General features: G+C 48.0%; 1 protein-coding gene across 1 annotated transcript; it reads right to left on the reverse strand.

The window, feature by feature from the left end:
• Positions 1–25,853: 25,853 nt before the first annotated feature.
• LOC104639917 (gamma-aminobutyric acid receptor subunit alpha-3) lies at positions 25,854–116,373 on the reverse strand. The gene is made up of 10 exons (XM_075763418.1): positions 116,244–116,373; positions 106,138–106,266; positions 101,671–101,792; positions 66,664–66,731; positions 62,483–62,703; positions 50,494–50,576; positions 46,687–46,830; positions 44,884–45,036; positions 42,088–42,299; positions 25,854–34,317 (listed from the first exon to the last, which is right to left on the reverse strand). Exons 2-10 carry the CDS (start codon positions 106,224–106,226, stop codon positions 33,988–33,990), a joined length of 1,422 nt encoding a protein of 473 aa, XP_075619533.1. The 5' UTR covers positions 106,227–106,266; positions 116,244–116,373; the 3' UTR covers positions 25,854–33,987.
• Positions 116,374–144,179: the final 27,806 nt, after the last annotated feature.

The following is a 144,179-nucleotide window of genomic DNA, read 5'->3' on the forward strand; positions in this document are numbered from 1 at the left end:
TCCTTCTTGGTGAGTTTTGGGTGAGAGTTGCTCAGAACCAACTTTGTTACAGCTACGTGAAGTACCAATAATTCTCCTTCGTCATCTGGTTACAGCCATGAGTTGCAGGAGCCAGAAACAGAGGTGCCTGGTCCTGCACTTCCCAGAGGGGCTGGTAACATTGGTGACAAATGGGAATTTGGTGCCACCCCTCGGGACTGGAGTGGGACCATCCCTGCTACTGAGTGAGACCGAGGACAACTGACTCACTCCTGGCCCTGTCACAGCTTTCCCCACACGAGCATGGGCAAATCACTTCTCTGCTCTCCATCTGCAGCATGCTGGTAACCACTGTCTCATCTGCTCAGCTTGGCAGGATGGAGAGATACCTATTCCCTAGGTGCCTGCTCAGTGCCTAATGGCTAGGACCAGCATTAGTTGGGACTAGGAGTGCTACAGGACTACAAGCAGTAAATGACAGCAGCACACTTGGGTGATTTTTCAAGGATCTTCCTACACAGGCTCTCCCTTGCTGATTCTTGCAATGATTACCTTAAGCCCTCAAGCATGGGATCTGAGCAGCCTCAAAGCCATAGGAGCCAGCTGCAGGCATTGCAGCTCAGAGATGGCATTTCCCTGTAACGAAGCAGCTGCAGATTATGTTTCTTTTACTGTATGCAAAGAAGCTAGCTCTGGGATGGCAGAGTTTACAGGAAGCACATGTCAAAAGAGTAAATAATGAATATCAAAGCAGCAGTGAAGGTGAAAAGAGCCCTTTAAGCTTCAAAGCAAGCCACTGGATCTCCCCAGAAGTTCTTCAGGGATCCAGACGTTAGGAAAGGTGCAAGAGCAGCTGCAGGGAGGATGTAGCTGTTGAGGATTCTGGTCATGAACAGATCACAGAAAAGCCAGAGGTTCATATATGTGCTCTCAGCTCCCCCTCAAGACGCAGGATGTGAAGTGGTATGTGGGGAAATTCATGGGACTAATTTCTTTTGACCACCCCTTCTGCTACCTGAGAAATCAGAGATCTGGGGAGGACTGGTGCTTGGAGAGCTAGAGGTGGTCTGAGCAGTGTTAGAGAATCACAACATCCATTTATGATGCTGTTTTGGGGACACCTTCCAGGCAGTTGTATGCACTGGGAGCATCCAAGCAGCTGTCCTCCCTGATCTTCTCCTTCATCTACACAGGTTTCTTGTTGTAACTGGTACTGAGTCTTTTACTTGGACCAAGGATAAGAATGAAGCGTGTTGATGGTATAGGAGAGCAAGGGGAGAGCGCTGCTTTTCAAGCAAACACCTTATTTATCAACAGCACAGACTCAGCCTGGGAGAAACCTATTTCAAATTCACAGTGAATGATTTTGACCAGGAAAAGACACACTTCGAGTAAGTGCTGAGAAGGACAGAATGTCCTGCACCAGTGTTTTGGGAGGAAATGGTCCCTGTTTTCCACTTTGAAGAGACATTTGTTTTGAGGTCTACTGTCATGGGATTCTCCAAACTTAAACAGGACATGAAATGTTTTATTCAAGATGCTTTTTGTCCCTTCTGGTATTTCAGTTTAACCAGCAAACTACTAAAACCTATGATTTACAGAGTCCTCATGAGCACAGAGCTGGGAGGCCATGCTGCCACAGTAAATGAGAGTTTGATTGTGCATTCCTCACTGCAGGATTTAGCCCTGGGAGACGAGGAGACAATTCCAGCCCTGGTTCAAGATCCCAAGCCTTGCAAGGTTGGCAGTGCTTTCAGAGGGAGCCAGAGAGTCCTGTATGAGTCTGGGCACATCTGCAACCCTTTCTGAATCCCACTGTGCTCTCTCAAAAGCTCCTTTGCAGTGTCAGTCATGAAATCTGTGCTGCCTGCTCCCATGTTGGTGGGTGATGTTTATGACTGCAGGCTGGAGCAGCAGGTGAAGGCAGGAGGCAATGCTCTGCCCTCCTCTTGTGCAAGGGGCTGGTCACTACTTGCCTCAGGCAATGCCAAAGACAAGGAGTGTCTCTCTTCAAGGAGACTGCTCTACTTCTGGGCTACATCAGGAGTGCTGTACTGAGGCAAAATAGATATAAGTGGAGAAAAGTATTAACCCAAGGTGTTTAGGAGCTTGTTTCTGAGAAAACTCAGGCTCTTGGCATTAGCAAAATCCTCCGCAGAGGATCTTTCAAGGGTGGAGGAGCAAGGACTGCAGCACTGGAGGACCCTGGGCAGAGACAGATCCCACAGGGCTCTGCAGGACAGGTCAGGCTTGAGATCACTGCTGGTGGAGCTGGTGACACCAGAACAAGGAGCTGCCAGGGTATTTGCAGGCAGCCACTGCCAGGGCCATGCAGCAGAGAGCTCTGAAGGGCTGCGTGGAGGTGAATTTTTCCCTCCTCCTGTCACTGCTCCACGTCGTCTGTCTGAGGACAGAACACAGTTAGAGCCACTGTCCCTGATGCTCATTCTCCTCCTGGTAATGAACCAGGGCTTGTGCTGTTACGTAGCTAGTGCATCCTCCAGGAGCAAGACAGGTTTCCCACGCCAAGGTTTCCCATGGATCTCCTCCCCATGCATAGGGTTGTTGGCTCTGGCAGAAGGTTGTGAGTCTCCTACAGCAGCATCCATGAGGCTGAGTGTGCTTACACACCTGGGACAAGAGTGGTGAAGGACATCTGAGGAGAAGCTGGTTACAGGGTCCCTTTGGAAAGCTTGGGGGATGAAAAACCCTGTATAAGCCTCAACCCTCTTCTCTGAGTTGGGGCACATCCTGCATGGTAGAAACATTTGTTTACCAGGGCATTTGTTCAACATAGCCGAGGTTTTGTCTTTTTCAGGCTCACCAGGGAGACCAGGCACAGCAGCAGCTGCTGCATCTGGGCTCACATGACATTAGTAACCGCTCCAGCTGGGCTCTGGCTTCCCACCGTTATGGACAGCGATGATATATGAAGCACGCAGGACGCAGTTTGGTTTTTAGGTGCTGGAGTGAACTTGCAGTGCTGACAGATTAAAAAAAAAATGTTTGGAGCCTGAACAAATGTGACGTGAATGTTTTCCAAGGAGAATGAGGGGTGTGGGAGGACAGCCCAGGCCATAGCAAGAGCTGGTGCAAACTGTCCCAGAGGGTGACAAGAGCATTGACGGGAGTGAGAACTTTCATCCTCTGCTGCTACGTCAGACCAGGCCTGAAGGAGTCTCCACTTCCCTTCCACTGTGGACAGTCCCTCTTCAAAATTAGTTGCTTAGTGGGAAGAGATCACCAAACAGACAGGTGATCTGATCCTGGGTGTCAGAACAGTTCTTGATGTCATCCTGGGGATGGGAAAGATACCATTTCCTGTACTTCTATGGTTCTGCTCTTGTGGCACTCTCCCCAGCTCAGGGGTTAACACGTTACTTTCCTCCTAGGGATCACTACGTGAAAGGAGAAAATGTACATGGAAAAGGGTGGGGAGGGGAAGAGAATTGATAGCATTTGACAAAAAAGGGAAAAATCTCAGCAAATTGAGCACCAGGTGTTTCAATACTTTTTGAAATGGAATTCGTAGATATGCCATCCATACATCTGATGTCGTATGTCCAGTACAGAACCATGAGCTAGTATTTTGGTGTGTTGCACCCAGAATAACTCCCAGGCAGTACATTCATATTTTAAATACTGTGCAACTGCTGACACAAACTTTGGGGACACGCAGCTGCAGTAACAGGAGCAGCTGCTTCTCTTCACTGTAGAAATGCAGCTGCCTCTGCATGGAGACACACTAGCTCCTTGTCAACTTGTGCCGCAGTAGTTCAGGGTAGAGGAAAAGGAGCCAGGAAGGTTGTGGAGGCAACAAAAACTGTCACTGGGATGCAAACTGTATTTCACACTATGATTCTTCTCGGGGTTGCTCAATAGCTGGGAAAAACCTGGGCTTAGGGCTCTCCAGAGGACGTGCTGGGATTCAGAGCAGAGCCTGCACATGCAGAAGATGGCACTCGTGACCAAAACCCCATGGATGGATGTCGCCAGCGGTAACCCTGCCTGACCCTTTCCCTACGGCAGCTCTGAAAGCGCAGCTGAGGGCACATCACTGGCCTCCCTGGCAGGATTTAAGAGAGTGAGAGAGGGAAGCACAGTTGCCTTTTATTGTTAATACCCTTAAGCATTTCTGTCCAGAGATGCAGGGATTTCAATGACTTCTCTGTACACTGGCACGGGAATGTTTATACACCAGTAAATAATGTTAACTGCTCATCTGTGGCCGAGTTTAGCTGTTGCAATTACAACCATTTCCAGCAGCTGATCTGGGTCCTGCACTCTGCTTTCCCTCTTGCCCTGGCTCTGTGGTTTGCCTGGCAGTTTGACATTTTGTCAGCCTGAGGGTAATGCAAGTGGAGAAACCAGTGAAAGAAGCTTTCCTCCGAGAGCCAAAGCAGAATGCATCCTCCTGCGGCAGGTACCAGTTGATCTGGGGTCACATGAGCTGTGTTGCTTTGCTGTCTGTTATGGGGCTGACTCTGAAGCCCTGGACAGATGCTTGCAGTGATCCCATATTCCCACCTCTTTCCTTCTTGGGAGCTACTAGGCATTTTCAGGATCCTTTATTTTCCTCCTCTGTGAAGCTCTGGTGTCTCCCCTAGCAAGAGGGTAATGCCTCTTTTGCTCAAGTGCCTGAACTCAAGGGACACATTTTGGAGGGGCTGGGTTTTGTTTTGTTTTAGGGAGGCAGTGATCGGGACTGTAGCTCTGCGGTCCATGGTGCCACCCCCACAGGCCGCATTAGCAAGAGCTCACTGGAGAGGTGACCAGCTGAGAACAGGCTTGGCACACCTCAATGCACTTTGCCCATCTGGCATGTGAGGTCCCCAGCACCTGCCTGCTAAGGGCAGGGGCAGTGCCTGCTCCTCACCTGGAGCAGTTCAGCAGCCCCTTCTCCACCCCTGGCCCAAAGCATCATTCATTCAGGAGGAAGAGAACATCCTCTATGCTGCTATTAACCACTCCCAGACTGGGGGGGGGGGGGGGGGGGAAGCAATGGGACTGCCTCTCCTTCCATCTCCTCTTGGCCCAGGTGGGATACAGCAGGACAGTTGGTCCCCATGGCAGCCCTGAGAGACCACATGACACCAGGGTTCTCCCGAGTCCATGGCACAGCAGGGCTGCTCTCCCAGTCCAGACTCCACCCAGCTGTAGCTGCTCTCTGCTGCTGGCACTGTCATTTGCCCCCGTCCACCTCCACACCCCTGTGAGCATCCATGATGCTCCTCAACCTATGCCCACAAGAGTACATGGAGAAATGCCAGCACTGCTCTCCCTCAGCTCCAGGATCTCCTGTGAAACACTGACCTAGATCAACCCTGCACTGCGCATGAGCCCAGCTGGCTGCTGGGCATGGTGAGCACCACTCAGGTACCTCCTCCCCCACTTTGGGATTTTACTTTCCACCAAATACGTGGAAATGCAGACCCTGTTCGGCCAACACAGCCAGTGCCACAGTGCCCAGCATCCACCGTCCCCCTCACCTTCGGTTTTCTTCCCCTCCATCCCAGCCGATCTGGTTGCTAAAAGCAATCAGTGGCAGCTGAAGTGCAAAGGAGCCGACACCGTGAGCTGTGGCTTTCGCGCTCAGTGCCCTCCAGCTTCTGCACTCCCAAAGTCATCAGAGCAGAAATGCCTGCACACATAGCGCTTCTCCAAAAGAGAGATGCTGGCACTAGGATCTGGTAATTGCTAGCACGTCAGGAATGAGAGATCTTCTCCTAATACTCACTAAGCTCCAATCTTAATCTTGTTTGTCGGTGTTAAGTCTCGGAGAAATTGGGCCGATGTGTTGAAAGGAGGTAAAATAAAAAGATTCAAGAGGAGGCTGAAGTCTCTTCAGAAAACTGAAGAGAAATAATCTTCAAAGGATCCCACAAGCCTGCACACCCTGGCCTGGAAAAGCGGAACAGATAAACATTCAGAACAGCAGTGGGAGCCTTGCTGGATTTATTTTTCAGCCTGGTATTTTGTGGAAAGAGACAGAAGAGTTAAGGCTGGAATATCAGAAAGCAGTTACGGGATTTCAGCACCCAGGGCTTGACCCCTTCTCCTGGGACCCCATCCCTGGGGTCACTGCTGCCTGGCAGGCTCAGGTCCTAGAGGCAAAGCCCAGTTCCTGTTTCCCCACCAGGCTGGGGACCAGCCAGAGCAGTGGCACATGAGGGGCTGGATGCCTTTCCTTGGGTGAAACCCCTCAGGCAGGCTTGCAGTCCTTTCCCACTGCCCCACCTGTGAGCAGGATCCAGCCAGGTGGAAAGACCTGCAAAGAAGGTTCTGGGGGATGGAAGGAGTTGCCTTTGGCAGGTGGCCTCTGCCTATGTCCAGGCACGGTGTTTGCTACCCATCATCCTGGGATCTCAGGGCAAGCAGCCAGGGCAGTGCACCACCCTGCCTGGGGCTGCTTTACCCCTCCCGCATCCCGCTGCCTTGAAGCATCCCTGCAGACAGACCCGTGCCAGCACCCTCTCACCCTCACACAAGGGACATGCATGGAGGGGTCTCCCCTCTCTTTGTATCCTCCTCTGAGGCCTGGCGGGTTCCTGCAGTGGAAGCTGCTTCCAGACTATGTACTTGTCACTGCCCGCCTAGCTGCAGCTGAATCCCTTCCTCAGCTCACAGATACTCCCTGACAGACCAAGGCAACACAGGTTGCCATTAAATAAAGCCCTGCTGTGAAAGGTGCTGCCTTTTCCTCTTGAAAAAAGTCTCTGTGTATGAAAGAGACCAGGGATCATCCCTGGCATACTCCAAATGCACACCAATGTGGCACACCGAGCACACGCCTTTGTCCCATGCACTGCAGAAGGACATGCCCAGCCTCTGGGTGTTTGCAGGAGGAGTCGTGCTGCAGAGATGTAGATAAGCTGAACCAGATCGTGACTGTGCAAGCAGGGTGGGATTTAATGGGAGTCCCACAAAGTGGGGGCAGCCTATCTGCAGGCTTTTGGCTAGACCCTGCAGCAGGGAGGCAAAGCACTGACTCCTCAGGCAGCTCTACCAGCTTCAGGCTTTGCAGCAAATTTTGCCTTTGTGATTGCCCATGTATTTGGCCGACAAGGGACTCTAGGATGCTGTTAGAAAATGCCTTTCAACAGCAGTCAAATTCACCACCCCCCCCCAAAAAAAGAGCAAGCCATAATTACGCCCACACAGCTCTCCACAATGTGCTAAACGTCACCTCCCTGTCAGAAATGCACCCGCACTGATAGAGTGGATATGTTGATTAAAAGTCCCCCAAAATGAATAGATCAAGACAAATTTGCCATACCCCTGCAGCAAGGGTGAAGTGCTTTTTAGTTAAGGACAGAGATGCAAATGTCCTGAATCATCACAAGCAAATAGCAAAATAGCACCTGTCAGAATATTAAAAAACAAGCATTCAGCGTTCCCTTGTGATCAGCTCGAAGGAGGCCTTGAGTTAAAAAAAATTAAAAATTCCACTGAGAGTTGAAAAATATAATAGGCTGAGAGTGAGTGAAGAAAATGGCTTGATAAAAACAAGCGGGTATTACTTGCTGGTGATTTTGGCATGGTAACATGTCAGCGTGGCCAACAGAAGGGTCCACAGCATCCCTGCAGGCAGCAGCCTGTGCCAGAGCTGCTCGGAGGCCGGCACGAATGCCTGTCCTTGGGGACGGCACGAGGTACTGTTGACCTGCCCAGCCTGCTCACAGGCTCCTTCCCATCAGCGGCAAAGTCCCGTGCCTCCCAGGTGCGAGATCCCTTCCACAACCCAACAAAGCCCATAATCACAAGCACTCAAATAACCCCAGTCAGCTGGGAAAAAACGACTTAATGCACACTGAAATGCTTTGCTGGAGGATCAGCCTTGGGGTCTGCTCCATGCCAATCCTCTCGCCTGTGTCAGACCTGCCCGTGCTGAAGGAGAGAGGATTTAAGTCTTTTTGGGTAATGAAGGCAACAGGGTTGCATTTCAGAGTCATGCGATGTGACCCCATAAGCCATTCTCCTCCTTGCTGTGCATTTGTTGGGGAGGCAGCCTGGGAACGCACAGGAAGGGTCCTGTACATGTCCAGAGCCCTTATTATTAGGATTGATTACAGGGGAAACTGGCTGAAAAGGATGTCTGGATGCTGATGCTGCTGGGGAGAGCAGGCAGGTATCTCAGGCTGATTAGGGCAGACAATTATTTTCCCAGATTGAAAGGGTTAAATGAGTGAGGAGGTTTGGGGGATTCTTTTGCATTTTGGATGTTTTCATTGCTTACTTTCACCTAACCCTCTTTGTGTTCAGGTTAAAAACCCATACATGGGGGAACACGGTGCTGTGAGGAGCGTCCCACACATGTAGCCTCCCCTCCAGCCTCCACCTGCTGGGCTGCACTCCAAAACTGTGGCTTTGAGCACTCCCCAGCTTGATGATGTGGCTGAGGCCACTACCATACCAGAGTCAGGAAGGGATGAGGGCTGGGAAAGGCAATGAAAGGAGCAAGTGTTGGGAAGCACAGTGACAGCCAGCACAGCCCAGAAACAGTGACAAAGGGCCGGGGCTGTGAAAGGAAGGCAGAGCGAAAGGGAAATGCCTGGAATAATAAGTGACGGATGGATGCCTTTGAAGGGGACTCCAATATCTTGGGTCTCCCGCCTGACCTACTTAAAACTGGCATAATCTGATGAATGAGCATCCTCCAGCTCTAAATATAAACTTTGCTCCTCTTTATTTAAATTCCTTCCCTCTGCCACCCAGGGGTAGGTCTGTGGTTGACAGCTGGGTGCAAGGCACTGTACGTATTCCATAGGTCCGTAGGTCCCAGAGTCCTGCAGAAGGCCCCCCCCTCCCTGTCTGGGGAGAGCTGGGGACCCCAGGGAGGCTGCTGGGTTCTTTTCCTGTGAGAACGGGCCATGCAGCAGTAAGGGCACCAGCACAGACCCCAGAGGGACAGCGCTGGCATCACACCATTTTCTAGCAGCCTATTTATGAACAGGAGTAAAACTGTGCTCCACAGGGCATTGCCTATAGGGGAATTATGGGATCCACTGCTGTCAGGTAGCCATTCCCAGCACAAGTTGCAGAAAACTGTGCATCAGGAGCCAAAAGTCAGGGGTCTCCCATTAGCTCCTTGTATATGTGTGATTTGCGGTCAAAGATTTTTCATTTTGAATGAACCACAAATCTGGTGCACAACAGTCTTAAGGCATTTAAACAATTGTCAAATTTAGGCAGAATTTGGCAATTAGCTTAAGTGAGAAGAAAACCAAACAAAACCGCAATCCAAGACAAACCAGCTGCAATCAAAGCATTTTTTTCAACCTGTTTTGAAATGAAATGTTTTGCTTAAGAATGCCAAAATGTTTCATTGATCCATTTTCTAAATTAAATGCTTCAAATTTTTGCAATTCAGCACACCATTGTTCATTTAAAACTCGACCTTCTTTAAATAAAAAGGGTAGAAAAAGAACAACTGTTTTGGTTTGAACAACATACTGAGATGACAAGATGAATTTTTTTCATTTTTCCTGTTTCATTGGAAAGCCATATTAAAAAAAAAAAAAGACATTTTGATTCAATCTGAACCAAATTTAATCCATTCCTCACTCTGCTCCAGAGCAATTTCCATATCTGCATTGTGTATTCCCTGGAGAGCTGCTCTTGCTGCAGCCCCAGCCCCACACGCACTCTCGGCATGCACAGCTGGAGCTGGCACAAAGGGGATGCTCAAGCAACACTTGGCCGGTTTTGTTCAAGCAACTCAGCAGTGATCAGGTACCAGGCATGGATCCAGCTTTGTCAGAGACATAGTGACTGCTGGTGGTAAAACTCCAGCAGAAATGAAGACGCCTAAGCGGTGAGATGGTTGAGGGCAGAGCGGTGGAGTGGACAGCCTGGCCCTGTTCTTGCAGGAAGCCCAGCAGCAGTGCGTCCCTGGCTGAGATGCACACTGCACTGTTCCCAAGCAAGAGCAGCTGCCACCACCCTGGACTACTGGGCTATAGCAAGGGATGCTGCATCTCTGCTCTCATCCTTCCTGCAAGAACTGCAAAGCCAGGGCATGCCGGGGGCTTCTGGAGCTCCAGGTCTTCCCATTGTCAAGTGGCGAGCAAGCCGGTTTGGTGAGAATTCCCAGCAGATCAGAATAAGACTCATGATATTGTTTCATCAAGGTCTTTCATGAAGCCCTTACAGCTCACAGCTCCCTAAGGAAAAAAAATTTCCAGCTCATAGGCTCTGGGACTGTATGAGGTATTTAAGAACATTCATATGGTTTATTCAACTTCCTGGCTTTGGTGGCAAAAATGTATGTGGGATTAGAAAGGAAAAACAATTAAATTAAACCCCAAGTCATTACAAAAAGCTAGCAAGCTGAACATCTCCCAGTACCACCAAAAGAATTAGATGAGTTTGTTCCCTTTGTGGAGATAGGCCTTGTTAGTTTTCTTGGCAGGATCTCCCACGTTAAAGCAACAAGGCAAATGTTTGCTTTGACTTTTTGACAGTGTTTGTGAACACTTGGAATCTCAGTGGGGAAAAAAAAAAGATAAATTTTCTTAATCTGAAATGCTACACATGTTGATTTTTGCAAAGCTCAAATTTAGGGTCAAATTTGAACTGAGAGTCTCCTTGAAGAAGGAGGAGGGGCAGAAGATAATATTTGGTAAAGAGAAGAGAAAGATGAGACAGGCAAAGTGGATTTTTTTTAAGCTTGCAGGGAGATACTAAGCTCAATAATCAGACAAGAAAGGCAGTGAACAGCTATCGAAGCAGCAGCCGTTTTAAGAGCTGTACTCATCTGAAAGCGACTTTTAGTTCTTGTGAAAACTGCCGCCTTAACAGCTGTCCCAATTAGACCCAGCCAGAAATTTCCCAATAAACCAACATTTTTGTCAGAAAATAATTCACTGAGTCTGAAATGCTCTAAGTTGGCTGAACTTTTGTTGAATTGAAAAGCAGGGCTCCAATTGGGTCCGGTGCTCAGCTGCCAGGTTTGTGCTATGAGCAGCAGCGCTCTGACCGAGAAGTCAATTTTGCTGAGCAGTTGCAGGCGCCAGGAAGCTCCTGGTTCCCATAATTTATGTTTGGGATTTGGTTTGAGTTAAAAAAAAAAAGGCAACTGAGTTCCTTATAAACTTGAACCAGCCGAATTGGCTCATGCCATAATCCCATATGCCTGACTGTTTTAGGATCTGGTGGCTGGATCTACGAGAAAAATAAACCCAAAAGTGCTGTGGAAGTGGCTCCTGCCAAGAGACATGGCTCATTGCTGTGCCCACATCTGCGTGACCCCAAGGCCAGCAGGTCTCCTGGAGTTTCTCCTTCCCTGGGGTGGCCCTAGCAGAAACATCCTGATGTTCCCTTCCTCCTCTTTTAAGTATAGTGAAAGCAATGACTACAGTTACTGGGTTTTTTCAGCTATGTCTTTGAAACCTGATGTGTTACCACTGGACATATCACCAGATTTGTTCCAGCTGCCTCATTGCATCAAAAACTTATTAAAAGGAGGAAAAAGTCAACAAGACTTAGTCTAGGAGACCCTGTGCAAAGCTTTGCATGAGCATAGAGAGATTTTAGCTAGCTGTACTTAAATTAATTGGTTTTTTTTGGTTTTTTTTTTTTTTTTTAAAAGTCACCAGGCAGAACAACCCAGACTCCCCTCCAAGGGTCTGCCAGGCTCCAAGGCAGCTGCTGGGGCCAGAGAAGTCCTTGGGCTAAACCGGACCTGTGTTTGCAGGGGAAAAAAGCTGTTAATGCTCTGTGTAACTCCTGACCAGCAGGGAAAACCCTTTCTGTGAGTGGTGATGATTAATTACTAATGATAATTAACCTACAACAACAGTGGCACTCAGAAACTAGAGCAGAGGCACACATCCCATCATGTGCAGCTCTGAAGGAAAACAGAGCCCCTGCCCCAAAGGGATTTTCTTTTAAAAAATGCCTAGAAATGACGACTGATGCAAATGGAGCTTTTCCTCAGATGAGTGCTCCCCAGGGCAGTTTGCAGAGCCTGCTGTAGGTAGCAGTCTCCCCACGCTGCTGGCTGTTGCTCACGGAGGGGCTCTGCTCCTTCGCTGGGTGGCTCCAAGAGCATCCCCATGGATCTCAGTGCACCAAGCTTCCCTGTGCCCCGGGGAGAGGTGCTTTCTCAGGGCCCCGCTGCCTTCCCATCACCAGTCCCATCTGGTGACCATCACTTGCTGGCCCCATCACCATGCAGGTATGGTACCAATGTTGCCTATCGTGCTGCCACTTACACTAACAGAAATGTAGGGGTGTCCCGTCCCACTCAGGGGGCAAGGGTGAGGTTAACTTTTTAATTCTCTGCACGGTAACCAGAAGTAATGACAATTACTTCAGAGGTTCAAACCAATCATAAATTTACTTAAAACTCAGTGGAACTACAAAAGATGGAGGCTTGGCAAAAGTCATAACAATGCTCAAAATTTAGTAGAGCTATGAAAGGTAAGCATTTAGCAAAACGTGTGACAATATTACCCTAATGTGCCAAAAATTAAGTTAGACACAAGGAGAGTGATAGAGAGGAAAAGAAAGAGAGAAAGAAAGAGAGAGAAAAGATATCACCACCCTTGGATCCAGCGACGTTCTCTGCTCGTAGTTGTAGTCTTCAGGTGGTGGGCACACACCAAAAACTTATATTTCCACTTTTTATAACCCGATGTGCCCACCCCATAGGCAGGGGTCTGTCATCACTGAGCAGGCACTGTATGTGCTCAGGAATGTTCAGAAACGTTCTAGAAATGAGTCGGTGGGTTGTGGAGGTCCTGGGGGGGTCTCGCTACCCCCCGCCCCCTTCAGGGCTGAACAAGTGAGTGGTGATCTGTCACAGGCACATGGTGCACAGAGCACAGATGGTCATTGTTTACATATTTTAGGAATAGAGGAGTGGTCTCACAAGACATTATCCTGCCTCCGCAGGCTCCTTTCTCATTCAACACTCCCTGGTCATCATCAGCCCATCCCTGTCCATGTCAGGACGGGTGTTTGCAACATTCACTTGTTATCAGGGCCTCACAAGGGGTACTGGGCTGGAGCTTGCAATCATACCCCTTTGGTCCATAAAAGTGATGCTAAGGGCCCCCTGAAGCTCGGAAAAAAAAAAGCATCTGCCACTGTCTCCATCTCATCTTGCAAGCTGTGACATCCCACCTCCCTCACTACCTATCCCTGCTGACAGTTGTACTTCCTGCAGAGCAAATGGGCTGAAACTCCACAAAGTCATTTGCATTAATTTCCATGGCCTGGTTTCTCTGTCTGGATTCTCCCCATCCCTCTAGCTGCCCTGCCCCTTCAGAGCAGGAGCACGAGTATCTTGCCTATTTGGGGTTTTGCTGTATCCCTGTTTCCTTCCCAGAGGAAAACAAATATTGGTGCTGGACACCTGTGTGTACATGCAGGTTTAGCAGCACACACACCGAGCTGCTTTTGCTTGACCCAGTTCCAAGGCGGAGGCGGACATTTCCCCACACACTGTTTTCCAGCCAGCTTTCCCATCTCTGCTCCCTCACAGGTCACATCAGCAGCTCACCTGTCGCCATGCTCTCTGTTTCCTACTAGCCCAGCTCACTCAGCAGCCCCGTTTGTGTTCCCTAACCAGCCTGCCCCCTTGAAACCTCTCGGACGATGGGCCAGTTGCCTCAGTGGGTGGCAGCTGGTGGCCCCAGCCCAGTAGCTCCTGAAAGGGCTCCTTCTGCTTTCTGTCCTGCTCAGAAAAGGACTGTAACAGCATCTCTCTCTCTCTGGGAGAAAAGAGGGTCTCCATGGCAGCTAGGAACAGCACTAGCATGACAGTAAGACTGTGCAAGAAACTTGATATTTTTTGTCTTAGAGAAAATGCTTCTATTTTTGACAAAAGGCCTTTTTGAGGTATGAAACCTCTTATGAAACTTCTCCCACATCAGTGCTTTACATAAACTATGTTGCTGTAGTTGTGTTATTCATTGCACACATTTTACACCAGCGTGAACTAGTTTATCTCCAGAGAATGGAACCAGAGCCTGGCTGCGGAGCAGGGCCTCCTGCAAGCCACATCCTCTGCCGGTCATCTCATCCAAGCCATGCCTATCACAAACAATGCTTCAGCCTGGTGCAACTCCTCTGAACAGGGCAAGAGCCACACTACAGAGTGAGAAGAGGGTCTCACCAGCGTGAACATCACCTTTAGCCATGCAGGAGGAGACTGTAAACGGGCCAGGAAACATCACACAGTGCACTCTGAGTCACAGTCTCTGCCAGTGGGAGCTGCAAAGATGAACGGCATTCCGCTGTTACAAAGTGCTCCTGAAGAGCCCGTGGCCCTAGAGCACGTGGGGAGGATGGCCAGCTACATCCTCATAAGGATTAACAGGGTGAAGAGTCCATTTATTACAGTAGTATCACAGGTTTTTTTTTCTTTGAGCCTCAGGTGTCAGGGCTGATAGCAGATAGTTTGTTTCACAGCGACTGTACAGTAATAGGTCAGGGGAACAAGTGAAAATGCCACCTTTGAGGGGAATTAGATCATTAAAATGTCACAGTAGTACCTTGGGAAGCCAACTGGAGATTCCAGCTGCAGTTTCTTGCTCCCTCTGCTAGGAAAAATAAATAACACATGCCAATTGAGACTAGGCCTTTCTTTTCTAGAGATTACTATTTTTTTTTATATCACCATTGTTTCACATCACTTTGCCAGCAAGAGAGTCATGATCTCATTTTCCATTGCCACAAAGTCTGAATTTGGGGGGAGTAAAAGCTTTCCTCCAAGCCTGGACTAAAGGATAAAAGGAGTGCTCTGGGGACAGTATCACAGAAGGGAAACCTATACACCACGCCACCTCCCATCACATCTGAAGAACATTAAATTAATGGCAGTGCTATGCTGGAGTTATTCCCTTTTCTAGCTTTTCACCCTCAGTGCATTTTTTCCAGCAGCAATTTGACTGTGTGGGTCTTTGTTTTTGCTCCCCTATCCACACTGCTATTGCTCACGATCTAAATGCCCTAGAGATTGCCAGACCCTCATCCCATCATGTGAAGCAACATTGTCCATTGAAAAATATCACCGTCTAGGTCTGTTTGCAGCTCTGAAGCTGTCTTGGTTGGAGCCTGCAGGGGATTTCTCAGTGCTCAGCTTCCTCAGCTGTGTAATGGAAGAAATAATCCTTATCTTTAGCATGGGCCCTTAGCATTGAGGAACACCACGCTGCTATCATTGACCAGTGTCCTTGTTAGAAATTTTCTTTCCAAGTACCTATGGAAGATGTTCTGCACAGTAATAGCACGTTTTAGAAGAGGCCACAGTAGGTAAAGCCAAGTCCTCACTGTGCCTCTTGTCCCATCTCCCAGTGGCTGCCCAGAGGAAATGCTAAGGAAAGAGGCAGGTATGCAGACAGTTCCTCCATTTCCAGAAGGACCCTCCAAGTTTCAGAAAGTCATCTCTCATGAGTTGCCGTAGTCCTGTTGTCTCCTTGCTTTCCCGGGCTCTTGGTCTGCCCCCGTCAGGGCTGGGAATTACTTCCCACACCAGCTCAGGATGGAGAAGCTGAACCAAAAAAAACCCAAAAAACTTTGACTGCTGTCAGAGTACCTTATCTAGGTAGCCAGTCACAGGAGAGCTGATGGCAGCAGCTGCCACCACTCCTAGCTTTTCTGCAGATATGTCTTTCTGCTTCCCCTCTCAGAGGACCAGCTCCACAGCCAGCCTAAACCTTCCCAAAACTCAGAGCACACCAGATCTCGAAGCAGTGACCACTTTGCTCTCCCCCTGCATTATGCCTCAGTGCCTAATTGTGCTAACAGTTTTTCAAAGGCTTCATTCCTCTTCTGCCATAATTCAAGTCTTTGTTCCATACCATGGTGCAGAGGGAGGACCAAAAAAAAAAAAAAATCAGACACCAAGGGGCAGATGACTCCTTCCCTTTGACCATGCACACAAGGAAAATCAAAGCTACCTGGGTTTTTGTTTGTCAACACTAATCTGGTCCAGGAGAGATAACAACCACAAATGCACAGGGCTAGGGTACAAAGAATGGGAAGGGAGCACAGTATTGTGGCTGGCTGAATGATTTGACTGCTGGCAAAGCAAAGTCTTTTGTCCACTGATTATTTTTTTTTCCTTGCAGATTACTTTATTGGTTATCTTTTGGGTTTCCCTGCTGTCTTCCCAAGCATCTTATTACTCTATTTGGAGGATATTTCCAGAAGTTTAGGGGTGACTAGGAAAGTGTAATTTAAAGCAAGGGCTTTGATCTGAAACCCCACTTCTAAAGGGGACATTATCTAAAGGGGACATTAACACTGTGCTGGAATCTAACTGCATCAGTTGAATTCACCTTGGCAAACTTTTTAACTCTTTGCCCACTGCTTTTGATGAGCAATTTTCAGTCTGTCAGGCACAGATTAACCATTGGGTTCAAGGTGATCTCTGTGCTGCAGGGTCAGCCAGCTTGTCCTTTCCTGTCTTTGATTGGATGATGGGATGATTTTTTTTTTTAATCAGAAGAAACACAGATTGCAAGTAAATGAAAAGTTTAAAAAAACCAAATTAATATTATGATAAAATTCAGTGTCCTTTTTGTTTGCAACATATCCATGCATCGGGGGGATTGTGATTGTTTTGAACTTCTCTGATCAGCTCTAGCCCTGACTACAGGAAATAAGCTAGGAAGATTTGGAGTCATGCCACACAAGCAGGTTCAAGGCAGGGAGACACATAAGAGCCAGAATATATTCACAACTGCAGCTTTGATTCTCCAATCCTCCTGGACGGGGAGAGAGGGATTATTTAACTTTGAAATTCCAAAATGGCCTTGGTGTCCACAAAGGTTTTTGAGAGTGCTTGCAACACAGCAGGAGCCAAGGATTAAGGTCTAAACCCATGTTTTGTCCCTGAATAGCTATCCTGATCACTAATAAAGTGAACTCTGTGCTCTCAAGAAATATTTATCTACATCATTAAAACTCCCTGCTATTGCTGTGCATGACTGGCAGCCAGCAGCCGGGAGCAAAACCATAGAAGCCCTTCAGCCTGAGCTGAAATGCCCCTGCTGAGCAGAGCAAGGGCGAAGAGAGGGTCAGAATAGCTGGGCAGTGCCAATGGGGACAGAGGCACCTCATCAGAACTGTGACAGCATCGTTAGCACCCAAGCCAGAATAGCAGGGAAGCTGGGCTCAGGGCAGAGGGCCACCACTGTCACTGCAGAGGGAGGCTCAGAGACAGCATCTCCATGCACCGCCACTGCCCCCATGTAGCCCTCATCTGTCCCCCATTTATGTAAGCCTCATTTACCTCAAATGCTGCAAACAGAGGAAAGACCTGCAGCGTGATAATAGCTCCTGCAAAATGCAGCACTTTTGCAAAACAGGCTCTGCTCTTGTCTAGCTCCTTCCAGAGGGTGGGGAGCCCTCAAGTGCAACAGGTCATGACTCCGCAGGCTGTAAGACCAAGGGGAGAGGCCTCCCCAGAAGGGAGGGCTACAGTCAACTCCTGCTACTGAAATTTTGGCTTCAAGTGGGAAACCACTTTGCACCACCAGTGTGAATACCACAAGCTGGGCAAGACTATTAGAGAGCTGCAGCCCTTTCAGGCAGTGGGAAAGCAATGGAGCAAGGAGACAGAGCCTGTGTGCCACCTGGGAAGTCCTAGCATGTTCTGGGGTATCCCAGGCTGACATGAACTTGTTTTTTGAAATGCTGTCCTAGAAATCATCCTCTGGTGTGCTGCTGCAGCAGCACTGCACATCCCACTGGCCACAGGGAGATCCTGGCACATGGGCACAGAAACTTGGGGGCTCTGTGGAGGAAACATCACCAAAGGCACTCCAAAAAACCCCGAGTCAGGCACCAAGCAGCAGGCACATAGCTGAAGAGCACTGGACCGTTATCATGTTAACCCTGCCTCTATGGGTACTGGCCACACATACATCATGCTGCAGCTCTCAGCACTCAGCTTTTGCTCAGGACCTGCTGTACTCAGAGGCACAGGCAGAAGGAAACACACTGTGCCTTCATCCACCTCAGTCACCACAGCTTGTTCCAGCCAGATCATTGGCTGTACAGACCCCTTGGTTCCCTCAGCCCCCAGAGCTATGGTTGAAATACTTAAAATGGAATATAATGCACAAAGTTCAAGCATATGGTTGTGTGAGGCAGGCCGAGGATGGACAGAGACCAAGGGTTTATCTTCTCTTCTAATGCAAGCACACAAGGAGACATCAGATGGAAGGGGAAGAAAACATAGCCCTCAAAACATAAATGAAGTGGTTCTTTATACCACAATTAAACCAGGAAACTCCTTTCTGCGGTGTTGTGGATACAGTTGATATGAGTTCAAGGAGCAGCTGGACCAACTCACAGAACAACAACAATCCATCGAGAGTTAGTAGAATCAAATATTTTAACTTGGAAGGGACCTACAGTGATCATCTAGTCCAACTGCCTGACCATTTCAGGCTAACAAAGCAAATTAAGGGTGTTGTCCAAATGGCTCAAACACTGACAGGTATGGGGCATTGACCACCTCTCTAGGAAGCCTGTTCCAGTGTCTGACCACTCTCTCAGCAAAGAAATGCTTCTTAACATCCAGTCTAAACCTCCCCTGGCATCCTGTCACTGGATCCCAGGGAGAAGAGATCACCATCCTCCTTCTCCACTTTCCCTCCTCAGAAAGCTGCGGAGAGCAATGAGGTCACCCCTCAGTCTCCTTAACATAAGGATAACATAACATAATTCAACATAAGGATGTGGCTTTTACAGACAAATCCCTGAGCCACAGATTGCTGGAGGCTAGGAAAGTACCCTAGTGAAGCTCAGCAAGAGACCCTAAGATTATAGGAAGCATCTGCTGTTTGACTGCTGTCAGAAATCAGACACTGTTTAGACAAGGCTTTGGGCTCTCCCAGTACAGCAGCTCTTTCTGTACCTAAAGATTGTGAGCCCAAACACTTGCGCTAATGCTGGGTTAATTTTAGGAATACCTGCCTTTTCTCCTGCACATAGCTGGGCAATATTTTTCCAGCAAATAAGTCATTTGCTTTAAATAAATGCAATTTCTAGGCATCCAAGGTGATGCAAAAATTCAGGTCAATTCCCTGAATAGCTTCTGCCACCAAAAAAAAGCAACAAACCCTCTGAAGTGCTGAGCAAATCACATGGAGAAGGGTTGGAGTCCTTCCGAAACACTCTTTTTTTTGCTATTTCCAAAATGCTTCTATTTCAGGCACTTCCCATATACACCAGGGATGGGCTCCTTTTGAGCCCCAGAAGCACAGACCTAATTTGCTGCTCTCTCCTGGGGTTACATCCCCCCAGAGCTCCCTCCTCACCACCACACTCCATCCTGCCATAGGGTCAGGGCTCTCACCCTGGCAGTGCTGGTGCAATTCACAGGAGCTGCTTTGAATGCCTGTCAGGCTAGAGCAGGACCCTGAACAGGCACAAGATAGTTCCAGCTCTGGCACAGTCCCTGCACTGGCTACAATCCTCTTCAGCCTGCACTCCCAGCCCCAGAGCCCCCTTTGCTTGAGCCATGTTCTAAATAGTCTCTACATGGTGCTTCTGCTTCCTACAGCAGTTATGGGGCTCAGCAAGCCAGCACCTGTGTAGTTGACTTCTGCAGACTCACCTAGGTTTCATCTCATTATCCCCCTCCCTCCCCAAACCACCAGTTGCAGCTGAGCTGAAACAGCTTCCCTTCCTACCTGCCTTGAAGAAAATGACATTTTCTATGCAAGAGTTAAAGTGCCATGGGATTCTTTTAGTTTTGAAGGAAAGTTCCCCCACATGGCCACCCTATTCCAGACATAGGAGGAGACATAGCATTTCAGTGGGGTATCAGTTATGCCAAACAGGGTTTAGCTAAACACTGGAAATCAGATGCTGGTAACAGCAATGCACCAGGTTCTCCTTTCCCACTATGGTCTGGCCAAACAACTTCACTTGCAGATCCTTTGATGTCCCCTTGGAGGCCATTTAGAGAATGGCCTACAGAATCAAAGACCCCTGAACAAAGTGTTGGCTGGATCCAGATGCCAAATTTTGACTTTTGTCTTTTGTGGCATGCCTTTGAGTTCAGGCTGATTTTAACTTTGAAAGTCAGTCAGCACTGTACAGTCTTTACTGATTTTTACACAGCATCTCCAAACTGGGACTCTCTCTTCAGAAGCCCAGGGCTTTCCATCTGCAAATGTCTCCCTACAACCCTACTTCAGACTAACTCACATCCAGAGGGCCTAACATCATCCCAGTTTTATTTTCAGAAAAGCCACAAGCATTCATAATCAGATCTCCTCATAAGCATGTAGGTATCTAGCTCTAAGTGAACATCTTGGCTTCCAGAGTATTTTGACTGACGTACACATTGACCCAAACTTTGGGAACAGAGAGGGTCATCGATTCAGATTGGGTAAAACACAGCATCCCTGACAGGGGACACATTTGAAACTAATTAGAGATTGCTCCCATTAGACTGGCTTCTGTCCCTCTTCATACCCCCTGACCCCAGCACAGAGGTCTCTTTACTGGGCCAGTCCTGAGGACCATTGGACTATCTTCCCTCGCAGGGAAAGGATTTCTTCTCTCCAGGGCTGAGCTTTGGGGAACAAAGCAGCATTAGCACATCCTGATTGTGTTTAGCTCCCATTATTTTGTAGAGTGCTTCATGAAACCTTAGTTTTTCTAGAAGTATTTTCTTCAACTAAATTCCACTCCATTTTCTTCAGGCAATAAGTGAATTTTGTTTACAAAGTACTTCAACAAGTCTTGAAATTTCATTTCTGGAAAATGGGCCTCAGGCTTCTGAGGCATTTGAAACCATGCTGAACTATGGCAATTTCAAGCACTTACCTGTCTCCTTCCTGCAAGTCTCTGAATTAAAGGTTACCATGACAACAAAGCCCACACTCTGTCCAGCAGAATGAATTGTTTTTGCATGACATCATTATTAGCCAGGACCCAACAAAATTACACAAATGAGATTCCCAGACAGCAGGACCACAGAAAGCCCAAACAAGCAGCATAACAGTTACACATTAAACTTATCAAAGGAAGGAAAATGTCACCCAACCCCCCAGCAGTAATTCTTTAAAAAAAACATACCAAAAAGGCTGATCTTCTCCCAGTACCCCTGCAGGGCTACAGAAGTAGACCAGACTGCCCTGTTACAAACTGAAATTGATTTCCACCCTGGGAGGTGGCACAGTTGCCTGCACATCCCAGTAGACAGCCACTAGTGTTCCCAGCAGGGATGCTGACTCCCAGCATGCTTCCAGAAAGCCAGCCTGGTTTATGCTGTCTACATGGAAACCCAAAGCGGGAGAGGAGTTGCTGCCTTGGGTGAAATGCAGCTCCCCATAGCCATTGCATGATGCACCCACAGCTCCATCCCCCCAGCACCTGGAGCATCCTTACCCCAGGGTAAGGAACTCCACACATACCTTCTTACCCAGGACATTGCAACACTGCCATGTGATGACAGACCCCGACCTCAGAGCTTCCCCTACCCAGGACCACCAGCAGATCAACCTCCCCATCTCCTCTGGGCCAGGACCCTCACAAGTCAGTTGCTTACAGATACTTCCCTTTATAACCATGGTCAGGTGAACCCAATCCTCTCCTCCCAATGAGGATATGAGTGAGGTCCCCTGATCCTAGTTGATTGAGGGCGGACACTTGAAAACAAGTGTATTCTGGCAGCAGCTGTTTTCCAGAGGGGAGAGAGGCAGTCACTCAGCAATGAGTTGCTATAGATGGTCATTCAAGCATAATAAATCCTTCTTATCAATCCTGTCTTGCTACCTCTCATAATTTAAGATGGGTGTAATAAGGCAGCATGAAGGCAAAGGCTAGCTTTACAGTCAAACTGAGGATTACAGTCTGGCACAGATATTTAAAGATTCATAATAGCAAAGAGAAATTATAAGAGGAACCTAAACAGCTTCCCTCGAATGCCAGGAGGTGGGCTGATGAATTATGGTCTTTTCCAGCACAGGTCTGGGCTGATGTATAGCTGAGCTGGGGTCAGACTGGGGACTTACTGCTCCCAGGCTTCTTGAGCAAGTGTAAAACTTGCATGTGCTGAAAAAATTGTGTATTGACTTTAGAGAAGGTTTCTGTCTGTGTTATATGCATTTTATCTCTTTTTTAATCCAGATCACTCCATGCTTTTCTTCCTTTCTCTGAATAAACTCAGCAATACTATTTGGTCTCCTACTCTCCCCATTCTTCACAAAAGCCCAAGTACGTTTCCCCTTATAAGCAACTTGTCACTCTGCATAGGAGCTAAGAGCTTTTGCTTTCTGATTGCTTCAGAAAATGAAGCTTAATGAAGCTACCCAGACTAGTCCTTCCCAGGCCTAAGCCTGAAGTTTATGGCACCACGTCTGAAGGAAAGTTTGTAGGCCTGAAAGCTTGGCTTCTTTTCCCCAGCTGTGCTATCTGTGTAATAAAATAATATTGTTTTTTCCTATCAGTCTCGCCTCACTTATGTCCTTAGACTGTCGCGGCCGCAATACTGCCTCTGCTGAAACCACTGCTGTCAATTCCTAGATTGTTATTTATCAGGGATCCAAAGTGCTTTTATAAAATGCCTAACGCTCAGCTAGCTCCTACACCTCTCCCCTTCTGAAGAAAATCACCCAGTGCTGTTTTTTGGAGACATTTTCTCTCTGCTAGCCAAAAGGGCGGCCGTGGGGATGGAGGTGACACAGCCTGTTCAGCCCAGGGTCCTGGCTGTCCCAGGCTGGCTGGCTCCTCGGTTGTGTTTTCCGCATCCCCCACCGCACAACACCCATCATAGCCCCAAGGTGGTGTGTAGGGGGAGACCTGAATCCCACCTGTGGTACTCCTTCCCTGGCGCAGGGACCACAGCAGTATGCAGGGTAAACACCTGCTTTGTTGGTAACACTGCAGGGTTGTGCAAGAATGAGACCCAAGAACCCTTGCAGTTCCCACACCAGAGATGTCTTCCCTGCCCTGGGGTCAAAGCAGGGCTGGAGCAGGCTCCTCCTCCTGCTTCCCCTGACCATGGGGCTCAGGGAGGCATTCCCTGCTGCTATGGGGTAAAGGAGCTTTGCTGTGGTTGACACCCCCTCCCACTGCCCCAGGCTCATATACTGGTCCCTTCCACAGCCCATCGCTTGCTGCCTGCTTAGAGGTGGAGAAGAGGATATCTTCATCCCCATGAAGAACACTGAGGATCCACAGAAGGAGCTGATCATGTCCGTGCTGGGAAGCAGTCCCCCTTGCTGCTCTGGCTGCTGTTAATACATCACCCGTCCAATAAGCGTGAAAAGGGAAGGTGGTGGGGACAGGAGGAAAGTCACAGCCACTTTTTCCCACCTCCAATTGCAGTGAGTGTGTGCTTGTGGCGGCAAAGCCTGGGATCCCCCACAAGGTCCCTGCAGCCCGCAGCCTGCCAATGTGTGAAAGTGTAAGGGAGAATGAATCCCAGCAAGCCACAAATCTGCCAGGCAAGGATGTTTTCCATGGAGTGGGGCGACTGCAAAGTCTCAAACCATGTTCTTGCTGACAAGCTGCTGATAAATGAGTTTGGTCAGGAGGAATTGCACTTTGCAGAAGAAAGCACTGTTTGCTTACAAAGGCAGCTGGCATGGTGATGGTCCTGGGAAGAGTCCCACAAGAAGGAGTCATGAAGTGTTGGACCTACTCTTCTTACAGGGTGAAGGAACCAGAGAAGAGAGTTCCTTCTGCAGAGGTAACCCTGCCTTGATGTTGGGGTTTTTGATCATGCCACCCAAATGTGTGAAGGATAGCTTAGGGCTGGCTTTTGGGCACTCACCCCGCCTCATGAGGAGGTGGTTTGCAGAAGAGATCTCTGGAACAGCCACCCTTTGAAGGTAGAAGATGACCACTGTGCCCCAGAGGACCCTTTCCTTCATGGGGCTGTGGGGCTGAGCCACCCCTCTGGCTACATTACAGCCTGGCATAGGGGACACATTTATCTGCTCCCCAACATCTGGCACCTCAGAAGCCACACATTAACAGTGTTGTGTCCCCTCCACACCCCCACCCTGAGCACTGCTGTAGTGTAAGCACCTAATAATAAAATCTGCTATTGCATTCCTAAGACACCTGTCAGCCTGAGCACTAAGTGCTGGGGTAATAAATACTTGCTCAGCTATGCCTCTTCTCTGCCAATTCTCCTGGCTCTGCCTGTTTTCATCAGTATTTCTTTTCTGTGGACACTGCAATTACACTCTGTTCCTCTTCAGGGCCCTTGTTCCAGGTTCAAATAGAGAAGTGATAATGCAGGGAAGCTTTTCACATCGCTGTTTATTTTTGTCTTCTGAGTCAGGAAGATCTTTTCAGGCTAGGACCAACCCTGCGCAGTTTAGATTGATGAAAGATTTGGGGGGGGGGGAAGGGGTGAAAACTTCAGGTTCCAGATTTTATGGTTTAAACCAGTGGTGGGCTCCTTCCTTGCTTGCTCTTTCTGAGGTCACAAGCTATGCTCCTTCCTCAGGAAGACATAAGTATGCAGCCTGTACCACTAAGACCTGTGGTAACTATCCATCTGCCACAACAGCTGTGAACCCCGGCGCTTCCGAGCCTCTTCTGTCATCTGAATCTCTGAGCAAGGAGGAGGATTCAGCTGAATGCAGCAAATTCAAATGCATAACTTTTTTGTTCAAGGTTGCAATATGTTTGGAGATATTGTCCTGCCAGCAAGTCCCTGGTGCAGCATCCAGATGGTGCTCAGGGAATCTGAGGAAGGGCGTTTCGTTCCTTCTTCAGGTGTGGAAAACAACTGACGATGTCACTGGACTTATTTGCTGCTCCTGCTATTTCCCAGTGGTAATTGAGGGGGTAAAAAGTCCTCACTGAATATGTGGGAATTTGGGAAATCATTGATATTTTTAACTAAAAAGTAGGCAAAAATGCAGGAAAAAAGCACAAGGGAACATAAAATGTTTCAAACTTAGTGCAATAGGAAGAGCTTCAGCATTTGGTGCATATAATTTTTTTTCTGCTTTTGCGTTTGAAGAGATTTACTTCATTCCAGATCTTCCTACCCAGTGAGAAAAATCCTTCTTTCTATTAGTTGCTAAATATAACTTCTTGTGCATCCAAGGAGATGTCCAAATGAAGCCCCTACACCTTGAACTTCCTTGCCAGCAGACCACGCATTCACCTGGACACGTCACACTGTCAGAGTGATATGGCATGGCCAGCTATGTGCTATTAAATCTCCAAAACCAAGGTAGCCACAATCAAAACTCCCTGCAGCAAAGGTCTCTGGATCATGGTAAATCCCGTATCATGCCTGGAAGCTGTTTAGGTGGACCACAGTGACACTGGAGGTCATTGTAACAGCTGAACAGTAAAGGAGGGTGGGTTAAACTGCCCACAACCTTTCCTGGGCACACATTCGATTCAGCACATGGCCAAAGACTTTTGGGCTAAGACTCCATGTTCTTATCCCCACCAGGGTCTCTTTAAGGCATGATTCAGCTGGAGAAGTGTTATGTGGTGGGTTGGATAAACCAGTGTCTTGGCTAAGGCCTCTTCTGGTTGCCCCTAGAGCAGCAGAAAGCCCAATTCATGTTGTAGATAGAGAAATGCCAAAGAGCTCTACTGGAAAAGCAAAGTCTAGCCTTGGCCACACACTGTGGGGAAAGAGCACACCTCAGGGTCTGCTTTTTGCCCACCCATCACACCACCACCATTCTGTCTTTGAGTTGGTTCCCAAACTCCCCAGCCAATCTGCCTTGAACATACCTTGTGCCCTCCACTCCCCTGACGCTGGAAGGAAAGCATTTTATACACAACACGATGGGAACCATGGAATATTTTCAGGCTCTTTTATTTTCCCCTGGAATATTTATTTTTTCATGGGTAGTTTGTCTGCTTGTCACTGGGACAAATTCCCCAGATGTGCAGGTAGCCTGAAGCCCACAGGACTGGCTCCCTGGGCTACCCATCCCTTTGTATGTCAACATCATTTGGCTTTGAGGAACAGACCATGGAAAAACAATGTCACAGATTTTTTTAAAATATGAATTTTTTATTGTTTTGATCGGAGTTCGAGAGAGTGGGTAGAGTGGAAAAGTGGAGCGATTTAATTCAGTGAAGAGGTCTAGCCTTGCCTTATGTGTTAGATCAGGAGGTTAGTAGGTGGTCAGAAGAGTCCTCCTCCTCCACTCGGCTTGCTGATCTTATTCATGTAGTTCTTATTTCTGATGTTTTCTAATCTCTCTTCAGAACTTCACTGTAATTTTTGAGATATTTTTCTGTTGCTTTAACTTATTGAAAAAGCTGAAAGCTGAAAAAAATTGCAGGACTCAAAATCCTGCCAATTACAATGGGCAAAATTTTTTTTTCCAGCAAAGGTTGAAAAATACGATTCAAAAATACAAACAGGCATTGAACATTGCACCAAAAAGCATTTGAAACACAAGTCTCAGAAAGAGAAAGAAAGACAGAGAGAAAAAAATAGAGGAGAAAGGTCACAGTTTCTGTGAGAAATCCCTTAAGAAAGTGGCTACCAGCTAGTCAATAGAGAAAATAAAGTCAACAAAAAAATTTTAAAAATGCATTTTTTTTCTAGTTGTTAATTATTTACAGTTGTAATAACAGGATTGTCATGCATTAAACTGCTGCCAGCTAGATTCTTTCTCATAATGGAGTAAAGAGAGTCTCATAAGATGGAAAACAAAGCAGAAGACATACCAGGGCACAGATTGAACCTGAGGCAGTGAAAATGAGCGTATTTTCTGGTGATTTGTTGTGGTGTGCTCTTTCCCATGATGGGCTGCCCTAGCGTGATGCTAATGCAACTTTCCCTAGAAAGAAGCAGCAGGTGTCCTCACCTTCAGATAGGACATTCACCTGCTGGCTATCCCCAAGTCAGTTGACAGTGAAAATCTAGTTGATGAAGGAAAACTTGTGGCCACCTGACTAGATTTGGTGGGCTGAGAAACTCCCTCATGACAGCTGAGAGGAGCCCTTAACTCTAAATATAGCATGGCAAAGGCAATGTGGCAATGACTCAGGTTTTCCAACTCTGCCCCTACTTTTTTGTGATTGCAAAAATCGAATTGTTCAATATATGGCTGCTGTTACATTTGCTGGGTACCCTGCAAAAAGACAGGAGGAATCGACAGGCTTTTCAGGGGAAACAGAGTGCTGCTAGCAGTGTAACATGAGCCAAGGGACTTATCAAGTTGACAAGACCTTCAATCAGCAGTGAAGAGCCAAGAGCCTTTGAACACTCTGGGAGCATCCTGGCTCATGTATCAAACCTGGGACTAGGCTTCCCTCTCTAGGCAGATGGGATCATTAAAGCTGCATACAGAAGAGATCTGCACTGGTGAGAACCGGGACAGTGGGGAATAGGAAAGAGTAGCTAGAACATCATATTTTTTCCTAGAGTTTCATGAGCAAAAACCCCACTTGTGGTGAAGGATCACAGTCAAATGTTAGGACTAATCCAAGCCTAAGGCAGGCATACACCCAGAAAGAGAACCAGGTTGTTTGCATATGGGTGCTGACATCCTTCTCATGGCTGTGACACCACAAGGTACAGGTGGTGATTGCCACTGACCACAAGAGCCTTTCTCCAGCAGCAGAGGAAGGAATATAGGAGCTACAAGTGCAGTTGCAGGATCACCACCTAAATGTTTCTTCTAAGACGAGGGAGACAAAGGGGTTACATTAAAGGAGCAGACACTGGGTACCATTGCTAGGGGCTGCACACTGCTCACTCACCATGGACCCACCACTCACTGGCTACCCAGCATCTGTCTTTGGTCCTGCTTGTGCTGAGGTGAGATCAGCTGCCAGTCCAGGACACAGTGGCAGCAAAGGCCTATGATTTTGCTGATCCTTCTCACAGTTAGTGCACAGTCATGTATCAACACATCCCACCTGGGTGAGCAGCAAGCAGCGGCCAAGTGCCAGCACTTCCCTTTGCTTTGCAGAAGAGCACAAGCTGAAGTGCAGCCCCTACCTGTGGTGTTCCACTGGCCAGGGACAGCTGGAACGGATCCCACCAGGTTTTGTGCTCCCTCCTGAAGAAGGCTCAGGGTGGAGACCTCACATTCCTTTGCAACACTCAGCTACACGTTTCCTGGTTGTGCTCTGGCGTGAGGACTAATTGCTTATGACATTAAGCTGTTGAAAAGCCATGCTGTCTTCCTGGGACCGTGGTAGTGTCCAGGGCAGGACAAGGGCTGTATTGGAGAAGTTATGACACCTGGGACTAATTTTTTCTGAAAGGTGCTGGGCAGCGCTGCCAGCAGTGACCTTGGTCCAGGCAGCAAGCCTGCACCGAGACCCTAGTGTGGAGAGAGGCTCTTCTCCCTTGCTCTCTTTGTTCCCTGTGCTTCCCAAAGCCATCTGAAGACCAGCAGAGACACATGCACCTCCTTCCAGAAGATTTAACAAAGAGAATGAGAGGGAAGCAAAATAATTCGAAGTGGCCATTTTCTCTTTCAAAGAGAAAGAGGTTTGACTTTTAGATATACAGAGTTTGAGAGCATAAATATACACATGCACATGCACATATATAGATATGTAAAAACCTTTGGCTGACTGAACAAGGTCAAACAGTAAATATTCATACCTGGGAGCCATCAATCTCATCTGTGCTGTGACCTCTTGCCAAAAATGCCTTCAGGAGTAGTTTAGCTTGATATGGAGAGAGGATTGGTGAATTGTTTGGGGTTTTTTCTGCCTACTTTGACATTAATAGAGCATTTATATTTTCATGAATGTGCCCCTCACCCCATCTGAGCCCTCCCCACCCCCATCAGCCACCAAGGAGTGAGATGGTTCCAGTCTGCAAAACCCACACAGATATTTGATCAGGTGGGTTAAACTGTGGCCCCAGAGAGGCACAGAATTTGGGGAAGAGGGCTGGCCTGATGCTGCATACTGCAAGGGTCCAGTCCCATGGCTCCACAGTGGCTCTGGAAGGGGGGCACTAGCATGTCCCTGCCAAACCGTTCCCCAGGTGAGCCCACTGGGAGCCACCTGGTCCTCTCCTGCTCATGGCATGCCCTGACAAGCTGGGAGAGAGTGGTACCTGTCCTCAGTAGCCACTCGCCTTTGATCGTGATCCTTCCTTTAACAGCAGTGTGTGTTTAACTTCTCTGTTCTTCCAGCAGCTGGAAAGAGCACTGCACAGAGGCTGTTTCTACAGCACCCTCTGGAAGAGGCAATGGCTCCAGATTTTTAAAAGGTCTCAGAGAGGTTCTTAGCAGAACAGAGGTTCTTCCCATGTGAGGTGATCTGGAGCAAGAAAAACCCCTTCCTGGTATATGATGTAGCCCTATAATCCTCCTCAAGGGATGGCTGAAAGGAATCTAAGATATGGACAGAAGAAATTAAAGCAGCAGATGAGAAATTAATGCACCTTGCATCTATAGGATAGGCTTGCAGAAACAGGCTGGTTTGCATGCATGGCTTGTGTCTGGGAACAGCAAGCATGGGGTCTGCTTACACTGGGGATGTCCTACAGCAAACAAACTAGGACCCTGCCAGTGCCACCAAGCTGGTGGGGATCAGGACAGGGTTGAGCTATGTTTGCCACAGCACTTGCCTGCAAAACCTAGGGAGTGGTGAAGCCAGCTTTGCTTATGTTGAGCTCAGTTCATGGAGAAGAATTGGAAGCTCTGTCTCGGCTGTCACAGTCCTTCTTGGTGATGTTCAAGAAGCTTTTGAGACATTGTATGGGGGTAACTCCACAGCGTTTTGGAGGAACAGGTGGCACCGAGGGACCACTTCTCCCGCATCCCTCTCATGTCACCCCACAGAATGTCACAGCATTAACACAGTGCTTGCAGCCACCACACGCTGCCTCCCCTGCCCGCTTGGAGGTCCTCAGCCAAACCACCCCCTGCCTCCCTGAGGCACAGAGCTCCCGAAAGCTGCACTGCTTTTGCCCATGTACAGTTTCAGAGGAGGGAAGAGGCAAGCTGCCAGCACCAAATGTCCCTTCTTTGACATTTTCAGGAGGAATGCAACTGCAGGCTTGGACTGCACTGTGTGTGTCCCAGGTGGTGCAAGCTACAAAACAGGAGCGCAGACTGAACAGGTCATTTTTATCACCCTCAAAGCCTTCTAATTCCTGCTTGGGGGACTCCCATCAACTCAGGAAGACTTTGGACCTTGCCAGAAGAAAAGAAATATTGGAGTACTGAGGTTCACAGCAAAATGAAGTGCCCACTCTGTACATCTGTGGATAAAACTATTAATGGCCCTGTACAGATCTATTCCTATACAGGACCAATTATAAAAATGGAGCCCTTAGATACTATCACAGCAAGCAGTAAACCCCAGTAACTGACACTAGGTTAGCTGTGGCCCGGCATGCCCTTAGAAGAAGCCCCCATCAGCAGCCTTGCGTTAGCTGGGAAGGAAATATACCAATTTGAGCTGCTGTCGGATTTAAAGAAAAAAAAGAACATTATCTCCTCTGTGATGTCTCCTGGCAGGAGATGTTAAACCATTTATTTATAACAATCTTCCTGAAATGCCTCCCTGCTTGGAAGCCAAACTACAAATCCTGTTTGGTTTGTTGTCTTTAACCAAAGGATGCCGGTATTTCTGCTTCCAGCTGGCAGAAAGACTTGGAGCCAGTGCCAGGCTTTGGTGGGAATAGACTTGGCTTTCAAGGCATGCTAACACAGATCCAGGAAGGCAGCCTTTTATCAGGCAGAGTGCAAAGTTTTTGGAGTCAGGAAGAGCAAAGATGAGCCAGAAGACAGGTGTCACTGGCAAGCCAGCTCAGTGAGCTGTGTCCTGGGGAGTGACAAGAGTCTCAGTGTCGCAGGGAGGGAGGGACTAGGGGAAGAGACAGGCAGAAGATTCACCCCAACAGTTGGGCGAGACAGATTGGATCGCCCGCAGGAAGGGAGGAGGCTCAGATGCTGCCCTGATGCTGTGCCTGGCACCTTGAGCATCACCCTGCGGCACTGATCCTGCGTGGCCCTGGGCAGGCAGCGCAGGCAGCGCCTATGGGTGCTTGGGCTGCTGAGAAGCCGATGGCAAGACCTGACAACTTACAGAAAGCTCTGTGATGCAGGCACCAACAGACACAGGAACATACAGTGAGCTGATGTGCAGTAGGATGTGGCCTTCGGGGTAGAGGGGATTTTGGGAAATGCCCAGGCTAGGAGAGGAGACCACCTCTGCACTGGAGCCAGCTTGAGTCAGCCAAGTCACTGGATCCTGTATTTAAACTTGCCTTTGATGTAATTCTGTTAGTAAACACAATATACTTTTTGTTACCGTTTTATTGTGTTTGTTTTGCTTTTTATAGGGTTTCTTATTCCATTCACTTAGGCCTGAGTATTATATTAACATGAATGTTTTATGAGATACATTTCATCTAGCTTATTTAAGAAAATGACATCCAAGTAGTTTCCAACACAAACAGCCTCACAGCTGGTTAGTGTAGCACTTCCTGCCGGAAAGCCCGGGGAGCAGGACAACAGCAATGGCACTTGCTGCTCAAGGGGATGGTGCAGGTGTGGAGGGAGCATGGGGGCCTTGGTGGTGAGGGGTATGGGGCCACGGTGGGGCAGTGCTGGGGTGGACAGGCTGTCAGAGCAGGGTGGCTGCAGCAGGAGGCCAGTGCCAGGAGGAATCGGATGCCCCGTGTGCAAAAGCAGCTGGGATGTGCCCCCTGCCCGCGGAAGGGCACCCTTCCTCTGCTCCTCCAACCCCATGCTGGGTGCAAAGGGGGAGAGCTCCCAGGCCTTCCCCTCCTCACCACCCAGCGGGAAGCCCTTGGGGATGAAAGGCACTGTAGAAATTTCATGGGCGGTTTGGGGTTCGGATGCTGTGGGGGAGGATGGGAAGACAGCTGGTTTCCTCAGCATAGGCTTGGGGGGGGCGTTGACCCCTCTTGCCTGATGCTGCCTGCTAGTGTGGATGTGCTCATGGACTGAACACAGTGGGGCTGAGTCCGAGCTCCTCTCCTCACTGCAGCTGTAGGCAGGGGGAGCGACTGCACTGCTGTTGAGCTAGCGAGGTTGGTAAGGGACGGGCAGGACACACACCAATGCCATCCATGGTTGCCCCTGGCCTTTCCTGCTCCGTCCTGCCATCCCCATGGATATTCCAGGTGGGGCAAATCTTGTGCATTGTGCTCAGCCCCGCTCCTGCACAGGCAGGGGGAAACTGAGCTTGGCACAGTGGCTCAAAGCAATGCTGAAGACATCACCGTGGGGGTGCTGGAGCCTCAGCCTGGCTGCATGCACCTGAAGCATGCTGGGGACAGCTCAGTGGGGCAGCCAGAGGGTCAGAGAGAAGCCTAGGAAAGATGGGGTGCATCCCACCCTGGGAACAGGGCTGCTGACAGGATCAGGGCTTTCCACAAGCTGGGGACGAGAACTCACCAGGCACAGGATGTCCTTCCTCGTAGCAGGACAGTGTGTCCATGGGTCCAGGCACCAGGGAGGGAGGACAAATGGCTTGAACGCCACTACATCATGCTGCTGCTGGGAAGGGGACAACCACTGGTTTGGGTCCTTGACTGTGGTGGCCGGGAAGGGAGAAAAAGCCTGTCTTCAAGGCACTGGAGGGCTTTCCTTGGAAGAGTGTGCAGGTGTCAGAGTTGGATCTTATCTCAGTGACTTTGTGGGATGGCACCTGGCTCACAAGGCTCTTTGGGACAGCAGTATTACCCTGCTGTTTCAAAGATCCCCTTCTTCTGTTCTCCCTTGGTGCTGAGGATGCTCAGCTGCATCTGTTCACCAGGAGCAGAGAGGTACTTGGGGACCGACTGTCCCCTGACCCACCCCCACAGGTGGCAGAGTGGACCCTGGTGTGTCCTATGGGAAACAGCCTGCACCTGAGCTGGCCCAAACCAACATCGCTGCTGCTCTGGTGCACTGGTGCAGAGATGCACCATGAGCTGGACTTCCCGAGGCTCTGCTCCTCCCCGTCAGTGTGGCTTACCTGAGAAGCAAGGACTTCTCTGCCTAAATCCACCCACGAGCAGTGAGATACTATTGAGGGCTGACGAGTAACCAAAGGAAGATGAATGGGGAGCTGGATGAAGGGGATGGGACAGAGAGGAGATGCCAAGAAGTATAAGTGGATGGGGCCAAGAGAAAATGATAAACCACCCATCTGAACACAAACTCTATGGCTTTCAGTCCTGATGCTGCATGCACGTGGCCTCACAGGCACTATCTCCTCCAAGGCATTATAAAGCTCCTTTCCTGAGTTCCTGACTGACCCTGAAAAAAATTATTTCTCAGTAGGAACCACCCCACCCTCTGACATGAATTGCCCCAACAGTGCAGGATGGCAGACAGACAAGACATTTCTCACCTGCTCTTGTCTGGGGAGAGACATGGAGGAAACCAGCAGCTTGGTTTGGTGAAGACAGAGAGGAAGAAGGCCTTGTAGATGTGGACACCTATGAGATGCAGCCACCCTGTTCCACCCCAGCAATGGCTTCACTGACCACAGCAGTGGTGGGTTCACCCCCAGCAGACATTGGGCTACAAGCTGTCCCATGCTGCACTGCTCTCTCAATGGGCCAGTTCACTTGCATCTACAGCCTGGGGAGTACCACCTAGCATAAAGTGCCAGGCACTGAAGAGTGGACCAGCTAAATGACTCTGGAGGCCTCCACATCCTTGAGCACAGCCTACCAGGAGCATCCACAATGCTAGGGCAGTACATCACAGAAGAGGACAAGGCGGGGCAGACCACAGTAGCAGCCCCTAGCAGAGTGAAGAATGGGATGGCAGTGGCATGCAGACCATGGGAATGGCAGGAGGAGGAGAGATGGAAGCACAGGGTGACTTGGACAGAAGGGGGATATCAGACTCATGAAGTTAGAGGCACAACTTGTTATGATCCTTTTTTTTTCCTTTCGTCACCAAAGTAAAATGAAACTAAAGTATATGGGATTAAATTAAAATCTCAGTTTTGTTTACATTACAAAAGAACGATCTAATACTACTACTACTACTAATATCAAATGAACAATAATAATTAAAACAGGAAAGAAGAAAACCCTGGAGAATTCCTGCCTGGATGGTGCTTACTGATGGAACGTTTGTGTGACCGGTTTTATTGTTTGGGGATCATTCCCTTGATAGCTGACTCCCGATTTACGTACGTGGCCCAGTAGACTAAGTTGAAAATGGCAAAGAGGACTGGAAAGATGATGCGGGACATCTTGTCTACCTTGCTGACGCTGTTGTATGTCTTCTTACTCTCTGGGAGCTTCTCCTCTATGCGGGGAATCTTGGAGGGGACGGTGGTGGCAGTAGCAGTGGCAGCAGCACTCTTTGAGATGGTGGGCAGGCCGGGGTCCTTGGCAATGTTGAGGGCATATGTGGTGCCAACAATGTTGTAGGTGTTGTTGGTTTTCTTCGCTAGTGCCACTGGCTCTTTTTTCTAGGGAAGGTGGAAGGAAAAAACACAATAGAGATGAAGTAACCGTAGAATTGCATGGAGAACATTTTGTCCTTTGAGTTTACCTGCTTGCTCAGATGAGAAGATGGAAAAGGGTGTAAGGAGCAAGAGACCAAGAAGAAGACATTGTGGAAGGGAAGGAAGATGTGGTGAGAAGATGGCCAGAACCCATGACATCTGCCACTTGAGGGCTGCTAGGGCATAAGGGCATGTGGGACTAGGGTGGGTCAGCTACTATGTGTAAGCCTGGCATGCAGCACGTAGCACAAAGAGGTCCTGGCCTTGCAGCTAGGTCCTACTCCAAGTCAAATAACTGAAGCCACATAGCTGGGTTTGTAGCTTCCTTGCAGCCCCTTAGGTCAGAGGAGTGGTATAAAAAGGTGTGTGCAGCTGCACTTGAGCAGTAGCTGCCCCAGACGGGTGACTCCTTGATTGGCAGAGTGCTGCCACGTCTATGTTGTGTATTGCCAGGTCAGTATGAGTGAATGCAGGCTCAAACTATACAGAGTCCTTGTTTTCTCTCTCAACTGGGCAGTGTTTTCTGTTGCATGTATGATTCAGCCATGGAGCGATGATGCGGGAACGTAGTCTTTAGAAAAGAATGACACCCCATGTGGTCATCTTGGGGGAAGAACTTGATTTTCTGCTTTGCTGGCCTGCTTCCTGGGTCAGGTGAGAGGAGGAGACATCACACAGGATTAAAATTTATTTTTTTTTTTTTTTTTTAGCAGAATACCCATGGCTTTAAGAATATGGATGACAGCATCACAATATTTTTGCACCATATTACAAGACTGTATCATACCATCAGTGCCCCTCACAGGAATACCTCACAATTTAACACCATGATGTCCAAAATGCCTCTGGGACCCTTTAGAGGACCTCATGACCTACCCAGGTAAGATACAGAACAGATGGAAGGCATTTGCACTAGCCCTGGATTTTGGGATTGCTCAACATGGCACTGTAGGGCAGAGGGAAGCCTTTCATCTTGCCTTCATATCTAAGGGTTGCTGCAAATCAAGGGAGTTAAGTTCACTCCTCCCACAAGACTCGAGAGACAGCCATGCTGTCCATACTGAAAGGAGGAGAGCTTGCATAGCAAATGGAAAAAGAGGCACTTAAGTATCAGACATGATGCAGTGAAGGATGATGGAAGATGCTGAAGACAGACAGTTCAGATGTAGATGAAGATGACTGGACAGGAAGACAGAGCTAGGAAGTCATTATAGGCATTGCCCCTGCTCTGGGGATCTTCCTGTTGCTGTCAGGGACCTGAGACCAGCTGCACCGTAGACTGTATCATATAAAGCAATCCAGGTCTACCACAAGAAACCCATGGAATGAAATCTATTTATATGCAGACATCAGGCACACTACACATCCCAGCACTCACGTACTCTGTGCGGTGTCCACTGTAACTACACCGAGAGCTAGCATTAGACACAGCAATGACTCATGGTGGGAATCTAATATCTAAACTCAGAACAAAGTGTGACTTTTGATCCCATTTTCTATTCAAAAGCAACTGAAACACAAGATAAGCCTTATCCAGGCATTTCCCAGGGGTGCTTGGCATGATCTTGAATTACATGTGAGGGAACCATGTACAAAGTGATTGTCAGGAGAAGGGGAGAGCGTGCAGCCAGCAGGACCTGTTCATCTCCCCACCCTGGCCTGGGAATTGGTAGCAAGCAGCATAGCTGGGTAGCACTGGGAGTTGGAAAGGCCAGATTTGCCCAGTCTGCTCTGCAGAGATACTCCAAGGGCTATAGCTTTCATGCTGTACTTCCATTTTAAATGCCTCCACAATCACCATGGATATTTCTGGTTACCTTAGGAAATGAATTTTCCACAGTGATTTTCAGAGGGACACTAAAAGCAGACTTCTGTGCAATTTTTAAACCCTTCTCCAATAACATCATAGCCAGGCCTGCAGCCTCGTAATAATGCCAGCAATTACAGAAATTAACTTGCTGTTAGAAGGAGGTCTAAATGTCTTCAGACTCCAGATCAGACTAAACCACTGATCAGACCATATTCGTAGTCTTTTATGGGAGAGGGTATTATGATCTTTAACGACTGAGCGCATCATTAGAGCCACGTTAACTTGTACCTCCTGCACAGCAGGTGAACTCTTCCTGCTAAAAAGCTGACAAGAAGCAAATAAAGGGCTGTTTCACCTTCTAAAACATTTAAATATGCTTAAGTATGATTACTTATTAACACAGCTACAGGAGGTAATAAAATAATTAATAATCAGTAATGAAATGAAAAACAGATTGTTGCTCGCAGAATGTAATTTGAAGTGCACTGTGATTATTTTAGTATTAATCAGCCATGTTACTTGTTACAGGAGTAAGATAACTACAAGTGACATGACATTTCCAACCTGGCTAGCTTTTCTGCCCCAGAGCTTAGAAAGTGGATCCGTTTTGCCTGCAAAGGCAACAGCAGGCTGAAACAGAGTAAAGTCAGGAAAATATGAATGCTGTGGCTGGTTATAGCAAGCTACTGCTTGTATTAGCGTCATACAGAGTCCCCAAACATCAGCTTGAGCTTCTCTGGACCTCAGATCAGGCTGTTCAGGAGTGCAGAGGAGTGCTTGGGAGCCTACAGCCAGGGCCTTTTGCCAACTTCCTATGGAGTCTTCTGCCCTGGTCAGAGCTGGGGGCCTGGGTAGCCTGTGGGAAGCTCCCAGAGCACATGGTGCCTACACCAAGGCACATGCGTATGCTCTGGATGTGCCCTGCTCCCAAGATGTTAGAGGAAATGGTTCAGCCTTAAGTTTACTGGGCTGTGCTTTATAAATAAGTGTTTCAGGCAAGATTTTGACAACCAGACAAAACAAAATGTGCTTATTGCTGTCAGCTGCCAAGTAGTCACCAGCCTTTTCCCTGCACCTTTATCTGTGAGGGGTTCCATGTCCTACTGAATCAGAAGGAAAGAGTGGAAAAACAGAAGGAAATCCCACATTACCTTTGAAAACTTGTCTTATTTCAAACATCTATGTTGCAAAAACAATTCCTGTGTTTATGGCCCAGTATGGGCACAGGGAACCACTGCACAAAGCTGTCCCTGCACTGCTCTCCTGAGGAAAAGCTGTGAAAGCTGGTCTAGAGATAACTATGTTCCCTGGATATTGCAGTCTGACAAGTTCTTCCGCAACACACATACTGGAAAATAATAGCTTTTTTGTTAAATCTTCTTGTCTTCAAGCCTCTCTGTTGAGGCGCTAATGGATGAACCTCTAAATTATGGGAACTACCGATTCTGCCTATGATCTGCTGGAGATTTAGTTCTCTGCACCTACTCCTTGGCCAGAAATTTGGGTTGGAAGCACTAGCCCTCTGACAGGCCACTCTAAAGGTCACCATCACTAATATCTGCAGTAGTTGAGAAGTGCAAGCTATCTGCCACTTGCCATTCTAGAGAAAAGTCACTTTAATGACCTCCAAGCAGCTCTAGTCTCTGACATGCTCGTATCCTGTAATTCAAAGCCCAGCAACTGCAGTTTGCTGGTCCAGCAAACATGTCACTTCTTCCTCATGCCAGCCAAAGTTCCCCTCTGCAGTGTGCCAGAGACTTGATCCTATCAGAGAATAGCAGCAAAGTATTTTACACTGAGATGCCTGTACCCTGAGCAGAGCCAAAGGCTCCAAACAATGCAATCTTGCATTACAAGCAGGCTATGTCAATGCCAGGTTACTGTCAGCTGCTGGTGTAACCTTTCACATCACTCATCTCTCCCATGTCTTCATTCAGATTATGTGGGACTGAGCCCAATGATCTTATGCTCCCTGGATCACCAAAGACTCAGAGGTTGGCTGGAGTCAATAATTAGCCCAACACACCACGCAGGTAGTGTTGAGAAAAAGAGTGTGACATGTTGAAGAATGGACTCTAGTGAAGATGCTGAGAACAAAAATCACTTGCATTGCTATGGAGAGCTACAAGTGATTGCCAGTGCAGTAGGACAAAGGACACATGGACTGCAGAGCATAGTCAGGAAGGGAAAGTCCCAGCAAAAACATCTTTACTACAGTGAGACAGAAAAAAAAAAAGAGATGGGTTAGAACCACCCCGTGAGTCTGTAAGACTTCAAACTGGCTGAAAATGGTGGCCTGTCAAGGTTGGTTCTAGTTCCTCTCTATTGTCAAGGAGGGGATTGAAACACAGATGCCACAAATGGAAAGAAACAAAGGAGGAAGAAGAATGATTCCCAAGTGACCTGGATCAAGGGGCAAACTTCAGAATTGCTGAAGAGTGGGCTGGACAAAAAGTTAGGCTTTACTCAGTCAGTGGAAAAGGCACCTAGTACAAATGGCAAGCATGCCTGTCTCTTCCGAAAAGAAAACCATGATGATCGTATCAACAGAGAGGTTTTGGAAGATGCTTTTTGGTGACTTTCTCTTAGTGAAAAGACATGTGAAAAGTACGTAAAAAGCCCAGACCTAACCTTCTCACCCTGCACTACAGGATTATTGTCTTAAGGGTGACAAGGATAAAGCTCCAGAACTATTCCTCCAGCCAAAGTGTGTTCTCCCTTGTTTTCATGTGTCTGACTGCAGCTACTTGTATTGTTTTTGTTGCTTTTTGCCACCCAGGATTTCAAGGCAATGTCACATAAGTGCAATGTCACACAAGTACAATGTCACGCAGAGCTAAATCAGATTTTATGCATAGACGTGGTGTTGCAGACAGAAATGGGTTTAAGTAAGTGTCTTCCAAAGATCCAAAGCATCTTCCATCCTGAGGCACAGTCAACACTTTTTTTGCAGGGAACTCCCTGGTAAATGCAGACTTCATGAGTTTCCCAGTGGCAAAGTCACCATTAATAGCTGTCTCTCTGGATCCTCACTGTAACAGCCACTCAGGAAGTGACTTTGTGGGCTCCAGTGATGGCCATCCCTGTGCTTGGGATGGATGGGATGGATGGATCTCTGTTCAGACACAGCCCTTCTGTCCTGAAGTGGATCCTTTTAATAAGATATTTTGAGGATACTGGAGATAGCAAGCTTTGCTTGCTACTGAAACCACTCATCTCTCAATCTCTTTGGCCTCTCATTCCTCCCCAACTACTGCCATCTCCCTACTTCCTCCTGATGATGTCTTTTTAAAAATCACCTTTACTAAAAAGCTTTCCACATTCAATCCAGATACCTCTCTCCAATTTGATCTGCACCTCTAGGTTGGTTGCAGCCACTCTGCCATACAAAAAGAGAGGAAATCCTTCATCCACAATTAGTGATTACTGGTGGCAGGCAAGAAAGGCTTGGATAATCTTTGGGTCCATGGAACATTAGTCAAATCTTATCAGAATGCACACTAAAGGGAGTTTTAGGTGACATCTATGGTGATATCTGCCTGCCTTTCATTAGAGGAGAACTCCAGAGAATGTGCAGAGTACCTCTTAGCTAGAACTAGAACCCAACTGCTGCTATAGCCAGGATATCATTGTGATCATTTTTGATGCAGAGAACAGCAATTCACCAAGATCAGCCCATCATGTTAGATTCTACCTGAAAAAAATGCTCTGTTCCCATCTAAACTGATGGGTTGGCTGAAAGGGAGAAAGAAAGAATGGAACCAGCCCTGAGAGAGTTAACACGCTGGGAGTGCCTGTCAGCAACCAGCAGCTCTTGCAAGGTAGTGATTTATTTCAAACGGGATGGGAAGCATTGCTGCTGCCTACACTTGAGGTGAGGAAAGGGCTGATGGTTATTGATTTTTTTTTTTTCATCTTCATGCAAGGAAACAATCAAACCTGGAATGAGGATACTTGCCATCACATCAATAAAGAGCATTTTTTTTGGCTGAGAGAGAAGGCTCTCCAGAGACCAGGGCTCAGCCTGGGCTTGTCACTGGTAGTTTTATTCCTGGTACAAACACTATAAAATGCCAATAGTTATTCTTCTGCCTCCTCTTTCTTTTGTAGTTTCAACCACATGGCTTGTCAATTGTTTCAGCCTAATTAAAGGCTGAAACTGAGCCAATGAGGCACCTTCATTGCATAGCAAATTCACTGCTTGGAAATATTCAATGGAATAAAGATGAAAAGGAAATATGGTGACACATTGTATTCCCAAGCTCCCTAAAAGCTCAGCACTCTTCAGGGAGCTCTCTGAGCTGCAGAGACTGGGAGCGGGTTAGCCTTCTAAGATAAAGATGAGGGTTAGTTTGAAAAAAACATCCACAAATGTGGAGTCCTTCTCAGTTCTCCAGCCTGATACCAATTGCAGCAAACTCACAAAGAGCGCTCCCACTGAAACATTCCTGGTCTTGCTTTGTTCTCTTGTTTGATTACCATGTGCGCGAACATTCTGCATGCTCTTATCCTATCGTTTCAGCACTGTTAGTCTTGCAGTGCTGGGTCAATGCATAAATTGAGGAGTATGCTGCTTTTGAGCCTTTGCTGCTTTTTTGACTGTGCCTAGTTCACATAATTGCTCGAGGCTGTGTGAATCCTGACTTTGTGCTGATTTGCCCATGTCTGAAAGGGACATGGTTGCTTTGAGGACCTGTTCTGATCCTTCGCTCATGCCAATGACCCAGGAAAGGCTTCTCTCATCTCTAGAGGCCAGATTAGCGTTACTGTTCACAAAAGAAGTGAAGACCATCAACTGGCCTCCTCTGGAGTCTTTCTGCCATGAGTCTGTTGCTCAGACCACAGCTGCAAAAGCAAACAGATGAGAGAGTCCAAGAAACACAAGAGAGAGGCATTCAACACCCAGTGATGGCTCTAGTTCTCCACGAAGTCTCGGTTCTCCTGCTTTGACCTCCATACCAGAGAGATGACTCGCTTTTGTCTTCCCCAAAGTTACAGCAATTCTAGCAGGTATTTGCATACAGTCCCACAACAATTTTAAACAACACATTAAAATACAAAGGAGAAAAATATAAAGGCTCCAGAACCAAGAACAAGGACAAAGCTGATTTTCAAATTGATTCAATAAATATAAACAAGCATGCTACAGTAAGCAATTTCTCTGTGCAGCTGAGATTAAATCACTTAGGAGGGAGGGGGCATGAGCACGGGTAGTGGTGGCTGCAGGAAGGAAACTGCCAGAGAGGGTGATCCCAAGCGAGAAGGGAAAATGTGGGTGATTGCAGGCACTAATTTACTGCCAGTTGCTGTTTCTGCTTGCTTGCTTCCCACCCACCCTCTTTGCCTGAGCTTACAAAGCAAGCAGCTGCTGGCAGCTGTGGGCAACAGCATGAATGTTAGAGACCTCCTCGTCATTGCACCATGCTTGCCCATGCTGGGGGAGACCTACCGTCGGGGATAGCAGCCACAGGGGACACAGCAGAGTGGGACCATTTCCATTGGCAAGGCTGGCAACCCATGGCACATTTGGGTTCGGGTGGCATGCTACCAGCACGGACCAGGGCATTTATGGGTCGGAGGGAGAAGAAAGGAGAGGGGAGACCACTGGTGGAGCAAGACCAAAACATGCACGCATTCATGTTTCCACCACCAAACAGTCATGCAGAAAGACAGACGGAAAAGCGAGCAGTCATGCCTGGGTGTTCTTCTACAGCTAAGCACAGCGACCAGCCCTCCAAGCCCTTCCCGCCCTCGACCCTCAAGAACCGCTCCAGTTGAGACCTGAGCTGTGGACCCAGTAAGTAGCATCCAGCCTCCTGGAGTGCTGATGGGCTGCATGTTACCCACTACTGGCCCCAGTGCAGCTCTCTTGTGCAGCGTTTCTTCACTGCCCCCTCCTCCCCGACCTTGGCCACAGGGCTGACCTTCATCTCTTGGGCCTCCAGCACCTTTTTGCCATCCCAAGCCCAGCTGCGCTTGGTGAAGTAGTTGACAGTGGCAAATTCAATCAGCGCAGAAAACACAAAGGCGTAACAGACGGCTATGAACCAGTCCATGGCCGTCGCGTACGCCACTTTAGGTAACGAGTTTCTTGCGCTGATGCTTAGTGTGGTCATGGTGAGGACGGTGGTGACACCTGTGGAAACAGCAGGAGACAAGGATGGTGTGAGACCATACACTAATACTCACCCAGATTTTCCTCAAACCACACAGCTGGCATTTCCATCATGTAAATTTAGGAGCCATCCTCTAAGCCATGTTGCCCACACTCCTGCTGTAATTAAGGAAGCCTTACCCAGCACAAGTCTGTGGTGCAATGCATAGAATAACAAAACAGTCCAGGCTGGAAGGAAAGTCAGTTTGTCCAACCCCTGTTTGAATCAGGGCCAACTTCAGGTTGCTCAGGGCCTTCTCTGGTTTAGTTTTGAATATCTCCAATTCATATAATCAATGGCAAACATCTGCATTCAGATTAGATTAATCTTCCCCAAACTCCATTGACTAGATTTCTGCTCACTATAAAAGAGTAGGCATAGGTAGGCACCTGTGTTCAATTCCTCATCTGCTAGTAGGGTAAGTTGCATGATGACCCAGCTCCCTTATAGCATAAGCCTTGGAGAAGCCTCTGGTTGCTTTTGCAATGAAAGAAAAAAATAACAGTAAAAAGGACAGCTAGATGGTTGGGAACTTCATGAGGACCAGAAACTGGCCACTCATGCAATATGGTTCTCAACATTTTAGAAATAGTGTCCTGTGACCTCCATGGATGGACACCTGGGATCCTGGGGCCTGCTGGCATGGCCAGGCACCTGTCAGTGACCCAAGCTGCCAGAATGAGTGTCACAATGATCTTAAAAAACCCCGACCTGTTGAAAAATGCCTTTTAAAGCTTTTTTCATTAAAGCAAGCAACCATTGCTATCCATTTTCCCCAATAATGTGCTCTTCAATTAAAAATGCATTAAGAACTTTATAAAAATATTGACAAATTTTCACTTCCCTTAAGCCATACTCCTGGTAATTGAAGAGTTTCAATAATATTGTTGACAATAATTTCTGAAGGGCAAAAAAAAAAAGGAATAAACAATTGGAGTTCTCATTATTTTCTTAATAGGAAAGCAAGGCAATTTGGGAGCAAAGACATTTTTCACAAAGGTAGGTTTTAATTTTTCAGTCAGCTCTTTCCTGCTCAATCTGAGCTGCTACTCAAGGAAACCTGACTAACTGAAAATCTCAGGATAACATAGAAGGGAATTAAATATCCTCAGAGAAGGGCTCACCCTAGTGTCAGGAGTGCAGAGATACTCCAGAACTGATGCAGATGTAAGAGCCCACCTGGGGCACAGAAGGACATGGGGTCTGGGTGTGCACTCTGTGGGGTTTAGTTGCAAATGATTCACAGGTGAGTGAGAAACGTTCATCGATGACTCTCTATATGCCTGACTTGGTCCTATTTTTCCACATGATTTCTGTCTGAGCCCCCCCCTTTTCCATTCTGTTGGATGAAAATACCAAAAAGTGGGTGCTAAGGGGCCATACCCCCTCTTTTCCCCTGTTATCACTGTTAAACACAGTTCTTGCAGTTCAGATCATGCAAACCAGTCTGGCCAAACTAACTGCCCAGCTGCACTCCACCTTGGGGATTGCTGTAGAATTCGCCTCACAGGGAAGGGAAGGCAATCCGGTGCTAATGGGGAGAAGCTGGGGTCAACTGTAAATTTTAAAACTTGTTCATGACCTACATTTCACAAGCCCCAGTGAACACAAAACCCATGATGATACCCTTCTAGTTCTTTTAGGAGGGTGCAAAACCACCTGTGACCCTCCCTGCATCTCATTCCAGTCCACAGCACTGGAACAAGGTCCGGGCCTGTGGAGAGTCTGGAAAGGAGGAAATCAGCCTTGTTGGGTTTGTGGGAGTATTTCTATCATGACTCTTGCTACAGAGAAAATGCTTCATGATCTTTGAAACCACATCACTTTGTGTCTTATTCAAAACCACAAGCAGGTGGTACCATATATCTCCTCTCTTCTTGGTGACTTTTGTCCAATATACTCTCTGTTAAATGGTATCTACTGGGCACTGTCATTTCCGGGAAACACAATCCTGCAGCATCACACCTGGTCTGTGAGTGTGTGTGTGTAAATCCTGAACTGAAGGTATTGGCAGGAAAGCACAAAGCAATTCTGTTATTAAACGTTTGTAAAAGCTATTAATATATGTGCAATGCCAGCCTGACACTTCGCCTCAAAGAGAGGATCTGAAACCAGATAAAGAAAATACAAAACATATATTTACCATGCAGTTATACTGCCTCAGCCCAGGAACTTATGTGGAGTTCTGACCAGGGGCACATTAGCAATTTCAAAGGTAGAGCTTTAAATGCCTCCCCATGTACCTATCCTCTCCTTAACCCAAAAGCCAATATAGATAAGCAGACAGAGCCAAATGCATATAATTAGATGATCAATACCTTCATTACTGTTAACATTTATGGCTTGGCTTGATGCACAAACATGGACAGGAGTATTTTTGTAGTGATTCACTGGAAACAGGGGCACTGGGAAGACACTGAGAGCTATTCTGGGAAATGGCCAGAAGCTTCACTGATGCTGGTCAAGGCCTGGAGAAGACCAGCTCTGATGCTCAGTCTATTTCCCGTCATTTATGGTGCCTTTTTTTCCCAACCTGAGAGAATGCCCCCGTGCTCCCAGACTCACCAAAAACCGTTCTAGCAGGAACGGACTCCCTGTTAAGCCAGAAGGAGACCTGGGACAAGATGACCGTCATAATGCAGGGTAGGTAGGTCTGGATCACAAAGTACCCGATCTTCCTCTTGAGGTGGAAGTGTGTGGTCATGACGACATACTCCCCTGCAGAGACAGCTGGTTAGAGATGCTAAGCCACCGGTGCTTTCCAGGATGGACCACTAATCCATCTTTAAACCACTCAAGATCTGTCCTGAACAAACTTTCAAGGTTTTAGATGGAATCGCAGCATGTGTGTCATATTGTAACTGGCTGGCATGCCCTGGTTGCTTACAGTACTCCAGGTCATCCTGACAGCCATGCAATGGAGGGATGCATGCTGCAGCACACTGTCAGCACTGACTTTGAATGTACTGCACACATACAACTGCTGTGCCATGCCAGGCATGTGTCCCACTGTAGCCTGGGTGACTTCCACATAGCATTTGTCTTTTCAAAACACTTCTCTCCAGACTTCTTTAGTTCACTAAAAAGTGGTTGTGGGACAAAAGCAAATCAATGCCAATAAACAACCGGGCAATAAGCTTTCCCTGTTTCACCCTAAGCACAAGATGCCCCTGGGGGGTCTCTCCTGACCCAGCTCTCATCTCTTTTCTGCTCCAGCCTAGGGAGCCACATTGTGGGTAAAATCCCTTAAGCCTAGAGAGACCCTAACATTGCTTCAGTAGGTTTTCAGGACAAAGGATTTTATTTTCTCTGACAATCCTGAAAATATTCCACTTTTCCTCACTGTAACCATCTCAAAAATCAGGGCAAGTTCTGTCATTAAAGGTCTGGGCTGTAAACCAAAGAAGCAGCTGTCCCTACTTTCCCTCAATGCCCTATTCCTCTTCTCAAAGCTTTGGGTATTTTGCTGGATTATTGTGCCTTTTTGTTGTGAGTGTGGCTCTGCTAAATCATTACACACAGGAGCCTTTAGCAGCTTTCTTGCCACTTCAGATTATTCATCTGTACATTTTACTACAACTTAAGTAGAGAGATGGGCCAGATATTATGACATTTAGTTCCCTGGACTCCCCACATTTCCCCAAGGGAGGTGATATGAGTTGTTACAGACAGACACTATTAAAATCAAGTGCACCAGAGGGGAAATATCCTCAAATGAGAGAACTACTGGTGCATACAGAAGAAAAAAAAAAGAAAAGGAAAAAAAAAGAAAGAAGAGAGACAGACATGAGATAACAGAAGCTATCAGTACCTGTATTCAGAGGGGAAGGGAGGAACAGCAGATGGGAGAGAAAGATGGTTAATATTGGTCATTAATCAGAGGAAACATTTGTTTGGGGTAATCTTCTATTAGCTATGATAATATTTGTGTAAGCAGATGCAGTGAAAATCACACTCAATATCATGCTGCATTCGCCTCCCCTGCCCGCAATGCTCTCCTGAGGGACTAGAAAGGGATCCAAGACAAATGAACCCACATTACCAAGAACCATCTGGGCAAGGTGGGGCAAATTTTCCACAAAATAGATCATTTTTAGATGCCTGAAATTAGTTTTCTAGAGGGTATGGGCGATAAGGCTCTTTCAGTGGAAACCACTAAAAGCTAAACCCTTTACTGCCTTGGTGACTGCTCCCAGATGTTCCCAGACATACTCTCCAACAACACGTGGCTCGGGAAGTACTGTGGTGCTCACTGCCCACAGGTACCGCCTCTATAATTATGTCAGACTGTGGCATTCAAAGCCCATGAGTCCATCTCGTCTGACAGTGGTGCTCAGCCCATGCATCACATCATGGTCCCACAAGTACCTGTGCTGGATCGAACCATTTCTGTCCCAACAACATGGCCGAGCAGGTCATACTGGTTCAGGCGAGATCCACCCTTCGCTACTTCCACTGATTTATCCTTCCCTAGTGTCCAGGTGTAGATCACTTCCGTCTTTGTGTAGGCATCTGTGGAGGAGAAAGAAGAATGAGGTTTGTGCTTCTGCCTGACCTAAAATATACCAAAATTAGCCTCTAGCCAAATTGATCCCTGCTGTGCATTCCTCAGAGCCACATGGCTGAGCACAGCCAAGCATGGCCAGAGACCAAGGCAGTTCAGCAACTGTTAAATCAAATGAGCAAATGGAGCTGGGGTTTTCAGAAGGGAGCTGGAAGAGGGGGCAGAGCACTGTTGTTGAGACACACACTGTCCCCTTGACGTGCTGACACTGCAAGGGCTGGCTCCAAGCAGAGACAAGATAGGAAGGTGTCCAGACCAGCAGGCTGCTAGGGCAGCAGGATGGCCACAACCCTGCCATGCCAGGGACCGGGAGAGTCATGCTGGCAGCAGCTGGTGAGAAAGGCTAAACGCAAATGGGGTTGAATTTTAGGTTATGGAGAAGAGGTTAAAAATCTTTACCCTCACTCAGAACCAACTCTCTCCAAGCCTCTCAGCTTTGGTGCCCTCCCACCAAGATGCTTTTCTCCCTGCATGATCCTGTGTTTGCTAGCCTCCAGGCCAATCCACCAGGCAGAGAGAGAAAAGCCTGCCCACACATTGTGAGAGAAACAGCAGGCAAGTGCCACTGGACTGTGGCATGGGGTAGCACAGAGCTCAGAGTAGGGCATCCTTCCAGGGGCTTGCAAGTCCCCCTCTCTATCCCACCTACCCAACTCCTTATATGCAAACACCTCTCTAACACACACAGTCACCATCACTTTCACAAGCCTTTGTGACCAAAGCCCTCCTTGTCCTCAGCCATTCCCTTTGCCAACAGCACCTGCATGCTCTTGGTTTTGCCAGTCCTATGGTATCCAGAAATTGAGTCTCTTCAGACTCTACTAGGAGATACTTCTCCCCATAATGTCCAATATTCCTGTCCACACACACTCTGCACCAGTTTTTTAGGAAAGAATGAACTTTACTAAAACAAGTTTTTAATTAATTTTTACCACCAGCTTCTCCTATTAAGACATTAAGGAATTCTTTGGCTGGGGTCAGGTCAAGCAATGGGTCAGGTCTACTACAGAACTGTCTCAGCTCCTGCTTTGTGGAAGATTGTGTCCTGAGACAACCAGATTTCTCTGATCTTTTTAAAACAATCACTGTTATCCCTGCACCGTAGGTTTTGGCAAACCTGTTACATACTAAGCAGGCACTATGCAAAGTGGGGGGAATCATTTTGATGATCAGTCAACATTTCTCAGCACACCAGCGTGCTGCCTAAGCACTTCTGATGAAGGCTGGCACCTCTCATCCAATGTGAAACACTCTGCTTTTCCAACCCCTCCTTCCACCTCTCAACATGCTTCTGGAGACCTCCATCCTCCTTCAGGCTTAGCTTTGTACAGCTCTGCCAATGCTCTGCCGCCTTGAAGGGAAGCACCTTCTGCTCTAGCAGCCATGGTTCACCCACTGCCACTCGGTCTACAAAGGAAACTTGCCCACAGTTTCATTACCATCATCCCTGAAAATGCGGTTGTCTACATATCTGGTCACCTGGGACAGAAGCGTATCTGGTGTTACATAGGCATGACGTGGATGCTTAGAACATATGCCATGAAGCTGTTTTGGTTCTGCTCAATGCCTTGTTTGCAATGCAGTCTAGTCCAATCCAAACAAGGACAGCTCTTTGACATTTAGTGGAACTGGTAACTTCAGCAACATCTTCTGCTAGCCTAGTCTCAGACAGCTGCTGTACAAATGTCCTATGACTGGCTTAGAAACACTTCTCTGCTGCGTATGTCCATCTTCTAGGGAGCATGGTGATAGGTAAAGCCATCACCTTCACTGCACTTTGTCCAAGAAATGACATAGGTGGGCAGTTGAAGCTATCTGAAATGCCTGATGCCGTTACTTCTCCTGCAAGCTCTATGCCTTCCCTCTTTGGGTGGCTGCCATGGTGGCACAGGGACAGGAGGCCACTGATGAGCCATTCAGGTTGTGGGGATCACTGGAAGGTGGTCACTGAGGCAAATTCAGCTATCCTTTGAACAGCGTGTGTCTGACCTTAACATTGCCATACTTAAAAATCTGACTCACTCTAAGCTTCTTGCAAATGAGCAGCTTCCAGCTGTTGATGGCTTTTTGGTGCAAACGCTAGTTTAATCCTACTCCAGCACAGGAGAGGTGAGCTCAGATACTATGCAGATGGCTGCTTTAGAAAGAGCCATGCTAATGTTAATCAGGGGCAGCTCTCTGAGCTGCTTGTGTCAAAACTCTCATCATTCAGATGCCAAATCAGTAAAAATACCCAGAAGAACCCCAAAGGGTGTTCCAGCAGAAATATGCACATTAATCTCTCTTCCTCACCAAGAAACATTATAAGCAATTAAATGTGGAGTAATCTGCCTTCCTGCAAGTCTTGTAATAATCCCAGAGTTTAGGCCCGAGGTATGAGATTTTATGTCCCTCCTCACAAGGTCAATTAACATTCATAGTTCATCCTTCTCTAAGACTTGCTATTTTGCTGGCCTTAGTGAGGTCTTGTGGCAATGAGTTTCATGGATGCATTTTGTCATGAGGCAGAGGAGCAGATGCACATGATAAACATGATTTCTTCTGGTGTCAATCAAACTTTTTCAACTTTCTCTTAGATAACTCCCAAATGGCTACAGGAAAGAAGTATCAGTTTAGAAAGGTTGTGATTTCTCTGTTTTCTTAGAGTCCAAAGGGAGATTACTGGTGGGGGTTCATTCTTTAGTTGGAGGTGGGCTACTCTTCCATCTAACACAAACATAGACTGAGAGTGGTATTCAGTTTGTTGGACCTGGAGGAAATTCTAGGCAGAGTGGGACTAGGAAATTTATTTCCACGTTATGGTGAACCAGTGGCTTGGAATTTGGTTCCTACTCGCTTTAGGAACAAAACCAAAAGAAATTTTCATATGGGACAGAAGAGGGAATTTGTTCCTATGCAGGGTACGGAAAGCCCAGGCAAATGAGCAGCTGCAAGCCTGGGAGGTGGGGAACAGCTTTCAGCTCACCAGCAGCCTGCAAATCTTCCCAAAACCCAGACTCTTGAGTGTTGGGACTGAGATTCCCAGAGTTTCCAAGCCTTTTACTTGACAGCAGCCTGCCTGACAGACTGAAGAGGAGCAAGGGGTTTGTAAGTTCCATTGGAGAATGGAGCCAGAGCAACCAGAGATTTCAGGCTCTGCCCAGGTTGGAAGGAGTGATGTAGGGAAGCCGGACAGGACACCTAGTATTAGACATCACTGCTGTCTTCCCAAATCTGTCCCCCCAGGATCACTTTATGATGCAGCAAAAGCATCTCTGAGTTTTCTACCAATGCCGGTCCTGCTGAGGCAGGGCTGAAAAGGTAGCACTGCCCACTGAAGGCAGGGAGGGCAATGGGAAGCTGCTCTTCCCACTGCCTTAATAAACTTACAGCAAACCCATAGGTGTCTAACCAATCCTGTGAGCTTGAACTGACCACAGATTTGCTTGCTGCCCATTTCTGACAATGGTATGAAATGCATGTATGAGATACCAGAAACAAACTCTTAGTCACATTATCATTAGCAATAATTAATAACACAGTCACTACAGTACTGGAAAACACTAGCCACACAAAGGACTGTTCTTTAGCTCTGTACCCACCTCCTTGCAGAGGCTGGTCAGGGTACTTACAGCTCCCAAATTTCAGTGGGCAAGCATGCACATCCATTGGGAAGTCCTCCAGGTGCATGGGGCACTCTGCATGAATCGTTAGCCTACAAGACAAAACAGAGGGCATGATCAGGAACATACAGCTGTGGAGGTTCCCACCTGGCCCTTCTGCCACGGTGTCTTTGCCCTGCATCCATCAGAGGTGACAAAGGCCTCGATGTAGTCACTAACCTCTGGATCTCCAGGCAGAAGACCATCAGCTGTGGAGAGAACAGCAGGCACACAGATCTGGCCACCTTTCCCATTGTATAAACTCAACTCTATTCACTAGGTTCATCTTTATCCACTCAGTGCAATCAGAAAATCTGACAAAGCCCAGGACTTACATTTGCTTATGCACTGTGCACAAAGAGCTCATTAATGCCTGGAGCCAGGGAACATCTCATGGACCATGCTGGAAAGCAGAGGGAAAGGGCTTCCAGGGAACTTGGCCTGTTCTTCCCAGTGGTCTGGAAGGAGCTGAGGGCTGGCAGATTGTTCAGTCAGATTGTTCAGTCAGGAAACCACAGCACTACTGGGCTTGTGAACAAAGTCAGAGCCATGAAGGCGCAGGTGTTGCACCAGGGTACAACACACCCCTGTGCATGTGGGGCATCTTATCCCACCTCCTTGGCTCTTCCCTCGCTGGTGGCCCTGCAGAGGATGCTGCGGGCAGATGCAGAACTGCGTGTCCTGGGGCTGTCTTGGGGGGGTATGTGGGTGCAGGACAACTCGTGCACTTTACACATCCACCAAATCTCAATAGGATACATCGTCAGGAAGCAGTTTTGTGAGGGAGGCACAAGCATAAAAGCAGTGTGCTGCAGAACCTGGGACCGGGCATAAAAGGATCCCTTATAAAAGACTCTAAAAAAGGCAGCTCTAAGCTCATGTCCCTTCCTGAAGCACTGCAAAGCCTGCAGCCTAGGAGGTGGAGACAGGACAGACGGCTTCCCAGGAGACATCTAATACAATCTTCTCTGAAAGAACCATTTGTAGAAAAAAGGACCCACTTCTGATGGCTCAGCAAAATAACAAATAAACCATGACAGGAGCAACAGGTTGATACAAAGGGCAAGCGCACAGACCTATGGCTGAAGGTAGCTTCTAGAAAACTCAGGTCAAGAAGTGGAAAGCTTCTATTAAGATATTTTTCTTCAGCTGGAAAACCAGTCAGGTAAGTTATTCTTCATAGGATATATTGAGGCTTAGCCAAATGCAAAACAAACTCCAAAAAAAATAAAGGGTTCAGATCTTGTTTGCAAAAAGCAAAGAAAAAAAAAGGAAAGAAAAGAAAAGAAAAATAAAGGTTACTTCTTGGTGGACAAAACCAAGCACTTCACAAATTGCTCTAAAACCCCTGTGGGAGAAACAAAGCAAAATCACTGTGGCTTGGAGGTGGCAGGGGATCTCTGAGGCTGCAGCAATGGTGGCTGCGGATGGCAGATGGTGCTGTGACAGGCAGACACCTGCAAGCAAGGGACAGAGTAGCAGCAAATTACCCCACAGTTGCTCCATGTCAGCTGTGAGAGCAGCCCCAGCTGTGCCAGAAATTAACTCTCTACTGGCTGCAAATTTTGCTCTGCCAGGTGAGGAAATGAACCTCGTGATATCAAACCCATGTCCAGCCTCATCTGCTTCTTTTAGAGGGTCTAGGAAAGCTGGCATCCCCATGAGAAACAGGCAGGGGCGTTAAATCAAGAAGTGGAGGGGCTTCTTGAAGTTACAGAGCTGGAAGCTGCTGTAATTTTGATGGGACAGGGCTAGGTGGCCAAAGCCTCCTGCAGACCTGGAGCCCCTGCAGCACCTGCAGAAGGGGTTTAAAACCCATTTAACCCAGCCTTTGGGAATGTCTAGGAGGTGAGGCACGTGACCCTTTTGCAGTGGTCACTGGGGTCACAGTGCCACAGAGCAGATTGCACCATGGGGAAGTCTACGCCTAATTCTTGTATGAGCTAGCAAAGGAAAGCAGTGAGTGTCCTGCAGACCTTCTGAACCAAGCCCCACAGCGTTTCAGTGGTACCTCCCTGCTCCTTCATGCAATAGCAGCATATACTCATTTCTGCTGTTTTTCAGTACCACTGTCCTGTTTCCACTGGGCACATCTGTCCCACTGTGCCCCAGGAGCTACCCCACGGGGGAAAAAACCCCTATAAAAGCAGCTCCCACAATCAGGTCAGGTTCGGTCCTGGTAAAGAGCTCTTAGCTATTCAGCATCAGCAGGACATGGTCCCTGTACACCCCATGGGGACTACTTGCACTGAAGCCCTGAGTCATCCTTCACTGTTGGGTCCCAAGGGCTCACAGCCCTTGATACAATGCTCCATACTCTGGCCAGGTTAATGACAGCGGGTTTATTGGGTCTATGCAGGCTGACTCCACCTCCGGCAGAGGAGGCCAGTGGATATTTAGGGAATTATGAAACCTGGGTGAATTCAGAGCAAACCACACCTTGCTGTCATCTCCCAGCAGCCGGTGGATTATGGCTTCCATGATTCAGAGGCTGTACCAGGTGACTGAGTGCACCAGAGACCAAGGACATTTCTACTCTTGAGTCTGCCAATCCTTTATGAATCCATGTACGCGCATAGTGACCGCTATGTCCTTGTAGCAATCATTCTGCTGACAAAGAGGTCAGGATTACTGTCCTGCTTGCATTAAGTCTGGCCCCAGCTTGGCTTTCTCAGCCAAGAACCACTGTGTGACCAATATAACTTCTTTGGAAACAAATCATTCTTTCTGACTTGCTGATCTCTTCACCTCTGGACTGAATGTACCTGTTTTACATGAGACACCTGATATTTAGGATTTAAACCAAGACTCATTGAAGTCAATGGAAAGACTGATAGTGATTTTGACAAACCTACAAGCACATTGTTGGAATGATTTTCTTCTGGACACTCAAAGGCCACCACAAACAAATTGCTCATTTGCTCTGATGCCTCTCTTTCATAATCTGGATGAAGATTAGGATTTCAAGAAGCAGGTATGAAAACTTGGCAGCAAGGTGTGGACTCAACAGCCTTGCTCCTCTTGTTTCTTTTGTGATGCTTTATTCTGCCAGCTCAAAATTCCCTTGGGGAGCTTCAGGGTTGGCAAGCTTGTCAAGCACGTCCTCACAGATCTTACCATTCAATACTTTCTGTGTCCTTTCCAACTGAAATGGACTTTTTGCTTCTAATATTTGTCACTGTCACTTGTGTAAAGGATATGTTGATGCATTTCCCCTGGCTCCGTCAGCAGGTTACACAAGACTTTTCCTTTTTACCTTCCTATTCCTTCATTGGCTTTACTAATCACTTTATTATTTCAAAAGGCTCTTAGCTAGGTGTTCCCAAAGTCGGCTTTTCTAAAGGACCTCTCCTCTGATCAGTGCTTTCCTTCTGAAGTATCCTGAACTCCCCCCAAAAAACCAGAAAAGCCTTTTTTATCCACTGTACTGTTTGCAAGTCTTGGCTGTGATCAACAGCCACTATGAAGAAGGCTGAACAACTCAAAGGACTGCAGATTGTGGGTCTGGTGGTTGAGTGCCATTTAGAGCAGCCAGAAAGAGCCTCAGAGGGGGCCGGGATGGCAGCAGAGACCAGGTGGGCACAAGCTGGCCTTGGTCATACCTTCTTGCCCTCTCGCCACTTACTTACCAACAAGAGTAAGTGTTGTCAAGGGAAGGACACAACTTTATATGGATGCTGGATGACTCTGCAGGTGTTTGGGAATGCAGCAGTCACATTTTAAATCTAAAGTGTGTTTTATTAGCTGAGCCAGTAAACAACAACACAATAAATCCATCAACAAACCACTGAAAAAGCAACCTAATTTGCCACTTCTCCACCTGCAACTGCAGGAGCTTTTCAGTTTCCTGAAATTGAATAAAAAAGAAAATGCCATATCATTCCAGTGCAGCAACTGGTTCAGCAACTTCAGCCAGCCAGAAGTCAGCACATTCACAGATAACACACGAAGGGAGTCAGCTTCCCTGCCAAAGGGGGAGACAATACAGGCATTCTCTCCTCCCAGGTGTTCTCCCTTGCCTATAAGCTCCTCACTTTGCCCCCACGCTTGCCAGGGTTTGCTGGCTCCCCGAGATGCTCTCCCTACATCCAGAGTGCATGCACTTCTGCTTGTTCCTACTCACACCTCTGTCCCCTGCATCCCTTGGCCATCTTTTACCCACCTCCTGCAGCCTCTTTTGCACACACTCATCTTTCAGAGTGCTAATTAGCAGAGTATTTAGGTGAGCTGTGGAATCAATCACTGCTCAAGAGAGTGCCCACATTCCTTTTCTGCTCCCCCCTGACTGGCCTTACCTGCCACCTCCTGTTGCTGCCAAAGGACTCCTCAGCACCATATGCTTTGCCTAATGAAATGTTAAAATGTCAGACTAAGAGGAATGTATCTCAGTTCCCAGACAATTACCACTGCCTCTGCAGCATTTGGGTAAAAGACCCTGTTGCAGAAATTCTCATCTTTGCACCTTACCCTGTGCAAGGGAGCTTATGGCCAGCTAGCCACAGAAGTTTGCTTCATTACTTTGGTGCCCTGTTCAGGTCCAGACATCTGAGCCCTGAAATGTCATTATAAAGTCTAAACAGCAAGTGAAAAATAGCCAAGCTGCCAGCAATCACATAATCCAGCTGTTGTATCCTTTGGCTCATCTGTCCCAGGCGCTGGCAATAACTTACGCAGAACTGTCTTGAAATCAAACCCCAAACTCCTCATGTTTTCTCTTCACTTTGCTGGCACAATGGCACCAAAAGTGGAACATCCAGGAGAGAAACCATGTTTTTCTCTTTAAAATCACGGGAAGTCCTTTGAACTGCTCAACACAATGGCAAGAAGCATGGATCAGGCTAAACATACCTCTCCCAGGGCTGAAGGTACAACAAACCACTTCAGCTTCGTTCTCATGGTTACCAGGAGCTTAGCAAAGCCTTTGATGTGTCATTAGAGTCCCTGTTGTTACCTGCGTTATGCTGCAGGATGAGTGAAAGTCTCAGTCCAATTTCTGGGACGCAAATGTAATAATCCCTTGGTGTACGTGTGGTACAAAGACATGACAGCACCCTGCATAGCAGAACTGACTTTGTTTATGCCAGGGATATTGCTTGAGTTTTGTCCTGATTTCTCCTCTAGGAGATTCATTAATAACCAAGTCAGACTGAATAGTGTTTACGGTTTAGGCTGTGTGAGAATCTAGGTTAGGTTTAATTGCTGGGGTTTGAGCTTGAAAGCCAAATTGCTTTTAGGATCCTTGTGCTGGATCTGAAAGCACTGAATTCACTTTGCATACTCCCCCAGCCCCTGGAGATTTCAGCCTATAATGGCAGAAACACAGATAAAGTGATCTCTAAAGATTTCTCCCTCCTGGGACAGCGTCCTTACGAAAGTATGCCTGCAAAAAAACAAGTCTGGAAAATAGATCATTTCTGCCTTTGGATCCACTCTGGAATCTGTAAAGCAGGGAAAACCAGGCTGTGCAAATTTCATCTTGTCTGTTCATCTGCTTGTGTGGTTAGCAGTCTGTCTTTGGTCTGCTCAGGTCCATTTATGTTGTTGGCTAGGATCAGCCCTGAAGTGGGATGCAGCCAAATAGCTACCTGTTCATATTATCCAGAGGAGCTGGTGCTGGGATGTCCCAGCTGCTGCTCTTGCAGAAAGGAGAATGATGGTTGCACCTCCATCATGTGGAAGGGTTCTACAAGCTCCTGCCTACAGCTCTCAAAAGTTGCCTGAGGTTTAAAAAAACCCAGTCGGTAAAGACAACTCAAAGCCTTTGCTGGGAGAGACACTGCGAAGCTCTGTGATTTCAAAAAGCAGCCTGGGAAGCTCAAACCCCTGAGCGTGGTGCAGTAGGTATAGGACTTGTTATCTGGAGTTCAACAGCCCTGGTAGGACTGCACATGTCCTGAGTGCCTTTGTACTTAGCTTTCCCTCCTGTTCTGCCTCTGCCTCACCCAGAGGTTCACCGACCTTCCGTCCCAAATGCTCGTGCACTGCCGCTAAGGACTTCACATTGTCTTTAGCAATACAAGTTCTTGAGGCAAAGTCTTTGGGCATGCAGCTGAATGCATCAGCCTGGCAGTTAAAGAAAACATCCTTTAAGTGTCTAACTTGAGTACATATTGTCTCGAACAACTCTGACAATAACCACAAAGCCTCAACATGCCACTCTGATAGTCCCTGTGAAGAGCAGGAGAGCTCTTTAAAGCCTGGATTCACAAAGTTGAATCACATCGGCACAGCATTAAGCTTTCACTATTTTCATATGCTTGAAGGCTAAGATTATCTATGTGCCCCAAACAATTCAAGTCAGAGAGTATATCCAGAGATTGCTGCAGCAGCTGAGTGTTTGTCTGTGCCTTATGTAAATCCATACACAATTTCCAGTTCGTTGTACTCGGGTCTGACACCAGAGCTTTGAGGGCCTAGCTGGGCTTTTGTGGACTGCTTGGATCTTCTAGGAATTCCACAAACAAGACTGCAGAGGCAGGGCTACATAATAAAACTGCGTTCCCCATGCCCTCTAAGGCAGTCAGAGTAGCAGGGAAGAGGCACAGGGATCAGTAATCCTGTCCCCTCCTCAGCAGCCAGAAAGAGGGGAATAAAGAAATGCAATTTTGTGCTGTGGTTGCAAAGGCCATCTTGTCACCCGGGTGCCAAGGCCTGAGTCAGTGATCAGATGTTTGCACCATGACGTTGCACCAATCCATGAGAAGGCTGTGCCGTGACTAAAGGAAATCTCTGGGCGCTCAGCTACAGCTGGTGCGTGACACCTTGAAGCTCAGGTCAGTGATAAAGAGGCTCTCTCCAGGAGCTATAAATATTGTCACACAGGTGTAATTTTGCTGGATGCATGTGTCAGAGTTGCTGTTCAACCAAAGCAACTTCATCTATAAATGTAAGCCTTGACTAAGAGAAGTTGGCTTTCATAGCAGGATAAACAGCAAGAGACATGCCTCTAATTGCACATCAGCAGAACTGATCCCTCAAGGATATTGGCTGGTACAAGGTAAAGGAGTAGGTTATGTCTCAGGAGTCAAACTGCATGGCAATATACCAGTCTAGACTGAGCCTGCAAGGGATCACCTGGGCAGTCCTGCCAGTCCAGGGGAAATCTGGTGGAGTTCCAAACTCACTCCCTAGTCAGCAGGACAGAGCATGCCTCTTCTGGATTCGCACTTTGCTGGATGTCAGCTGTGTGGGGCTGAGATTGGCTTCATGTTCCTGGTCCTTCCTTTGAGAAGGACACATGTACATGCTCCTGGGCATGGGGGAGAACAGAGAATGTGCCACCTGGACATAAAACATGAGTCTCCTTCCAGTCCTTTCCTGAGAGGAGGTTTCAAAGCACTTAAGGGAGTTACTATTTTAGAGGGGAATTAAGGTATGAGTGCCTATGAGTGGCAGAGCCAGGTAGGACTTGGTCTCTGCGCCTCAGCCTGATGCACAGTCCTGGACCACGCAGGACTGTGCTCTTGCATCTTCCTTTCTGAGCCCCCATTCAAAAGACCCTGTGTGGTCCTGAGCAGGCATTTCCTTCAGCAGTGTGTTGGTTTTGCGTGGCAAGGTTTTGGTAGCGGGGGGGCTACAGGGGTGGCTTCTGTGAGAAGCTGCTAGAAGCTTCCCCTGTGTCTGATAGACCCAATGCCAGCTGGCTCCAAGATGGACCCGCCGCTGGCCAAGGCCAAGCCAATCAGTGCCTCTGTGATAACATATTTAAGAAAGAGAAAAACAGTTAGAGAGCGCTTTTACAGCCAGAGAGAGGAGTGAGAAGATGTAAGAACATCTGCAGACACCAAGGTCAGTGCAGAAGGAGGGGGAGGAGGTGCTCCAAGCGCCGGAGCAAGATTCCCCTGCAGCCCGTGGTGAAGACCATGGTGAAGCAGGCTGTCCCCCTGCAGCCCATGGAGGAAGGATGAGGGGGTGTAGCGATTCCACCTGCAGCCCGTGGAGGACCCCACGCCGGAGCAGGTGGAGACACCTGAAGGAGGCTGTGACCCCGTGGGAAGCCCGCGCTGGAGCAAGCTCCTGGCAGGACCTGTGGATCCGTAGAGAGAGGAGCCCACGCCAGAGCAGGCTTGCTGACAGGACTTGTGACCCCATGGGGGACCCACGCTGGAGCAGTCTGCTCCTGAAGGTCTGCACCCCGTGGAGGAGACTCACGTTGGAGAAGGCCGTGAAGGACTGTCTCCCGTGAGAGGGACCCCACGCCGGAGCAGGGGAACGATGAGTCCTCCCCCTGAGGATGAAGAAGCGGCAGAAACACCGCGTGATGAACTGACCGTAACCCCCACTCCCCATCCCCCTGTGCCGCTGAGGGGGGCGGAGGTTGAAGCCGGGAGTGAAGTTGAGCCTGGGAAGATGGGAGGGGTGGGGGGAGGTGTTTTTAAGATTTGATTTTATTTCTCATTCCTCTACTCTGTTTTGCTTAGTAATAAATAAGATGAATTCCCTCTCTAAGTTCGGTCTGTTTTGCTCATGATGATAATTAGAGAATGATCTCTCCCTGTCCTTATCTTGACCCGTAAGTTTTTTTTCATTGTACCTTTTCTCCCCTGTCTAATGAAAGAGGGGAGTGATAGAGCGGCTCTGGTGGGCACCTGGCCCTCAGCCAGGGTCAACCCACCACAAGCAGCAGGGAGAAGGGCAATCATCAGATGCACCAGGATAGACATCCCATCCTGAGTTTGTTGAACTGCAAACCCAGAGGAGCCCTGCTTTGCCCCTGACACACTGTCCTGTGCAGTGGGCAATGCTTTCCAGATGGCCATCTGGCCAGCTCTAACCACATCGCCAGCATCAGGCTGGTCCATTATTGCCCAGAGCCCCACCAGGATAGCTTCACACACATCTGCACAGCAGCAATCTGTGCTGGGTAAGGAAAGGATCTCCATGCACTACAGCTTCTGGTACTGTGCAATACAACATGTGACAAAAGGCCTTGATCTTTGGGTATCTCTGAGGGGGCTCTTTACCTCCTACAAAGCCCTAGACATACATTTAAGGGGGGCAGGAGCATATGCAAAAGGAGGTCCAGACTTTCCTTCATCCCCATTCTTTGGGAGACAGCTAAACTGAAGGATGTGTTGAATTTATTTTAAAAATCCCATGACTCTGTTTTCTCCAAAAACCTCATTCCCAAGAGCCTTGTGATGCTGCCATCCTGGCACCTGCCCAGCCCTGAATGGTGTGTTGGGTTTGTGTGGCAAGGTTTTGGTAGCGGGGGGGGGGCTACAGGGGTGGCTTCTGTGAGAAGCTGCTAGAAGCTTCCCCTGTGTCTGATAGACCCAATGCCAGCCGGCTCCAAGACAGACCCGCCGCTGGCCAAGGCCAAGCCAATCAGCGCCTCTGTGATAACATATTTAAGAAAGAGAAAAACAGTTAGAGAGAGCTTTTGCAGCCAGAGAGAGGAGTGAGAAGATGTAAGAACATCTGCAGACACCAAGGTCAGTGCAGAAGGAGAGGGAGGAGGTGCTCCAGGCGCCGGAGCAAGATTCCCCTGCAGCCCGTGGTGAAGACCATGGTGAAGCAGGCTGTCCCCCTGCAGCCCATGGAGGAAGGATGAGGGGGTGTAGCGATTCCACCTGCAGCCCGTGGAGGACCCCACGCCGGAGCAGGTGGAGACACCTGAAGGAGGCTGTGACCCCGTGGGAAGCCCGCGCTGGAGCAAGCTCCTGGCAGGACCTGTGGACCCATGGAGAGAGGAGCCCATGCCACAGCAGGTTTGCTGGCAGGACTTGTGACCCCATGGGGGACCCACGCTGGAGCAGTCTGTTCCTGAAGGTCTGCACCCCGTGGGAGAGACCATGCTGGAGCAGTTCGTGAAGGACTGTAGCCCGTGGGAGAGACTCACGTTGGAGAAGTTTGTGAAGGACTATGTCCCGTGAGAGGGACTCCATGTTGGAGCAGGGGAACGATGAGAGGAGTCCTCCCCGTGAGGATGAAGAAGCGGCAGAAACAACGTGTGATCAACTGACCGTGACCCCCATTCCCCGTCCCCCTGTGCCGCTGAGGGGGGCGGAGGTTGAAGCTGGGAGTGAAGTTGAGCCCAGGAAGATGGGAGGGGTGGGGGGGAGGTGTTTTAAGATTTGATTTTATTTCTCATTCCTCTACTCTGTTTTGCTTAGTAATAAATAAGATGAATTCCCTCTCTCAGTTCAGTCTGTTTTGCTCGTGACGATAATTAGTGAGTGATCTCTCCCTGTCCTTATCTCGACCCACAAGCTTTTCATTGCACCTTTTCTGCCCTGTCTAGTTAAGGAGGAGTGATAGAGCAGCTCTGGTGGGCACCTGGCCCTCAGCCAGGGTCAACCCACCACAAACAGAAAAGTAAATCCAATACTTTCTCAGTCACAAAAAACTTGCTGAAGCTAATGGCTGTTTGCTGAATAAAGAAGAAATGATATGATATAAAAGCCCTGAAATTGAGTCCTTTTTTTGCTGTCTTATGCCAGTAGCTCCTATAATACTTTACAGTCAGTGATACAAATGGGGGGAGTGTTAGTCATCCACATGCAGGTCAGAGAGCCGGGAGCAGAACCAAGCCCTTAAGTCAAGTTGGGCTTCTCCCTTCATTTACCCCATCTGCCTCAGTAACGTGAGATCACTGATGTGTGGAGATCTAAACCCCCGGGGCACTAGCAGGATTAGCTCATATTTGAAAACTGCTGCACAAAAGCAGAGCATTGTTTATCAATGTAGGCTGCAAAACTTGCTGATACTATGTAGATTCACAGCCAGCTTAACTATGAAGAGATGAAATTCTGTCTGGCCCTCAAAAAGCAGAGGTGAAAGTGCAGCATCTCAGCACACAGAATCCACAATGAAGCCTGTTATTAGTCAGGATCAGCCTGAAGATGGAGGCAGAGAAAATAATTTTTGAAAACAAAGATTTACACCTTTCCAAAACCAATCAATACCTTTCTTGTGCATCTATGAGTAGCTTGGTGTTTCATTTATAAGCCCATTTACCTCAGAAGGCAAATTAGTACATCAGCTCCAGGTGGCAAACATTAGTTATGTGGGTGAATAGCTTACAAGCGTACAGGAATATCTGAATAGTGCTGGAACAAATGTACAATGAACCCAAAGGCATTTCTCTCCATGCTCTCCACTTGTTGCAGCTCAGTGTTAAATGTATGTACCAGGGCTGTTCTTGAGAAATCCAGAAAAGATGACTACCCAAGCATGGATTCCCAAAGCAACTTGTGTTTTAGAAGGAAGGCCCTAGTTCCTGGAGCTCACAGTGGAGTTGCAAAGGCTGTATCTCATGCTGCAGGGCTACCTCATGTTCGGGGCTCACACTGAGAGCTCAGCTGGGGGCAACATGGGCTGGGTTAAACTGAGAACTTCCAATGGCCTCTCCAAACCTGGCACCTCCAAAGCACTTTTAATAAGCTGATAATGTTTGGGTTTTTTTCTTAATGATGTGCATTGATTACAAAGATTTGGATTTTTGATTCCATGAAGTAGGAAAAAATACCCCTTTGTTCTCATAGGCAAGCTTGGGCTCATTAGATATTTCAAATGGCTCTGGTGTAACATGCTGAAAAAATTTAGATCTGTTCTCAAGCTGCTGGAGAAAAACAAATTCTCCCATCCTAACATCCCCTACCAATACTGGAAACCTGACTTCATATCCCACCAGAGGTCAGGAACAAAAATAAACCGGGTGGTGCTCCAACTCCACAAACTATAGATCCCAACACTTCTACCTCATCACATAAAAGAAAAAAATCAACATGAATGATGAGAAAAAAGCTACCTATAAAAATGTGCATATGTTGAGGGTCAGTGATGCTACATAGATAGGAAACAAGGACAGCAGGGAAAGCAGCAGGGTAAGACTCAAGCGTACTAACAGAGTCACTGGAAGTCTGTGCAAACCGCTCTGTAATGTATCTTGAGGTCCCATCCTTGCCTGAATACTACAGGAGCCTGGAAGACCGTGGCCCAGGAGACACAAACTTACCTCATAGTGTACAGGAGGGTGCCATTGTCCACCAGGCGCAGCAGCTTGTTGGGTGTTGTCATGTTATGGGCGACAGATTTCTTCCCATTGTGGAAGAAGGTATCCGGAGTCCAGATCTTACTGGCCAGCAGGTTGTTCAGGGGAAGTATTTTCATGGGACCATCAAACTTCAGCCTTTCATCTCTCCAGGACTGCCGGAAAAATACATCAATAGTGTATTCCTTTGTGGAAAAAGGAGAGAAAAATAAGTCTTGTTTTACTCAGCTCTTTTTTGCAAACAAGCATTTCAAGAAATGCTAAATATCTTTGGTCATTGAGCATACTGTGTTTTGGCACACCTTGGCTGAGTGAAGTGTGATGCAACAAGAAGTAGGGATTAACAGCAGTGGAGAAAGCTGTGGAAGATAGAGGGCTTTTACCACATTTTGTATAATGACTTATATTTGATGGCAAAACTTGCATTTCAGTGTTTCTGACCACTGCAGACAAGCTGCAATACAGTGTACAGTGATCAGTGGCCAGTCCTGGGGTAGCTCTGCTGCACCACCACCTTTATCCAGATGTTTCAAGGGAGGGAACCGTTGTGTGCAGCTACGCAGGAATTTAAAAAGGCAAAATAAAGTTCCTGGAGATGGAATTTGGCCAGGATACAGGTAATTATACTCCTGCTTATAAAAAAAATAAAGAAATAAAGTTTCATGACATTGTCTTAATGTTATTTTGTTCCCCAGGCTACCTCTAGAAAAGCACGGAATCAAGGATCTCACAAACTTGCATTGCACGATCCTGTGACTTTTCTCTTTTCTTTTCTTTTCTTTTCTTTTCTTTTCTTTTCTTTTCTTTTCTTTTCTTTTCTTTTCTTTTCTTTTCTTTTCTTTTCTTTTCTTTTCTTTTCTTTTCTTTTCTTTTCTTTTCTTTTCTTTTCTTTTCTTTTCTTTTCTTTTCTTTTCTTTTCTTTTCTTTTCTCTTCTCTTCTCTTCTCTTCTCTTCTCTTCTCTTCTCTTTTCTTCTTTCAGCTAGTGTAGAAACCCATTTCCTAGGCCAAATTCCAGTTGGGGCAATTAGAAGTCATCTCTTTGAAACCCTGCAGCCAGGGTCAGCTCCTTGCCCGGTGTGTGCAGTCTCAGAAACCATTTGACCAAGCAGCAAAGGTGCTTCGGCTCCATGGCCACCCCAAGGCAAAATTAAATCAATCTGCCCAGTGCCTGGCATAAGGAACTGCTGTTCCCTGTGACCTGAGTCACCCTGTGTCCTCTGAGGGTCCATGTCACTTGAGGGAAATTCTTCAGCCTGTATGAGCTGCACCACTGCTCACCTCTACAACACACACCTCTTGCTAATGAAGGATCTCATTAGGTCACAAGGCTTTCAGAGAGAGACGGGGGCTTCGGAAAATCTGTCTCTTCCAGCTGTTCTTCCCCTGCCATTGCAGACTCATAGCTTTTATTTACAGGTTCCTGGACACTGCAGGACCAACTAAACTTATCATTGTGAATGACTTCTTTCCTGCAGCTCTTCTCAGCAGCATTTAAAAGCTGCTGTGCATCAATTTCCTATAGGTCATAGAAATTCCTACAGTTTTGCAGCAGATGGCAGCTGAATGAAAGCATCTTGGTAAAGAAATTCATCCCTGCTCCCTGGCAACAGAGCCACTCCTGCTCAAACATGAGGGACTGGAGGAAGGAAAGAGAAGTTCACACAGGTTCTGCCCTGTACAAAATATTCTGCCCCTTCATGGAACTGATCTTAACTTTGTGGTTTTTAAGCTCAGTAAAGGGATAAAACCAAAGGAATGAGCCTGCGTGCAAGCCCAGGAGGTAGGCTTCGGAAAAGATCAGGAGAAGAGCTATCTTATTCAGAACTCCCTGTTTCTATTAATAAAAAAAACCCCAAAACAAGCAAACAAAGAAGCAAAACTTCTATAACAACTTCACAAGCCCTGTTTTAATTCTTTTATGCTAAGGAATCATTCCCGAAGAAAAGAGAAATCATGTTCAGAATCTTCCCCTCTTTTCAATACTTCCTTCAATGAGAACATCACTCCCAAATCATCCCTTCCAAGAGGCACACTTAGTTCTATGTTATGGTCTTCTCCGCCTTATAGAAGTGACAGAAAACATCAAGTCTGAGTCTGTCTCCAGAGTCCATCCACCAAAGCATAAAACTCCCTTGAACTTTTCTTTTTCCCTGGGGACTGAGGCAAAGCTGCAAGAGCTCACTACCAAAGGTTCAGGTCCTATCAGGCTCTACTTTCCAAACCAAACTGAAAGAGAGATTAGAAATCCCTTGGAGCATCTCAGAGAAAAGGTCTACATGTCCTCCTCCACGCTTCATAACCAGCTGCTCTCCTCCACTCTCCGCAGCAGCTTTACCTGCCTCTCCTCCATCATCATAATTACAGTCTCCGTCTGCATCAAGACGCGCAGGAGTGGCTTTCCATTGCAATAAGTAATGGCTGTGGGAGGGATGGGAGCGAGATCACCAGGCAGATGTGAGTGGGGAAGGAGGGACTTCCCCACTCCCAGGGTGAAAGGAACCACTGCAGAAGAGCAGGCTGTCCCCATGCTTCTCGAGGAGATGGGGTTTCTCTCTCTCATGTTTCTGAGTGCATTTAGTACCAGAACAGCACGCTAAAACACATTTGCTATGCATTTGTGAAATACATGGAACTAAAGCATGCGAAGGGGAAATAATTTATTATTCTTTAACTGTCTTCCTAATTTTAAATTCATTTTGTCAAATCACATTGCAGAGAATACCTTCCTCTTTCAATACCTCATATTGCTTCTTCACAGTTCATTATACACACTCCCTTAATCAAATATGCTCCACCTTGGAACTAATTATCAGATACTTCCCAAGGGCTAAGATTGCTGAATATATTATGGGTCTCTGCTGCAGTAGGAAAGCAAGTGACATACATAGAGAGATTAATACTCTTGGCTATGCTGACATCAAGTTAACTTTTAACCCTGTAGGGAGTGGTCTTTCCAAAGCAACATGGGGTTGCGTGAGGGGGCTAGCACCTCAACGAAACACAGAGATTTTATTCTCCCCCAACTCCTCCGCTTGCTAGCACAGGACTGTCGGTGGGGCAGCTGAAGAGATGTTCATGACCCTGTCAGCACAGAAAATGAAACCCTCTCACCTCCAGAGGGGCTACGAGAGCCACAGGACATTGCTCCTGCCTGATGCAGCTGGCGAGAGCAACGCCTGCTCCCTGTCCCAAAGTGGGCTCCCTCCAAGGCCAGGACTGCCCACCGCTGGCCTGGGCTATGCCAGCACCAGATCACCTCTGGGACCAGATGAGCAGGAGGGTCTCAGTCCTGAACAAATGCCTGTCCTCATGTGGCACCCTTGAAATGTTGAGCGACCATCAACAGCCAACTCTCCTCTGTGTGCCTGGACATGTGTGGAATACAAGCTGCAAGAAATGCTGTTGAGAAAGCTCACTATTAATTATGCTCCACAGGCCTGTTTTAATTAGAAGACAAACTGTTGTGGGAATACAAGCCTAAATTCAGTCCTCAGGCCTTTTCATTAATAATTTTCCCTGAACATGTCAAAATATTGCAATCAGTTCACTCTTCTCTCTTTTACCTCTCTTCTGGTTCAAGCACTAAGGACAGTTTGATGGTGAACTGTTGTCTTCTGGCACTGCCACCCAAACAGGTCAGATTCTGGCATCTCCTCCTCTTCCCAGGGAGCACCCTCCTTCCTCCACCCACAGTCAAGTCAAGGAAAGCTGACTACAGTGAAGGGGGTTGTCAAGGCATGTAATGGATGGAGCACGCTATGTACAGGTCTTGGTCCCATGGGCAGATCTCCCATTTCATTAGGTTGCACTTGCAGGAAAGAAAAAGACTCTAAAGCCTGCAGCGTGCTTGAGTGGTGCAAAGGCATCGACCCTCCAAGGCTGCATTATCAATCATTTTCTAAAAGCCCAAATGCACCTGAGAAACAGTCCCTGTCTACCATCCGCACTGGGCTCCCCCTGGTCTGCAAGAAGACGATGAGGTGCACTTATGCCTGGGCAGGCAGCTGAGATGCTTGCTTGTGTCTTGTCCTTTAGGAAAATCCCACTTTTGCCCAGATTGTCCAGGGACGAGGGTGGGACACATCCGCTGTGGCTGCAGGAGAAGCCATCCCTCCCTGTGAAACGACCAGTCAGTGGCACCTACCATATCTGTGTCCGAGACAGGGCCGAAACTCGTCACGTAAATGTCTGTCTTGACTTCAGTTACGCTGTCTGGGACAAAAAAAAAAAAAAAAAGGGAAAAAAGCAATTACAGAACTGAATTTACTTGTACAGGGAAGAGTCTGGGTTTTGTTACGTGGTGGTTTTCCCTGCCAGGTGCCTCCCTGGCAAGCCCTCAGCACCGTGCTCTCTGCTGTGCCCTGAATAATGGCCAATTTTATCACTCGTAATTGGGCAAATTCATGCCTGATGTAGCTCTGCTGCTTTCCACACTTACACTGAGGATGAATATGACCCACACAGCCAGACAATGCGTATTTACAAAATGTATGTGGCTACATGACACATAACGTGGTACAGATCCACTCATTTTCAATATAGAGGTAAGCCCTGATGCATTGAAACTCCTTTTTAATCTGAAATCCCTTTGTGTCTCCCAGCCTGATAAACAGCCTAGCAATGTTCCACCAGTTTAAGGAAACCCTGGGTTTGTTACAGCTTCAGGCTTATCTGTATGTAAAAAGAATCAATATTCTGATTGCCTTTTACTGCCAACGTGTTTGCTGTTCTCCTAAAAGTGCCTCACTCCTGGCAAGTGGCTGCTTTTGCAAAGCTGCTGCTCACCTGCATCACATGCTCCCCTGCATCCCAGGCTGTGCTGCCCTTGTGGATGCTGAACAGCAGCCGCACTGCCCCAGCAAAACCACAGAGCACCAGTTCCTGCCCCGAGTGCTAAAACTCAGGGGCAATCTTAATCATATGCCTTCAGGTAAAGATAAACTGAAGTGCTTTGCAGAACACAGCCACCAGCAGGTATTATTCATGCCAAATAGCACATACAGTGCTCATTCTTGACTTCATTACAATTTCAGCATGTTTCCTAAATGAAATCTTTGCTGCTGACCTATTTTGCAGGGAAATCAAGGCATGGTGATTTGCCAGCTTCATGGTCCTATGCTCTGCCCACTGGGTTGTACTGAAAAAATGATAGATGAGGTGCCTTGAGTTTAGCACTATGTAACCATAAATCCTCACCACTTTAGGGACAGATCATGCCATTGTGGTCCTTTTGCATGGCATTAGCTGGCTCAGAGCTGCTTTGCAAGTTGCCTGGATGGCCCGTTGCTCAATGCAGTTATGGAAATCCTTCTGTCCCCTGACAGTTATTTTGCAGTACTATGAAGCTTAGTTTTGTGCTTCAAAGTTTTGTATCCAAAAATAAGATAATGCATTCTGGCAGGGGTTTCTCCTTAATGGCTCAAATATACGTATACATGTCTTTAGTTATTATGGCTGGAAAGCTTCTGATGCAGCCTGTGGCTGATATTATTGTGCTATATAAGTAACCTTGATCTCGTCTTGAAGTGATGAAAAGAAGGTTAAACAGAAATATGTATGTGGTATACTTTCTGAAACACCCAGAAGCCAACAAGACATCATCCTGAACAAAATTAGTTACTTCTGTAAGACTTAAACACTCAGGGTATTCTCTTTGTCTCCTTCCAAACAAGTCCTCAAATGAGATACACAGCAGACAAGAACATTTAGTGAAGCAAGGCTCTTTCTGCTAAAACATGCAGCGACAGAAAGCTAATTATGCTTTAGAGAAAACACAAACTCTCTCTCCCCTCTTCTCCTCCCTTCTTGGCATTCAGTTTGCCCAAGATAATAATTTACAGCCATGGCTATCAGATCAGGATCCATGGCTGCCCATGGCCAGCGAAGCCAGTCCTTGTGAGGTGGAGAATGAATTGTCCCTTGCACCCGAGGGGGGAGAGGGACAGGGGTCCCTGAAAGGAACCATGTGCTTTACAGTGTGATCCTCGGGGTCCAAGATGAAGGAAGGGATTCAGGAAGTGATGAGGAGGTAAAAAGGCAGAACTAGTTTTGAACACCTTTTGATATAATCCTGCTTTCTTTATATGAGCCTTATGTCCTGATCACGCTGGAACCTGGCTGTCACAGAGCTCCAGAGACCCCTTCAATCTACTGGCAAATCTAATTAAAGATAATGGCATTAATAAATGCCATTAATTAATATTAATAATTTATTAATATTAATAATTAATTACAGCCTGGGTCTGAAGAGGATCTCCCACTTCCAGACTGCAGACATACCCCCTGGGCCAGGTCATGCGAACCCGCTGAACTCAGTGGAACACCTTTGCACCTGCAAGGCAGCACCCGGTGCAGGGATGAGCTAGGGGGGCTAGATCGGTCACTGGCTTATTGATGCTCCCCATACTCAGAAACATGGGCTCCCTACATGTTTTAGGGCAAAAGCCAGACTGAACTTTCCCTGTTAATATGTGCTCCTAAAGGCAGGATTTGGCTGGGATCTGGAGGATTTCTGAAATTAAATCATTGCTACGCAAGCAGGGATTTCAGCAGAGCTGGGAAATCCGGAGATAACTAAAACACCAGCAGAACAGAGAGAGTTCCATCCCCAGAGATTCACTTCCTTCGTGATGCTACAGCCCAAGAGCATCCACACTGCCTGCAGCTCTGCCCGAGCTCATCAGCTCTGTGATGGTGAGACCTTCTCCTCCAGAGAAATCAGGAGCTACTCAGCCAGCCTCCCCGCTCCTTATCCTCACACCTACCCACTCTGAGCCTGAACTGCATCGCTTTTACAGCAAGCGAAAGCTGAGAGGAGCATCTCCTGCCTCCACTCAGAGACATGGAAGGGAAATCTTTATCTCCTTCTCAATTTGGAGACATGCTCACACTGCAACTTGGCTGTCTTGCCCAGTTCTCACCAAAGATTTAATAATTAAGAACTGCACTGTAGAGGGTTAAGCCCTTTCCCTAGACCTGTTGCAGAACATTAAATGGCATTTTTCCTTTCCTAGCATAATCCTTCCCTATGACTCTAAGTTTTTTTACATGCATAAGTGAGTTGAGCTTTCAAGCCTGCTGGGGTGGCAGGCGGGTGCTGCCAGTCCTGTTTTATAATTAGAGAAACAAAACCCCTTGGTTCAGGTAGGAAGGCTTGGTGCAGCTTAGCTGGTAGGAAGGCTTGGTTCAGGTAGGAAGCTGGAGTGGAGCAAGGACCAGAGCCCAGCTCTGGCTGCCTGAGGTAATGGTGTGGGCTGTGCACCGCTGCCCAGCTGAGGGCTCAGTATTGCTCTTGGCAGGCTGCTCAAGCACCCTCTGGCCACGTTGCTGAGCCTCACTGTGCCCCAAGCTCCTGCCACCCAAGGACCAGGAAAGCAAAAAAAGACCCTGAAGCAGTCATGAAACTAGAAGGGCAAGAGATTTTCAGGTTCAATGTCTGAACCTGGGCAGAATTTAGAGGCTGATTCCCTTGTCTGGAGGCTTTTCCCATTTATAGGCTCAGTTTATTCCCAAGCTTCAGCACAACTGTGTTTCTAAAACCAGCTGGAGCAAGTGTGTGAGCAGGAACAAGGTGCTGCAAGTCAATCAGAGCTGTCCCTTCTCCCACACAGTACAAAGCCCCATCCCTGCCTGCCAGGCAATGCTGCCTTGCTCCTGCCTGCAGAAATTCCCCACAGCTGGGCAGATCTGCAATGCAAATGTAAAACAAAAGCTGTAACATCCCTTCCCATAGTGTTACCATGGCACTCACTACACCTGCCTGCTCTCTAAAAGCTACCCCTCTCCTTCTCCAAGAATTTGCTACACCAGATCTAGCTGCTTGTGCAAGTGATAAACATCCCTATTAGCTCTGTGTGGAGGGCCGGATCCTGCCGCACCAAGCCCCATGCCAGCAGGGTCAGTTGCTTCCCTTGTGCGTGCAGAATGTGTAAAGCAGCAGTGGCTGCTGCTGAGTTGCTTCAGGGTTTCCATTTCACCTGCCCTCCCCTATCCCCCCCTCTGTGTCCCCATGTCCCATCTTCCTGGCCCTGGCTCAAGGCAGACGTCTCGCCCTTCCTGCAATTTCCCTTTTAAGTGCTCATGACTCCCTGGGCCTGTGAGGAGATAGCTATTATTTACAAAATGATGGAGTGCTATTTTTACTTGCTTCTTGGAAGCACTAGGAGCATTAGCAGAGCTGGAATACAAATTATGCTGTCTCGCTGCCTCTCCCCTCACCGGCTGCAGATTGTAGGGCTGCCTCTACAAGTGATTATGGGAGGCGGGGGGCACAGGGGGCTGAGGAGGCTCTTATTAAACATCCCGCTGCACTCATCAAGTGCTGTTTATTTAAGAATCTCGGCTGTAACATAATCGACTTGGCCAGTTGTGTTTCTGCTCTTGAGGTTCGCAGTTGTGCTGAATACAGTCACGTTTCCCAGGCGGGGGTTCCTGGAGGCTATGCCGCAAGCGAGCAGAAATGATGTGCCTGCATCCGAGCGCTGGAGGCTCCCAAAGGATGTGCACTATTAAAATAAGGGTGAAGCCACTGCGGCTTCATGCAGGGGATTCCTGGCTGCTGTGCTGACGTCAGGGAGGCTGCACAGCCTTATCTTGGAGATAAACTGAATGAGCGAGGGGATGGAGACCTCCTTGAGGCTGTGCTCCTCGGGCAGTGCTCCCACTCTGCCCTAGGGCTGTGCTGGGACCTAAGGGAGCTCAGAGGTGAGAAGCCTGTCTGTATTGGTGTTTCTGTGCATGATGGCATGATAGAGACTAGAAAGGAGGATAGTGCTGTTCAGGCTCTTCTGCACTCTGGGGTACAAACCCTCAGTGTGCTCTAGGTCAGCTCCTGGAGGTAGATGTTTCTGCACTGGCATCCCTATGAACTGCTCTGGACTCCAGGCAGCCCAGTATCCCATCTCCAACTGGGTAACAAGGCAAAAAGTGCAGTAACAAGCTGATAATGCCCCTTAACAGCCTCCTAGACTGCAACTGCATTTAGCCTAAGCTCAAGAGTTTCACAGCTTGATGAGGTCTCCTTATTCAGTGATCCTCTTCCAAGGAGCTGTCCAGCATTCCCTCGAATACACAAAAGCCTTTGGGAAGGACTCCCACCAGCCTGCACTGAGAGCAGCATCACCATGGAGAGAGAAGGGATGCTGCGTAGCTCTTTCCTGCATCATGTAACCGAAAGCAAGTACGGTGGACAGGATGGTGCTTTACAGCTAACTCAGCATCCCTGGGAAAGGAAACACAAGAGGTTGGTTTGTACTGCCAACTTCCACCTCATGTCTTCTCCCAAATCTTTGCCATGCTAATTGCAAAAGGTAATTTTTGCAGCTGCACACAGAAGCTTTTTGGGTATTTCATTCTTCATTTTCTCAACATCTCACTGGGGGGGGGGGGTTAACTTTCCTTCCAATTTTAGCCTTTGGAATAAAACAGGCTTCTATGACCTTTGCTACAAGCCTCATGAGTCTGCCAGAGCCAAGCTGCACCACAGCCCAGGGCAGCCCTTGCCAGAAACTCCACCCTTGGGTATCTCCTCTTTAGTCTGACAGCTTCAGTCTCATCGCACCAGGGCTGCTGCCTTTGCCAGTTCCTACCTTTTTTTTCTTCAGATGGCCTCTTAACCTGTGGTGCTGCCTTGTTTTGGGAAGTAGGAACTGAGTTGTGTCTCCTTAAGAAGAGAGGCATTGAAGAAGGGAGGACACATCTCTGAATTGCGTGGCATGGGGTACCCTCTCTGTGACTTTGCCCTTGGGACTGCCATGCCCGTACTGGGAGAGGACAGTGAGGCACAAGCAGAGGGTAGGTGCCTGAGGGGAGAGGGTAACCTCGCCTCTCCCCACAACCTCCCTTGCAAGAACTGCATAAATGGAGACGTGACATCTTCTACATCACCAACTACAAACAAGAAACTCCTGATGTAGCCTTCACTGCTGCTCTCCTGCTGTGAGGCCAGCAAGACTCTCCCGCATACATTAGAAATGCTTTTCTTGCAATTTTTGCCAAGGAGCTCAGGAATAGCAGCACAGAAGGGCACATTTCAGTGAACATCACTGCAGTACTGTTAATGCCTCCTAGGCTTGTCCAGCCCAGCCAGGGGATAAAGCTGACTCCGAGGACATAGACTGACAGAGATCCTGCCACCCAAAGACCACAAAGCAGCATGAGCTATTGCTAATGTCAGGACCACAAACATCCCTACTGCACTTGGGATGCTCTCACACCATGTATCCTGGGAGCAGAGTGTATGGTTCAGGAGGGGAAGGCTGGGGAACAGAGACTGCAAAATTCTGAGAAGGTACTTGGATTTCCTCCAGCATCTACAAAAAGGAGAGCAGACCTGGAGCACAGAGAGATCTGGGTAGCTCTCAGCGCTGCCCCTTCTCTCTCCTCAACTGGTTTTGACTTGGGGATCTTAGGCAACACATAGAGAAGTCACAGTCAACCTCTTCAAACTCCTAGTCCCAAAGTAAAAATATATATTTTTAGATATTACTTGGCTGTTTTAGTGCTTCAGCATCCTTGAATATGAAATCACTTGTTCAGAAGCAAAAGCCAAGTCTCATATTGCAGACATTCACCCATGTTTGACAAGTTCAGCCTGGGCATCTTTGCCAAAAGTGGACAGCAGCATGCACATGTTCTTCTTAGAAGAATAACCCAGAACATACATAGGTTGTCTCAGTCCTGTCATCATCCTTCCTTACACGGGAATAAATTGTAACCACCTCCTCTATATAGAATTATATAGAATTGAAACTGTTGAAATCAGTAAGATTTTGGTAGCACACCACACAGTCTACAGAAGTTATCACAGAATCATAGAATCATAGAATGATTTGGGCTGGAAGGGACCCTAAAGATCATCTAGTTCCTGCTGCGGGCAGGGACACCCTCCACTAGAAGTTAATGCCGAATGGCAGTGATCGTGGCCAAGAGTGTCACCAGGAGGGCTGGCAGCTGGCCATGGAGAGCTAACAGCAGCATCAGGTTTAATTCCCCAAACTACCTAAAACACTGACACATCTCCAGGAAAACTCACTTGGGCAGAAGCATCAAGACACAACAGAGACCCTGTTTTGTCTATGGGGGGAGGACAATCCCAGAGGTAGGTTAGCCTACCCAGACCTGATCGCCTCCAATGGCATCTGCCTCCAGTGAACGTAGAGATGAGGATAACCAGGGTCCCATGGGGGAAGGCTGGTCAGCCTCCTGGTACCACCTGGGACAACATGGTTAAAGATGACAGATGCTCATTCACTGCAAATTGGGGTCAGCCAAAGACTGAGCACTGGGAAATTTGTACTCCGCAGAATAAACCACACAGTAAGGAAAGAAACCATATAAATGTCTGAAACAAATGACTTATCCCAGCAAAAGCAGGGGTGAGTAAAAGCCTGCAGGGGATTGCCAACAAGACCATGGTCAGTATCTAGGTCTGCCTATGTGTCATGAACTATTTGTCTAATGCAGTTTTTCCTGACTATCTGCCTGCTTCCAGAATTGGTCACCCTGTCTCACTCGTAAAGCTGAAATAACTTAGCCTGTGTAACAGATCTGACCCCCTCAGTAACACTCCTAGTGACTTCTGCAGAGTTATGATCAAAAAGGCATCATGTTTACACAGAAAACAAGGCTATCTACTGCTCTCTGTGAAAGCATCAAGTCTGTGCCTCCCATCTAGGGGTACTGAGGCATCTTTTCACAGGGGTTGGCTTATCACCCACTGCTGCTCAAAACCCCTGGGACTGCCAGCATTTGCTGTACAGCCAGTTCCCAAGTTGCTGCTCTGCGAGCCACAGTGATTAATCACTACCTTCCCTCTGGTGTGATGGCACATCAGTGTCTACAATTGCATATCCTCCAGCCAGACTAAAGAGAAGTCATCAGATCTGTAAATACAGATACGCATGTTGTATCACTTCCAGCTGTGCTCTCTCTCTCCCCCCAACTTGGATATTTCAGCACAGGCGGAGCAAGAAGTTCAAAAGAATTTCCAGGGCGCTCTCGAGAGACAGCCAACAACAAAACCACTCACACATGATGAGAGAGATCAGCATGGTGTGCAATTACATGTGCTTAATTTTTCAGCCCAGATGAAGTGAGATGATGCCTGTCAAATCCCTCAAAGAGATAGCCTGCTGCCCTGCCTCCCTTTCTTAGCAGGGCCAGAGGAGAGCTGATGCAATGAAGAGATTTATTCCCTGTCTCACACAGCATGCTGCATATGCAGCTTTCTAACACGGCTGCATCCCAGTGTCCTCTGCAGGAACTAGACGCAGGACTATGAAGTGACCCAGTTACCATTTGAGCATGGCTTGTCTAGGATTTATGGCACACTGTAATGCCTAGACAGATGTCTAATTTCTAGGTGATCCTTGGGGCACAGGCCACCTGAGGCACAAGCTCCTTGAGTTATGTAGGGAAAATCAGCTAAGTTCTTGGAAGATAAATCCTTAAGCAGTCTCCAAATGCACTATACATGTGCTCGTGGCTCTGACCCAGGTCTAAGCTCTCTCCACACCTACGTAACATGTTGGCTATGGAGTATGGATCAAGGCATAACTACTGCTGAAAGCAGAGGAGTCAGGCATGCCTTGTTCCTCCTTGCTTCCTAGTGAGGAGGGAGCCAGTGTCCCACCATAGTGCTGAGAGGCACACAGGGCATCTGCTTGTCCCTTTTGGGTGAGAAACTGCACCCTCCCCCTAGCACTTCCATGTGAATAACAGCACAGGGTGGCCCAGTTTTCTGGTCTGAACTCCCTGCACAGAGCATACTACACTGCCCCTTTGTCTCACCATGCGATAAAGGGGCTCTAGGCATATCTGGCACGGTGAGTATGTCCACATGTTGCTGTAGAAGGTGCTATAGGGATTTCACACCCTCCCATGCTGGAGAAAGGCATTTTCTCACATTTACCCAGAGTGAGGGATGCAGGTTAGAGCTCCATCCAGCAGAACAGCCTAGCAGAGATGCTGCTCTACCAGTAGCAGAGCCAACAAACCCTGCTTTCCCGCATACCAGCTTTTCCTGCCTGTTTTTCTGATGCCTAACACTAGTTGATCCCATCCAGTTACCTCTCTCTACTTTGGGTCTTTTTCCACTCAGCTGCATAATTCCACAAATCTTGCAGGGACTTAAAATCTCTGAGATATCTACCCTTCTGTCAGGTTTTGTTCAGATCAGCCAATAGGCTCAAAAGCTTTTAGAAGAAAAAAGGCAGAAAGAAAGATGTGATAAGCCCTACTCCATTAGAAGCCCAGACAAAAAACTACTGCAAGACTCAACAGAACTATTCATTTGGCTCATGTAGTTTAACTTAGCTTTCCCTCATTGCCCTGTGCAGGCATGCACACACACGTATTCTTATTACTGGATTAAGTGACATAAAATACACATCCAGAGGTTAGAATCAGGATGTGGTGCAAGTTATTGATAAACATAAAGTCCAGGCAGAATAGAAAAGAGAGTCAGAAGCAGCAACTGCTAGAGGAGTCATGGAGGCTTTACACACACCTCTTATTCTCACACATACAGACTACAAATTAGTTGTGCTATTTTTGCTACAGACAGAAAAGACAGAATGAACAAAGCTACTGTAGTGTCCTGGTTCTGGCAAGGATAGAGTTAATTTCCCAAGGAGCCAGGACAGGTGAGCCAAGCTGGCCAGGGGCTATTCCATACCATGTGACATCATGCTCACCATAAAAGGGGGCCAGTCGGGCAGGGGCGGGTTCGGCGTGTCGGCGTGGCTCCGGGACGGGTCGAGCGTCTGGTCGGTCGTCGGATCGGTAAAATCGTTCTCTGTTATCACCATTGTTACTATCTGTTATCAGCACTGTCGTTGATTGTTCTCCCTCTCCCTTGCTGTCCCAGTAAACTGCCCTTATCCCAACCCTCGAGGCTTTGCCGTTGTTTTTCCGTTCTCCTCCCCATCCCGCCGGGGGAGGGGTGAGCGAGCGGCTGGGGCTAAACCACGTCAGTCCTTTTTGGCGCCCAACGTGGGGCTCGAGGGGTTGTGATAACGACAAGTCTGACCCAAGTGTGTTAAAACAAAGTTGTTAAAAGCATTTATGATGTTATTGAAACAGTCACTGGTCATAATGATGTTCTGTTTGCTCACATGGCTCTGTTTTGTAAACCCGTGTTTACTCTATGCAATCCCTGTGGTGCTGTGTATCACCTCTGGGAGAGGGGTTCGTGTTCTCATGTTGTTATATTGTGTGATAATGACTTATGATAAGATATCATTGACAGTCATGGGTCTGAGCTGGTATGTGTATGTAGCATTTAGGTCATGCCCGTACCTCGGTCAATATCTTTCAGAATTGATTAATAATTGGACCCAATCTATGGGGAAGACGGGGGGGATACCTTCTCCCACTCTTTCACCTCCTCTTTTCCCTTTTGGTTGGTTACAACAATTTTTGAGTATTTTGAATACCCTTGGAATGTTCAGGCCAGTATATTCCTATTGCTAGGTCTCCTGCATGCTTTCCCACTCCTGTTCAGGGTTAGCAAAAAATCTTTTCAAGAGTACCACCCAGGGATCTTCCCCAAGGCTGAATGGTCAGGGCTGGCATGGCATGTGGGAGAGTATGGGTGGGTATCGAGAGAGACCTTTTCACCCCCAATGGTTTGGAGCTTCACTCCTGAACAACTGCAAGACCCTGACAGAATGGTAGAATATTTGAAAGGGAAATGCTGTGGGGATTCTAAGGAGACACAACTTACTGCACTGTGCTGGGCCCTGGCCACAATCTATCAAACACTGCTGGATAGTAGACAGCACCATCCAGAGGGAGAGAGCGGACCCACAGGCACTGCAGCTGCCCAGGCCCCTGCGACAGGCACTGCAGCTGCCCAAACCCCTGCGACAGGCACTGCAGCTGCCCAAACCCCTGCAACAGGCACTGTAGCCGAGCCAAAAGATCAACCCATACCAGTATCAGTCACCCCTATACACAAAAAGAAATACACAAAGAAATCGGTTCGCTTAGTAAGATGAGATGACGATGAAGCAGGACCATCACGAGAACAAGAACAAGAGCCAGAACCAGAAGTGATCACCCGATCCCTGTCCCTGAGTGAGCTGTGAGATATGCGGAAAGATTTCAGCCACCTTCCAGGGGAGCACATTATTACCTGGCTGCTCCGCTGCTGGGATAACGGGGCCAGTAGCCTGGAACTGGAGGGCAGGGAGGCCAAGCAGCTAGGATCCTTGTCTAGGGAGGGGGGCATTGACAAAGCAATTGGGAAGAAGGCACAGGCCCTTAGCCTCTGGAGGCACCTCCTGTCAAGTGTGAGGGAAAGGTATCCTTTCAGCGAAGATGTCGTATGTCGGCCAGGCAAGTGGACCACCATGGAGAGAGGTATCCAATATCTGAGGGAATTAGCTATGCGGGAGATGGTTTATTATGATCCGGACAATGCACAGTTGCCCACAGACCCCGATGAAGTCCACTGTACCCGACCCACGTGGCGAAAATTTGTGCGAAGTGCACCATCATCGTACGCCAACTCACTGGCAGTAATCGACTGGAAGAGTGAAGAGGCACCCATGGTGGACGAAGTGGCTGGCCGGCTCCGGCAGTATGAAGAGAGCCTTTCCTCCTCCCTAGTCTCGGCTGTGGAGAAACTGTCTCAGGATGTCCGGCAACTCAAAGAGGATATATCTTACTCCCCACCTGTACAGACCCATATTTCAGCTGTTAGGAGTAAGCGTTTTTCTGCTCCAGAGAGGGGATATAGAGCATACACACCACGAGGTATCCTGTGGTTTTTCCTGCGTGACCACGGAGAAGACATGAGGAAATGGGATGGGAAGCCCACCTCAACCCTGCGGGCACGCGTACATGAGCTACAAGGCAAGACAGCTGTAAGAAGGGACTCTTCCAGAAAGAATGCTGCTCCAGTTTCCACTGGGCAGCCCCCCAGATCAAGTGAAAGGCCAGATCGCACTTCTGATCCTCTTGAAGGGACCTCTAAGTCCTTTTTGCAAGAGGTGAGTAGTGACTATGACGAGCAGGACTAGAGGGGCCCTGCCTCCAGCCAGGTGGAGGAAAGGGACAATAGGGTTTATTGGACTGTGTGGATCCGATGGCCTGGCACATCGAACCCACAAGAGTACAAGGCCCTAGTGGACACGGGTGCACAGTGTACCCTAATGCCATCAAACTATGAAGGGGTGGAACCAATATCTATTTCTGGTGTGACGGGGGGATCCCAACAGTTGACTCTGTTGGAGGCTGAAGTAAGTCTAACTGGGAATGAGTGGCAAAAGCACCCCATTGTGACTGGGCCAGAGGCTCCATGCATCCTGGGCATAGACTACCTTTGGAAAGGGTATTTCAAAGACCCAAAAGGTTACAGGTGGGCTTTTGGAATAGCTGCCTTAGAAGCGGAGGAAATTGAACCATTGACTAGTTTGCCTGGTCTCTCGGAGGACCCTTCTGTTGTAGGGTTGCTGAAGGTTGAAGAGCAACAGGTGCCGATTGCTACTACAACTGTGCACCGGCGGCAATACCGCACCAACAGAGACTCCCTGGTTCCCATCCACAAACTAATTCATCAACTGGAGGGTCAGGGAGTGATCAGCAGAACCCACTCACCCTTTAACAGTCCCATATGGCCAGTGCAGAAGTCCAATGGAGAGTGGAGGCTGACGGTAGACTATCGTGGCCTGAATGAAGTCACACCGCCCATGAGCGCTGCCGTGCCGGATATGCTGGAACTTCAATATGAACTGGAGTCAAAGGCAGCCAAATGGTATGCCACAATTGATATAGCTAATGCATTTTTCTCGATCCCTTTGGCAGCAGAGTGCAGGCCGCAGTTTGCCTTCACTTGGAGGGGCGTCCAGTACACCTGGAATCGACTGCCCCAGGGGTGGAAACACAGCCCCACAATTTGCCATGGACTGATCCAGACCACACTGGAAAAGGGGGAAGCCCCAGAGCACCTGCAATACATTGATGACATCATTGTATGGGGCAACTCAGCAGAGGAAGTTTCTGAGAAAGGGAAGAAAATAATCCAAATCCTGCTGCAGGCTGGCTTTGCCATAAAACGAAGTAAGGTGAAGGGGCCTGTGCAGGAAATCCAATTTTTAGGCATAAGGTGGCATGATGGGCGGCGTCAAATCCCTATGGATATTATCAACAAAATAGCAGCCATGTCCCCACCAACCAACAAAAAGGAGACACAGGCCTTCTTAGGTGTTGTGGGTTTCTGGCGAATGCACATTCCGAATTACAGTTTGATAGTAAGCCCTCTCTACCGTGTAACCTGGAAGAAGAATGATTTCAAATGGGGCCCTGAGCAACGACAAGCTTTCGAACAGATTAAACAAGAAATAGTTCATGCTGTAGCTCTTGGGCCAGTCCAGGCAGGACCAGATGTAAAAAATGTGCTGTACACCGCAGCTGGGGAGAATGGCCCTACCTGGAGTCTCTGGCAGAAAGCACCAGGGGAGACTCGAGGTCGACCCCTGGGGTTTTGGAGTCGGGGATATAGAGGATCCGAGGCCCGCTACACTCCAACAGAAAAGGAGATATTGGCAGCCTGTGAAGGAGTTCGAGCTGCTTCAGAGGTGATTGGCACTGAAGCACAGCTCCTCTTGGCACCCCGACTCCCAGTGCTGGGTTGGATGTTCAAAGAGAGGGCTCCTTCTACACATCATGCAACCGATGCTACGTGGAGTAAGTGGGTTGCGCTGATCACACAACAGGCTAGAATAGGAAGCCCCAATCGTCCAGGAATTCTGGAAGTGATCACAGACTGGCCAGAAGGGAAAGATTTTGGAATGTCGCCAGAGGAGGAGGTGACACATGCTGAAGAAGCCCCACCGTATAATAAACTAACAGAAGATGAGAAACCATATGCCCTCTTCACTGATGGGTCCTGTCGCATTGTGGGAAAGCATCGAAGGTGGAAGGCCGCTGTATGGAGTCCTACACGGCGAGTTGCAGAAGCTGCTGAAGGAGAAGGTGAATCGAGCCAGTTTGCAGAGGTGAAAGCCATCCAGCTGGCTTTAGATATTGCTGAAAGAGAAAAGTGGCCAACGCTGTACCTCTACACTGACTCATGGATGGTGGCCAATGCCCTGTGGGGGTGGTTACAGCAGTGGAAGCGGAGCAACTGGCAGCGTAGAGGCAAACCCATCTGGGCTGCCCCACTGTGGCAAGATATTGCTGCCCGGCTAGAGAAGCTGATTGTAAAGGTACGTCATGTAGATGCCCACGTACCCAAGAGTCGGGCCACTGAGGAACACCAGAACAACCAGCAGGTAGATCAGGCTGCCAAGATTGAAGTGGCTCAGGTGGATTTGGACTGGCAGCGTAAGGGTGAATTATTTCTAGCTCGGTGGGCCCATGACACTTCAGGTCATCAAGGAAGAGATGCGACATATAGATGGGCCCGTGAGCGAGGGGTGGACTTGAGCATGGACGCCATCTCACAGGTGTGAGATCAGGCCTATTTGTCCTCCACCCTTATTCCACTTTTTCTCTTCTTGTCTCTTCTTATAGAAATGTCTCTTGAAAACTTACAAACAAAAGTGTAGGTGTGAATAATCCTTTCTCCTTGAAATTTCCCATGTGTTAGAGTGAAATGATTATGGTGTGTAATAATCCTCTGTGCATCTAATGTCTCTGTCAAAAAATCTTCCTTAGTAGCAGATTGGGGTTAAAGCAGCACATTTTATTTCATCAGAAGTAGCATTATTAGCAGTACCATCACAGAACTTCTGTGTAATGAGGCCATTTCCTAATGCCTTTCCCTCTGAGGCAAGTATTTTGCGTGCCCCATCAATGTGAAACATGCGCTGCAATCAAGCAAGCCAAGCGGGTAAAGCCTCTGTGGTATGGAGGACGCTGGCTGAACTATAAATCTGGGGAAGCATGGCAAATCGACTACATCACACTCCCAGAAAGCCGCCAAGGCAAGCGTTATGTCCTCACAATGGTGGAAGCAACCACTGGGTGGCTAGAAACATATCCTGTGCCCCATGCCACTGCCCGGAACACTATTCTGGGTCTTGAAAAGCAAGTCCTGTGGCGACATGGCACCCCAGAGAGAATTGAGTCAGACAACGGGACTCATTTTCGGAACAACCTCATAGACACCTGGGCCAAAGAGCATGGTATTGAGTGGGTGTATCACATCCCCTATCATGCGCCAGCCTCTGGGAAAGTTGAAAGGTGTAATGGGCTGCTAAAAACCACCCTGAGGGCAATGGGTGGTGGGACTCTCAAACACTGGGATACGCATTTAGCAAAGGCCACCTGGTTAGTTAACACTAGGGGATCTGCCAATCGAGCTGGCCCTGCCCAGTCAAAATTCCCACGCCCAGTAGGAGATAAAGTTCCTGTAGTGCACATGAAAAATATGTTGGGTAAAACAGTTTGGGTTATCCCTCCTTCAGGCAAAGGCAAGCCCATCTGCGGGATTGCTTTTGCTCAGGGACCAGGGTGCACTTGGTGGGTGATGAGAAAGATGGGGAAGTCCGGTGTGTACCCCAAGGGGATTTGATTTTGGGTGAAAATAGCCAATAAATTAAATTGCATGATATTAATAGCGATATACTGTATCAATGGTGTGACCATAAGAATCACCCAAAACTAATGAAGGATGGACTTTGAAACTGAGCAAAGTGCCACGATGATGGAACTAGAACTGACTTCAACTGGTGCCCAGAAACTTCATCGAAAAATCACATCTTTGGCATCCAGACTGTGAGCATGGACCATACCAGATACACCGGCTGTGAAGACTCCGGATGCAGCGTGCAACAATCCAGCTGCACGCACCATTGCTCCTGCTCTGAGAGACTGTAATGGCAGATGGAACCCAAAACCCTGGACTAAATGAACTCGACAGACATTTTAGAGTGATAGCCCAAAGAGTAAGGCAATGAGATCTGTAAAATAATCTGGGCATGACGTAGATGGTATGGAATAAGGGGTGGATAATGTCCTGGTTCTGGCAAGGATAGAGTTAATTTCGCAAGGAGCCAGGACAGGTGAGCCAAGCTGGCCGGGGGCTATTCCATACCATGTGACATCATGCTCACCATAAAAGGGGGCCAGTCGGGCAGGGGCGGGTTCGGCGTGTCGGCGTGGCTCCGGGACGGGTCGAGCGTCTGGTCGGTCGTCGGATCGGTAAAATCGTTCTCTGTTATCACCATTGTTACTATCTGTTATCAGCACTGTCGTTGATTGTTCTCCCTCTCCCCTGCTGCCCCAGTAAACTGTCCTTATCCCAACCCTCGAGGCTTTGCCGTTGTTTTTCCGTTCTCCTCCCCATCCCGCCGGGGGAGGGGTGAGCGAGCGGCTGGGGCTAAACCACGTCATGTAGTTTCTATTTTAAGGACTTAGGACACCCTCAGATGCTATAAAGACAGAGGAGGAATATGTATGTATGAGCATGCTTTTAGAGATTCTACAGTGCTTTGAGACCCTGTGGTAATGGAAGAGAGATGCTACATAAACATGTTTGTTATGTATTATAAACACAATGAGAAAATGTGTGAATATAAATTAGCATGAATAATTTAACATATTCAGTATTAAAGTCTGCTCTTGATGCCTAAGCCAGGGGTGCTCATGGAAGGGAATCCCTGCCGGTCCCAGTGGACAGGGGAAGAGCATTCAGACACCACCATCTTGCCAGCTGGTACACGTAGCTGTGGCCCCAATAAAACCAAAGCCAGGAGAATTTTGCTGACCACAGTCATGGCTGTATGCACTGGAGGGAGCAATGAGATGAGGGCAAAAATGCCAGACTGTTATTTCAACATTAGGCAAACCTCTGCATGTTACCTGCAAAACACCTGTGTTTCATTTTGGGCCTGCCTTCCTGACCTCATCTTTGGCTAATTTGCCTCTTTAGGAGTCAGTGACAATGTTCTTGTTGACCACATCACATGATCTCAGTGAACAGCACCCTCAGGGAAAGACTGCAGTAGGTCCCGTGCCCCAGTCCTGTGGCTGAAGTTGCACATACGCAGGAGACATAAGGCATCGGAACAAAGCAGTCACCAGGCTGCTGCTTTTGCTGTACCCCTTCACAATTGTATAACTCAGCAGGCAGAGTCAGTCATTAGACCAGGCTTATCCAGAACCATGCGTGGACACGGTGCACCTCTGAAGCTTCTCCGTCAGGGAGCTTGCAGACTGTCCCCGGCAGGTTCTTGTTTACTCCCTTTCCTAAAAACACTGAACCTTTTGTTAACTCATTCTCACCAAGTCTAACAGAAAACATCACCTCCCAACAGGCCACTCACATGCTTGAAGAGGAGCTGCAAAAACATCAGGTCAGTGCCAGCAAAATCCTTAGCATTTGCAAAGCAATTACTGAGCTCTGTAACTCATCAGAGCTCAAGGCAGATCCCCAGGAAAAAGATGAGCACAAGCATGCAATACAAAACTGCTATTGTGAACCTGATAATCATTGATACATAGAAAACAACTGGAAAGATTGGAAAGCCAGAAAGCAAGCAGGGAAACGCAAGAAAAATCAAGAGAGAGACACACTGCATTGCATTAATTTTATGTCATTGCAGAGGGAGAAACAATAACAAGATGTCTTAATCAAGTGTGTGAAGTCTGAAGGCTGAGCTCTGAGCTCTAACCCCACCGTTGGTGCTAATCTGCACTATGGCACTGAGCATGCAATGCAGTTCTGCTGTGCCTCAGTTTCCCCATCTGCCTTTTAGCCCCAGCACTGCCTTCCCACATCTCTGGCTGTATCTTGTTCCAGGTTGCTCTGCAGGCTGAGGATTGCCAGACTGCATGATAGACTGTAGTGTGCAAAAAAAGAAAAAGAAAGTGGCTCCTGGAGCTTGCTGTATAGCTGAGAGGAAGAGTTCATTTAATTCTCAAGCCTGTCCCCTGAGGCCAACACCAGGTACTGAAATGAAGATACAAGAAAACCATAGCAGGGAGCAACACAGTAATTTGCACTCTGGTTCCCTTATCAGATAGCTCCTGGCTGGTCTTTCCTCCAGTGGGAGAACTTAATCAGCTCCTGCGACAGTGTGCCTTCAAGTGACCTTCTGGCATCCTTCACCACCACCCCAGGGCAACGCAAACAAATGCTTTCCCCTCCTTAGGCACCCCATCGTGGTCTCTGCCTGTGTGACTCCCGAGCTGTACGCAGAGCCAAGGTCTCCACTTAGCTGTTTCTCCCCTGTCATGCATTGGTCACTGGACTGCATGGCCACTGCTCATTTAGTTTGCAGCAATTCCAATACATTGTATGAATAAACTTATTTAATTTGCATTGCTTTCAACTGTTCAATTTAGCATTTCCTGTGATGGTGGAGTCCCGTTGTACAGCACAGCAAGCTCTCCTCGCCGCCTGGGCTCACCTAGCTCCCTGTGTTACCTCTGCGCGTGCTGCTGCCAACACACCAAGAAATGCATTAGACAGCACAGACTGTAAGTCCACCTCTCCCATGCAGAAATAACTCCTCCTGTGTTTGCTGTCCCAGGCTTGCAAGGATAAACAGAGACTCTCTGAAGCGCAAGATAAATCCCCAGACACGCACTGTGCCCCTCCGTCACATTCCTTCTCCCCCGGCTTCCCTATGCCTCCCAGGGAAGTCCCTGGTGGGCAATGGGGCCAGCAAACCCTGGGAGCAGCGGGGTGACCCACACGTGGCGAGATGGGCTTATTTGTGCGCTCAGGCTGTTGTTTTATCCCCAAGTGAGCAACACCCTTTTAGAGGAAATTCCGGCTCTAAATCTTCCCCTCCCCAGCACTGTTCAGACACCAGCATTGTCCCATGGACAGGAAGGCTTTTTAACACAACTACTCTCAAAAATTCAGCAACAAATATTGTATTTTCAGTTCTGCCCACTACATGAATTATGACATGCTGTACAATACTCTGATACTCCCATCAGAGACAAGCAGGGGGCAGATGCCTCCAGATGTAATTTTTAATTTCCTTCGCTGGGGAGAATGTTTTCTTCTTTTAGCAATGTGGTTCAAAGCGTTCCAGTTCCCATGGCAACTCTCTACTTCCACTGGAGATGCCATTTTTCATGCCATCCCTTCAGAATTAGACATCTCCCAGCAGAGGTTCTGAAGAAATGTCTCTCTTAAATATATATTTATTAGAGACAGTGCCTGCAACTGTGCTTTATTGACAGGTTTCTCAGGCGACCCACAGCCTAGAGAGGAGAATATGCTGGCTGCCAATCTGCCTTTTCTCAGCTTCTGTTTTCAGCCAGAACTCTCCTCTCTTTCTGCCACATACATATTAGCCAGCACCTGCTCCTTTTTTTTTTTTTTTTTTTTCTTTCATTCCTTTCTGGTCCCATCACTCTCCCCCATGCCCAGCACTGGCCCAGCTCCCCAGTAATGCAAGTGCAGCAGAGGAGTGCCCAACCAATTCAGCACATGCTGAAAGTATCTGCTGACACAGGTGCTGCACAGGGACCCTCTTTTCTCCTGCAGGCAGAGAGCCATCACAGGCCTCATTATATATTTGCACACAGAGAAAAACCCTAAGTACTGCAAAATAGAGACCACCACGAGAGCCTCCTAGCCTCAGAGGGCAGCATCAGAGCACCTGCTCCTCTCTGCTCCCGGCTGCTCTCCCCGTGCCATCTTGCTGTAGCCCGCTGGGCACTATGTGCCCTCTGGGAAGGCATGAGCAGATCAGAGAACTGATTCTGCTCCCCAGCGTAGAAGCCTGGGCATGGGGCTCCCACACTGGCTGGGGGAAGGATTTGTGCCCCAGGTCTTGGTTACCTGGTGCCGCTCAGGCACCCCCGTTGCAGAGGTTCACAGCGTAGTGGTACCTCTCTGGGCTCCACAGGTGTGGAGCTGAGGGATGCTGAGACAGACTCACCTCCCTGCCTAACACACTGCCTTCCCTGCTGCACTGAGGCATGCCACCCGCCTCTGCTCCCACGCAGTCCTTGCCTAACCATCACACCCAAAAAACCTATGCCTCTGACTCAGAACCCCCTGCAGAAAAAGTGAGATGCAACGTCCCACCCACAGCAGCTTCCAAAGATTTTTCGCAAGACCCCTGGGGCGAGTTACTATTTCAGGCTGCGCAGGCAGACCCCAGCCCCACTGCCCTCCAGGGGCAGGGATGCCCCCTCACCCCGAAGGGATTTCCAGGCTCCCTGGCTCAGGGGGCCCCGCATACCGCAGCGCCCGTGACCCTCACTTGCACCATGCTCAGCATCTTCCACCCAAGCTCCTGACAGCTCAATGGAAAGAGGCGGTGCCAGACCTGGAGGGGGTCCCGGTGGGAAACTGCACTAGAGCTCTCTAAATAGACCTGTAACATTACAGCTTCAAATTGCCTTCCTTCAGGAGACAAATCCAAGCAGGTAAATTGGTAGGAGCTGAGCAGATTCGGAGGCTGATGGAACTAATCCCTGGCATGTTTAAATGCAAAGGCCCAGGGAGCCTCACTCAAACCCAAGATCGCTGAAGCTCACTGCTGTGCTTAATTCGCAGGTCCAGCCTGGTCAGAGGGGTGTGAAAAGCAGAGGAAAAGGCAGAGTGCTGGGAGCAAAAGCTACACGCCAGCTCCAAGGTCAGGACAGTGGTCCTCAGAAAAACCATGCCCAACCAAACAGCAGCAAAACAGCAGCTCCTACTCATCCCATCCTGGAAACCACATGGATAAACATCGCTGTTGTCCCTCAGAGAAGTTTAGAAATGTTTTCTTAGCCCAGCCGCCAGCAAGGACGCACAGTCTCAGGAGACACTTCTTGCTGACTCCAGACTTCACATTAATTTTACCGTCCCACCAGCCATTAATCAAACGTCTTCCTCTGGCATTTTTATTGAAAATAAATTTAATAAAGTAGGTGGGAGTCCACATGCTTCTATAACATCAGATAAATATTCATGGGGGCTTGTGCTGCTTTAGCTAAATGAGTTTTTTAACTTTAACTGGTGCAATTTCCTTGTTCCTTAATATATAGCTTGGCTTGCCCTTGTTCATGAATAGGGACTCGGCCCTGCGCTGGCTCACTCTCAGGCACACCAAGGAACAATTCTCTGCTGTGAAGCCAACACCTTTTGGTAAGGATATTATCATCCGTAATTGGAAATACCGGTCTGCTGGGGTCAGCGTCACCTGGTGCGAATCCCCAGAGCCCAGGCTGAATTCAGAAGGGCCATTTGGAGCTGAAAACTCATGTCCAACCACTAAGAGCGTGGCCACCATTTCTACCTCTGTGGGTGTGCCATTTGATTTCTGCTTTTCCCTCCCTGTTTAAGCAGCTATTGTGCTCCAACAGCAAAAGCTAATGAAAGCCATCAGAAAACGCATTCCCCTGATGCTTACTGAGAGGGTTAAAAGGCTTCCAGCTACCAAAATACACAGCACACCAGTGAAAGCACTGAAACACACCCACACAAAGCTTCAAAATTTGTGGGGTGCATGAGTCCTAGGAGAAGGGATGAGCACCAAGCTCACCCTCACTAAGACAACCTCCATCTGCAGCCCTGGCTGTGAGCTCTGCCCTGGGGAGGGCAGGTTAACCCCTTGTTCCCCAATGATACTGCAGAGCAGCTGTGACAGAGGCTCCTTACTGCAGTCCTTCTCCTCACAGGCCGTTAGTAGAGTCCAGACGGAAGAAAGGAAAAATCTGACACATTGATCAAATTTAGTAGAAAGGCAGGATTCAGACAGTCCTTATGAGTGAGAGATTTTACAGCGTCTAACAGCTTCTTTGTTAACTGGAGCAGTGAGGAGCTGCAGCTTCGAAAAAGCGGCAGTGCAGGGCAATTCAACCACTGCCAGGACTCTTGTCATGATATCCTAGTGACACCCTTCTCTTGAAAGGCAGCGCTTTAGAAATCAAGCGCATCATCATTTTGCCTTTGTTATTAACGCAAACTGACTTGTTTTCATCGTTATAGCCTCAACCTAATTCCTCATGCACATGCTCCCTCCATGAACACGCTCCCTGCAGCAGCTCAGATCTCTGGGCAGGATTTGCTTTCCCTGTTTTTTAATGACATGAAGGTTGTGACTAGCCCCGCAGACATGCACAGATAGCCTGAGCCCAGGAATAGGGTGCAAACAGCCCTCTCCTCCCCATGCACTTCCGCACACAAGTTACTGAGGTTGTGTTTCCTATGCCCCAGCTCCAGGATGGAGGTAGTATGAAGACAAATGCAGTCCATGAAGTGCCAACATAATAATTTTCCCCTCATCCCCAACAGACGCAGAAGAGGTGGGCAATGCCCACTTTCTGATGCCATCAGATAGTCTAGTCACCCAGTTCCTCCCAAAACACATCAGCTGCAGGGACAGTTCTCCTGCAAGTCTCTAAGCCTACTGATTTCTCTGTTTTCCCCCTATTAAGATAGCAGTCCTCCTTCTGAGAGATCACCCTTGCTGGAAACAAACTGCCTGTCAGCAAACAGCATTAAATACAGAGTATCATATTCGACAGATAATGGCATGCTTTTAGTTTTTTCTCTCTTGAATTCAGGTCACACAACTAATGTCATCTCCAAATGCTGAAATCCTAGATGTGAAAAGGTAAAGCTTAATTGCCTTGAACAGCAACTCTTGTATTGACTCCAACATAAGGCCCATAAATATTAATACAGCTATATTTAGCCCCTTTCAATTATACATACAAAATTAAACATCTTTCTGGGAACAAATCAGTCTGGATAGGATTTGGTTTTATTTCCTTTTCAATGCATTCTGCATCAAAATAATAATAATAATTCTTACAGAGATAAGACTTTGAAAAAAAAGAACAGTGGATGGAGGCAGAGGCTTAAAGATACTTTCAGGGGGGGCACACGGGGGAACCAGCCCAGCCTGGGATCTTGGGGTCCCACACCACCTCTGGGAGGGGGATGTTCAAGGAGGGACTCCAGCTGGCCGGAGAGAAGAGGTCCTATCTGCAGCGGGGCCATGCCCACACGATGTCTTCTGCAGTTAAAGACCTTCTCTTTTGTATAAAAATCACATACACTTTCTCGATTTGCAAATTAATTATATGTTGCTTTCCTTGCGAAAGTGGGCTTAATGGTATTAACGTTACATGATAAAGAGAAGCTGTCAGAAAGCTTCTCTCATAATGATGGCTAGATTGATCAAGAAAGAAGAAAGGAGATTTCATGCTTTTGTTCTTTAACCCTTCCTCATGCAAGCAGACAGAGCCCTTTTCTACGAAAAGGCTTTTTCAAATTCTCAGGCGAGACCAGGTGCATCTCTCCAAAGGGAAGAGCTCTATCTTTCAAGAACAAAAGCCTCTAATTCAATTCCCACATGTGCACAGAGCCTTTACAGAACACACAACTTGTGGAAAGAAGAGTTTGCACCTTCATTTTTTAAAGGACAGTGGCCTTAACTGGCTAAAGTGACATTCACAGCTCTCCAGGAGACATGTCTTCAGGTGAGTAAGTAGGAATGCAGGACCGCAAAATTCTGATCTTGCCTGTATGGATACAAACAACTTCCTTGACAAGAATTCAGATGAGTGCAGTAAGCTTTGTGCAGAGCCTCTGCCACCTTCCCCTTTACAAATTGCTGTCTTTCGGATTTGGGTTTTTTTTTGTGGTCATCAGATCCTTTGCTTGACAAAGTTGCTTGTATCTGAACTGATCCTTCCAAAAAAGAGGCATCTGAATTGACTTTTGCAAGGTTGAAAAGTGTCTTGAATTTTCAGACACAATTTATTTCGCTCCAGTCGTGAATCATTCCATCCATTGATTCAGTCTGAACTTCGTCATCAATAGGATTTTCCAGTGGGTTTGGGGAAAAAAAATAAATCATATGCTTTTTCCACATCTGTTTTTCTCATAATTTTCGTTTGAATTATGTTCTTCCAGAAGGTAAACTGAACGAGGTGTCCTTTTCTCACAATGCAAATTGCAGATTAGAAAGTCTCTCTAGGCTATACTCTATGCTTACAATTGCCAGTACTCCACAAAGACTTTTTCTTAATAAACATTAGCTGTATGTCCTTGAGAGGCAGATTTTTAAAGTAGGCTAGTACACATAGACAGAGAAATCATTACATGAAATTCCTGCCCCACGAGACTCGGTGAGAGTTTTGCCATTTAGTGCAACAGGGTGAGAATTTCACTTTGACTTTTAACAGTACTTGGTTAAAGGACCCTGCATGGTTTAGCCTCATAGCCTTGCAGCAACTCACTGCCCAAAGCCCCATGCATCTTCCAGAGCCTCACGAACACTCCAATATTTTTATTTAATCAAACAATAACCTTTAAATAAATGAAATGGCTTTAACAAGCTGACAGGTCTGAATCAGCAGTATTAATCCCCCCTCTGCAAGGGGGCCAGGTAGATGTGGTTTGATTGCTTCTTCCAGATGGAACTGGGGTGAAATTCACCACCAACATGATCAGTTTGCCTCATCAGACATAATCAGTGCTTTTGTACAAGTACACGAACTGCTGCAAACATTTTATCTGCTAGTGCAATGAATAAAATAACTGCTGTTTCTTAAATATTTGACCAGTTGTTTCATCATCAGTTTCCCAGAACAAATGAACTGAAGTTGCTTTTAAACTCTCTAATACCTAATAAAAAACCTCAACTTATTTCACAATCCATATCAAAGACACATTATAAATCCTTTACATGGGACTAAACAAATGGAAATTCTAATAAATGAGTAGATGACATAGTCAAACAGATCAATAAAGACATCCTTGCAAGCAGTTTATAGCCATCTATAACATCATCTACTAACGTTCTTAACACTAACACATGTTCAACATGCTTAAACATCAGCTCCCCCGTTCCAAAGTCATTATAAAGAAATAGCATCATCCCATCTCCAAGACACACCCACCAGCTTCCCCTCAGGCAGGGATCAGCTGCCTAACACAATGGTTCACTGCAGGTGTCTGATCTAGCATTGAAGCTCTGAGATGTTACTCCAGTACAAATTACAGTACAAATCCTCCAAATGGATTCACTTTCCTAGAAAAATTTCTCACCCTTTGGGAAAAATCTTACTTCTTGCCTACATGTGTGGATATATGAAGGGGTTAGCAGCTTGGGGCAGACTCCTCATTGGAACCACACACAGCAAATGAAGGCATCATCTAAAAAAAGTCATCCAAAGTAGCATGAGAAATACCTTCCCCTCCACAACCCTGGCAGCCTGGGGCCTTGATTGTGGCCCCTCTGGAGAGCCAAGGCACATGCAGCCCATAGACAGCCTCATCGCTGGTGGTTGGCTTTGGCCACATGGCTGCCCCATGGAGAGGGTGGCTGGGCAGGGACCTGCCGTGGTGGTCCACTCCCTCCCACAGCACTGCAGGGGCACAGGCAGCTGTGAGATGCCCTCAAAGGACCCAGTGCTGACCTGAAGCACAGGTGCCATTTCACACCAAAAGCTATGAATCTCTTTTCGCAATGGGTTTCTGACCCATCCAGAGTGTTTGTGATATCCCTGAAGCTTTGATACAGGCTTGTTGCCCTAAGCAAATTCATAACTTATTTAAGAGAAGACTTTCACCCTTAGGCGTAGCTGTCAAGCCCGTACTCCTCTCTTGCCTTCTGACGTGTGCATGCCTTTTCATACAGGGCTCTCTCTCCCTGTTCGCTGTGGGTTTAAACAGCAGCACAACTGTGATTTCTGCATGAGAGAGGAGAGCAATGGGGCTGTGCAAATATATGGCAAAGCTGCCTTTGGAGAGCTGCACCAAGGGGAAGACAACTTTTTTTTAATTTGTTCATAGATCTTAACTTCAGAAGTTTGATGAGACAGAGCACGGTCCCTGTTGCCCAGAAAGGTAAATAGAAGAAAACGCTGTTCAGACAATGCCTCAGCTCCAAATTAAAACTCTTCAAGGAATCTCAGACAAAGACAAAAATCTGAGATAAGACATGGATTTTTTTCTAAGAAAGGATCAAATTTCTCCCTGGAGTAATCAATACAAGACATGAAGTCAGATCAGAGAGAAGAGATGAGAAGTTGGGAGAGGTGGAACATTAAGACAGAAAAACAGATTAAACACAGTTCTGGAAACCCTGGAAATCATAACAAACCACAAAGGACCACTGGGTTTGTCATCTAATGTTTCTCTTTCACAAACATTAGATCTAGATAATGTTTATGACAAAATGCAGGCAGCTTTATCCTGCACAGGTGAAAAAACTGCAGAATAGCTCAAGGCCAGACTGAGGCCAGCCTCCCTGGACACCCGGTCACCAGCTCTGCTGCAATGGGGAATGGGACACACTGCAGTGGGATTCTGCCACCACTGCTCAGGTGTCCCCACAGTCAGAGGCAGTGCCCAACGCTTCAGCCAAGGGACCAAGAGCAGTCCTGCCTCCACCCCTCTGCCCACCACCAAGCACCTGAGAGCTGGGCTTCCGCACACTGCAACTTTTCGTGCACCCAAAGAGCCTGCAAGTGTCCCTTCCCCAGGGCTTTGCAACCTATCTCCAGAAGTAAAGGACAATTTTAACATTTCATCCAGTTTTTAGGAAAAAAAAAGTTCTCTAAACTTCAATCTGGACAATTTCACACTTTCTACTACTATTATAGGTTACTCTCACTGCAAACAGACTTCTTCTTGGATCTTGCCAGGCAGATAAGCCCTCACTGTTTCAGCTTGAAGAGCACTGTACTTTTGAGAGAAGTCAGTTAATTTAACTGACTATTTCAGCACCTCTGCCTTAATACTCACATAACAGACAAGCCCTTACCTGCAGGAGGTCAGGAGAAAATGACAGATGCACTGAGGTGTAACACACCAAGCATCTCAAGGGAATGCGTCAACCTAAAGGGAGCTGCTCTAACCTAAGTCCAAAATCTTTTGGCCATCAGCACTTGAATCAGTGAAATACAGCTGGCGAGAGAGGGATACAGAGCCATCCTGCCAAATTATACCATCATTAAAAAAGCAGGAAGAAACACTGCACTGCAGAAAGAAGAGACAAGAAAAACTCCAACCGAGGTATGCTTCACTTTTAGAAAAGAATAAAGGGAATACATCAACAGGATAAATATTAACAGGCAGCTAGAGATCAAAACCATTAGCAGGGCAGAGCTGACATAGTAAGGCCAGATAAAAGGCACTGTAGGCCCATGTCAGGCATCCTCTTGCTGCCAACCTTGAGGACAACGAATGGACACCATGCCCTGTCCCCAAGGAAGAAGAAACCAAAGGGACCAAGTGCCTCATTCTGCCTAGGGAATTGTATTGCTTTAATCCAGTTGCCTGTGTTTGCTGGTTCCAGTAAACTCTATGCTCTGAAACCATTGTAGGCTCCCAACCCTCAGCTGTCCAGAGGCACATCATGTAGACATGGACTGGCAGGATGGTCGCCAGCCACGACTCCCTTGGCAGGGCCTAGTCAGCTATTTAGGGACTCCACAGACACGTGGTAGAAACTTCAAGTAAATACCGTGTGTTACCTTGTAATTGATGCTGCATCCAGGACAGGTAACACTGGATCCTAGCTGCTTAACATGGCACAAATTACTTTTTAATTGCAATTGGGAAAACTGGCTTATCTAGAATGTTTACAGCCTGTCTTTTAGAAAACTGAACAGCCTGCTCTCTCCTTCTCTTCCCTGGGGCAAAATCTTTTCCTCCTCAGCATCCCCTGGAAAAGGCTCTCCTGGTTTTGGCTTAATTTTCTTCAGAGTAGCTAGCATGGGGCTATGTTTTGGATTTGTGCTGGAAACAGTGTTGGCAATATGGAGATGTTTTCGTTACTGCTGAGCAGTGTTTACACAGAGTCAAGGCCTTTTCTGCTCCTCACACCAACCCACCAGCGAGTAGGCTGGGAGTGCACAAGGAGTTGGGAGGGGACGCAGCCGGGACAGCTGATCCCAACTGACCAAAGGGATATCCCATACCACATGACATCATGCTCACAATGTAAAGCTGGGGGAAAAAGAAGGAAGTGGGGATGTTTGGAGTGATGGCGTTCGTTTCCCCAAGTCACCGTTACACATGACAGAGCCCTGCTTTCCTGGAGAAGGCTGAACACCTGCCTGCCGATGGGAAGTGGGGAATGAATTCCTTGTTTTGCTTTGCTTGCGTGTGTGGCTTTTGCTTTATCTATTAAACTGTCTTTATCCTCAACACATGGGTTTTCTTACTTTTTTACTTGTCTGATTCTCTTCCCTATCCTGCTGTGGGGGAGTGAGCAAGTGGCTGTTTGGTGTGTAATTGCCAGCTGGGGTTAAACCACGATGATCCTTTTTGGCACCCAATGTAGGGCTCGAAGCGTTTGAGATAACGACGAGTTTGATTGAAATGTGGTAGATCAAATTTATAGCTGTTATCACTGTTTAGCTATTAATTGGCAGGCTCCTTATGCTTGCCATGGGGCTTGCTTGCCTTACTGTACAGTAGAGTCTAGTGCTCATTAGTGGCTGCTTTTTGCTTTCGCTGCTCACTGTACTGCTGTGCTGCACATCATCTTACTGTGCTGTGCCTGGGAACATTTTGATAACAGCAATGGCGATGTGCCTGGGCTGGCAGATGGCCAGGGCATCCTTGCTGTTTCTGTGCTGCTGTCCTGGACAGGCTGGAACTCCTGTGTGCACTCAAGTCGAAGGGACTGTGACCTGTGGATGAGTCCACGTGGGAGCAGGACACCCCAAAGCACCTGTGGCTGTGAATAATTCCACATCAGAGCAGATACACCTCAAAGCGTCTGTGGCTGTGGTTACGTCTGTGCTGCAGCAGGTATACCTCTGAAGGGATTGTGGCCCAAGGGTAAGTCCATACTGGACTAGGTATATCTCAAAGCATCCATGGCTGTGGATAAGTCCATGCACCAGCAGATACACCTTGAAGCATTAGTGGCTGCACATGAGGTCGTGCTGGAGCACTTCAAAGCGTGTGGCCATGGATAAGGCCATGATGGAGCAGGTACACCCCTGGAGGGACTGCAGCCATGGTAAGGCCATGTTGGGGCAGGTTTACTTCTGAAAGGACTGTGGCTGTGGGTAAGGCCGTGTTGGAGCAGGTGTATCTCTGAAGGCATTGTGGCTCATGGAGAAGGCTATGCTAGAACAGTTGCACCTCAAAGCAACTATGGTTGTGGATAAGTCTATGCTGCAGCAGGTATACCCCTGAAGAGACTGTGGCTCATAGATAAGGCTCCATTTGGAGCAGGTACACCCCTAAGGGTCTGTGGTCCGTGGATAAGTTCAAGCCAGAGCAGGGGCAAGGGGAGTTCATTGCAATTGAACATTTAATTTAACAGACCTTGTTCTGGTCCAAAGGGACCAGGGGTGGAGATTGTAATGGAAATACCTTTAAATTGTTGTAACCCGGGATTTGAGTTTCATGTTATAGAAATTACTATGGCAGGAATCACCTGAACCAATGGAGGACAAGCCTTGCAAAAAGCTGTACAAGAAAGAGCAGCAATGACTTGACCTGAGCTGGCTTTGGTGCTCAGTAACTCCACACAACACACCACCTCTCCTGTCCTGAGGGACTACCATAACAGATGGAGCCTAAAGTCATGGACTAAATGAACTCAGTGGACATTTTGTGAACATTAGTGGACATTTCAAAGACATTTTATAGGTGTGGTCCATAGACTAAGGGAATGATATCTGTGTATTATATAAAAGGATGGGAAGGGGGGGGTGGTTAATGAGGTTGTATTGGATAGTGTGGGACTTGAGCATGATGTAAATGGTATGGAATAAGGGGTAGAGAATCTGTTGCTTTTGGCTAGGATAGAGTTAATTTTCTTTATAGTAGCTAATATGGGGCTATGTTTTGGATTTGTGCTGGAAACATGGCCTGCTTTTCAGCTGGGTTAGAGTTAATTTTCACAAGAAGCTGGGAGGGGACTCAGCCAGGACAGGTGACCCAAACTAGCCAAAGGGGTATTCCATACCATATGAAGTCATGTTCAGCATATAAAGGAGGGCTAGCTGGGGAGAAGTGGTGGCTCCCAGCCATAGGATGAGAAATTGCATTGTGTATCACCGTTTTTGTCTATTCTGTTATAATCACTGTTGTTATTTTCCTCTTCCTTTGCTGTCCCAGTAAACTGTCCTTATCTCAACCCATGAGTTCTACCTTTCTCTTCCACTTCTCCTCCTCATCCCACCAGGGAGGCTGGGGGTGGGGAGGGGTGAGGGAGCGGCCGCATAGTGCTCAGTTGCTGGCTGGGGCTGAACCAAGACACAAGAGTGTTGATAATTCACAGATGTTTTCATTGCTGAGCAGTGCTTACACAGCGTCAAGGCCTTTTCTGCTCCTCACACCACCCCACCAGTGAGTAGGCTGGGGGTGCACAAGGAGTTGGGAGGGGACACAGCCAGGACAGCTGACCCCAAAGGGATATTCCATACCATATGGTGTCATGCTGAGCAATAAAAAAAGCTGGGGGGACATTTGGAGTGATGGTGCTTGTCTTCCCAAGAAACCACTACGTGTGATGGAGCCCTACGTTCCTGGAGAAGGCTGAACACCTGCCTGCCAATGGGAAGTGGGGAATGAATTCCTTGCCTTGCTTTGCTTGCGCGCACAGCTTGTGCTTTCCCTATTAAACTGTCTTTATCTCAACCCACGAATTTTCTCACTTTTACTCTTCTGATTCTCTTCCCCATCCCGCCGCGGGGGGGGTGGGGTGGGGTGGGGTGGTGGTGGTGACCAAATGGCTGCATGGGGCTTAGCTGCCGGCTGGGGTTAATCCATGACAAAGACCAACAGTTTTCTGGAGCACAGGCTTCCCCTGACCACCTGATACAGAGAGTTCGTCCACCACTACTCCAGATGCCCTCTGGGTTCCTCATCCTTACACCAAATAGCACCTCAGACACACCCCCAGCCCTCATGAAGCAGACAGTCTCTGGCTGAGCTGGAAGAAATCCCTATCCTGTTTTGCAAACAGCTACGGAAAGGCCCCACGTGCCTCCTCCCTGAGTAGTAAGGTGCTCCCCAATAGCTTTGTATTTCTAAAGCATGTTAAAATGATTCTCAAGGCTGTAAGGAAGCAAAAGGCTGGGGCAAGTCTGGAAACCTCCTCTCTGTCCCTCCCAGGCATTCACAAGATGGTTGTATTTTGGTTGCAGCACAATGGACCCAGTTAGGACATAAGGCTGCAGGAGGTACAGCCAAACAGGAACCATCACTGAACCTCAAACAACCCAACCACCACATCCCCTCTCATGGTAACTGTGCTGGGCATCACACTGGCTGTGTAAGGATTGCAGAACTTCCATCACTCTTCACAGTAAGCAGCACAAGGATATACAGGGTATTTTTGTGCATCAGTCATTCTTGGAGGATCACTCATGGTCCTATTGCTCACATGACACTCCTTGAGCATCTCTTCTTTTTGGGTATAGGATGTCTCTCCCTTTGTCAGTCATGACATACCTCTTTCTCATGGCCACATCTCCTCTCTCCTACTCTTGCAAGCAAGGCAAGCTCCAGGTTCAAAACTGAGGCCTTTCCATGTGCCAGCTCTGCAGGCAGTCCCAGCAAAGAGAATTTGAGAGCTATAAATAGGTGGCCCTCACCATAGCCCTCATGGGGCTGGGCAGAGGATCTGTATGATTGCACAGCTCCAGTCCAGGAGTGGAAGCCAGTGCTGTCAATAGAAACTCTCAGTGGGAGATTTCTTATCCTGCAAGGTTGGCCATGACAACAGATGTATCCATCCCCTCAGGGTCCATTTCTGTTCCTCTTCTGACTTAATAACCAATCTGCCCTGTGTTTTCCCAGGGGAAACACAGGTTATCTGCTGACATTGCCTTCCTCTCTTCCCCCACGCTGAGTCCTGTAACCATCTATTTATGCAGTTACCCCTTCCCCAAGCCCAGACTATATTTCAGTGGTCATGTTGCCAAAAAAAAAGGCTCAGCTCTGTTCCTAAGAGTGAGCCAGCCCCAGCTCACCTGGCAGAGACATGGAGAAAGCTCCTATCAGACACGTAAGACTTCTCTGTGACACCAATGGTCATGTCCGCAGTGCTACGGGGCGTTCCTGCAGAAAGAGGCATCTGACAGCCACCATCTCTCCCCACCTCTCCTCTTCTAAGTTAGCCTGGAGTGTGCTCACAAACCTCTACCTGCTGTCATGACTGCAAGAACTCCTTGCAGGAGAGGATATCCTCAGCCACGTCCTGGGGGTGGGAGCAGCAGCAGCGCACAGGACCTCCCTCGCCTGGAGCCTGGCTCTGCAGCACTGGCCACTCCTGAGCAGCCTCAGCACTGGTTTGCTTCAGTTTGTGTCTGCAGCATCCTAGTAGGAAAAGGAGCTCTGGCATTGGAGCTATTAGAGTGGGTGGCAGCAGATGGTGAAAACAGAGGGGATAAGAAAATAAATACAAAGAGGCTATCTTGAGGGGAAAAGTCATCACATCAACACTCTGTTGCTTACACAGTCTTTTTTCCCAAAGCCTAAACAAACATTGCTCAGTTCCTGGCGCACAAGGAAACGGTTCTGCTGAAGGTGGGGGACAGGCACCTGGGCACACGCAGCACTGTGCAGCCCTGAGAGGTGCTGCAACTCTGCACCCTGCTCAGCCCTTTGTATCTCAACCCAGTGTTTTCAGGGGGATCCATCTCATACAGAGCAGGGAAACTAAGGCCAAGAAGGGAGTCTGCCTGTCCTGCTTCCCAGTTACACACAATTTAGGCCAGTCCATCATTCCATTAGGCTGTGCGTGGGCTCAATACCACAACATCTACCCTTTCCACGGACACCAAAGCAGGACTGCATGGTGCTCTCTGAGGGGAGATCTCATCACAGCCTACAGCTTCCTCACAAGGGGGAGAAGGGGCAGGTGCTGATCTCCTCCCTCTGGTGACCAGTGATAGAGCCCATGGGAACGGAATGAAGCTGTGACGGGGGAGGTTTAGGTTGGATATTAGGAAAAGATTCTTCACTGAGAGGGTGGTTGGGCACTGGAACAGGATCCCCAGGGAAGTGGTCACAGCACCGAGCTTGACTGAGTTCAAGAAGTGTCTGGATGACGCTCTCAGTCATATGCTCTGATTCGGCTGGTCCTGTGTGGAGCCAGGAGTTGGACTCAATGATCCTTATGGGTCCCTTCCAACTCAGGATATCTTATGATCCTATGATCCTAATGGATGCTCTTGCCTGACATCTTCAGAAAAGCAATATTTGTGAGGGAAATGGAGAGAGCCAGTGCTGGGTCTACAGGCACTGCCCAGTCCTATCTCACAGGAAAACCAACGTACCTTGTAAGTCACTGAATCACAGTGCTGATTTGAAGCAAAGCAATCCCTTTCACAGATCTCACATAACCTAGGACAGCAGGAGCCCATCTCTTGCTGACTATCACCCCCAGGTTATTTGATTAACCCATAATTTTGGAGTCTGCCAGCAGGGCCATTTCTGCTTCTCTGGCCACCAGCGGCAGGGGGAAAGGTCTTTCCGTCTAATGCTCTTCCTGATAACAGCGCCTGACAGACCTCCAAGGAATAAAAGCCAAGACTTGGGGGAAAACAGGTACAGCTGAAAGTGGGGAGAACCTGGCTCACCAGGCTGCCCATACACACACACATGAGGACAACCTCATTGCCAACCAAGAGCCCCCAATCCTGTAGCCCTTGTCAAAACCTCCCGTCTGGGTCCGTGAGAGTGCTCCATGTGGGGAAATCAGAGGTGAAAGCAGTCTACACATGCAATGTCTGGTTCGGGCAAAGGCAATTTATTATGTTAAGTACGTCTATTAAAGGATCTAAAGCAACAGAGCAGAGATGTTCCCAAGAAGGTCTTAACTTCCCCAGCAAGGGGCTCCTGGGAGTCCTCTTGTTAATACTTTGCATAGGGTTGTCTGCAACTGAGCCTACAGTGAACATAAATGCCCCCTCAGTCCCTTACAGAATTCGTTTCAGTTAAATCAATACAGACATCGGGGAGACTTAAGGAAAAAAAGCTATTAGTGGACCGCAGTTAATTCTGGGGGAAAGAAACAAGCAACAAAAGCAATAAACCTGATGGATGGCTTATGCAGACACAGTAACCCTTTCCTGGTCTGGGTTCTGCAGTGTGGCAGCCCGTCAGAGGTGAGGATGCTCACTGGAGAAACCCTTCTTCCCCAAATTTTGCATGGTCTCTGCTTGGGATCAAATTACTCCTGGACAGGTGCAGGGCAGAGGGCCATGGCACAGAGGTGGACATGGGGCTGGGAAGAGACAATGAGGCTGCTCTGAAAAACGCAGGGTACATTTCCAGGCTAGCACTGTATCACCGGAGCCCTCATCAGTATGCAAGAGTTCAGGAAGGCTTGTTTCCAGCCTCCCTTGGCAGCTCCCTTGGGCCTTCAGGGAACAGGGGAGAACACGGTGACTCCAGCTTTGGGTGGGAGTCATGGTCCAGCAGCATACCTTTGCAGGAGAGCTCAGAGCACCTTCAGTGGCCCCTGTGGCACACAGTCGCGGGTACCTGAGAGGAGTCATCTTCTCCGCCACAGCAATGCCCCTCGGCAACAACACACCAAGAAATCACACAGGCTCAAGTCTCCCTCATCTCACCAAGAAAGCTCATGTCTTCCCCACACAATCTCCCCCCTTGCTTCTGCATCCTTACATCACAGTAAATGTATGCCGTAAGGATTGGGAGGAAGGTGACTACCATGCTTTGCTTTCTAAAGCACCTTAAACATCTGTGTGTGCTTGGAAAGAAACTCAGGAGCAGTAGCTATAATGGCAGTGGTGTTAAAAGCAGCTCAAGAGAGAGCATAGCCCAGCTGACTGCCCAGTGCCCAGACTGGCACACAAAGAGCTTGTCACATAGGAACCCATATTGGAAATAACTGAGATGTCGAGATAGAGGCTCTGTAGAGAAGTCCACTGACTAAAAGCAACACCAACATGAGTGAAGGTCCTGCAAACTGGTAGTATCATTACTTCTGAAACGGTAATGTCTATAAAAGTAGCAGAAGTAAGTTTAATCATATTTGCTCCATCTACAGGCCTATGAATGTAATGTCATAGAAGACCACAGCAGTCAGAGACTTGCACCTCTCATCAAACAAACTATCAAACAACAAGATAGCATGGACTCAAAATAGGGGAAACCAGCAACAGACCGACTCTGGCACTGAACCAGCCTCTCCCTCCCGACAGCAGCAGACTTTTTAATGTCATCTGTGCAGGCCTCTCATTTCTAAAGCTACACAGCTGTAGCTATACATCTTCTCTCCACCCAACTAACCTCCAAGTCCAGGTCTTAGACGGTTGTCATATCCATCCAATAGCCTGTCCAGGATGCGGGTGAAAATGGTGATGTTATCTTTGCTGTCATCGACGACGTCTGAAACATGCTTCTGAGAAAGCCTGGCACACGGGGGAAAAAAAGAGGATAAAACATCATCAGAAGAGAAACCTACTCTTTACACACTCTGAACAGTTACTGGAAATGAAGGGGTGTTGGGTTCAGCCTGTGCTGCAGTGGGGCCCTGAGCTGCAGGATGGGGCATGCCTGTTGATAAGGTGATGTGCTTGCAGGAACTCCCCACAAGGGCATCTCGAATCATCTCCCCTCTGGCCTCTGCCACCGCAGCTCTCACTGTGGAAGCTGAGGCATCCCCACTGCCCCCTCCCCACCCTTCCATGCTCAGGGCCAGCAGCACCATGGGTAGCGGTTTAGGAGTCCTGTTTTTTCAGGAGCCTTCCCCTGCCCCAGCATCCTTTGCCTTGCCCCTAAGAAGGGCATTTTTATGAAAAGAGGCTGTGGGAAGCTCCGTTACTCAAGTGCCAGTATCTCCTTATAGGCAGCATGGAAGAAGCGATGCCAGTTATTTACCATATAGAGCTATTTCAAAGTTCTTTGCTCCTGAAGAGGGAAGGGAGGCAGAAAAGTAGGAATTCAGTAAAGCAGACTTGAAGCCTGAGTCTATCATTAAAACTCTTCATGAATCATTTCTGTGGTTTGTTGAGCTTTCCCTGTTTATAAACCAAATGATTTTTCATGTTCCTATCTCTGCTCAATGCAAGAAGCCTGGAAGCCCCCAAATAAGATGATTTCCTCAGGGCATTTTCTGCCCCAGGTGGAATAAAATAAGTAGTAAATTTCTCAAACAAAACTCATCTCACCAAACAAATCTTCAACGCAGTTTTGCAGGCTCAAGGGGCTCAAATAATACATTTTGCATTTTGTGTCTCCCTTTCAATCAACAGAAAAGGAGCCTGTGAATCCCTCTGAAACTGACTGTATCCAAAAGAGATTTCAGACAACACAGAGTACTGGTGCTGTGGCTCCAAGCACAGCTTTCCCCAGCAGAAATAGCTGTTAGGACCAAAACAAATGGAAAGGCAGAAAATTAAGTTACAGAAAACCAAAAGAAAAATCTATAGAGATGCAGAGATTGCAAGGAAGATGGACGAGAAAATAAAAGACACCAATGAGACCAAAAAAAGATGAAGAGGCACAGACAGGCAGCAGCATGGCTGAGGAAGCGCAACCAGGTCGGGGGAGAAAAGGCTGCTGAAGCAGAGGGATGCTCAGCAGCAGCACCAGGAGCCCCTTGGGAGCGGGGCAGCCCGGACTGGCAAATCAGCCCCGTGCCACTAACTGGAGAGATAAGTGACTAGTGATCACTGCCCAGATGAAGACCACGAATGTAGCAAACTAGAGAGACACTGGTGTTGCAAGATGTGGGTGCAATTACCAGGGAGGGCACCTATGACCCTCTGAAGCAGGGTCCCACTCCCCCCCAACTGGGGAAAAGAAGCCCCTAAATTGTTGCTTTCTAATACTTCTGTCCCACTCTCCTTCTCCTCCCCAGCCTCATTTGCTCCAGTTGATGTGTTGCAGCCACTGGTTTAAGCTTGCATCAGGAAGTAATTGGGGAAAAAAAACCACAGAAAGACGAATTTAAGAAGTTCAAAGCTTAATCCTGCTGCATCCCATCTGGTTAGACTAGGTACCCTGACACTACTGGTCTGTTTTGTAAATACTCTGTCAATAGGATGACAAGTAGCAGAGCTGGCTTTGGGGTTTTCTATCAAAATGTTCTCCCAACAGAAAACCACCTTCTGTAAGATAAAAGAATAGCAAAAAGTATGTTCTAGCCAAAGAAGAAAAATTGAGAGCAGTGTATGGGTATTTTTAAAGTGAGGCTGAATCAATACTATTCAGCATGCTGCAGCTAATTGAAATATTCCATTTTGGGCAATTTTGACATTAATTTGTGTTGGCATCAATGACCAAACACTCCAGGAAATTGTATTTCAAGTGCTTGAGGTTTGCTTCTCCAGGGATTGGATCCCACTTCTCACAAGGCTGCTTGGCCTCTGTTTTTTAGCAAACCAATACCTGCTATCATGGGAGAAATGGTCAAGCCAGGAAGCTCAGCCTACAAGAGCCCAACGAGAGTAATAAAGTGCTTAAACTGCAGTTCCCATAGGGTATGGGGGATGGGAGGAGGAGACATGGTTGGGAAAACACCCATCCAGCCCTAATGCAACCTGTCAGATCCAAAGCATGAAAACACCACTGATACTATGAACTGCATCACAGCCTTGAAGACTTCCCATTTGAATCAAAACACTGGTTTTGGCTTTTCATCTGGACTTTAAATGTTTGAAATAGCTGAACTCCCTGCAGGTAAGTAGAATTTTGAGGAATTTAACAAATGCCTACTGTTATTAATGAGGTTTCAATTGTACCAGCTTCCAATAGATGTCATGGTTAAAAGCAATCTGTACCGGTGTCTGCTGATGGGTATATAAGCATCTATAACTTATGAATAGCTATCATGCTCATGAAAGCTCATTCATTAATGTTTTATAAGCTATCTTTAAAAATTACCTGTGATATAAAGAGCAAGAGGACAGATTTTTGTGAAGGAACTCCTGGTGGAGGCTCAGCGGTGATGGGAAAAATGAGTTTACAAATTTTGAACCTGTTTTACTTAGCCTGACATTTGAGATTTTGACTTCAGTGTGAGCAGTGTGGGATTCACTTAGTAGGTGCCAGGGAAAGAATGGCGCAGGCAGGGCAAGGGAAAGGTGCAGACAGGGGAGAGCCAGCAGCACCTCGGCCTGGCACCTGATTTGGGCTAATTCTCCATTCCAGCTGAGGTCTGGTTAGGTTAACCTTAACATAAAGCTAAAGCTGCCCAAGTCTCATTTATCTGTCTCAAAGCCCCCGTGAAGAACTCTAAGGAACTACAAAGAGGTATGGGGATCATGGTTTTAAAATAACTAAAAGCCTTTAGGCAGGGAAGACAGAGGTTTACAGCAAATTTAATTAGGATAGGCTTGAGGAAAAGTCATTACCTCACCATCTGTCCCTTAGCTCATGCTCTCTGGAGAGCTGGCTGCCACATTGGCATGCTAACCTCCAAACAAGGGTCCCCTCGTATGCAATTTAGGAAACAAATCCTCCTGCAGACCAGAGCGATACCCACGTGGCAGGCAGTGAGGGAGCAGCGGCAGCAGCATCAGTGAAAATGTGATGGGGCCGAGGGGGGAAGGCAGAGGCAGGGCTGCAGGCACAGGGGCTGCTGACACGCCCCTGCAGCCAAGATGGGGACAGGGACCCAGCCCCAGCGGGCTGGAGGGGAAGGTGAGAGGCCAGTGCCTGGAGCTGCCTGTGCCTAGACAGGGGCAGGCAGCCGTACATCGATATGAGGGTCAGCATCTACATGTCAAGGCATGCTCGGGATGCATTTGCTTATGCAAAGTGAGATCCAAGCAGATGAAGTGGTGTGGGCAGGACAGGGTAGGAGCAGAGAGGTGTGTGGGTGAAGTAGGAGAGGCAGCACTGACATTTTCTCATGCATGAAAATCCTTGATCGCTGCTGGACTTGTAACTCAGCAGACAGCATTTCAGTGTCCGTACCTGGCATTCTAAAGGCTTTTCTAAATTTTTTATAGAAGTCATGTATTATTTGCATTTCTCTCCCTCTGTGCAGACCTTCTCCCTCCCCACGGCTGGCAGGCTGTGCTGGGGGTGTCTCTGCCTCCCTTCCTCAAAGGGTTCTCTGAGCTCATCAAGCCTCAGTAGAGGCTCCGGCAGGATGCAGAGGAGGGCTGCAGAACCTGTCACGGATTAACAGGCTTTCGTCTTCTTCTAACGGCTCCCAGAGGCTGGGAAGGTGAGGCTGGTGGCAGCGTTCTCTGTGCTGGGACAGCCGGAGCCTGCACACCCAGCGGCACCAACCCAGGCCAAGGGCGAGCAGCGTGCCCAGCCAGGGCTGGCCAGAGCCTCCCTGTGATACAGCAGATCAGGTGTGCTGCTTGTGGGTCATTGTACTACAAACAGCCAAACAGCTGAAGCAGTTTAATTTTCTTTTCTTTAAAAGAGTATTAAAAAAATGGGGGTGGGGGGAGTCTCTCTTTCAGGTTAAAACTCATCCAAGCCAAGTCCTTGCCCAGAGTGAATTGTGCAGTGGCCAAATCTGAAAACTGGTTTTGTTGCAAAAGAATGCTGACAGCTGTCCTTAGTGAGAGCACCTCAAATAATGCTAATGTAATCAGTCAGCTCAGCTACGAGGGACTGAAAAGTCTGCTGGTGAAAGGCACAGGGACAGGGGCAAGGGGAGGGTCAAACACAGTGGAGACACTTTTTTGTGCTTTGCCCTGGACTACTTCACACAGGTACTGGCCCTGGGATATTTAAGTACAGTAAGAGGATTGCAGCCTTGGCCAACAGCCTCAGTGCTCACCACCTTACCCAGCATCAGCAGGGAGAGCCAAAACCAGGACTAGGACTCCAAGGCTAATGAGAGAGAGCGATGCCATTCCCAGGAGCCTCAGTGCCATGGCGTCAGCACGTGGCGACCAGCAAGCAAGCCTCCAAAACCTGCAAGGGTGGGCGCAGAGGGGAAGGAGAGAAGAAAAAAGAGATTTTATTTACTAGGAGGAAAGCCATCAGCTTAGTTCAGTTTTTCCCAGCACTTCATCCTTGTTGGCCAGCAGTCAGTATTTCTGGGATCCTGTATTTGAAGTCCCAGAGACCCCCCCAGGGATCAAAGGCAGCAGCATCCCCTGCAGCACTGCTGGCCCTGGGGAAGTTGCAGCATGGGGTCAGAGCCAAGCATGTACATGCACATACAAACCCTCACCCCACGTTCACAGCACATCCAGCAGCTCCCCAGGTGCTTCAGCACCTGGCACCAAGCGCATAGCTCCAGTTCCAAAATGACCACACTGATTCTTCTTCCACCCATTGCTTCCTCCTCCTCACCCCGTGCTCTCAGTCACCACCCTTGCCTTGCAGCAGTTCCCAGCTCCCCCCGCTACCTGTGCTGCCTTGGGGACACCCACACAGCAGAACCACTTGCAAAGTCTCAAGACCCATTTTTTTTTTCCCAAACATCTTTTTCTGGACAGTCAGGCCCTTATTTAATTCTGGTAATGACACTGCCAGAAATTAAGTTTGGACACTGAGGCCTGAGGTAGTGGGAGTGTTCAACTGTACCGCACTTAATGTACTCAGATATTTCATTAATGCTCAGTTTTACTTTTATTGTGATGTTATTGCACATTTAACTGCCTTCCCCTTTTCTGATTCTCATTATGTTGATGCACCTTGGAACAGCACTGCCAAGCAACAGCCTGTATAAATACAGCTTGTCGTGACGTCTCCCCAACACGACACCTCATGTCTGGCACACACGGGATTCAGCCCAGCAGAGGCACCGTGGCAGCCAGGGACAACCGGCCAGTGTGAGCCCCCTAAGCCATAATGAAAGCTCACTTCAACCACACCCTGCAGAAACCAGGGCAATATGTTGTTGCCAGCCAAATCTGAGTTCTGGATTTCCCCACTCAATAGGCACACCAACATTGCAGAGCCTCAAGCAGCTCCTTCCAGCAGTGAAGGAGATGCTAGGTTGAAAGCCAAACCCCACCACACCTGAATGGCATTTCTCAACTAGCAGAGGGTTGCCCCAGAATGAAGGGGGCAGATAAGCCTATGCAAGGGCTACCAAGGACCAGGAGTTTCTGTACATGGACATAAGAGACGGGAACCCTCAGCAGAAATCCCATGCAGAGAGAGCAGAGAGCTCAGCCAAGCAGGATGGAAACACCTGGAGATCATGTATAGCATGGATGTGCTGGGATGTGCATCTGGCTACCCCTGCCACAGACAACTGGAAGAGAAGAAAGGACACAGGACCAGGCTGCGTCATACCACCATTCTGTATTTTAGCTACCCCTGGTCACCCCACACCACCTTTGGCCCTATGATGTGTGGATGCTGTGCCTGATCCTTGCTTTTTAGCTCAGTACAGCTATAGGAGGACATGAGCTGCCATGCAGGCAGAAGATAAGAGACAGACACTACTATCCACCCACCTCAGCTTTTGTTCTGGCAAGATATTCACTAATGGCAGGCACAGGAAAAAAATTAGCATTGGGCCCTAGTATTGCCTTGCGTAGAGCATACTTCAGACACGTTACCATTATCTTCCTCTCCATCACTCACTTAAAATCCTTGCAAATATCAGTGCATGGATTAATTTAGTGCATGTGAGCATTTGTCGGTGTGCTCAAGCCTTGTTTAATCAGGATGCTACCTAGGGAAGCACAGCCTTCGCACCAAAGGAGCACACGCTTACCGGAGGCTGCAGGACCCTTCTGGCATGGGCACAGCTACACCTCTGGTGAGACAAGCCCTGATTCAGGATGGCTCCTCTGGCTCCTGCTACCCCTCTAGCTGAGAAGGGACACACGGTCCTTGGAAATTCAAGTATTTGCTGATGAAGCACAAATTAAGAGGCTGAACATCTGTTCTGTGGGAAATTCCAACAGTTGGGGGAGACTCGTTCCAAATCACAATGATGACAGCTAAAATGTTGATGTTTCTTACAAGGCAAATTCAAAACTCCTTCAATTAGCAGCTCCTCAACAGATTTCCTTTCAACTTTTCTCTTTCATTTCACTTAAACTTGCATATTATACAATAGGATTTAATTGAAATTTTTTTTCTAAGGCAATTTCAAACACTAGCCAAAAGCAAAAAAAAAAATATTGCTTGCTTTCCTCTCCCCTCCCCACACCACCATTGAAAAATTTCATTGAAATCAACACTTTCCCATTCAACTGCTGAATAGTTTATTTTGGCAGAATTTGCACTGACAGCATTTTTTGACCAGGGGATATCCACACAAACAAGGACCTGTTGGTTTTGCAGCAGATGCCTCCTGGCTCTGCAGGAACTGTTCTGACTCCTCTAGAACATTTTGGACCATCTTTGTTAGATTTAGTGAGACCACGGGCTAGGGAGATTACGCACCAAAGGTGGGACAGAGCAGCTAAAGAAATAGACCAGAAAATGAGGCAGCAAGGTAACTCAGAAGAGATAGGGTCAGGAACAGTGACAAAAGCCAGAAGCACTTACACCTTCCATGTAGATGTGTATAAGACCTGCCTTGTCTATGCCAAGAAGCTCTAAATAACCACATTTCCACCAAACCTTGTCACACAAGTTTTCCTTCAATATTATATAGAGATGAAAGACTAATTTTCTACTGTGGATAGTTCTGTCAAGGAAGGTGCTAGCCAAGGATAACAGGGCTGCTTGAATAAAGTTAAATACATGCTTAAGCCTTATTTTAAGCATCAGAACCGGTTCTATATACCTGCACTTGGATAAAAATCTGTTTTTCACTGCTTGCCCAAGTAATTACTTTGCTAGCCACGGCTTGGTTTGCTGGCACAGAGAATGCCCCCAAAATCAGGTGTGAGTGTACTTGGATGGCTGGTTTGCTATGGCTGTATTATGGACAAAGGAAGGACAACACAGCATGGAAAATAGCTTGGCACTGTTTTCTACCACTTTCCTTTGGTTCTTGTATTGTATTTTTCCTGGGGAGCTGGATAGAAGAGGCTGTGTGGCATTTTCCCTGGTTTTTGGCTCCTTTACACTTAAGACATGGACTGAGAAGCAGTCCTGAGGATTGTGGTTGACATTCCCAATTAACACAGAGGCTTTAACTTTTGGTGATGAACCCTGGTAGCCTTGTGACATTGAGCCAGGGCTGGCCAGGCAGTGCTGGGGGAGCAGCAGAAGGACCAAACCCCTTCCAGTGCTGGTGCTCATCACCCTATTGCTGGGCAGGAAACATGTCTCTGGAGGAAGCAAGGAGGCTTTCCAGAGGAGCATGTTTCACCCTTCATACAGTTTAAGGGATTGTCCAAAGCTCCCCATAGTCAGAGCCTAGTGTGGTCACCAACAGCACAAACAGCTTCCAGCATGACCCCTCCCCCTTCCTGGGGCTCTTCCTAAAATCTCAGCCAGTGCAAGTGCTTTAGAAGCCCAATAGCTACTGGCCACACCGCCTCTCTAATAAAAAGGTTTCTGGCCTGGCAGGTTTGTAAAACCAGTCCTGGTTTCAATAGCCCAGTAACTGAGCTCCTCAGATTTTAGCATGAAAGAGTTGCTCTTGGAGAGGACTGTCTGCCCCATAGCTGTTACTGCTCATGGTAGAGCAGGCAAGAAGGGGTCCCTCAGCACGCCAGCACCATCTCCAGCAAAGGGAAGGAATGGAGACACCCACTAGTGTGCCTCAGGAAAAGTAACACTGAGGCTCCTCCAGCCTGAAACTGGTGCTGTCCTTGCAGAAGGCGCTTAAATAAAATGCTATTCAGCTGTCACTTCACAGTCAGGAAGCCTCTGAAACAGTCAATGTCTTAATCTGAATACCTGCAGGGATCCCTGATCCTCTAGGAAGGGGAGGGAGCATGCAGGCAAATGCATTGAACTGTATGTAACCGAGTGAGGGTTTAGAAATGTTAATTGGATGGTAATAGTCTCAGAGAAGAAAAAACCTAAAAACTCTTACTAGGTCTTGCTGAAAGGAAACTGCGTAGTATCTGTGAAGAAAAAGCTGAATGCAAAGATTTCTAAGCTCAGAAAAGAGTGGTACAGCTCCTTAGACTGACTCCTCTTTCACATAAGTTAAAAGAACATCACCCTATAGCTTCTGGTTCTCTTCTACGCCTATGCAAGATGGAACCTATAGGGATGATACGTGTTCAAGGCAACTCTGCACTTCCTTCCTCCATCTGTCCATTGCTCATTTCTTAATGGCACAGTTAGTAAATATATTCATCACTAATTCTGCAGTTGCTGGTAACCTCCACAGCTGAATCAAATGCAGATTTTCTAAGGAGCCCTGCTAACACTTTGCAGCTGGAATCCAGCAATACTTGAGGTTTACAATTCTGTGCACTCTGGATTTTGGCAGGTCTCTTTATATCCACATACCTAAAGGCATCATAAACATACCCACTCCTCTCCAACACACACAGTCTGCCCAATCTCCAGAGCATCATAGCATAACAACAGTACTGAGAAATACAGCCTTCCTGCTGGATGTGCAGGAACGAGAAATTGGAACAGCTTCCTTCTCCCCAAGAGAGTAAAATGTTCCAGCCCCTGCTCCTACTGAGGTGGGTTTGGGAACCAAAAAAGTGCTGGTACCTTCCAGATCAGCAAGGTACCGTAGTAACTATGTTAACATTGGGTATCTCCTTGTAACTGTAGGATAGGGGCTGTGAAACAGAAACTATAGAATCAGGTTGAGATAATTAGTTTGTAACCAAGGTAATAGGTAATGAAACTCACTGACCATGGCAAGGTACAATGCTGCTATGTTCCATGTACAGTCCCTACCAAACTGAACAATAGGTTTGGAGATATTAATCTTATGAAGTAAGTTGCTATGGACAGGTGCACCTACAACAAGGATACTGCGCATGCCTGCATGAAGGGTGTCATCCAGCGGACAGGGGTGCAAGACCACTGATGACCACCAGAGACCCTTGAGGACCACCAACTCAAATCACTGAGCATGCGTGATGGGGAGGAGAATATGGAAATGGATTCTAAGAAATGATTATCATAGGACTGCCTTTTCTGAGAAAGATGACGAATATGTATGTTTTGATCCTACATAACCTGTGTGTTGGTGATCACCTGGCATGCACGTTGGGTGGAGCTATCCCCCGTGCATCCAGCGCTGCAATAAAGAATGCCTGCCTTTTAACACTACATTGGTGTTATGAGGTTTATTCCCAGATTTCGGTGACATCCTGACGTTGCATACTGAGCTTGATCTTTTCAGAAATCCTTATTCTAGAAACCATTAAATATTCTGAAATGCCTTCCTAGGAAAGAGTGATTAGCACAGGCTTACTGCTGACAAGGGAAAGAGAGATAGAGCTTCAGAGGTGGAAACCAAAAGGTAAAGCTTGCAAAAAAAAATCTGGGAGAACAGCCCAGAGAGGGGGAGACAAGCATCAAAATGGGAATGAAGAAAGAAGAGGCCCATAAACCCACCTGGGTACATTTGTGTGAGGCACGTCAGTATCTCTCCCAAATTACTGCCTCCTTGGAACACGCACAGCCAAGGTAACAATCTGATTCACTTAGCAATAGTCTCACTGTGCAGGCAGCATTCATGAAGTAGCCCAAAGGACATATATGCCCCATCACTGCACCCAGAGATGCTGTGTACCTGCAGTGTCATTAGGTCAGCACACCCACATACCATGCACCTACACCTGTGGCATCAGCTGAAGGAGTGCTGAGCACTTACAGCTCCCACTCAGCACACAGCCCCCAGGACCTGCAGCTGTTCCACATCTTTGCCAAGTCAGATATCTCAAGGAGGGATGTGCAATGAGGAGCTGATGCTGGGAAGCCACCTGGAAAACAGACTGGGAAGTAGAGGCAGCCTCAGTACAAAAGCCCAGATAAAAGCACTTCCATGCAGGGAGAAGAGACCTAGATCTAGACCTAGTGGGTGCCAAGCACATCCACCCACCTGCACAGTAGCACAGCCAAGCACAGCACTATAGGTGACCTTACAACGGCTGCATATTTATCCACAAAGTCAGGTGCACTTGGACAGCACAAGAAGCTCCTTAAAGCCCTTCCTCATTGTGCTGGAGACTCTGCAAAACAGGACTCAGGTATCAGGAGAGGTCCTTCGACACCTCTCAAGGATTCCAAAATCGTCCAAACTGCACGGGCTGTGCTCTGCCCAACCGTCACCAGTCCTCTGTGAGCACACCAGCCTTGTGGTGATCACTGTTATGCCTCTTCTAGTATTTCTTTGGGTAAAGCTTCAAGCTCTCTCTGCAGAGATGGGCAGCCAGCAAGCACTCAGTGCAGCAGCAGCAATAAATGCAGGCAATGCACATGCTGCCCTGTGTCCCTTTTGGGCAGGTATTGCTTCAGTTCTCAATCACTTCAGCTAAAAACGAGGGTCACTTTGAATAAAACTATCTTTTTATTTGAGGGCAGGGTCAGCAATGAGCAGACGGGTCATCTGGAAGCCTGAAAATGATGGAATAAGACACTGTAGTATTTCACGAGACCTTTGTCCTACTGCTTGCTTGCATCTCTTTGTTCTGAAATGAGCTAACTGGGAAGCATGCATAAACTGCACAATGCTGGCAGAGACACCCATGCCAGCCTGTATTGGAAGCAGTCCAGCCCTGCCAGCGTCATGCTCTACTTGCACCAGCCAGCTCAGGGGAAGGCTTGGTTTGTTAGCCTGGACTGAGGAGGGTGCTCTGCTTCCATCATCTGAGATAGCCCAGCTTTCTCAAACTTGCCTCTCAGTTTAGCACTGCTTTGTGCCGTACAGATGCTGCTGAAGGCCAGAAGCTACTACAGCAGTTTATAGGAATTGGAGAACAAAAACAAGACAGCAGTACCTCTGCCTACCTGAATCAAACTTGCTGTTTACCATCTACTTAGAGAAACAGCACTGACTCACAGCAAGAGGCACATGGCAGAGGAACCACACAGTCTTCAACTCATGAGCATGAAAATGTTTGTGCTTACCTACCTGAGAGGCACACATTGGCTCACCCCATAAACACACACACTGCACAAGCCATAAACAACCTTCCCATGAATCTGCCACACACCTAAGGTACCAGATACACATGATGGTTACCAAATGCGTTGTCTGCAGCTCTGCAAGAGATGCCAGCAGAAGAGGACACTTGGAACCAGAGGCACAAGGCAAAAAAATTAAAGGTTCAGATTAACATGGAAATCTTGGGAGCAAGTCTTAATATGGATCTCTTCTGTAGAAAGCTGGTAATGGAGAAACAAGCTCTGTGCTCAACTCCCAACCCAGCTTTAATTTTTCAAAACAAGAAGCCACAAGACAGTTTTTCCTCATCAAAACAAAATTAATCCCAGTATTGCATCTCTCTACTCAAAAACACATCCAGAGGGACTGTAGAGTGATTCACACCCACAACCGCTACAGGAAACCATTTGCACTCAAAGTGTAACAAGCCAACACTGATTCACCCACATAATTACAGGCAGACACTGATTCACAGCTACTGCAACTGCAGACAGACTGACTCACAATCAAAGCAACTGCAGACAGACTCAGGCTCACAAGCACAACTGGAAATACAATCGTGCTGACAGTACCCACAGTTTGCAATCGTATGTACACACAAATCCTTGGAAAACTAGCTAGCACCCTAACCAACGCAAACACAGCTAGCCAAGCCCTGTGCTTTTTGCTGGTGTTCTTGACCTTCACCCCACAGCCATCTTTCCTTCACTGATGGAACAATATCCACACCTCAGCAATTGTTCCTTCCCTGACAGCCCTCGCACTTGCCAAGCACGACTGTCAAAGCCTGAACCCAGGAGCAGAGCCGTATGACGCATATTCAGACACACAATGCATACAGGCACAGTAAACGTATAAGGTGCAAGACATCAACGTACATCCACTTTGATACCATGTATCTGTGCACGGACTGCGCTGACTTAGTGTTTCAAGAATATAAATAAATGCAAGCCAAGTATTATACATTTAGCCCATGGGCAAAGGAGGTGGCAAAAGACTCACCACTGGGCAAAAGCTTGAAAGGCAGGATTATTTACTACACTCTCTGGCTGGGTATGTAATTATGACAGCATTCAGCCTGGGTATTGTGCTACTTTTTGTAACCAGCTGGCAGGAATACTCCTACTGAGATGAGGGGCTGGGCTGTTTCTCCAGTGTTGAGAGGAGCAAGCTGAAGAAGACAAGGTCTACTTAGAGAAAAAGAAACTGAGGTAAAAGAACAGATTAAGCAGGAAAAGATGAAGGAGAAGCTGAGATTGAAGTGGGACAGGCGGCAGTCTACAGACAAAGAAGAAAGAGGAAAGGAGAAAGAACAGAAGGAGGAAAGCTGCATGATGCAGACTTGTGATAAGAAGCTCCAGAAGCAAGGAAAAGCAGCAGCCTCCCAGTGCTGAGCGTGTCTTGCAGCGGTGCAGAGAATGCATCTGTGCATACCCATGCCCTGAGCTCTGCTGCACACTGTGAACCAGGAGGAGATTCCAGGGGAAAGGACGCAGCCTTCAGCCAAGCATGTGCCCCAGGGCTCAGGTGCAGCCGCAACCCCTCCACCTGCTCAGAGCTCTCTTAGAAAAGAGCAGGAGCATCAGGCTTGCACTGCTGCCTTGGTACATGTGCGTGCACGCGCTGCAAGGCACCCAGCCGCCACAGGCACAAGCTGAAGGGCAGGCTGGCAAACTCCACCAAAACAGCATCACCTCAAACCAGCCTGAAATCCTTTATCCTCCAGGGTAAAGAGAAAGTTGAGAGACAGACTACATAAAGGAGAGGACTTGCCTGAACCACACGTACCATCTTCTAGTTGTAGGCTAGACCTGCGTCACCACCTGTTATTTTTCTTCTTCACACTCCCCACAAGAAAGCTAAGAGGAGCAAGAGGTGAAGGAGCAAACCTGCTCTGGTGCTGCCATCAGAACTACTCAGGTGAGCAGCCACTCAGAGCTGCTGTTGCCGGCTAGGACATGACAGCAGGAGTCTCACCAGTGTCCCGGTTATCCATTCCTGTCTGAGGAGGCTGCTGCGTTTGCAGCCAGTCAGCAGCAGATTTAGGGGAGAGACTACGGCTGCAATTGGCCAGGGAAATGAACTATTTGTTCAATTATACTTCTCTTGTCCAGACGAGAATTGTTCTGGCAGAAGGCAGAACAAGGAACAATGGTTAAATGTTGCAGTGGGGACTGCCTAACGCTTAATTGCATTATGCGACTCCTTTTTAATGATCTATATCTCAGTCCTAGTAACTCTGGGGGGAGGAGGAAAGATCTGGGGCTCTTTTCCCTTTCCTCCCATACCAGCCTCAGAGACTGCAGCCCCCAAAACTCCTTTTCCTCCCCCCTTTCCTCCCGACCCCGACACAGCATCAGTGCCCATTAGGCCTGGCTGCAGGATTCAGGGGGAAATTTGACTTTGCTTTACTACACCGTTCTCCCCGCTCAGCCCTTCCTGTGCATGCACCGTCCGGCTCTAGGAACGGAGCTCACTATTGTCCTCGTCCAGACATTTTCCATCGCAGCTGCTTACACCTATCCCCGTTCTCCAACGGGCAGTGCCAGGCGGGCGGACTGGAGCCCCGGGTGTGCCCAGCGGGGTGACCGCGGCACGGCTCGGGCGGCCGCTCTGCTCCTGAGCAACACGCTCCGGAGTTGCTGCGGGAGCGGAGATGCTCCGACCCCGCGGCCGCGCTCCGAGCCCCCCTTCCCCCGCCGGGCCGCTGCCACCCTATTGTTCATCGGCCCGTAGACAATAGCAATAGCCGGGGGGCGGCGCAGCACCCGGGAGCCTCATCCCCGGCCGGGGGTCCGCAGTGCCCCCCGCGCCCCCCCCCCCCCCCCCAGCCGGGCGGTCATTCGCCGCTCGGTGCAGCCGCCGGGGAGGCGCGGAGAGGAGAGGACACCCGGGGGAGCAGGGACGCGAACCGCCGCCGCGCCCCGCAGGCACTCACCGCCGCGCCGGCTGCCCCAGCGGGAGGCGGCCGGAGCCCGCTCCGCAGCGCTCCGCGGGGCTGCGCGCCCCCGAGCCTGCCGTGCCGCCCGGCCGGGGCTGCCAGCCGCCGTCTGCGCGCTCCTCCGGCCGCGGCGAGGGAGGGAAAAAGGGAGGGAGGGAAGCAGCATCCCCCCGCCTTCCTCCTCCCCTCGCCCCGGAGGAGGGTTTACCCGCCTTCTTTGTGCGGAGCTGCCCTCTCCGCAGCGCGGGCGGCGAGGACGGGCTGCTGCCTTCCTCCCTGCCCCGGGTTGGGGCCACCACCCCAAGCGATGCCCCGAGGACCTCCGCCAAACCCCAGCATCACAGCACCGCGGCAGCCCAGCCCCCGGCATCCTTTCCGCGCAGGAGGGCAAGCAGAGCAAGGCTGGCTGCTCCCAACGTCTACCTGTTGAAGGGGGGAGCTCTCCAAGGCGCTAGTGCTGTAAGCGCTGGCGCTGCAAGGAGGTGGCCAGCAGCCCAAAGGGTGCGCTACACCCCAGCTCCAGCCAACCTGCCTCCTCGGGGCAAGGCCTGGCTGAATCCCAGGTCTGCCGGGAGGGCAGGGAAGTTTGGCCCGCAACTTGGAATTGCCGAGGTTTGTATCGCAGTAAAACAGCACGCAGAGGAAAACAAATGCAGGGAAGGGGGGAGGAGGAAGACAGGTTAAAACGCAGCAAGGAGTAGGCAGTGAAAACAAGGACAGATTCAGCATGGCAGTACAGGGATCCTAGAAGAAGGGTGATGCGAGATGCGCTGGGCAGAGCTGGCTGAGCTTTGGGGTTTTGCAGAGACACACGACAGTGAGGCTGGGAAGGCGAAAGCTGACAGTAAGGCACACTCAAAATATATTGTCCCTGCAGAGCTCTCCTTGTTAAACACACACTGCAAGACTCAGGTGCAGCTTTGACTCTGAGGTACATAATCATTCCACCATCGCTGAGGATGTGGGATGAGATAAAGGATCATAACTGCAGGCATTACTGACCACCCCAAAGTTCATCCAAAATGCTCGTTTTAAGTACTTAAAATAACATGCAAACATACTCAAGGCATGAGTGATTAAATCCAGTTTAACTGTCAAGTCTCTGCATTTTGGTATCAGAAAATGACCCAGTTCTTGCTTCCAGGAGAACGTTAGAGGCAATCATTGTTTTACCTTATCCCTACAGACCACAGCCATGCCAACTTTGGTGACATAGGACTTTTCATAATGACTTGTTTATGGGCAGTAGGAAGAGAACATAAGCTGTCTTCCAACATAAAATTTCAGCTCCCTGTGATCTGACCATGGTCTTTACTAATCCAGGTATCCAGCCTTAGAACAGCAACAGTTCAAATGCCAGTAGAGTTCTGCTTTCCTCTGCTAGATAGGGATCACAGGCAAGACCAACATCTTGAGCAAAACCTGAGCTTAGTCCAACACAGTGCCCCTACAATCAAATCTAACATCTCTTAGACCAGAGGAGGAAGAGTCCTTAGTGTTACTGCAACACTGGGCTCTTTTACAGGAACTCTGTGGCTACCACAAACTGTATATAATCAAGATAAGTTTCTCCAGCACTCAACACCACATCCAGCCCTAGCTGATGGAGATTAAACACTCACAGGACAATTTTGAAGCATCAGTAACCAGGCCTTCAAGTTATTATTTTCTGATCTCTGAAAGATATTTTGCCTGAGCTGCAGGGACCTTACTTTTGAGATTTTGTGTGGACAGCTAATATTTTAATTGCTCTTAGACTGCTCATACATGAATGACACTGACCAGTACATGGTGTGGGGCTGTTCCCATTTAAAAAAGTCTGTTTCTGCATTGAATTCCTCCTGCCATAATCTAAAGCATCACTCAAGAAGAGAGCTGTGTGTACATGCCAGCAGAGGAGCTTTTTGCTGCTCTCCACCACTGGGGCAAATCATAGAATCATAGAAAATTTCACATTGGAAGAGATTTTAGGACATTTTCTAGTCCAACCTCCTACTCAAAGCACGGTCAGCTGAGGAATAGCCCCATGAGCAACACAAGTTGGCCATACTTATTCACACTGAATTTCTGCTTACATCTAAGTTTCCTCCAAGGCACATCTTCCATTCCTGATTTATATGCTTGTGAACATAAGAGTGTTGGCAAGGGAACAGGGAAGAGCTCAGAGGGAGTCCCAAGGCACAGCCATTCACTTGGCTAAAAGCCCCAAGGATCTGGTCCATCATCTTCCCACTGGAAGGTGACACTCCATTGGAGAATATCACTGAGATGATGATACCCAGAGGTGGGACCAGACACAGGACCTGGCTAACCCAAGAACATTGGTTGCCTGGAGGCTGAGAGCAGAAGAGGCCCTAATACTTGTTCTTCCTCCCTTCCAAACTGACTCAGCTGCTGGCATGAACTGCCTTGGATATGAGAACAGGCATGAAACAGAATCAGCAAGACAAGCATATCCGGAGACAGAAATGACTCAGGATTTTAAATGGCTCATATTGAAGAATATTCCAAGATTTACAGATTTAAGTAGTGCTAACAATAGTCACAGACAACGGAAACCATGCTGCTCTTGAGGCCTGTTCATCCATGAACAACAGGCATACAGACTTCCCCAGGAGCAACATATCTCACTCCACTCTGAGACGCCTTTTCCAAAGACTGCCTCCTCTGCTCAGAGGTCTCCTCTGACACTGCCAGCAGCCTGAAATAGTCTTGGTCACAAGGCCCTTTACTGGAAAAGTTTTTCCAAGAAACCTAAAAACCAAATTAAATCACTCCCCTTGTAGCCACACTACACTCCAAGTTCTCCTTACAAATATGGGGGAAGTGGCCATAATTGGGGTCAGACAGGAAAGAAAGCACAAGGTAAGGTATTACAAGAGTGTAGCTACATGAACTGTGAGTTGCTAAGAGCAGAGCGATACAGCACCTAAAAGGCACCCTAAATGAGGTCAGTGGACATGCACATTGCAACCCTTTCCACCCCTCCAGATGTGCTGAACCACATCATATCAGCTCATGCAAATCCTTGGCAGAGCAGGCACCTGAGCACCACAGCAAGGCACTTCTAGCTGCTAAACAGCAATAGTCAAAATATCCACCAGTCAAATCCCTCCTGTCTGGCTGCACCAGACAGACTCCAAAGCTTTGTGTGATCTGTGCCCCTTATGGTTTGGCTGCAACAAAAAGGGTTGGCTGGCTCACCCCACCAGCTAGCAGCAGAGACATCAAGGGAGGCCCTGTTAATGATGGAGGCAGTGGAAGTCCTCCTTCATCCTAGCCACTGCTGAAAGCCAACTGATATGTAAGGGAGAGGAGTAATCCTACCATCTGGCTAGTGCATGATGACAGAGTTAAAGACACAAAGGCTATTAAGCAGTAGCACAGGATGGCTTTGAACAACAGGGGATGCTTTTGGGGGGGGGGGGGCTTTGGCCAAGGAAGAGGACATTAGCTAGCTCAAGAAGTCCAGCTTTAGACAACCTTTTCTTTGGCGGGTAGGGATAGCGTTACTGGTAGTTGGTATTAGCTAGCTGGAATTGTCTTGATCTCTGCTCTGTTCAGAAGGAAACTTCACTTGACTAAGAGCATCAGTCTCTGTGGATATGTGCATCAATTTAGGAGGCATAAAAACATCTTGTGAAACCTGTAAGCAATTATCTTTTAATGCATCACTCCATCATAAGAGGTTTTAGTTCCTTCTTAAAAAATATAATCTCCCTCCCCCCACTTGCTATTCTTTACCTGCTGGAACAACTACCTGAACTCTGGCACACTCCAGGAGAAAACAGCTTTGAGGCAAAACCCTTCTTAAGGCGATGAAGGTTATAATATGACTGTCACCATATTACTGAAGAGTAATCTCTCAAAATGGAAGTACAGCACCTTGGAAATATCTTGCTAATAATTAGTTACACCTTGGCATGGAGCAGGTCCTCTTTTCCCCACACATAAGCTAACCCTGTGCACAACAGAGTCCTTTGCACCAGTCCTGTGTGAGGTGGCCCCTGCAAGCTGACATCCACATCCACTTTGAGGCCCTCTCATGCTGCTGGGGGAACCAGCCAGCCTACAGTCACTAAGCAGACAGGTGGTTGATGCAGGCAGGAGCCCAGAACAAAAGATACTCTGGCTGCATAGAGGTCCAACCCCTTCCCTGAAAGCTGCTGGTTCCACTCACTGCCAAGGAGCACCATGCTGACACCCCCTTCCCAAAGAGCTAGAAGGAGGCTCTATTCTCCCATCACCCCTTCCTTTCTCAAAGCAGCCAGGGCCATCTCAACAGTCCCACAGTCCCAACTCCTGCCCCGCTCTCCTGGTGCTACCCTGTTCTCACTCTCCCTCCCCACCAGGCCAGCTGCCCCTTCTCCCCACCCACCTGCTCCTTGCAACCATAGCAGCATGAGAGTCAGCTGCTGCCTGGTGCTTTATTAGCCCATCTCCATGGCAACTCGCCTACAGCTTAACTCAGAGAGACCCCTATCTTGCCTCGGTCATAAATCAGCCACCTGCCTGCATCCTCAGTTGGAGATGGGGTCACCGCTCATCCTGTGCTGCTGGAAGCCTTGCTGCCACCATCCCAGCCTCCCTGCTGGGGCTGTTCCATGCAGGCAGCAGGTACGGCAGAGCTGCTGTTTGCCCTCTGTGGAACCAACCACGTTTGCACCCCTCAAGCAAAGTCTAATAGTCATCCAAAGAAACTATCAAAAAGCTGCTGATTTTCCCATTTTGTAGGCAAACTGGAGCCACCCACACAAACCAACAATGAGCTGGTGCTCTCCCTCCTTTGGGTAGGGAACAGAGTCCTGGGCCAGCCCCCAGCAAATAGGCATAGCACTGGGCTGAGGCAGAAAGGCAGCATCTCCTTCCCCCATGGTAAGGCAGCCCCCTCCCCTCCTGGTCCATGGTGAAGCCCTCAAAGCCAGCCAGGAAGGAACAAAGAGCCACCTAAAATGCTATGCTGTCCCTGGTATCCAGAAACAGTTCAAAGGCAAGGCTCCCCTTCAAAGTGTTCTCTCATCAGTACTGTGCTTTGGGCATCATCTTATCAGTAAACCCACTGGCTGTTACTTCACATGGCCTGGCGAGTTAAAAGTAGGTGACTGGTAGGAATCTGCTGGTCCCCACAAGAGCAGACTTTCCCACACACTTTTTCCTTGTGGCACTGGGAAGGGGCTGCAGGACATGCTGCTCTTTTCACCCTCTCAAACACACAGCAAAAATGTGTTCTTGCTGCTGAAACTCTCCACCTCTAAACCTTAGACTTAGAGAATGGAGAGAGATTTTTCCTTGTATCCCACATGTTACGCAGTTCATCCATACATTTCAAGCACCTGATAATGTTGGAGCTAAATCTTGGCAACACAAATGCAAAAGTGGCTCCCTCCACCGGAAGTTTAGTCTACAGAAACCTGGCAAAGTAAGCAAGAAAGGAAGCATCTTCTTTAGAAGCTGTTGGAGCACTGCAAGGCTGTGCTAGTGGGAAGAGGAAGGTGGTGGGCTAGGGCAGAGTCATCAAAAGGCTCACTTGAGGTTACAGACACAATCCATGACAAAACAGACAGGTCTAATGTGCACCAGTGGAAAAGATGATAATTTTTCCTCACCTTTCCACATTCCTTGAGAGGTACTACTGATCTACATATTTAATCCCAAGGGATGCTTGACGCACAACACAGTGATTCTATACAAGATCACATAATCTTTGTTGCTTTAGATAAGAGCTCCAGCACATCTGGACTTTTACTCAAAGCTTAGATGTGCCTAAGGAAATCCAGAAGTGGGCATCGGGATAGCTATGTATCTTCATTTTACATAGATAATCAGCACGTATACCCACACAACAACTCAAAGAGCTAAAAAAACCCTTCTTGCAGGACACTGCAAGGTCTGTGTCTCAGCAAAACAAAGAGCGTGGCAAAGCAAAGAGCTGGAGCCCTGTTTCTATGACAAAACATATCCATCCAAATCTCCAGAAGCCAGGTTCAACTACATGGAGAAGTACCAGAGCTCTTTTAGCAGGGATAGCTGTCTCAAATTTCAAAAACTATATACTGGCTGTGGAACAAATTAATAAAAGCTAATGGGCCTGAAAGACACTGTATTTGTCCTGCAGTCTCTTGGCAAGGGCAAAAATAAACCTGGAGAGAAAGACCTGTTCACATACTCTTTCTTTTCTCTTCTGCAATTCCAATAGCAGCATCAGTTCAAAAATCCCCTGTGGAGTCATAAGGGTTTAGATGCCTCAGCATTTGTATTTCTAACATTGCGCATGCTTTTCAAGTCCAAATATGCTTAAGCAATTTAGGTATCTAACACTCATCTAAATCAAATGCTTACGAAGGCTAGCTTTAAGAGTCCTGCTTGTTTGCTTTTCTGATACAGGGTCCTTCTGGGTTTGTCTCTGCACATACAAAGCTATGAACTTGTTTTTTGTTTCAAAAGGAAGTAGAGTGTGGCATGAAGCCAAAAGCTGGAACTTGAAGCAGGGCCAGATATGAGGAGGTTCACACTAAAATTGCAGGACTTGACAAAGGAGGTAGGAGACCTGCATGGATGAGCAATGAGCTTCTGGAAAAACTCAAAGGGAAGAAGGAAGTTTACAGAATGTGGAAAAAGGGACCTCCCACTTGGGAGGAATATAGGAATGTAGTCAAAGTATGTAGGGATGCAACAAGAAAGGCTAAGGCCCACTTGGAATTAAATCTGGCAAGGGATGTTAAGGACAACAAGAAGGGCTTTTTCAAGTACATAAACAGCAAAAGAAAGACTAGGGAAAATGTGGACATGCTGCTGAAAGAGGTGGGTGCCCTGGTGATGTGGGATACAGAGAAGGCAGAGTTACTGAATACGTTCTTTGCTTCAGTCTTTACTGCTAAGGCCAGCCCTCAGGAATCCCAGACCCTGGAGGTAGGACAGAAAGTCTGGAGAAAGGAAGACCTTCCCTTGGTTGAGGAGGATAGGATTAGAGAACATTTCGGCAAACTCAACATCCAAAACTCATGGGCCCCAATGGAATGCACCCACGAGTGCTCAGGGAGCTGGCAGATGTTATTGCTAAGCCGTTCTCCATCATCTTTGAAAGATCCTGGAGAAAAGGAGAGGTGCCTGAGGACTGGAGGAAAGCCAATGTCTCTCCAGTCTGCAAAAAGGGCAAGAAGGAGGACTCAGGAAACTACAGGCCGGTCAGCCTCACCTCCATTCCTGGAAAGGTGATGGAACAGCTCATTCTGGGCAGTCATCTCTAAGCATGTGGAAGAAAAGAAGGTTGTCAGGAGTGGTCAGCATGGATTCATCAAGGGGAAATCATGCCTGACCAATCTGATAGCCTTCTATGATGGCATGACTGGCCGAGTGGATGAGGAGAGAGCAGTAGATGTTTTCTACCTCAACTTCAGCAAGGCTTTTGACACTGTCTCCCATAACAACCCCATAAGTAAGCTTAGGAAGTGTGGGTTAGATGAGTGGGCAGTGAGGTGGCTTGAGAACTGGCTGAATGGCAGGGCTCAGAGGGTTGTGATAAGTGGCGCAGAGTCTAGTTGGAGGCCTGTAGCTAGCGGTGTGCTCCAGGGGTCAGTTCTTGGTCTGGTCTTGTTCAACATATTCATCAATGAGCTGGACGAGGGAACAGAATGTACCCTCAGCAAGTTTGCCGACAATACAAAACAGGAGGAGTGGCTGCACACCAGAAGGCTGTGCTGCCTATCAGCGAGACCTAGACAGGCTGGAGAGGTGGGCGGAGAAGAACCAAACAAAATTCAACAACAAAAGCAAGCGTCAGGTCCTGCACCTAGGGAGGAATAAGCCCATGCACCAGTGCGGGTTAGGGGCTGACCTGCTGGGAAGCAGCTCTGCAGAGAATGTCCTGGGAGTCCTGGTGGGCAAGTTATGCATGAGCCAGCAATGTGCCAAGAAGGCCAGTGCTATCCTGGGGTGCATTAAGAAGAGTGTGGCCAGCAGGTCGAGGGAGGTTATCCTCCCCCTCTACTCTGCCCTGGTGAAGCCACATCTGGAGTACTGCGTCCAGTTCTGGGCTCCCCAGGTCAAGACAGGAGAGAGAGCTCAGAGGAGGGCTACAAGGATGATCAGCGGACTGGAGCATCTCTTGTGTGAGGGAAGGCTGAGAGAGCTGGGTCTGTTTAGCCTGGAAAAGACTGAGACACGATACTGTCCAACCTGCTCTAGGTGATCCTGTTTTAGCTGGGGAGTTGGACTAGATAATCTCCAGAGGTGTCTTGCAACCCCTACCATTCTGTGATTCTGTGTGAGAGGGCATCTCATCATTACTTATAAATATCTAAATGGCAGATGCCAAGAGGAAGGGGCCAGACTCTTTTCAGTGGTGCCCAGCGACAGAACAAGGGGCAACAGGCACAAACTGGAACACAGGATGTTCCATCTGAACATGAGGAAAAACTTTTTTACTTTGAGGATGACCGAGCACTGGAACAGGCTGCCCAGAGAGGTTGTGGAGTCTCCTTCTCTGGAGATATTAAAAATCTGCCTGTGATCCTGCTTTAGCAGTGGGGTTGGACTAGATGATCTCCAGAGGTCCCTTCCAACCCCTACCATTCTGTGATTCTGTGACAACACTAGCTGAAGTGTTTGGAAAATGGCCTATGTTCATATGATATGGAATATGTCATTCCAGGTCGTCTCTTCCCTCCAAATACCTTCTTCAGCTTTCTGTATCAACTCAAAGGAGACCCTGATATCCTCACAGCTTGATAAACTGAGCTCCGTTTATAGCTGCACATCAAATAACAGTGAGCCTCCTGGCACAAATGTTGCTGAGCTTCAGGTGCAAAGGCCATTAGGAGAATAAATCCCAAAGCAAGTATGAACTCTGATGCACTCAGGAACCTACCACATCTGGAGACTGACTATACTTTCAATGAAACAGCAATTTTAGGATCCTCTCCCTCAAGCAAGATAGTTAGCCATGCAATATGGTTGTAGATAGAGCCTGTCAGCAGGTGAGCAGAAGTTTCCTGAAGACTTCAGCTGAACATGCTACTTTAACAAGAGCTCTAAATGTCACCACATTGCCTGTGCTATGGTCCCTGAAAGGATTAATATCTTGTCATGTTTGGTAAACTTTACAAGGACCACAGGAAGCTGAAGGACAGGCAACTGCCTAACACTGAGTGGATCTCATCAGCTCTAATTAGCTGAAAAAACCCGCAGAGACCCAGGTAATAAGAGCTCTTCATGATATTAAGGAGAGTGTTGGCTGCAGGAGGCAGGACACTCCAACCACTGTCTCCTGGAGCCACCTGTGTGAGAAGATGAGGCTGAGCCAGAAGCTCAGTAGTTAATGAAGGGATGAAGTGCTCAGAAATGGTTCATGTGTAAGCCTCGCTACAGGCTTGGGGCAGAGTGGCTGGAAAGCTGCCTGGTGGAAAAGGACCTGGGGGTGCTGGTTGACAGCTGGCTGAACATGAGCCAGCAGTGTGCCCAGGTGGCCAAGAAGGCCAACAGCATCCTGGCTTGCATCAGGAATAGTGTGGCCAGCAGGACTAGGGAAGTGATCATACCCCTGTACTCAGCTCTGGTGAGGCTGCACCTCAATACTGTGTTCAGTTTTGGGCCCCTCATTATGAGAAGGACATTGAAGTGCTGGAGCGTGTCCAGAGAAGGGCAACAAAGCTGGTGAAGGGTCTGAAGCACAAGTCTGATGAGGAGCATCTGATCTGAGGGAACTGGGGTTGTTTAGCCTGGAGAAGAGGAGGCTGAGGGGAGACCTTATGGCTCTCTACAACTACCTGAAAGGAGGGTGTAGCCAGGTGGGTGTTGGTCTCTTCGCCCAAGCAACAAGCGATAGGACAAGAAGAAATAGCCTCAAATTGTTCCAGGTGAGGTTTAGGTTGGATATTAGGAAAAATTTCTTCACTGAAAGGGTGGTCAGGCATTGGAACAGGCTACCCAGAGAGGTGGTGGAGTCACTGTCCCTGGAGGTGTTCAAAAAGTGTGTAGACATGGCACTTTGGGACATGGTCTAGTAGACATGGTGGTGTTGGGTTGATGGTTGGACTTGATGATCCTAGAGGTCTTTTCCAACCTTAAAGATTCTATGGTTCTATGATTCTATATGGTAAAGCACATAAAAAGGAACAGCTCAAAGCCCAAGGGCTGTCTCCCTGTCACTCACACAGCTTCTCATGCATACACCATCTGCACAGCTGGTGCCAGGGGTAGAAGCAGGCTGGAGGACTGGCTTATCCATCAGTCCAGCTTCCTTCCATGCCTAACTTGATTAGGCTTGATGGTGACACCCACTCTCAGAAACGCCTTCAGGCATGTGCATTGGAAACCACAACATCAGTTGCCTGCCAGAATTGGGCCAACACTGAGGCAAACAAACATTAGGCTCTGGGTCCCAGGGCAGGCAGCTGGGACTCCTTCCTGGCACAGTGCTTTGGAGAATCCAGCTGTAGTTGTGACTAAAAATGTACCATAGATAGTCAATGCTCTCCCAGGACCTGTCTGCTTCAGGAGGGTTTTTAGTGTAAACAGATCAGAGGCAAGCAGCAAGAGGAGTTGTGCATTTGATGATAGGAAGGTACACAGCAGAGCAAAGCAGCTACGCACAGGAGGAAGAGCCACAGGGCACAGAGACAGGCAGATGTTCTGCTGCTGCTATCAGCTGTCTGGGAATGGGACATGGAGCCTCTGGAAATGCAGTCAGCCTCAGCCAAATAGGAAAACTCAGGGTCAGGGAATCAAAGGACACTCAAGACGACTGCCCCCAAACGAGCAATACTCACTGCATGACCCACAACAACCCTACACAGAGGGAAACCCCGAGGCTGGTTGGACTGCGATGAGCATCACTGCTTCCACTCAGCCCGGTATCCCAAAGCACACTAGCCTTCAATAGTGGGAAATTTGAAACAGCAACTTTTCCTAAGTCTTCCCCCTCCCATACCAGATGAAAACAGTCAGAACAAGACAGTCCTACAATGGCTTGGTCAAACACCTACCAAAGATTCAAGTCAGTTATTTCTTTCATATGCCTCCCTAGTCCCAGTTCCTGGGCTACTTGGGTGACTCCAAAGCAGCAGCCAGTCTGAGCCAGGATTCTGGCTCAGCCTTAACCCCCCTGTACTGATGTACTTCACCTGCAGGACTGGACTTGGGCCCCAGCTGTTAGAGGGCACCAGCTGCAGCATCTGAGCATCAAACTTTGCAGGATTTACCAGAGCAAGCTTTACTTTGTTCCAGCTGATAGGAGGGGAGATGATAATAATTAGCAGGATCCATTCTGCTTTTCCCAGTCCAGCCAGCCCCACCATTAGGGAGGAGAGCTCCTCCTGCCTGGGAGCCACTGCACACTCCACCCTCTTGATTTGTAGTTAGTGGAATAAGAATTCTCAGTCTGCTGGGAAATCTGCCTGAGTAAATGACATCCTCAAGTGCTTTCTCATCTGAGGAATTGTCGTGGTTTTACCCCAGCCGGCAGCTGACCACCAAGCAGCCGCTCATTCACTCCCCCCCATCAGGATGGGGAAGAGAATTGGAAAAATTAAAGAGAGAAAACTCATGGGTTGAGATAAAGACAGTTTAATAGGTAAAGCAAAAGCCGCGCACACAAGCAAAGCAAAGCAAGGAATTCATTCCCCACTTCCCATGGGCAGGCAGGTGTTCAGCCATCTCCAGGAAAGCAGGGCTCTGTCACGCGTCACGGTTACTTGGGAAGACAAACGCCATTGCTCCAAACGCCGCCGCCCCCCCCCCCCCTCTTCCCCCAAGCTCCTTATAAACTGAACATGACGTCATACAGTATGGAATATCCCTTTGGTCAGTTTGGGTCACCTGTCCTGTCTGTGTCTCCTCCCAACTTCTTGTCCACCCCAGCCATCCCGCTGGCAGGGCAGTGCAAGAAGCAGAAAAGGCCTTGGCCCCATGTAAACACTGCTCAACAGGTCCATAGAACAAAAACATCTCTGTATTATCAATGCTGTTTCCAGCACAAATCCAAAACGTATCCCCACACTAGCTACTATGAAGAAAATCAGTCCTCTCAGCTGAAACCAGGACAGGAAGGCAGCCTCTCACTTCACTGCTAATGGGCTGCAGTGGGGAGCACCAAAATTTCTGCTGTGGACACACATGCATCCAGAAACACTTCTTCAGCTAATTCTCTCCAGGATCCATGCCAGCAGCCCCAGCCAGTCACCTGAGACAACCTGCTAGGTTCTGTCAAGAGTTGTGTCAGTAATTAAGCTGCCTCAATCTCATAGTACTTGCTCCCTCCTCAAGCACATACTGTTTAAGGAATGGTCCAGGCAGAAAGGACTCTTGGATCAAGGAATATGGGAGCTACAGAAAGCCCAGAGGCAGGTTCAAGGACAGCTGCAGTGCTATTTCCATGGACAGGACTTTAGAAGTGAAAGAACAGAGGTTACAAGTCAAGACAGAAGCTGCACAGCACTTGGCAAATCACACACTGGAATATTAACTAAAATAACCCTCTGCCTCATCTCTTTTAAATTCAGATGCACAGGGGAATCCGTCAAGGTACTTTATGGTGTGTAGCTGCTGATATGCCAATCAAAGGAAGTCCAGAGTAATAAGTGTGTTAAAGAGACCTCATTGATCGTTATCTCCACAAACACAGGCTTAATTCCTTCAATCCCAGTTAATCAGGCTACTTTGTTACATTTCTTATACAAAAGGGTAAGTGATCAGTGGGAAGCACGAGGCATTAGATATGCAACCCCCAGATAGCTTCCCTTGTCTAGAGGGAGGCTGTGGAGATAGTGTTTACTAGGGCACATGTTCTGGAGAAAATCTGAAAGGTCTCCTGCCAGAGGTTTTCAATAGGACATTTTTTTCTTTCATAAATGGATATTTCTCCACATACAAACCTCCAAGATTTTGATGAAAACCTGACAATTTGCAGGTGCAAATATGACAATTAGGAAGGCAGAAAGAAAAGAAAGAGCTTTGCTAAATTCCAGGAGCCCACAATCAGCTTTCACAGAGGGAGCAGGCTCACACGTTTTTCCAGGAGCAGCAGAGCAGACCTTGCTCTGTGGATTGCAGATCTGGAGCCATCCAAGGTACCAGGAGTTGTAGTAGGAAAAGTACCACTATAGCAGCTTCTCTTTCCACCTTCTGTTTAACAGCACAAGCAGAGGTCTCTTTTCCTAAGTCTTATATATTTTTGTTCTTTACTTGAAGAGAAAGCCATTCTGACCAGATTGGTAGGGACCTTCTTGCATGGACTAATGTGCTATTGCATTACTGTAAGCTGTAACATCAAGGCAAACTGAAAAGTGTTGAGAGAGCAGGAGGCAATGCACAGATCAGGACTAGATCTGGACTTAATACATATAATAATTACCGATCTGGAAGAGGGAATAAGCAGCACATTAATTAAGTTTGAAGAAGATCTGAAACAGAGGAGCTGCTAATAGCAAAATTGAAAAAAGCATATAAAGAGGAGGAAAAAAGATCAGGTGAGAAGAAAGCAGAACCCATCAGCAAAGGAAGACACTAAAGGGGGGGGGGGGGGGGGGAAGTTCAACACTACCTCACCCAATAGCCCCAGGAGTCCCTTGCTTATCTCTACCTTTTTCCAGGAAGCCAAAGCAGCACCCAGGAAGAGCGAGCTTTGGCACGCCATTGTAGAAAGACAAGTCCTCTCAAGTTTTTTTACTTCAGTACTGATAGGAGGGAATGATGGGAGCTTTGTCTTCAGATAACATGGGAAACTTTTGCCTACTTTTTAGCAAAGAGACATTTTGGGAACCTGCAAAGATTCATCCAAATTCAAATCTCTTGCTGCAGGGCATGGCAATAAAGCACGGCATTGCAGCCTTGCACACAGACCAACACAAGATACTTGCAAAACTTCACCCTTTCCTAAGAATGAAATTGTGGAGCTTTGGGTTTGGGGTTTCTTTGGTTGGTTTGTTGTTTGGGTTTTTGGTTGTTTTTTTTCTTTTTTGTGTGGGTGTTCTTTGAGAAGTTCAAAAGCTACAAAAATCTTTTCATGAAGCAGTCCACAGATGCCAAGGAAGCCAGGGAATGGCATGCTGCAGAAAAGCTTTTGCTGAGCAGCAGGATAACTGGATGAAGCTGCAGCCTCTCCAGGACAGAGACATGCTCAGAGAGCCCAAGTGACTGCCCTCAGAGAGGCACAGACACACAATCCTCTACCAAGTTGCAAAACAAAAGGGAAAGCTCCCTTTCCCTGCCCTGACGGTGGCAGCATTTCCAGCTTTGCTATGGTTGTCTTAAAGTTGCTACACATTATAAACTTCTTTAATACAGATTAATTTGTTAAAGATTATATCTACATCCACAGGTGATGTTTCAGCTGGCCTGCCCTGGAATTGCTAACAGAATGACATCACCACTAATTAATAAGCCTCTGTCCTGGGCATTTCTCAAATCCCCTGAATTCAAAGCATAGCAATTAGTCACATATTCCACCAGGAATTGTCACCTTTCTTTTCTCTTGCATTCCCTTCCCATTTATTGCTCACACACATGCTCTGTAGCAGTGTTGCTGAGCCAATCCAAGCATCTATCCACAAGGAAAATGATCACATGGTATTGCTTGAAGTCCATATTTGCCTTGCTCATCATCATCCCTGATAGAGCGTTGGCCAACATCAGTATTAACAGAAGCAGAAATGCAAAGGAAAAAGAAACAAATATTTCCCATACTGTGGCAGAGAACTGGACTTCACTCAGTCCCCATGCAACCTTTCTGAAGGCCCTTCAAAAAGCAAGGGCAGAAGCATATACTGAACATGCACAGTAGGATTTCCAGAATAAAAGGGACAAGAGGGAGTTCAGTGGCTGACAGCTCTACCTGTCAAATCAGGGATGTTGGGACTGGCTGGGGAGGTAGGAACAACTGAGACAAGGCCACATTGGTCAAATGCTGGGCTGAAGACATAGGACCCTGGACCATAAACAGCAGCCAAAGCATATGGGGAGGGGACCAAAGTCCATAAACACTGCTATGGCCACAAGTGTCTGCTGCCAACAGTCTGTGAAGTGTCTCCAGAAGCAACACCCACAAGGTTGTAGAGTCAAGCACTCAAATCAGGAGTGCCAGAATTCAGAGCAGCCCTGATGCCCTTACAGGCAGATATAAGAGCGGCAAATTATGATACTGTTTAATTATATAATCCTATTACTTCACTGCAGGACCTCCAGCTCTTTCAGCCAGCCAGATGCATCTATCCCAGACTGAATTAGCACAAAGTAGCAGCAGTTCTGTTTACAGGAGACCGCTATTTGTTGCGGATGAGGGACAAATAGCAGATAACCATAAAGCTGAGAAAGGTAGATGATCATCTTGTGAAGGCACACTATGGGAACAGGTGCTGCCTCAGGCTCTTACGGAGTACCAACAGAACACTCAAACCCAAGTTTCCATAGAGAGATGCTTACTTTGGTTCCCAGAGGTCTATGAGATCTCCTGGGTCTGCCTTACTGATGGCAGGCACTCACTACTGTTACTCAGGAGCAGCTGCACTGCAGAGAGCCCTCTGGGGTTAAGTATTCCAAAATCATGACCCTAGATATCTTCAGTTTGACAGCCAAAAGCATTGACTGCTTTTCTCCTTTAAGCTCTGCATGTCAATTCTCACAAATATAAAGAGAGGATAAAAATAACCTGTCTTCCAGTAGTGGTGGTGTGAAATTAAATTCATTACCATGTATGAAGCAGTCTGGTACAATAGTGATGAGTACTACCATGCAGCAAAGAAGCAGATCCTACAATAGGCAAAAGAAAAAAACCTAAGAGCCACACTGAATGCAAGCACTGGGTATCCTGTGCACTTAATGAGGCAGAGGTGCTTCAGAGGAGATCTATGGGGGTCAGGTAATTGGGCTGTATTGATGCATACGCCCAGCATGAGGTGGAGTAAGGTAAAAGAGGCAGATTCAATTTTCATCTCCCAACTCCTGAACATCAGGCTTCACTGCCTGAACATTTCAGTAACATCAGCATACATAGTACAAAGAAGCTTGGTAAAGAGGAGAAGGTTAAAAATGAAGCTAGAAACAAACAAACAAACCCCAAGCAAAACACAAGATAAAAAGACTCTGGGCCAAAAAGACTAATGAAATCAATGTAGAGAATACCAGGTTTGCAAAAAAGCTTGGCTGCTTACAAGGAAGCACTACTTCTTGAAAAGGCTGATCTAAGAGCCAGTACTTCATTTACTCTAAAATCCATAGCTACAAAACAAAAGACATGTAGAGTGTAGAGGTAAGGGGAAAGGGAAGGTGGGCAAGTAGAAAGGCTTGTGTCTCTTGGTGGGAAGGCACACATGTGAAAGCAAGGCTATCAGAGCAATTCCAGACATCCTAAAAGCCAAGCAAATCATACTCAGCAAGCACTTCTAACCCTCCTATGATTGCAACACCCACGAGGTCTCACCACAGACTCTGAGGAGTAATTTTCAGCTGTCTGATGCCTTTGCCTGGCTCGCATTTTACTGCTGTGGCTTAAACCTCACAGATCAGCAGCCAGCTGTCCTTGGCCTCCAGCCCACAGCAAACACATCTGGAACAGCTGCAGATGGCAAACTGCTGTTGGCCAAGAAAGGATTCATCATGTGGATTTACATTACTGCCTTCCATGTGATGTTTGAAATTGGAAGTGTAAGACAGCCACTCTTATCGTCACTTACGCAGGCAGCTGGCTGGGCTCTGCTCTGGACAGAGAGCCCATGAAACACTGCACAGGCTAGGCTGGTCCGCTTGCAGCTCTTGGTTTCTTCAGTGAATTTAGTCTTTCCCATCTGAGCCTCCTGCAGGCAGAATCAGACTGCTTTCCATCCCAGTCATTGTCAGGTGGTTTGGTTTGATGCAAGCCGAAGCTCTTTGACTTTATGTCCCAGCTTCAGAGAATCTTGCCCATGACTCCACTTTCTTTTCCAGTATTTTGTCTCCTATATAAAGTTCATCCCATGAAAACTGATAGCAGCCTTGTCCTTATTCACATTTTTAAAATGGCAGTACAACCTACAGCTGTCTCCAGCAAAAGCTCTTTGCCTCAGTCTCACCTGCTATCCGTTAGCATGGATTATCTTGCACTCAGGATGCTGGTTAACATATTTAGAAATAGGATTATCTGAGGCCTCTTTCCTGCCTGGCATGAGGACAGGTACAACTGACCTACTCCCCCCCCCAACTAAATTTCCACACCAAAGCTTAGATGATTTTTTGGGGGCTAGTTTTCATTTTCTCTTGACTCCACCTCCAGAGCACCTCCATTGGGCATGGCACTGAAGCAAGTGGTCAGGTTTCCTGTTGCTTTTGGGGCATGCAGATAAGGCCAGCAGGTAAGAGTGCTCCAAATCCCTTTGAAGGAGATAGAGAGGAATTAGGAGGAAGAGACACAATGTGCAAAGGTGTGATGGAGGCGAGGAGCCTCTGCCAAGAACTAAACAGACCTCACTGCACATCAGCTGCACCAGGCTTCAGCACTGCTCTGCTGGTAAGAACCAGCGTTACAAGGATGTGATGCTGGCAGCTTTCACATTTTAAAATAGTTTCTGCTGGATTTTCTACTTTTTTGAAAAAAACAACAACTTTGACTTTAAAAATGTAAAATTAAAGGTCTTACATTTCCACTTTAAGCTCTCTACAAGCCAGAACAGCAGTAGGAGAGATTAATTTTTCAGAGGAAACAGAACAATTTCTTTCAGTTCTTTTCTCCTTTTTATCCTTCTATCTTCACCTGAGTGACAAAGAAGTCAGAATATTTGAGCAAGTAGCTACTGCCTTAGTCCCTTTCTTCACTCCCATTTCACCAACTAGAAAAGTGATGAGGGGTTTCCATCACTTTGAGGAAGGTGGAAAGGCCTGATAAGTCTTCCCATTAGAAAATAAAAAATTAAACCAGAACAAAAAAGCTTTGTCAGGTGAAAATGGATGAGAAAATTCAAAGAAAGAGAAGGCTACTTCTCACCAAGAGACCATTTGAACCAGCTTCAACTCCTGTGCTAAGACATTCCTTTTGGGAAAAACAAAAGGCGCGGGTGGGGGGGGGGGGGTGGAGGGGGGGGGGGGGGGGGGGGGGGGGGGAGTAGTACTTGCTGCTTAAAGTATTTTTTTTTAACCTGGGATGATAATATCAACTAGTTTGCAACACAAAGCCCTGTGATAAGAAAGTAAAGAGAAACAGTAAAGCTGCTTTCACCCCTTCACAGACAAACCTCAGAGCCAGCAGTGCTGTGTGCTGATTGCTGCACTGAAAGGAACAGAACCAGCCCTGGTTCCACAAGAGGTGTTTTACAGTAGGATTAAACACCTGTGAAAGTTACTTAGATATTGGAAGATTATAGCCTGCATAAGAATAGCTGCATGTTTTCCTAAAATGCTGAGGCAAGGAAAGCTGCGTCTGGGGTGGCACTGGGCTGTGCAGATCAGGACCTTTCTAAAAGGGACTGTTGTCCTTTGGTAATAAGTATCACCAGAATACCCTGTTTCAGGAGACCTAGAAAGAGGCATCCATAAAGAGGAGGTTACTGAAGAATTCCCTCAGCTATTGACACACCAAGATACTTGGCAAGGCGCTCACTCTGGAAACTGCAGAGATACAGATGCTGTGCAAGCTCCCTCTGGGGCTTTTAGGAAGTGTCTGACTCAAATGGAAATCAATGCAAGGTTCAAGTCAACTACTCTGGAGAGAACAAGCTCCATGCAGAGCCAAGCCCAGGCCAGCCTCTTCGTGTGGCTCTGGGGCCAAAAGGCAGCATCCCAGGGTCCTGCCTAGCTTGCAGTGAGGGAGGAGCACACCAAGGGGAGCCCAGGGGTTTGCACCACATTTCCAAGAGCTTCCCTTCACCACAGCACTGTGTTCCTCCCCTGTCCCCCCCCCCCCCCCAGCTTACCTGCCTTCTGCACTTCCTCATTATTTTCTCAGGCTCTATCCACAGGACTTGCTGGTCACACTCCCATCCCTATGCCTGGGGCAGGACTGTGCCTTGGTCCCAGGACAGCCTGTGGCCGGCAAGCTACAGTGCTGCCTGCAAGGGTGCTGCGACCTCCTCCTGGGCTTCACTGCACAGACTGACCAGGGTCTGAGAAGTTTGTTTTGCCAAAACCAGCCATTTCCCTCCCAGTTCCCAGACAAGGCTGGAAGGGGGAATTACTTGTAGTGCAAGGAAAGCTCCCTAAATCACAGCTGTATCAGGAATCACGGCAGTAGCAGATATGCTTGAATGGCCACCCAGGCCACAGTCCTGCTGGGGAGTGACACTGCTATGAGGCTGATTCCTACCATGGGACAGAAATGCATTTGCTCTAGCAGCGATCCTGCTACTTTCTGTGCCTACATACCAGCAGAAGGCCCACTACAGATAGCACAGACCTTCTCAGCAGGCACAGAGCACAGGGCTGTTGCTGGCAGCAACAGCATCTGCGTGCAGGCTCACCCAAGGAAGGAGCCTGGAGGGAGATCGGATGAGTCCAGCGGAGGAGCTCCCCAAACAGTCCGGGCTAAACCGCAACAGGCGTTGCCCATCTCCACGGCTCTGATCAGTCCCCCCTTGCAGAAAACAGTGTCTCCGTACCCGCCGCAGGCTGACAGCGGGCAGAGCCCGGGTGGTACCGCTCCGCCGTCCCACTCCGGCCCGTTCGGGGCTCTGCCGCCAGTTCCGCGGCTTCTGCTGCCCTCTGCCAGCCACGGGAGGGAAGCGCCGCGGCTTGCGCAGGGCCGGGTCGGGAGCGGGCTCTCGGGACACCTGCACAGCGACTGCGATGGGTCCCCACGGGCAGGTGCGAACATCCCCCAGTTAAACAAGAACGGATTCTCAAAGCAACTTCCAGCAGGAAGATCTCCGTCCTCCCCACCCATCCTGCAAGCGTTAGAGCTTACAGAGAACCACACCTCAGCCAGGCCACAGAACACTCATAGAGTTTTCAGATTAAAGCACCTGTTAGACAGAAACCTCTGCACTTCCACTGGTGACAGCAGATTGCCAGATGAGCGTTGCAGAGCAGATGCAGCAGTGATCTGGGTGTACAACGATACAGCTTTATTTATGCATATTTGTACCTCCAGAGAAGTGATCAAACATCAGGCAGGGAGCTCCCTGGGAATTTCTGTGCAACACCAGCACATGGTTCCTAAGGAAGGAGACTGATTCAAGAGCCAGTCTCTGGAGTCCAGCAAAATCCAAGCTATCTAGTTAAATGGAAACAGTTCTGTCTTCTCAGAGAGGGTTCTCCCTGCGCTTTATGCAGCACTTCTAGCAGCCCTTAATACACAGTTCCCAGTGTGTCTTTGCTAGGCTCACTTGCTCACATGCTAAGAAAAGCTGTAAAGCAATAGTAGTGTCACCTGCAGACATGTGCCACAGCCATTCAGGTCAGCCAGTGCATTTCTGGTAAGTGGACACTGCTCATGGGAGACCTCTGCTTTCCCAGATGAATTTCCATTTTAAACTGAAAGTTATTCAAGCATTTGCATCCCAGTGATGCATGAAAGTGTGCCTCTGCAGGTAAAGTGAATGTAAGATGGCATTTTTTTTGTGTATCTGGACTTTTTTTTTCCCCCTCCAAGCTGAGCTATGGATAGTTCCTTCTTCAAGTTACTGCTTTTCAGTAGAGTTAGGGTTTAAGCTACAAACTCTACTGCCCCAGACAGGCCCCAGCCTGTAAACCTACCCAGCAAGGTAAGGAACAAAGCCAGGGGGCTAAACCGCTACCCAGCAACTGCAGATCAGCAGAAGTTCCCTGCCTACACAACTATCCCCACTGAACATCTGGGAAATCATTGGCTTTGTTTTTGAGGGATAGGGAAATTCAGTCTCCACACACATGTGTTAACACCCCACAGACAGCTGGCAGCACCTCTAACCCTGGCTCTGCTGGAAGAAAGAGCTTGAGCACAAACAAGCTTCATCCCTGCAGCTCTCAACCATACCCAGCAGCAACTTAGCACTAAGCATTTGCCGGCTTATGCTACTGCAGACATACCACAGGCTCACTGCAAGTCTCATGCCTCTCCTTCAAACTCTCCCTGCCAAGTAGGGAGCAGGGCCCATTGGAAGACAGGTCAGTGCACTGCCCTCAGGGTAGTCCCCCTGCCAACCCACTGTGGTCCTAACCCTGTGTTTGCACCCACCATAAGCCATAGAGGCACAGGCCCTCTCTGGAAGTCTGCAGAGGCCCCATAAAACCATGGGTTTTGCTTTTCTTTCCCATTAGAACTCCTTGGCTACTCACAGCTTGTGGGCAAGTAGGTTGAGAAACCTTGGTTTGATCTTCAAGTAGAAGATCAGCTTTTAAGAACTGTTCAGACGAAGCGTGACATAACAGGGTATCTGTTTCTTCAACAGATCTGCTTCCTTGCGTTTGTTTGAAGTCTGACCTGATTATTCTTGCAATTGTATTTTTAATGTTCATCAGGTATCCTTAGAGAAATGGATAGTCATTTTTTTTAGATCATGCATATGCAATCAGACAAACAAAATATAGCTCACCTGCCCTGTTCTTCCCCTCTACAGCAAAAAGCACATCCTTAACAATTGCTCCAGTGAAAGCAATAGCTATTCAGATGGGATGGAGCACCAGTTTCTGATCTGCCTTGGGCAAATGCACCAGAAGTACCATCTGTCTTTATTGTAGGGATGAATGCTACACTCATACTGGAATAAACCAAAGAAAGTTTTTTTTCCCTGTCACCCACGCAGTTGCCATACTCATATTAGGAGTTCATGCATACAGTGCCTTCCTCTAGTATTGTTCTCACATATTTGTACAAGTTTACCTAGATTTTTAAATTGGCAAGTTCAGCTCCATGAGTACTTTTATTCCTGTTTTATACAGTCTATTAACCATTGCCTGAACAAGAGAGAGGCAAGCAGGATCACTCTTGGTACTTTACAGTAGTGACCTTGCCATGAATGTGCTACCAAAAGGAGAGGGGCATTAATTCAGCAGATGATGCAGCATCAGTTCAGCACTTTGTGGCTGGTGAGCTGCCACCCACGTGTGCTGGGTCACCCCCCCTCAGGCAATATAACCTTAGCCCTGGAGGAATGAGGAAGAGAGACTGGAAGACCTGATGAGGAGGCAATCACAAAAACTCAGCCAGCCCAGCCCACAGTTTGAACCTGGGACATCAGCTCCAACCTGTGAGCACACCCCAGGCCCCTCTGGTCTCTGAGGCTTAGTATGTGTTACAGTTCTAGGGCACACAATGAGATCCATAGGCAGCCCCTGACATCAGGAAATGCCATCTCATCCAGATGCCTGATCAGCTCAGCCCTCAGCTCTCAGTGAGCCGTGGTCAAGGCTTCATCTCTCTGCCTTGCTGTTGAGCAGCTGCTCTGTGACAGATCAACATCCCCTTTCAATTCCTGCCTCAGCACTCCCAGCATTCCCTTCACTGCTATCAAACCTCTCCAGCCAGGCAGGGTTGGGATCAGGGTCAGCAAGCCTGGGGTGCAGGGGAGGTTTATGCACCAATCTCAGCAGCAAGAGCCACAGAACCCTCCCTCCAGGCCTGAGTTAGAGGAAGAAAGTTTGAGATGCTGCAGAGTGCTGCCATAAGGAGAAATCATGGACACAGGCAGTCTCTGCACCTCATAAATCATCAGGAGGGGGCAGAGAACTAGCCACCATTCCATCAGTTAATTACAACTGTTAATCATATTTTCATTAACCTGAAATGAAACTTCCAGCATTCCCCCTATTTCCACCCCATGCCCCAAGTCCCATTTCTCAGACAGCAGTTCTCTATCAGCCAGGACACACGCTGTCCTTTGCAACATGCATCTGGCCAGCTTCCTCTGTACAATAATTTCCAGACCCTGCTGTCTTCCTTCTTTTCCACATCTGTATGCACACCCCTTCATAGGACTCAGTAGGCACACATACTGCCTTTACTATACAGGTGACATGTTTAACCCCCTTTTACTCTTCTGACCGTGCTCCAGGTAACCTCCTAACCCTGCTTAGGATGGGGAAAGCCTGCAAGGTCTATACTCTTGACTGTCAGACTTGCTAACATATTGACTGTATTGCTGTAATAGCATGCCTCAGTATCCCCTATTTTTTAAAATAGACTGGTGCTATAAGCCTGCTCCTGCAAAGCATTTTGAGTTCTCCATGTATACCAGGTTCATGCCAGATCACCCATGGGACAGACAGGAGGGACAGGGAAGACTTCACCCTCGACAGGACAGGAGGTAGCTGCAAGAACTGTTCTGCACTCTGCCAGGAATGGAAAGCAGAGTTAATAGCTCAGCAGTAATCTTAAAACAGTCAGGCCTTCCTCCCACAGGGACAGAGGAGTGGCCTGCAAAGCCCCTGTCCCACACTGCTCAGTGCCCCCATGCAGCCACAGCAGCCGCCAGCAGAGGCTCTGCACACTCCAGCTCCACTCCTGCTCCTCCTCAGCTTCCACTTGTGGCTCTCCATGAGGAGAAAGGGTGTTAATTAATGTTAATCGTACACTTTGGGTGCTACACCTTCCCCCAGGGTACAGAGAAATAATGAGCAGCATGACATTTGAGGTGCCCTTTGCCTATGCTGTTACAGCAGTGCACCTCAGACCTGCCTGAGGGGAAAACTCACCCCCGGGGTGACAAGGGGATTCAGCATCCTCATTCCTTAACTACTCTCCCTTCCTTGCTCCAGCATTCAGCCCCAGGCCTGGAAAAACCCCTCTTCCAGGCTGAGGCATCACATCCATCACATCTTTTTGCTCTTGGGAAAGCAGCCCGTGAGTAGAGCCCAAACACTCTCTACAGGAGCAATGATATCCCCAACCCTGCTAAGCACCGGGCACCACATCAGTGGAGTAGCACTTACCAGAGGGTTAGGGAGAGGGAGGACATGAGAACAGCTACAGAGCTTAGAGCTTCCTGTTCAGTTTGCTCTGGTTCAGTCTTGGTCTACCAAGGTCACCCCCCAGTCTGAACTAAGTGGCTTGAGAGAAAGTGACCACTCTGGGCAAAGCCAAGCCCTACAAGGGGCAGGACAACACTCCTTCAGCCTCCAGAGCTGTCCCAGACTTCTTATATGAGGATGTTGCACCTCTTCCTCCATTTGCTTAGTCTCTTCAACCGCTCCTAACAACCAAGAGTGAACTCAACTCTTTGCTCCACTACCTGCAGGGCTGAAAGGAGGTCAGAAAGCCAGCCAGGGAAGGGAGGAGATCTTGGTTATGAGCCAGGAACAGAGGCTCCAAGCTCTGCAGTTGCTTTTGCCTCCCTCTCCTCTCCTCTCCTCCCCCCCCACCTTCAGGAGCCTCAAATGTGCTAAGCAGCCCGTAAAGGTGTTAATGGGGAACATATCACCTCTGTCACAATTGCGATGCAACATGGCACCCAGCACAGAAATGAGATATAAGGAGTGTACTTACTCTCCCAGTGTGAAAACTGCTGGGTTATATTTAACAGGCTTGCTGGCTTCAGGAAGCATAGCTGATCTCTTCATTTGATGGCAGAGTTCTTCCTTTGCCGAACGGTCCTTAGTCCACATGGAGCAGCCAATTTCTCCTGTGTTAAATGTGTATATACATTACCAGGGACAATAGAGGTGCACAAATTGCCTTCATTAAATGTATTTCCATGGAAAGTATCACAACACAAGGTCTCACCAGCCAAGCCTGGCCTTTTTTTTTTGTGTGTGTTCAATTAAGTTTTTGATCAGGTCCGAGTAACACTGGTTTCTGCGGATGCAGAACTTAATGAAGGAGGTGTGTTGCAAAGAAGGAACAAGAAACTTTCAACACCTCCCTGGCAGCTTCAAGCTGAGACACAGCTAACAGGACACAGGATTGCTACTGGTCAGAACCTGCTTCTCTGGCAGCCTTGAAAGTTAACATCTGCCTTCCAGTTAGAGCTTTAGCCACAGATTTCCTCTCCCCTTTTGTGCTTACCTGACCCATTCGGCCCCAAACAGTCCTGGAGTGAGGATAAGCTGCATTTCTAATATACCATCACACTGACAGCACAGACTGCTTGGCATTCATTTAGGTCTGCCACAGGATCATTTGTAATCCCTTGGACTTGAGTCCAACACAGGACATCCTTATCAGCTACAAGTGAGGTGAGCTTAAATGCCAAATAAACACTCCCATGAGTTATAGACGTGCTCTCCCAGCTAAGCAACTTCCATACCTCGCACCCATGTTAGGAGACTGCCGGTGCTCATCATCATTAAAAATGAAGCTTCAAATGCAAAGCCTTCTAAATTCAGCAGTAAGCTGAGTTAGTTTAGCTGGGGGTGGGGGTGGGGTGGTGTGTGAAGGAGAAGAGGCAGTGGCAGCGAGGCAAGGGGAGCAAAAAGTGAGAAACAAGGCTTCTACCAGAAGTTACCTTCAGACTTACCAAACATTTTTAGCGGCAAGGGTAATTAAGTATTGCATTCCCTGCAACTGCATTCCTTGTCTGTCTGGTTGCATAGGAGATTTTGTTTACAAGAGCTCTACAAATCAAAATATAACCCTTCTAACAAGCTGGCCTTGCCAAACACCTACTCTGCCTTCATCCAGCTAAAGTAATTGGGCTCATCAACTGAGGAGTGTTAACCAGTTGAAACTTCAGGACACCCTAGATAGAACAATGAATCAAATTCTGGCCTCAAACTCCATGAACTCAAACCTTGAACCCTTATCAAATGCTGAGGCACTATAAGCCATTTCTTATACCAGACTAGCTAACTGCCAACAACATAGGAACACACCACTCACCTTAAAAAAAGGTCAGCATTAATATTTACTAACTGAATGCAAACTGTGTAACAGCTCTTATCTATGCCAGGTTTAAGAGCAGCCCAGTAAAGGCATGTCAGGTAGGCTTCCGTTTTTTTAAAAAGGGTGCCAAGGGATCTTGTTGTAAGTGAAGATCTTTGAGAAAAGTAAGGAGATTCATTGCATTAAGTGCATGGTATAAAACTGGATTAGACAGGACTGCTCTCCCAAGGGAGCTGGCTTTGCCAGTCACCTGGGGGAAGTATCTGTTAGAGAAAAAACAAACAATCCTCAGTATTACCCAATGTATTTAAAAACATTGGCCCTTTACCAGCCCAGTTTTCCTCCTCAGCTGGGAGCACCAGCTTGGTGGATGGCACCCTCAGCCCACTCTATGCATTATCCTAGCTGGGTGAGCACATACCATAATGAAAGGCATAAGGCTACCACCCTCTTAACTCCCCTGCCACAGCCCACATCTTCATGGCAGCTACAGCTTTAGCATCACCTTCTTTTGCAGTATGTTAAGCTAATCCAGGTCATCCTCCATAGAAACCCTAAAGAGTAGCTGCTAACACATCCCAGCCCATTTTCAAGGAAAGACCACATACAGGGTTTGCCAGCTTTCTTATATACATGATAATTTTATATCACTTCATTTTATTACCTAGCACTGTGACACAGAGCAGTGCAGACTGCAGCTGGAACACTATGCCCAAATTTGCAGCAGCATCTAAGAGACCGTAGACTCACTGCCAGGAGAACTGAAAAGCAACAGAGGCTTATTAGCCTTGTTTCTTCAGGCTGAAAGAAGCCCTTTGAAGATACAGGCAAAGGGGGAAGTTTCAACTCCCTTGAAGCATTTTGCTAAAAATAGCTACTCTACCCCCAACACAAGCTTGTGTTAGGCTGCTATAGTATTTTAAAAGAAAGGTTATACAGACAGCTTCCTTCTCTTACCAAACTAAATTTCTGATCAGCAGCTGCAGCACATACACATTACAGCATGCACAGCACCCTGGCAACCATTCTGCCTTTAAGACTCATCAAGTATTAGGGCCAGCTCAATAGGCAAAACTTAACACACTTGCTATGAGGCAGTAATTGCTCAGGTCCCCTCCACACTTTGTAGAGGAATCACAAAACTCAGTAACTTACTGCAGAAGGCTAAAATAAAAGGCAGAAGCAAGAATCAGTACCTAATTAGTGCAGGGACTTTAAAAACAGGCTCTGCAGTGCCTTAGACCCCTGCCTCTGAGGATGTCTGGTTACATTGCTGATATTGGGTCCCTCACCAAGGTCCAGAGCAACCTGCCCCACAGCTTTACTGCACAGCCAAACTAAGTGCAACCTGTGAAACCTCCCACATAAATACAACACCTACCAATCCATAAATATGCTGATTGTGATCTGCAGGTGATTAATTGCAGATGATTTTACCGTAGTATGTGGGGTGGATACAGGGATTTTCTGCAGTATCACAGGTGGGCACAGTTTGCTGCTGGAAGCTGGTACCTCCCTGTGGCTGGAGATGAGATGGATGCTGGCAGCAGTGCTAAGGCTGCTGCTCCCAGGCTAAGATTTTGTTCCTGCTCAGGCTGGGAGTGCCCTGGGTGAACACAGCACTTTGCTAACATAATCAGTGCTTAGAATAATTCCTCAGCAAACAACTCACCTGGAGAGCAAAGTCTTCCTCTCTAACGCCTTGGTTTTGCAACAAGATGTTTTTGCAGGAGGGCTTTGAAGTCATCTAGTCTGCTACAGATCACCAGTAAGAGATGATGTTTGGGCTAATGCTCAACTACATCTCCTAGGGCAAAGGCCAGGGAGAAATACTGCAAGAGAGTGGAGAGGGAGGGAGAGGAATTCCCCGAGCAGAAATTATTTTGAGCAGAGAAAGCTGCAGAGCAGTGTGGAGTGAGGCAGAAGAAATGCAGGCGAGGGAGGTGGCTGTGCTGAGGGAGAGAGAGTGGATACTGAATAGGCTCCTCTGGGGAGGGTGAGGGGGGCAGATGCTGCTTGCTGGGGCTCTGTAGAGGATCCCTGTCAGGAGCTGGCTGGGCTCAGCAGTGTTTTCCCCTGCAAAGGGATTCCCTCTGCCACCCACTATTGGTCTTGGTGCAGTGACAAGCTGCTGGAGTGGATTTCTCTTCCCTGCATATGTGGTAGAGGTATAGGAAAACAGCAGCCCCGTCCCCCTCTGCTCCCCTCCAGAGAAGTGGGATTCCTTCCTCTGCTGTCACTGG

Source organism: Balearica regulorum, chromosome 11 (genome assembly GCF_011004875.1).
Source record: "Balearica regulorum gibbericeps isolate bBalReg1 chromosome 11, bBalReg1.pri, whole genome shotgun sequence".
In the NCBI taxonomy this organism is placed as follows: domain Eukaryota; kingdom Metazoa; phylum Chordata; class Aves; order Gruiformes; family Gruidae; genus Balearica; species Balearica regulorum.

What these genes read in the sequence shown, in the direction of transcription:
- LOC104639917 (XM_075763418.1), bottom strand. Translation starts at nt 106,226, where the DNA reads ATGGCACTGAGGCTCCTGGGAATGGCATCGCTCTCTCTCATTAGCCTT. An exon ending in GCTCTCCCTGCTGATGCTGG is followed by an intron (nt 101,793 to 106,137) that starts GTAAGGTGGTGA and finishes CCCGTGTGCCAG; the next exon opens with GCTTTCTCAGAAGCATGTTT. An exon ending in TGGAGGCCCAAGAGATGAAG is followed by an intron (nt 34,318 to 42,087) that starts GTCAGCCCTGTG and finishes CACCTTCCCTAG; the next exon opens with AAAAAAGAGCCAGTGGCACT.